This window comes from Mirounga angustirostris, unplaced genomic scaffold (genome assembly GCF_029215605.1).
Source record: "Mirounga angustirostris isolate CCGP_5_RB_7025 unplaced genomic scaffold, mMirAng1.0.hap1 SCAF_10, whole genome shotgun sequence".
NCBI lineage: Eukaryota > Metazoa > Chordata > Mammalia > Carnivora > Phocidae > Mirounga > Mirounga angustirostris.
The window spans coordinates 113082886-113224996 of NW_026991718.1; the positions used below are offsets into that span (position 1 = coordinate 113082886).

Consider the following 142111-nt stretch of genomic DNA (forward strand, 5'->3'; position numbering starts at 1 on the left):
GTCCTCGGCTGGGACTCTGGGCTGTGGGTTTCAATTCTCTTCCATGTGGCCTCTCTTTGTAGCTTGGACCCAAGAGCTAGTGTTCCAAGAGGCAGGGAATTCTCTTAAGGCCTGAGCTTGGAAGTCCCAGAACATTCCTTCTACTGTCTTCTACAGGTCAAAGCAGCCACAAGGCCAGCCCAGACTCAAGGGGAGTGGAGGAGTCACTGGGGGCCATCTTTGGAGACTAACTACCATGATCCCCTTCAGTCTATTTTCCACTTTCCAGAGACATCTTTTTTTTTTTTTTTTAAAGATTTATTTGAGAGAGGGAGAATGAGAGAGAGTGTGCGTGTGCATGTGAAAGGGGAGGGACAGAGAGAGAGAATCTCAAGCAGACTCCTCTCAGAGCATGGAGCCCGACACAGGGCTTGATCCCATGACCCATGAGATCAGGACCTGAGCCAAAACCAAGAGTCAGAAACCCAACCAACTGAGCCATCCAGGAGCCCCTCCAGAGACATCTTTTAAACACAAATAGACATCACTCTCTGCTGAAATCCACCAATGATATCATCATGCTCACGGTACTGTCACATTTAATGCCCTGCCTTACCTGGCTCCTGCCCAATCCTGTCCTTCATACTTCTGCTCTCCCCATATTGGTCCTTACCGTCTTCCCAGTACCCCTAACTCACCACCCTGAACCTTTGTACTTGCTGTTCCATCAACCTGGAACAGTTTTCCCCCAAGCCGCACTTGGCTACTTCACTTCATACTTTGGATACCTGACATTATTTATTTATTCACATTTTGGGTCTCCACTAGAATTTAAGGTCCTTGCTGGTAGTGCCTTTCTTGGTCCTATCCTGTTATTTGCTCCTGACACCTAGAAAAGCATTAATCACAGGGCTGGCATTCCATAAATACACCCTGTGGTCAACTGAGTTTATTTCCCTACATCTTGGGCATGTACTGCCTTCCATTAATTTTAAAATAGGCGAACTACAGCGGTAATTAGCACACGGATCCAATCGCATACCCATACTACATACCCACTGGCAAATATTTCTACCTTCCTAATAAAGCTGACAGCTGCTTTCCTGGGTGCCTTGAGGGAGAGCTGTTGCCGCAAGCCCCGCCTCTGATGGGTCGGTCTTCAATCTGCCCCGTGCACGCACGGGACTCAGGGAACTCAGAGGAACTCATCAGGCCACTCGGGCAGAAGCCAGGGGAGGGCTGCCCTCGGCATTTTCATTTTAACCCATTTTGGTGTCAGCTGTCCCTCATTAACTCACTGAATTTAATCAGAGGGTTGAATGAGAACCCCTAAACTATGGCATCTAAGAGACCACTGTAGTCCAACACTGTCAATCAAAGTGAACCCACATACATCCAGGAAGCTGGCTCGCGTGAAGGGCAGTATGCTTACAGGCACGCATCCCACGGGTCAAAGAGAAATCTAGGTCCAAAACAATACTAACAAAGCTTGTTTATTCATAAACTTGCAGCAAGAGAACGCTTCTGCCACCACCCTTGTTTCAGCAGGGGTTCAAAGGTGTCAGGGAGTATATTTCATCGAGTCAAAAGGAAATGTTGTTTCAGCGAAAACCATTCTACAAGGGTAGGATCAGTGGTGTGAGGGAGACTCACGGGTCTTCCAATACATTTGGCAATCCTTGGTTAGCTGCAAGGGGACAAGTGAGCAGTTTGGGGACATTTCAAAAGAGGAAAGGGTGGAGAATTTTCTGTGGCCAGCCATTTCCTGGAGCAAGCGGGGGTCGACAGGATGCTTAATTGTAGTCAAACTGTCATCATGGTTATTGGGGGTGGGGGGTGGCTGCTTTCCTGCAGGAAGTTTCTCATATGATCATTCAATTAAAATAATTATAATTTTAGAGTTGAATTTTGACCCACCACCCATGGTCCCCACCCCGAGTCCATTCAATGAATGGAAAACCTCAGAAACAGGGTAATTCAGTGTTTGAGCCTTAGTTAGCAATGGTCAGAAGCAGAAGTTTTCCTGAATCCTAGGACTGTGAATATAACCACCATGCTTCTCAAAAACAAAACAAGAAGGAAAACAATGAAAATACAGTCAGTGGAAATATAAACCAGTTCTAGGCGCGCCTAAGGATACCCCTGCTTCTTTAACAGACCCCTGACCCTGTCTGTTATGGGGCTCAGGGCTCTGGGCTTCAGAGGAGTCTAAGCCCCTCCCCAGTACTGGGAAGAGAGTCCTCAACTGGTCTAGCCTCCACAGATTTCATTCGCGCTAATGAACATAAGGGAAAAGTGGGTGGGTGGGTGGGGGAAGGGAGGGCATCTGGAAAAGAAAGTTTGAGGGGTTTTTTTTAAGAGCCCATAGAAGTGGTATTTTCTGCAGTGGGACATGGAGGGGGTTTGTTTTCCGTGTGTGGGGGAAAAAGGTTCATACAACTTGGCAATGTAAATTGAAAGTCAAAATCTCTTTTGACCCTACAATCCTCCTAGTATGTTTTCCTACAGAATCACGGTATCTAGGAAAAGAAAAAAATTAACACATGCAAAGACGTATTGGCTTTTTGTTCTAATAAAAGCAAAGAATTGGAAATCCCCAACAACAGGGCATCAGGAAACACTGTGAAAGACTTTGAAACAGGTCCCCCCAACCTGCCCGCACTTAACAGAATGTTTTATCTTGCCCACATACTCTTTAAGCTACTTTATAATGATGTAGATTGAAGGAAACAGATCATGCAGGTGATTCTTGTCCATACATAGGCAAACCGCACCCTGTAAAGTCCTAAGTGTAACTGATTATTACTCTGTAGATATTGGCCAATTTTGCCAGTTGTGTGTCCTACTAAGCAAATTTTTCAGCATTCCTACTGGGCTAATTATATTATTATGTTTTCTCTGGATTCTCCTTTGAACTAATTAAAACATCTTACTTGTTCTCTCATTAATGAACAAGTTAAATAAAATCTTTAACATGTTCATTTTGTATTTGAGTCATGATTTTACTTTTTAAAAACAAAAATTATCCTTTAGCAAGGTGGTTAATTTAGTACATTCATTTGATCTTACTTACAGCCCTCTTCAAAATAGTTATAAAGAACATATAGCAGGGAGCGTCGGGTGGCGCAGTTGGTTAAGCGTTGGATTCTTCATTTTGGGCTCAGGTTGTGATCTCAGGGTTGTGGGATCAAGCCCCGCGTCAAGCCCCGCGCTCAGTGTGGAATCTGCTAGAGATTCTCTCTCCCTCTCCCGCTTGTGCTCTCTCTAGAATAAATAAATCAATCTTAAAACAAACAAACAAAAAACTGTTACACGTTGAAACTAAGAGAGGAGCCACCTGGCTGGCTCAGTAGGTACAGCATGCAACTCTTGATCTCATGGTTGTGAGTTAGAGCCCCATGATGGATGTAAAGATTAACTAAAAACCTTTTTTAAGATTTTATTTATTTGAGTGACACAGAGAGAGCATGAGCGAGCGGGGGGAGGGGCAGGGGGAGAGGGAGAATCTTACACACGCTCCACGCTGAGCACAGAGCCCAATGCGGGGCTCAATCCCAGGACCCTAAGATCATGACCTGAGCTGAAATCAAGAGTCAGACGCTTAACCAACTGAGCCACCCAGGTGCCCCTTAAAAATCTTTAAAAAAAAAAAAAAAGAGAAACAAAGGCTCCATATTAGTTTCCCCTTGTTGCTGTAACAAATTACCACAAAGTTAGTGGCTTAAAAACGACACACATTTATCATCTTAGTTCTGGAAACTGATTATAAGTCCAAAATGGGTCTCATTGGGCCCCAGGGGAGAGAAGTTTCCTTGTGTTTTCCAGCTTTGAGAGGCCACCACAGTTCTTGGCTTCTAGTCTCTTCTTCCATCCTCAAAGCCAGCAAGCAAGGTATCTTCAGATGTTTTTCCTCGGACTCCTAAGGACTCTTGTGATTATACTGGACCCACCCACACAAACCACGATAATCTCCCCACCTTAGGGTTCATAGCATAATCACATCTGCAAAGTCCCTTTCACCTTGTAACTAGTCACAGTCCTAACTTTAAGTTCAGCGCGAACTAACAGCATCCCTGTGTTTCTGAGTGAAGGTCTCATCACACTGAGTGCTGAATGCAAGAGCACCTAGTACAGGATCTCATTTAAATTTAATTCAGAAGTAACAGGTAATACTAGAGTAGGAAAATAAAACGAATGTTGCCTCTGGGGGTAGAGTGGGGACTGAGAAAGGGCATAAAGGAATTTTCTGAGATGGTGGTCATAGTCTGTATCTTGACAGTGCTGTAGGGTACAAGAATATAAACAAATATGGAATTCTAGTATGTATTTGGAGGGAATTGCAGTGATGTCTGACATTCTGAAATGTGATATAAAAGGATGGATTCATAGAGGGATGGATGAATATGTGATAAATAGGTACGATAACATGTTTACGGTAGAATCTAGGTGGTGGGTGTCCAAGTGTTCACTATAAAAATCTTTCAATCGTTGTTTGACAATTTTTATACGGGAGTTTTGCAAAAAAACAAGCCATGACCCTGAAGTATGGCTCCAGTGACTTAAACTAATAAAGGGATGGACTGTGTTTCGACAGGTGCGGGGTATTACTGATGGTCTCCATCACAAGGGAGGAGGGGAGTATTACTAGCACATACAGGGTGGGGGCCAGAGAAGCTACTGGAACCAACTAGCCTGCCCACACGACAAAGAACTTTTACACCAATGTCACCAAGGAACACGGATTTAAAACCCCCATCTTCCCTTCATAACCCTCCATCAATTCGCTGCAGCACCTCTCCAGCTGGGTGGTGGCTCATTTCCTGAGAGCCGCTTGCATCTCCCACTTCTTGGGAACTCCAGAGGACCCAGCAGAACGCTCTACCCAGAACACATATTTAAAAAAACATCTGATGATGGGGGAGCGGGGGGGGCTCCTTGACAGTTCTTCCACCAGTGAAGATGCAAACCTGCAATCCCCCCCCACCCCCCAGAGGGGCCCACAGGGAAGGATGTTCCTGCTACAGCTCTTTCGCCAAGCCGCAATCTCCAACATGACATCCCCACCGGCAGGGCCCCTACCCCACCCCCCTGTACCAAATGGCCCAGGAGGCACCTGAAAGTAATCACCATCACACGGAGCTGAGAAAAGCCAGCATAAAGCACTTTTATTGCAATAATAAAACTTGAAACTCATACGTAGTGCGGGGAGGTGGGGGTGGGGGGTAGGCAGCAAAAATCTCTCTCACCAAATCACTACACAGGACAGCAAAGGGGTGAGAGGGAGAGGAGGAAAAGCCAGGAAACTCCGAGAAGAGCAGGGGGAGCCGAACATCAAAAACCAGGAGATGCTGAAGCTGTGATGACCAGCATCATTTTCTCAAGACAACACTCAAGGGTTTGTCATGATGGCTGGGCTTTCATCGGGTGTTAAGTGTCTACAAACAGCACCTTCAATTTAAACTTTCGATTAAAATTCTTAAAATTTGGGAAGTGGAGCTTGGATAGCTATGCGATTACAAAAAGTCCTGAATATCCGTTAGAAAAACCACAGGATGGAAAAAAACAAACCAAAACGCCGGGCCACGAAGAAGGCTTCGGAGGCCCCTGCTGGCCTGGGGACAGGAACCTGTAGTGTCCTACATCGCAGTGAGAGCATCTGCTTTCGAAAGGCAGAGGCTTTAAGGGGAGGCTGAGGCGGGGCAGTGCAGGCAGAGGCTCTCCCCGCCCCGCTTCCGTTTTAGGCAGGGCTTTTAATTCAACCCAAGGACATCTCTCAGCTGGGAGAGTAATCCGGCCCCCGAGAGCACCTCAAACCTGCTATGGCTTTGCAGCGAAGCAGCGAGAATGTTTAATATATCATAGATACAAATTTCATCCAAAAAAATAAAATAAAATAAAGATTCTTGCATCCCACCCCCCCACACCAATTCCTATCCTAAAGTTAACCCATTACTTGTGCTGTTAATACTTGACTAATTCTTAAGTGGAAACCTAGATCCAAAAGACTGAAACTGAACCTTCACCCCAAAACAAAAACGAAATAAAATGAGTAACTTGAGGTTTATGGCATATAGTTTAGGTCAACACACATACGAGGAGAAAGGGAAAGAGCAAAGCCGGGTGACAGAACACATTCAGTCGGGGTCGATGTTTATACAAAGAGTGTAGTGGAACATCAGGAAAAGCTCCGTACGGATTCGCGCGTGCGCGTCTGGAGGCGCCACATCCCTCCACGGCACATCTGTGGGGAACAGAAAATCTGTCAGTCCCAGCAACACGATGCTGTGTGTGTGCGGTGGGGACAGACGTGGGCTGTCTGCCACATCAAGTCCCTTCCCCAGGAGCTGCAAGGTCTCACCTGGAACCAGCCACTTCTGCTCCAGCTGGGGAGAGCCTGCTGGGCTTGGACTGGCTTCCCAGGTGAGCAGTCTCCTTCCTGCCTAAATTGGTAGTGTTTTTTTAAACCTAAGGTGACACTACCTTGCTGAGGAGAGCTGGAACAGTTCCCCATTATCACTGGGTCTCCCAACTTGGCTGCACATAGGAATCACTTGGGGGCTTTAGAAACGTGTCATGCTTGGCTCCCACTCCCAGTAATTGTGGTTAACTGGTCCAAGGTGTGGCCCGGGCATCAGGAGAGTCTTCGAATAGGCTTCCTATGTGACTTTCGTGGGCGCAGCACTAAGTTGGTACATCCCTCAGGTTGAAGAGATTTAGGAAGTGTCCGTGGTCTTTACTCATTTACTCAAACCTACAACTTTCTAGGTGTGCTCTTGGGCTTTCCTTTAAGACCTGTGCAAGAGCTCTGAGATGTTCTTTGGTGGTGTGGGGGGAGGCTTAGGCCAGGGTGACTCGCAGCCCTCTCTCCCTTCATCCTACCAGATTTACAGAATGCCTGTACCCAAATCAGCGTAATTCCAAGGCTCCCTTCAAATACTTTTATGTACAGTACTATTTACAGTACAGTATTACAGTACAAAAAGGGTTCAGCTCTCAAAGAACAGGAAAGAGGGTCTGGACTAAGTGTAGACCTTCAGGCAGACAGAGGCTCTGTAAAATGTTAAGAGTTCCCTCTGGGTGAGAATGACAAGTAGAGAAGCCAGGGTTGCCAAACCTGACCCAGGTATGTAGGGCTCAAACCACACAGAGAGAAAATAGCTAAGAATTTAAAAAGCCCTTGTACTTAAAGAAGTCCACGGCAGGACAAGATTAGACCATAAGAGACAGGCTGGCAGCCACTTGTGACAGCTTTTGAACAAAAGCATTCTCACCTAGCTCCCGGCTGTGGTCCTCTGGTTCCAGGGCCAGGAGGGGGGCAAACCTAGAGCTCTGGGGCCAAGTGGAAAGAAGATGGCAGCATTCGTGTGTTTTATGATTCTGATACCCACATGAAAAGTTATGAGCCATTAAGACACTGAGTTTGGTTTCCTAGAGACGAGGGTAAATGGAAGGAAAACAAGTCCAGGAAGGAGAAGCAGGAGAGGGGTTCTGGTCCTAGTCTGCCACTGCCTGGAAGTGACCCTGAGTAAGGTCTTTCTCTCTGGACCTAAGTTCCCTCACCTGTTACACAGGAAGGCTGATCAACTCTTCAGATCCCTTCTTAGGACTGAGAGCCCCGCTGTGCGTCACAAGCATCCCCCGGCCTCACCTTTCCAGCCACAGAAAGTAAGCGGGCCTGTGTGCTCCAGTATCCCGGGCTTGGCCCCGAGGCAGCCGGCCCAGGGGGACAGTGCCTCTCTCACACCCCCTCCCGGGCAGTGGCCTGGCTCTACATGGCGAGGGGGCTGCACGCACTAGGACACGGTAAGCAGTCCTCAACAGTCTTCCTTCTAAAGAACTAAAATGGGCGCCTGGGTGGCTCAGATGGTTAAGCGTCTGCCTTCGGCTCAGGTCGTGATCTCAAGGTCCTGGGATCGAGTCCCGCATCGGGTTCCCTGCTCAGTGCAGGGCCTGCTTCTCCCTCTCCCTCTGCCACTCCCTCTGCTTGTGCTCTTCTGTCTATCTCTCTGTCAAATAAATAAATAAAATCTTAAAAAAATAAAAAATAAAAAAAAATAAAGAACTAAAATGCTGGCATTATAATTTGGCCACATTTCTGGTTCCCAACTCAGTTTTAGTTTCTAAGTTAAATATAAAAACATCCTTCATTTAAACAGCTACTACCAGCTGCCCCATCCCAATGAGTTTGTTGGAGAGCATACGCCATCCCTTTCCACAGGGTGACAAACTTTTGCATTCAAAGTGTATACTAATAACTAAAACTGAAATGCTACCCAAGAGGGCAAGAATGTAGGGGGAAAAGAAAGCCGTGGCATTTTTGGTTCTGCTACCCACCAAGCACTGGGTGTAACATGGGAGGTACAAAGGTAGGAAAAGACCCTTCAGCACTCACTTCCTTACCCAAGAATGGGGAGCTCAGGGAGGAGGCCATTCCTGTCATTCCAGTTTCAGAAGCTCCACGTCAAAGACGAGAGTGGCATTTGGCGGGATGATGCCTGGGTGCCCAGTAGCACCATAGGCGTAGTCTGGGGAGATGGTTAGTTTGGCTCTCTGACCCACACTCATCTGTGAAAAGAACAAAAAGACAGACTCAAGTGGACGCACTCCCAACTGTCTCTGTTAGCAGTAGGGCTGTTTATTGGGGTGTCCCCTAGCCAGCATCACGGGACTCAGACACACTAGGGACCATGTGGGTGCCCGGGGCCCGGGCACCTCCTGGTGCAGAACCTGGAGGATGGCCATCAGGCTGCACGATCCCTGCATCTGGCTCTGAGGGGCCCAATACAGATGACATGCACCTTTCTGCGCAGGCCTCGCTGACCTGACTCTGGGCAGCCAGCACTGTGCCAGGGCTGCCACTTGGGCCTTCACGTGGTGAGTGGCATCTATGCTCTTAAAAAAGGAGTACTTTGACCAAAACTCTGCTTTAAAAGAAAACACATACACAGAAAGTACTATTTGGGGTAGTCTGCTTTTCTGTACTTACTATATTTTATACTTAAACTCATACAGAAAAACTTTAAAAAAGACATTTTACAAAGTAGCATGTATAGTAGGCAAAAGAGGGAAATATTTGTGTATTTGCACCTTACCTCTATGAACAGAAAACATCTTTGGAAGGACACAAATAATACCAGCATTTTTCCATGGGGAGAACAGAGTACAGTGGCCAGGGTGGAGGGAAATTTTTCACTTTTTAAAAATACGTTTGTACTTTTTCATTTCCTAATCAAATATATAAATAAGTTTCAATATATATTTTCTGAACGGTGAGCAGGCTCTCCACTGTATGTCCATCCTTTCAGTACTCTCTGCTCAGCCTCCCGACAGGGGCTCCTGGCTCTCTGACCCGGCCCCAGAGACAGTGACTAAGATGAAGCCGCAGGCTGCGCTCAGACTTGAATGTGACTCAGAACCCGTGCTCCTCACGTCTCCTTTGGGAAACCGGGGCATGCTGGACCAGGGTGGTAAGGGCAGTTAAAAGCATATGGCTTAATCTAATGAAATTCAAAACAGTCATGTCCTTCTACCCAGCAATTCCACTTCCAGAATCTTCTGCTAACAACCCAAATGCCCATTTGAAGGGGGGCGGTTTCACAGACCCATCCACACCAGGGGTCAGCCACTAGAAAGAACACAGTGGCCTTAAGAGCACGGAAAGATGGCGAAGACACAGAGGGGAAAAAAGCAAGCTGCCCAAACAGTACCTGTGGCAGGCCCGCGTACTTGTAAACACGTAAGAGCAAAACAACAATATCAAAAGAAAGGGAAAAGGGGCATAAGACAACCCCCCCCACACCCTTCTTCCTGTGCTTTTAACTCAAAGAAATATCCTGTGGAGTTTCAAAGATGCTCTGTGGAGGTCTCAGACCACCCAGACTTCTCACAAGTGACAGGCCTGTGACTGACCCCAAGCACAGTGGGTCCGGGAGGAGACTGGGCATCTCCCCAACACCCAGTCAGGCCTCGCCAAGCCTGGAATGTCAAACAGGCTGATAACACTATCTCCGTGGCAGCCATGGCTCTTGGAACACAACACAGTTATTGTTCCAGTGCCGGAAGAGCCACAGAAGATGGCTGTGGTGTGGACAATGGCTGGCACGGTCGTGGGGAATGGGCTACAGACCCAGAGCCAGCCAGACGCGGGCAGCAGGGACAGAGGTTTCCAAAGGGAAGTGAACCACAAAGATCCTCTCCTTCATTCTTGCACTGCGAATCCTGTACTCTGCAGGAACAGAAATCTAGACCCTTGGGAGCGGGATGGCTTAAAGTTTCTGCAAGTTGAGCAGTTCACTTGGAGATAACTCGGTGATGGTTTATAGAGGAAGTAGAGCGATGTGTATTCTGGAAAAGAGAAAGACATCTTTCTCTCCACTTTGGTTACATCTCAGTTCTCTTCCGTGAGAGGGAAACAGACGAATTACCCATCACGCAGGGCTGACTCTAAAGCTCCCTGAGTCTCAGGACGCTGGAACCTGGTTAGTGCCGGGAAAAAACCTGCTGAGCTTGATGGAAAGCTAGCACCCAACTGAAATTTGGCACCCCTGAGTCCCCTGTTGTCCACTGGGAATTCTGTCGTGTCGGCAGAACAAAAGCTGTTTACACAAATGGGGAGGGAGGGCTGAGGAAACAGACTCAAGACAAACAAAATGACTCCATGAGTATGACCTCTCAGAAGGGGTCTGACACAACATGGCCAATAATAAGACAAACGCAAATTAAAACCACACCAAGATAACGTTTTTCACTCATTGTATTGTCCTGAATCCAAAAGTTGAACGACACACTGCTGGCGGGGCTGGGAGGAGACAGGCACCCGCCCAGCCCACTGGTGGCGGCTCAGTGTAATCCCTACGGATGGCAACTTGGCACCAGGTCAAAATACAGTGCACACAGCCAGTGAACCACTCACCCCTCCTTCTGAGAATCTGCCTATGGCAACACTGACACAATGTAAAATTAAGTCCACACGAGATTAATCACTGCAGCATTGTTTATAATGGCACAATACTGGAAATGACCATCAACAGGGTACTGTACTGATCAAATAAATAAAATACACCCACCTAAGGGAATGTGGGAAGAGAGCTTCCTCCTCTTTTATGTCCGGATATATACAGTGTGAAAGATTAAATGAAAAAGCAAAGTGCAGAACACTGTGTGTGTCTACAGCAAAAAAAAGAGAAAAAGTATGTTTTCGTACAATGCTTAAGGAAACTCTACCAAAAAAAATACCATGAGTTGCTGGGGGTGAGGGGACTGGCAAGATGGGGTGGGATGGAAGTGAAATAAATTTTCCACTCACACCTTTTTTTTTTGATTTTTGAACCACATGAATGTCCTACCCTGAAGCATCATTTAAAAGGTAGACACTAGGAAACAAAACAAAACAAACGAGAGCATACCTGGGCAACCCCTTCTTCCCAGCCTCGGATCACCTCCTGCTTGCCTAGCATAAACTTAAAGGGCTTGTTTCTGTCCCGGGAGGAATCAAATTTCTTTCCATCTTCAAGCATCCCTGTGAAAAAGGGCAGTGGTAACATGAGCAACAAGGAGTGATGACATGAGGCGAGTCAGAAACCGGCAGCAGAGTGCCCATCCCGGACGCCGGCGCTGAAGGGCCTGGCAGGGCTGCCGGGGGCCTGAGGAGGAAGTGCGGTGTCCAGGGAGGATTTCCTGCATCCTCAGTGGGCCTCTACGGAGTTGGGATAGTCCCCTCCCCAGGGGCTGTGAATGTTCTTCCCAACTCCAAGCAGTAAGCTGACCACCAGAGGCAGGCAGCTGTCTGCCCTGGCCTGCGAATGGGGAAGTGTCCACGTTCCCGACATGAATTTTCATCATATATGAACCTACTCAATCCTCCCCCAGCACTGCCCCCATTTCACAGAGGAAGGAAGTGAGGCAGAGGGAAGTGTGAAGCAACCTGCCAAAGCAGTCAATCCCAAAGCCATGTTCATTCAACTACTCCAGTGTCCCAGAAGCCAGACAAACCACAGTGGAAGCCTCTACCAAAAGGGGGACTTCCAGAGACGGAGAGGCCACGAGAGGAACAGATACCTGCCACTCCTCGTTCAAAAAGGACCATCGCAGTGGTTTCTCTGGAAGCCAGAGTCAGCCAATGAGATAGCCGTCACTGAGGTCCTGAACTGTCAAACCACCATCCCAGACTGGAGGGGGTAAGCCAGCTATTGACCTACAACTAACGCAAGGCAGATTTCATTGGAGGCCGAGGGTGGGTGCCCATGATCATTCTAAGTATCACTCAGAAGACCCAGCAAAACACAGAATTCTGTTGTGTTCGGATGTTTTCAGAGAAGGAGGGAAATCCTAACATAAACCCCAACGTAAAAAACAATGTCAACCCTTGTAAGTGGGATGGGGAAGCAGAGATCAATTGAGAGCTTTATCAGAGCCACCAGACTAGCTGAACTTTGACAAAATAGGAAATGGGCAATGGCGGGGACAGGAACTGCTGTCCTAACAGAGCAGGAAGGCAGACAGATGTCTTGAGCAGAGTGGGTGCTGCTGCCACCTGAAGTCTGGAGCTGGGGGTTGAGGACTGAGAGGTAGACAGGAGAGTGGGGATCCACCCCTGCCAAGTCAGTGCAGGGCCAGGAACTGGGGCCCCAGAACTAGCAAGCTGGGATGTCCACGGAGCCCATCTCTTCCCCAGAATACAATCATGGCTGATAGAAGAAATGACAAATGGCAGGACTTGAGTAGTTTCCTATAAATGAGCAGCTGGGAGAAAAATAGATGTCCGCCCTCCAGAACTCTCACGGTAGTCCGTCCCTTCTGAGCTCTACTGCACACACTGAACCCGACCTACTCGAACCCTGCATTAAGGGTGAGAGAGAGTAGGCAACGAGCAGTCTGGAGTCTCAGAATCCTTTGACCGGCAGAAAGCCCTTCCATCCACCCACCCGAGCCTGCTTAAAACAAAAATAAGGAAACCAACTCCAAGGCTTAGTTAACCTACCCATGGTCAGAGTCAGTGGGTAGTGGGGCCTGGCTCCAGGAAAGGCAAAAACAAAAAATAAAAAAGCACCAAATAAAACACAAAACAAAACCCCCACATAAAAAGAGAGTGAGAGACAGAGAAGCAACACAGACAATAGCTAAAATGTGGTTTTTAAAACACGGGACACAGCAATAAAGGAGAGTAATCCCTGAGGGGAAACTAACAAGGCAAACCCGTGGACTGCCCAGCTAATACCCTTGGGCGTTTCCAGGGAGAGGAACCTGGATGGAGCTCAAGGCAGCTCCGAGTCCAAAGGACACAAACCAGGAAGGAGAGAGGTGTAGAGTGAAATCCCTAGAGATTTGCAGAGGGTCCCTCTTGAGTTTTCAGCAGAATTCTAATCAGTGCGTGTGTTTGAGGAAACTACTTAAGGTCAGGAAAAGAACTACCCCAAATTGGAAAGAACAGTGCCCAGCGCTTACACAGAGGTGGCATCAATGACTGCTCCCCGAGGCAGACTGGAGAAAATCCTGGTTTATGAGGCACTGGGTAGGATACCCAGAAGTCTCATCTCAGTAGTGGGGAATAATCAGCCCCAAACTGAACACTGCTCCAGACCCCCATAACAAATCATTAAAGCAAGACACAAAAGGATCAAACTGTTTCCAAGTAACTTAAGTGTTTCCCAGTACAAAGCTCAAGAAGATTTATAGGAATAAAAATATCCAACACCCCAAAAAGGTAAAATTCACAATGTCAAGCATCCAAAATTACCAAGCATGCAAACAGGAGGGAAAACACGACCCACAATGAGGAGATTGATCAATCAACTGAAACCACCCGAAACTGACAGAGATGTAAGGACAGTAAGAGTCAAACCAAACTTCCAGACACGGAAACTACATTGGGCTGGACCTGGATACCCACAGGCAAAAAGAAAAACCTTGGACCTATACTTCATATCATAATGAAATATCAACCCAAAATGGATAATAGACCTAAGCGTAAACGTAAACCTATACAACTTCTAGAAGAAAACACAGGGAAATAATCTCTGTGACTGTGGGTTAGGCAAAGATTTCTTAAGATACGAGGTCAAAAAGCACAATCCATAAAAGGATAAACTGAACTTCATCAAAACTAAAAACTTCTGCCCTTTTTTTTAAGAGAATGAAAACTCAAACCACAGACTAGGAGAAAATCTTTGCAAAGCACATGTCTGATAAAGAACTTTGTATCCAGAATATATAAAGAGCTCACAAAACTCAACGATAAGAAAACAAATAGCTCAATTAAAAAAGGGCGAAAGATTTGAACAGATACTTCACTGAAAAAAAAAAATACAAGTGGCAAGTAAGCACGTGAAAAGATGCTCAACATGATTAGTCATTATAAAAACGAACATTAAAACCACGAGGAGATACAACTACTACTTATTAGAATGGCTACAACTAAAAAGACTGATCATATCATACACTGGGGTAAGGATGTGGAGGAACTGGAATTCTTACACACTGCTGAAGGGTATATAGAAAGGAACAGCCACTCTGGAAAACAGTTGGCCATCTAAGTTAAACATATACCTCCCATATGATCTGACCATTCCATTTATCCTGGATAAATACCCAGGAGAAACGACAGCCATACAAAAAGACATATAAAGATGTTCATAGCAGACTCACTTGGAATAGCCAAAAACTGGAACAACCCAAACATCTGCCAACTGGTGAATGGATAAACAAGTACATCCATACAATAGATAACTATTCAGCAATAAAAAAGAATGAACTACTGATAACACGGAACAACATAATAATCTCAATTATGCTGAGCAAAAAAAGCCAGACACTGGTCTATACACTGTACAATTCCATATATATAAAATTTTAGAAAATGTAAACTCTGCTGACAGAAAAGCAGGCCGGGGGTTGCTGGGGATAGAAAGAGGAGGTTTCAAAGCATAACAAAGAAACATATCAAAACTTATGAAATTGTACCCACTAAACATGAGCGGTCTCCTGGATGTCAATTATGCCTCTACAAAACTGGGTTGTTTTTAAAGGGAAAAAAGTGAGATTCACTAAAATCTTACATGTGTTTCCCTCCTACAGCCAACTTGGCAGCCAGTGGCGAGGTACTTCCTCCATAAAGGGAGGGAGCAAGTAAAGCAGGCGGCCCGTCAAGTCTCAGCCGCTGTTCCCATTTTAACTCTGGACATCTGTGTGCCGGGACCTGGAGCCCCTGAACAGCAAAACCACCTGCCAAGTTAGTGCCATAATTTCCTAGAATTTCCCAACAAAGCACGCTCTGATGAGAGAAGGCAACTGAGGTTACAGTTCAGACATGACAGCTGACACTCTTGAGCTCCAGAGGCCACTCTTAGCAAAACCCATCCCCGGCATGGCCCTCTATTTGCAGCACTGACGGATTTCATTTCTGGCTGCACACAAACCTGTGCCTCATGCCCCACAGACTGCCTGGGACAGCTCCGTATTCTCCATTTCGAGAATGACTTTTTTGTCTCTCCTGACTGAACACAGCTTGGGGTCACAAACGGGGCCTCAGAGTCCTACGTCCCTGCGGGGGTCAGCTCAGCCCCTGGCACCCGCCATGCTGGCAGCACTCGTGCCCACTTTAAGACTGGCTCTGCCTGCACAATTTTCAAGAACCAGCAGGACAAGCACAAGGCCTCCATATTTAGACCTCTTCCCTGTGTGGTAGGAAGACTCTGAGGGGTAATCCCAAAATGACAGTTTTTACTTTTAGCACCTTTAAATGACTAATCAGTGAGGAAAAAAAAATGGGAAAACCTGGGGGTCTCCAGCTAAAAGCACAAGGACCATGAAAGGAGCAAAAGCTATGGTTGCATGAGGGACCGTGAAGCAGCCTCTGGCTGCAAGACCGTTGATGTCACCTTCATCTGAGCTGCCTCCCAAACGATTCAGCTGTTCTTATGGGGAAGAATCAGACTCCAATCCTTGGAGAGGGAGCAAGAAGGCTTAAAAAAAAAAAAAAAGATGTGGAGAAGAATCTCAAGTGCACCTCCCCCACAGCAGCCTGCTGGTTCCTGCTGCTCACCTGTTTCAGGGTGTGCTCGCTCAGAAGGAACCAGCAAAGGCTGACCTGGCCAGCAGCTGCTGAGCAAAGTGCCCTTGGACTATGCTTTTGGTACTTGGCCCAAGTCACAGAAGCAGTGGTGAAGACCCAGGGCCAGGATCTGGAGAGTCAAGAGGACCATGGGGTTATTATTTCACTAATAACGCAACAGCGTGTCATGGAAGGTAGAGCCCCCTGGACCCTCGCGAGGGTGGGGAGGGGAACCATCGAAGGACCTGAAGGGAGGGCTTCACCCCCGCGGCACTTAAGGCTCATGGCTCACCATGTGGTTCTCAGCTGCTGCTGGCCTCTTTGCAGGGGGTTTCATAGGCAGCATTTCACAGGGTTCGAACTAGAGAGAGTCTTAAAATTAAAGACGAAAAGCCCAAACCTAAATCCAACAATGACAACAACAAAACAGAACATCCCACACTCCAAACTTGCCAAACAAAATAAAGCTCTTGCCATTTACAGATGGAAGAGGGAGAAAGGACTTCTGCTTTCAACTCAACAGGTATTTTTTTTTTTTTTTAATTCATGAGAGACAGAGAGAGAGAGAGAGGCAGAGGGAGAAGCAGGCTCCCCAAAGTGTAGGAAGCCTGATTCAGGACTCGATTCCAAGACCCTGCGATCATGACCTGAGCCGAAGGCCATCACTTAACCATCTGAGCCACCCAGGCGCCCTCAACAGATACTTTCTTAAGTACAAAAGTACAGTGGTTGAATGGAGGAGGGGAAACCAAAGTGAAAGTCACCGATTTTTCTGCAGATATGCATTTGAAGCCCCTTGGAACATTCCCAAATGAATGTACTGACCCAGGTGCAGGCGGGCATACTGACCCAGGCTGGGCTGTTTCCCTTCCTCCTCATTATATACAGAAGCTCCCTCAACCGCCTTTCACCTAACTGCCTCGCCAAAGACTCCTACAAACCACAACTTGCACAGCCCGAGCACAGCCAAGGAGCCTTCAGCCACCAGTCTCTAGTCACCCCTCATTCTTCTTCCCCACGTGTGTGTTTTAGGCTTATTACCAATGGGTCAGCTATGTTTACTCTCAGGCTCATTTATGTCAGTTACACTTACTGAGTATAGAAAACAAACAGTATGCAAAGAAAAAAGAGTGGTCCTAGTTGACCCTTTGGAAAGACTCAACAAAGGCAACTCACAAAAAATACTGCTAGTGAATAACTGAGTGTGAATGAGACTAATGTATGATTGAAGAAAGAAATCTTAAAAACCTAGAAAGCTTTTTGGGGCGCCTGGGTGGCTCAGTCAGTTGAGCGTCTGACTTGATTTCGGCTCTTAGAGTCCTAGGATTGAGCCCCACGTCAGGCTCCGTGCTCAGCAGGGAGTCTACTTGAGGATTTTCTCTCCCTCTCCCTCTTCCTCCGATCTCGCTCTAAAGTAAATAAATAAATCTTAAAAAAAAAAAATCTAGAAAGGTTTGGCACTGATATGACCTCGTCCTTACTGTTTTGACTTTAGAAGAATCCAAAATTCAGATTTTTGTAAGAACTCTGATGGGAAACTCTACCAGAAGAGCCATCCTAAAAGAAAGATGTGGACCTTTAGCAAATGATTTATGTCTGGATTTGAAATAAAATGAAATAAAATGTTTAGAGAAGCCATGTCACTTTAATGATCAGCTATCCACTTGTCCCCATCATGATGAGTGAAAAGAGATTCTCCACCCTGCGGTAGCTAAGAGGTATGAATCCAAAGCTTATGTCTTTGCTCCATTTCCAGGCCTCTGTGGTTGCATTCCCTGGGCAACCTTCCCGAATTGGGAGTTCTGAGAACTCCATGCACATGATATGATCAAAGGTCAAGTGCCTACCCAAAGAGGGAGCCAGCTTCTTCCTCCCCATCACACAAACCCAGTGCAAGAACCTATCCCATCTCTTACCTGGAAATGCTCCTAACGTTTTGCTAAATCTTTTTCGATTCTATGGCCAAAAGTGTATTTTCAAAGGAGGTCCCATGATGGGAAGAACACATAGGATCTCAGAACACGAACCAGAATGCATGACCTTGTGGGCATGCCTTTCCATTGCCCACTTTATCACAATACAAATAAAAGGACTGCCACATTATATGTCATGGGGCTGGGGCGGGGCAGTGGAGAGACGCACAGAAGGAAAACAATACTTAACAGTGGCTATTTGGTAATGGTAGAAATATGTGTGATCTTTAGCTTTTCTTTTTTTCTGTTTTCCAGAAAACACAGAGGTGGCAAGCCGTAGGGTATAATGGGCAAAGGCATGAGTTCTGGGGCTTGGCTCCAGATGATTATAGTAATCCCCTCCCCGGTGTCCCTGCTTCTGCCCTCTTTCTCCTACAGTTTAAACTTGGCACAGCAGCTAGAAGGACATTCTCCTAAAATACAAGTCAGACCCTATTACTCCTCAGCTCCAGACCCTTGCATGGCTCCACATCTTACTCAGAATAGAATCCAAAGTCCTAAAAATGGCCTAGAAGCCCTGCAAGGGCTGCCACCCCATGCTGGCATCCCGCTGACTTCATCTCTGATGACTCTCACGCTTTTCCACTCCAAGCACACAGGTTCCTTCTGTTCTCTCTAGACACCAGGGATACTCCCACCCCAGGGCCTTTGTCCCTGTTGCTCCCTCTGCCTAAAATGCTCTTACCGGACAGTCACATGGATTATTCCCTTACCTCCTTCAGGTCTTGTTTCAAATGTTACTTTCTCATCGAAGTCTTCCCAGGTCTAGCTAAAATCTCAACCTTCTCCTGTCCCCTCCTTTGTGCTTACTGGCTAATGTACAATATATTTTTGCTTATTAATCATATTTGTTATCTGTCTTTCCTACTACACCGTAAGACCTATGAGGACAGGGACTGTGTTATGTCTTCTTCATTTCTGTATTCTTGGTGCTTAGAACAGTGCCTTGCACAAAACATCTGTTTTGTCAGTAAGTACTTGTAGAAAAGTACTTTCCCCTTCCAGGCCTTTGCACTCACTTGGCCAGCTCTTTTCTCCTACCAGCCTGAGCCATACACGTCCAAGACCAGGGGCACTTCTACCCCAGGTGTGGGCTGCTAAGTCATCTCTCTTGTAAAAGTAGGCACAGGGGAAGGCACTCCCTCAAGATAAGCACCTCAAGGGCAAGGCCGAGGCTTTCCCCAGCTCCTAACACATTTGATGAATGACTGAGGGAAGGGCTTGGTGTGCTGACCTGTGTGTAGCAGGTGTGAGAGGAAGTAGTCACAATTTTATTAATCCACAGGAATGGGGCAAAGTCCAAAACGTAATTTTCTCATTCTTATTCTAACTTACAGGAAACAGAAATATTATACCAAACATAACAGGAATGTGGACTTTGTTCACCTCTGCTAGAGTCCTAAATGACCGGAGTGACTCCATGCCAGGCACTCATGGGGAGAGACCCTGGAGACCACCACCAGTGTGGGTCTGGTCTCCTGAGGCCTGCAGTCCACTGGGGAAAGAGGGGAGGCAACTATACACAGCCTGACGGTGAGCAAGGCCATGAAGGAGATGGACGGGCACTTTGCTGGAGAATCAGAGGCGCATGCTGTATTCATGTGTGAAGAACCACTTTGGCCAAGGGTCAGTCAGGGGAGACTCAATGAGGGGTGCCCTGTAAGCTGTGATTGATAAGAGCCTGCCTGTGGCGGGGAGTGGTGGCAGTGTGGTGGCACCTAAGCGCAGGGCCAGAGAGCTCCCTGGGCGGGACAGGCTTGGTGGGTCAGGAAGTGAAGGCAGGCCAGGGTTGTCTGAGCTCCTGGGAGGGGAGGAATAAAGGCAGGGAGAGCAGAGATGGCAGCACCCAGGAGCGGATTATTTGTCCCTACACCCCACTCCCTTTCCTCCTCCTCCTCCCCCTCCTCCTCAGTGTCTTTGCACTGCTAGAATTTATCCGGCTGAAGTTAAAGGGAGCTGGGGGAAGGAAGGAATACAAGGACTCAGTTGAGTTCTTCAGCAGGTAGAAGAACAGGAGAAGAAAAAGAGAAAAATGAACATCACCATGAGCACCAAAGGGAGAACTGCATAGTACACGCCTAAGTTATCCAAAATACCCCTGGCCTTTTCCATGAGAAATAGCAGGTGACAAGACTATTTTTAGAGAAAATCCCAAGGCAGACAAGTGATCCCTAGTTTACAGATACAATGAACCCATCAGCACTTCATAAAATCAGTTTAAGTAGGCTCCACACCCAACATGGGACTTGAACTCACAACCCCAAGATCAAGTCACATGCTCTACTGCCACAAAATCAGTTTTTAACCACCAAAAATGTTCAAGTTAAAAAGCCTATGGATGAATGGATAAATTTCATGGTACATAAATTATACCCAATAGAGCTGTTAATGAAAAAAAAAAAAAAAGTCTGAGACCCACTGAAAGGAACCAGAGCTCTCTGGAGAGATGACTGAGGCCAGGACCAGAGAAGGGGAACCAAGGAAGTGATTAAGGCATAAGCAGAGCATATCAAAAAGGTACCGGAGGCAGCCCAAGGGGCTCCGACTGGCCAAATATGGGACAATGTGAGTATCAAAAAGAATACTGAATATCAATGATTTTAAGCCCTGAGGAAATTTATGAGTCCATAGTATACTGACAACAAAAAAACAAGTCAATGGGGGTGGGGGGGAGTCATTTGTCACCACTGGGGAAGATGACAAAACAAATGCCTCACTTTAAAATTTGGTAATTAAAGGAGAAGAATTAAGCTTTACCCTATTTTATGGAACAGCAGCTGATAAACGTAGAAGGTATAAAGGAATTTTAAAACTGCCACTCCATCAATGCCAATGAAATGCTGTCTTCCAGCAGGAATGATCAGTGGTGCAATAACAGAGGCAGAAGGTGGATGAGGACCAGGCACAGGCAAGCTGCCCGAGAACCCCAGAGATTGTCTGCCTACTGCAAAGGGGAAAATGTAGCTTTACAGAAGAGATCAAATTCGGCAGCACAAGCAGGGGGGTGCCCCACGGTGTGCTGAGCATGGAGTACAGGGTGTCACATGTGAAGTGATGGAAGACGCCCCAGGCGGGGACAGGAGTCGGACAACACCGGAGCAAACCGGGGACCGGCGCAGGGCATTCAGAAGGTAATAAGCCTGCTCTCTCTGACTGAGCCACCCAGGCGCCCCCAAGCTTGCGCTCTCTGAAAACCCAGGGTCATTAGGAAAAAAACCAGTGTGAGGACTCATATAGGTTGAGACTAGACACAATATCCAACTGCAGTGAGTAAACCCTCAAAGAATTCTGGTTTCAAAAACCTAACACTTTAATGACATCTGGGGGGGTTTCAAGATGAATCTGGCTTCAGGTACGTTTAAATCATTTTAAGTTTTCTTAGGTGTGACCGGGAGGAGGATAAGGAAGACATTCTCATTCTCAGAGCACTCTCGAGTATTCAGAGGCGAAGTGCCGAGCTGTGTGCAGCTCAAGTGACTATGAACAGCCCCACAGATTACACATACGTGTGTGTCTATTCTCCAAGGAGACAGAAAATGGCAAACATGACGAAATGTCAACCATCATAGAATCTAGGTCGTGGGCACAGCGGTATTTATTTTGATTTTTCTCTCTGTCTGAAAACTTCACAAACAAGAGTTACACATACACACAAGTATGCTACAGGGCCTTCAGTTCACTTAAGACAAGCGAGCCTTCTGCTCTTACCTGTGCAAGGAGAGAACAGGACACCTGCGTGACTGTGTATGTTGGTAATCACAATCCCAGAGGAAAGAAAATAATGCTTCCAGAGCAAGGTCTATTTCCAAAATGTTAAAACCCCATTACGTTCAGGAAATGTGAGGAGAAAACGAACGGACGCCCTCGGACGGCAGCTATGCCGGTGGAGGGCACAGCGTAATGCACAGACTTGTTGGACCGCTGGGTTGTACACCCGAAACCAACGAAATGTTGTGTATCAGCTATACTTCAACCAAAAAAAAAAAAAAAAGGACTGGCACCTCGACTTACACAGCCAGGCTGGTATAGCCCAACCCTGCCTCTCTTGTGTCCACCAAGAAACAAGGGAAGGGAAACAGAAGCTAACAACCTCCCTCGGTACGTACAATTAGCAGATCGGCTGCACCTTTCTTAGCCAGTATGTTCTATTCGGTAGGTAATATGTAGGCCTGTTTGAACATGAACCCTCACTCAGACCTGTCTCTCTGATCAGTGCCTACTTCCCTATGTGTAAAGGAATGGAGGCCAGGGTCTGGGCCACTCCAGGAGCTGAGCGCTGACACCTCTCTCTCACTCTAGGCATGCCAGGTGGTGCTGGCTGGCTGAAGGAGCGGCGGGGATACCTCACCCAGTGCCTGGGACACAGGCAGTCCCGTGAACGTACTCGCCCCCAGCAGGCTATTACTCCCATTTACAGAGGGCACACGGAAGCTGACACAAGTGGGACAATTTGCCCACGCGCTCGTAATATGTTACGTGGCAGAGGCAAGGCCCGAAACCCAGCAAAGGACCTCACATTCCCTTTGGGGCTCACCGTCCACCTGGCACCACCTCTTCCCTCCTGCTCAGGCTGGCACACGGCGCTCAGGATATAACCAGAACCCTGTTTCTGACCCTGCCCTCAAGAGTTCAATGCTCACACAGTAGCCAGAAGGGGGGGGGGCTGTTAAAATCCCCAAGTCAGCTCATGACCCTCTGATGGCAGCCACCTCACTCAGAGAGAAAGCCAACAAGGCCCCACCATCACCTCGTCCTCCCACCACCCAGTCCAGCCACACTGGTCTCCCTGCTGTTCCCCCAAAACAGCAAGCATGCCCCAGCCTCAGGCCCTCTGCCTGGAAGACTCTAGCCCTGGGCAGCACTCTGCCAGCTCCCCAACCTCCTTTGGGTAAATACTAAAATGTCATTTTGTCCGAGGCCTTTGCCAACCACCCTCACCAAAAGCAGCACCCCCTCCGCAAGCCCGCACTCTGCCTTCATCTCTCCACAGTGCTTCTCGCCACCTGACATTCACACCGGCCTTGTCACCCCAGGGAAGGCCCACCAGATCAAGTCTTTGCCTATGTAGCTCACTGGCCATGTCCCCAGTGCCTGGCTTGCTGCCGCTGCTCGATAAGCACCAGCTGCAGGAAGGACAAGGGTCCTGTCGCAGCCCCCCTGAAGAGTACAGCCCACCTGACTGAAGACACCATGCGGTGGGGGTGGTACCGGACCCGCGTGTGGAGCCTCTGGGGATGAGCCTTCCTCCCAACATCAGAGCAGCCAAGAAACACCAGCAGGCGGGTGGGTGGACGAAAGCAGAGAGAAGGGGGAAGGCAGAGGTGAAAGAAAAGCAACGGGCTGGAGACAGGGCTGCAGGAGAGCGGCCACCTCAGCTGCCCTCCAAGTGGACCTTCTGAGGAGGTGGGGCCGAGGGACCCCTGGTTCTTCTCATTTAGAAAGCCAGGTTACTGACAACTTAAACCCAATCCCAAGGGTGAGATGTCAACCAGTTTTTAAGAGGATAAAAAAAGAATTCCTTCAACCCACTTGAGGTTGCTCTGACCATGGCAGGCATGTGGCCCGCTGATAGGAGCAAAAGGGACATAAGCCTAGCTGTGTATCAGGACAAGCTCAACAATAAAGATGACGAAGCTATCGGAGGCAAGGAGGGCGCTGTGAGAATCCACTTGATCCTCAAGGCACATACTTGGCAGGTTATCCTTCCACCTCCTTCCTCCCACCTCAGTGCCTGTCATGCCACTAGGAGGTGCTTGGCTGGTGACAGCAGAGTTTTCATTTTCCCTTCTGGCACCACAAAGAGGTGACGCAGGCTTTTCTTTGAAGCCATGTGCGTGCTGTGCTCTGCTAGAGGCCAAGAAGGCACCAGAGGGAGCCTTGAGAATGGCCTCAAGGCTAGGACTGGCAGCCACCAGCAGCACGTAGAATGTCCATGTGGTGAAAGTCAGTCTGTGCTCTGCCTATCTCCGGCGGCCGAGAGGGGACTCTGGCCACCTTCCTTCCACTGCTGTGTCTCTGGACCTGCCCCCAGAATCAGCAGCAGCGGACAGCACGCCAGAGCAGGCTGGATCAAGTGTTTGCCTGACCCAGACCTGGGTCAGAGTCTCCCTCCTAGGAACTGTAATCACTGGAGTCACACAGCCAAGCAATGTGAGAAACTGGGCACGGGGGTGGAAGGGCACGCAGGGGACTTCCAGCATCCCCCACTTGGGAAAGGCGGAGAAAAAGAAATCTGACAAGGGAATACTGACGCAGCCAGGCAGAGAAAAACAGGGATGGAAACTAGGAGTATTATGCAAATTTCTTCTCCCTTCTTGAGGCCCAGTGGGCTTCCTGCCTTTGAAGACCCTCAAGTCCTTGTGGTACTCCCCCACTCCCATCATGTTCCCTCAAGATGAATTCTGTTCCCACAGGCTTGAAAGCCTTTGCTGCTACAGATGAAATCTCAAAGCGCCTACCCATTCCTCTCACGCCCCCACAGGTCTCAAACAGGTTCTTCCTGGGAAGCTGGTGGCAAAGACCCGCAGGAACAAAGCTGCCTGCCCAAGAGCAGCCTATTCTGTGAGCAAGAGGCAGAGCTGGCTTCCCACTAAGGCGCCTTTGTAGAGCTTATCAAAAATGAAATGAAAAAGAAAGCTTTTGTCCCAATGCATGCCAGGGCCCTGCTGCTGTGCTGGGAGCGTGTGGGTGGGTGCCACCCTCAAGGAAAACACAGACTTGGAGAAGAGGCACTGGGAGCCCTGATGGTGTTCTGGGTCCCACGACCATCTGTTCTCTTAGGAAAGGCTCCAGACATGCTGTGTGGGGGCGTTTCACCAAAAGGCACAGTGAAACATGGTTCTGCCTACATGCTGTAGATCCAATCCTGCCATTAGCACCATAAGATGGGTAAGCCATGGCTGAGGGGCAGAGACTTGGGAGTGAGACAGATATAGCCAATCATCCTAATGTGGCTACTTATCAAATGGGGGTGGGAGAAGTCACTTCATCACCTGAGTCCCAGTGTCTGCCCCAGTTGGCTGTGGGAACCGAATGAACTGCCCACTCACCCCAGCACTGTAAAAGGCAATGCTTACTCTTTACATCCCACAGATCAAAAGCAACCAAACTGACAAGCTTTCCTCCATTAGAGCTCCTAGGCTCAGGTGCGGACCATGGCCTACAAAGACAGCCATTTAAAATGTCAAAAGCACTTTCCAGTTCCATTTCACAGGCACGAGAAAGTTCCCTATGAAGATGGGTTTCAATACTTCCTCCTTGGGTAGCCTTTTAAAAGGTTCTAGTTCTTAACTCCCTCCACCCCCTGCCCCCATTTCTGCCCCTGGAGAAGGGCCAGAGAAACAAAGCAGCCAAGTAAGTAAAAGGGCATGGGAAGGGAGATGTTAGGTGCCTTTCTCTTCCTTCCCTATAGAAAGTCATTTCCCTTAACAGAGGACTCCCCCCATAATCTGGGAGAGAAGGGTAGAGCTGATCCCTGAGCAGCTTAGTCCTAACTGCCTACAGCCTACTACCCAGGAGGAGGAGGAGAAAGAGTAAAAGGGAGGGAAGGAGAAGAAACAGAGGAAGGGGGAGGAGAAACAGAGGAAAGGGTGGGAAGGGGGAGAAAGGGGAAGGAGGAGGGGGAGGGAAGGTTATTCATATCAACAACTGTGGCTACACCAATCACCTCCCCCCCCCCACTCCAGCCCACAGCCATGGAGTCTCCGCCTGCTCAGCCTCCACCCCCCTCCCCAATACAACCCAGGAGGACCTTGTAAGGGCATGGAGTAAAAGATGGTCTCCAGGCATCCACTCTGAAGTCTGAATTCTGGCAGAGTCTAATTCTGGCTGAAGGTCTACAATCTCCGTCGGCTTACATTACTGTTTGTTACTCTAACTGGGCCTCAGTTTCCTTCTCTTTAAAATGGGGGGAAGAGAGTTTCTACTCCTAGGAGGGCTGGGAGTGGGGGGCTAAATTACACGCTCAGTCAGCCTGGGCCGTCGCTGCCACTGAGGCTTGGATTTCTAAGTGGCTCAAAAGTAAAAAGAGGAAAAGGACTGTGCGGATTAAGCTCCTCCAAGGCCAGGCTGAACCAAAGCAGCGCCTTAGGAACCCGGGCGCTTCTCCAGCCGTGGCGGAGGGATGAATCCCGACTTCGGAAGAGGCAGCTCCGAAGACTGGAAATTACCTCGCCCTTATCTCCATCCAAAGAAGGGCCGGAAGGGGAGGCAGGGTGTCATCCGGGACAGATATGGTACAAATCCTTTCTGATGGTCCCTGGCCAGGGCGCTGCCCGTTCTGGAGCATATGACCTTGCGCCAGCAACTTCATCTCCCTCCCCAAGCCTCAGTTTCCCCATCCGTGCAGTGGGCACAGAATTGCTCTGGAAGCGCGAAAGCGCCGGCCCAGACCGTCCCGGGTTCGGCAGGCCAGAGGTCGCCCCCTCAGGGGCGCTGCCACCGCCTAGGCCTCCGCCTTGGGCCACGCGGGCCCCGCGGCCACCACGCCCCGGGCCTTTGCCCCCAAGCCGCCTTGGCCAGCCGCCCGGAGCCGAGACCCCCACCCCCCCACCCCGCGAGCCCGCCAACTCACCCGTGTAGTGCACCACGCAGGTCTGGCCGCGCTTCGGGAAGGTGCGCCCTGAGGAGGGAGACAGACAGACAGACAGACAGACGGGAGCGGTGAGCGGATGCGCGCGGCAGCGGGGGCACTCCGGGCCCGCCGAGCGCGCCTACTCACCGTCTCCGGGGGAGATGGTTTCCACCTGCACTCCCATGGCGGCGGCGGCGGCGGCGGCGGCGGCGGCGGCGGCGGGGGACGCTGGGCGCGCGGGCGGGCGGGCGCGCGGGCGGGCGGGCGGGCGGCGCGGCGGGTGGCGTGTACCGACAGCGGACCTGGCGGCGATTCCCCGGCTCTGCCTCGGCCCTCGGCGCCTCGCCTGCGCAGGCGCGCGCCCCCGCACGCCCCGCCCTGCGTGCGCGCCCCACACGGCGCGCACGTCCCCGCAGCCGGGGCAGCGGGCTGGGGGACCGGAAGCTCGGCGGCCCCGAGGCCTCCGGATGCAGCCGTCTGGAGGGCCGTCCTGCTTCCCCCCACCCTTCCTTTCCCGTGCTCCTGGACGGGCGGGCGTCTCTTTCCCCAAGTTTCCGCATCTGGGAAATGGGAGTAATGACTGGGGGCCGGCCGCTTACCGGCTGGGTGACTTTGAGCAGGTTCACAGTTTGAAGTACACACTTGCTTAAGAAGGATGGTCGTGGGAGGTCAGCGCATATGTGCGTTCATGTTAGCGTTCACCAAATGGTTCAAGATTCTGAGCTCTGCTTTTCTTCGTTGGAAGAGGAGTCGGTATTTACACTGCCCTGCATGAAACCTGTCATGTCGTGTGGGGATTTCACTCATTCACTCATTCATTCATTCGTTCGTTCGTCCGTTCGTTCATTCGTTGCTTACAGACTAAGGTTCTTACTGAGCCGCTCCCATATGCGGTGCACTGTGCTAGGCGCTGGGGAAACAACAGCGAAGGAGACGGATTCAGTCCCTGACCTCGCAGAACTTAGAGTCTGGTGAGGGAGAGACCATCGAATTGCCACAGAGATAAATGTAAAGTTTCAAATTTGTTAGTACTGTGAGTGATACATGTAGTTATGCTCAGAGGCGCGTGTAACAGAGATGCCTAACTTAGTCTGGGGTGTGTGGATCGCTTCCCTGAGGTAGCCAGGTTTAGCCAAGGTCTGAAGGAGTTGACCCGCTGTGTGTATGCTGGTATAGAAGGAACACACAGAGGTACTGTGGCCCCAGGGAACACTGTGACACAGCGCAGGACCGGAGGGAGGCAGATGTGGATAATCCTTCTCTGGGTCTTCCTATATGTGCTCCTGAGATATTTTAAACATGACCTCAAAGTTCTTGGACACTCTTCCCATCATCTATATCCCCTTCCCTAGAATCTCAGGAAGAGGGATGCCTGGGTGGCTCAGTTGGTTAAGCGCCTGCCTTTGGCTCAGGTCATGATGCCACCATCGTGGGATTGAGTCCTGCGTCAGAGCCCGCTTCTCCCTCTGCCTTCCACTTCCCCTACTTGTGTGCTCTCTTTGATAAATAAGGTCTTTAAAAAAAGAAGAAGGAGAAGAAGAAGAAGAAGAATTATCATCTCAGGAAGCTTGTGACAGCTCTGGTATTTTTATATTATTTCGGATACGGGCTGTAACAGAAACCAAAGTAACAGTGGCTGAAAGGAGACTGAAGTTGTTGTCTCTCTCTTAAAACAGTCCAGAGGCAGATAGGGCAGGCAGTTCGGCTTCACAGGCTGATCCTTCTACTTGTGCCTCTCCATCCCGAGGATCCTCCTCTCCTGTGCATGACCCAAGTTGGCTCTCCAGAATGTTTGCATTCCCAACCAGCGGAAAGGGGGATAGAGGGGATGTGAGGGCATATCTCCGTCCCTGTAAGTGCATGACCTAGAAGTTGCATGCATCTCTTTCCCTCACATCTCATTCGCTACTACATAGCTGTGTGGCCAAATTGAGCCACACAGGAAGCTGGGATATATAGTCTTCATTCTGGATGTCCCTGTGCCCAACTAAAAATAGGGGTTCTGTGCCTGCAGAAGAAGGGGAAATGGATATTAAGAGACAAAATTAGGGGCACCTGGGTGGCTCAGTTGGTTAAGCACCGACTCTTGATCTCAGCTCAGGTCTTGATCTCAGGGTCCTGAGTTAAAGCCCCGTGTTGGGCTCCACCTACTTAAAAAAAAAAAAAAAAGACAAAATTAAAAAGGGAGAGCTCCCCAGTGGGCAGGACTGTCACCCCACCCCATCCTGCCTCCTCCATCACCACCTGAGGAAAGTCAGACTGCAGAGTTCCTGGCCCAGCCCACCCTGTGGCTTCCCTCATTTTCATTCTGTGATCTGGTGGTTCTCTTATGGCTCTGGACTGGGCATCAGTTCAGAACATAGACCGGTCTTTGAGACAACGTCCATCCCGATCCACAGATACAAGATTTTGTTTACCTTTCCGTTGGGGGATTTGCCAAGAACCTCAGGTTTGCACCCCTCTTCTTCACTGCTTTGGGGAATGGAAGCATGTGACTACATTTCGGCTATCAGTAGTGGGATGTAGGGCGGGCCTGAGATGAATTGGCCCCCAGGACGGATGTGCGCTCTATAACATGAGGGACACTTATTAGATATTTGTAAGACTTTTGTTTGTTTGTTTGTTTGTTTGTTTTTATTTATTTGCGAGAGAGAGAATGAGAGACAGAGAGCATGAGAGGGGAGTGGGTCAGAGGGAGAAGCAGACTCCCTGCTGAGCAGGGAGCCTAATGTGGGACTCGATCCCGGGACTCCAGGATCATGACCTGAGCCGAAGGCAGTCGCTTAACCAACTGAGCCACCCAGGCGCCCCAGTAAGACTTTTTAAGTAATTGGGAGAGTTCCTTTCCAAACTGGCTTTTTTTTTTCTTTTTCATTGAAGTATAGTTGACATACAATGTGACTTGAGTTTCAGGTGTACAACATAGTGATTCGACCACATTATGCTGTGCTCACCACAGGTGTAGCTGCCCACTGGTCACCATATGACACTGTTACAGTACTGTTGTTTATATTCCCTTTGCTGTAGCTGTCATCCCCATGACCTATTCATTCCATAACTGGAAGCCTGTACCTCCCACTCCTCTTCACCCATTTTCCCATTCTCCTGCTCCCCTCCCCTCTGGCAATGATCAGAATGTTCTCTGTATGGGACTGTTTTCGCTGGTTTTTGTTTATTCATTTGTTTTGTTTTTTAGATTCCACAGTGAAATCGTATGGTATTTGTCTTCCTCAATCTGACTTACTTCACTCAGCATAATACCCTCGAGGTCCATCCATGTTGTCACAAATGGCAAGATCTCATACTTTTTTACGGCTGAGTAATATTCCACCGTATATGTATATTGCATCTTCTTTATCCATTCATCTATTGATAGACACTTGCTTCTATATCTTGACTAGGGCATATAATGCTGCAATAAACATAAGGATACATATATATTTTCAAATTAGTTTTTGGTTTTCTTTGGGTAAAAAAATACCCAGTAGTGGAATTACTGGATGGTATGGTATTTCTATTTTTAATTTTTTGAGGAACCTCCATACTGTTTTCCACAGTGCCTGCATCAATTTACATTCCCAGCAAAAGCACAAGCTGGTTTCTTTTTCTCCACATTTTTGACAATACTTGTAATTTCTTGTCTTTTTTATTCTAGTCATTCTGACAGGTGTAAGATGATACCTCATTATGGTTTTATTTACAATTCCCTGATGACTACTGATATTGAGCATCTTTTCATGTGTCTATTGGATGTCTTCTTTGGAAAAATGTCTATTCATGTCATCTGCCTGTTTTTAATCAGATTTGTGTGTGTGTGTGTGTTGAGTTCCAAGTTGGTTTTGGTTCTATGTTCATACATAGCCTAGTTATTAATTTTTTTTACAAAATTATTATTTGGTTATATATACTTAATTGGTTATATATACTTTGGTTATATATACTTATATATACTTAATTGGTTAATTGGTATTATTTGGTTATATATACTTAATTGGTTAGCTTAAGACTAATTATTCATTGATAAAAATGTGTTCAAATCTTTTATTTTTTTTTAATTTTTAAACAAGATTTATTTATTTATTTTAGAGAGAGTTGGAAGGAGGGGCAGAGGGAGAGCAAGAGAGAGAGAATTTCTAGCAAACTCCCTGCTGAGCGCCAAGCCGAGCACGGGGCTTGGTCCCATGACCCTGAGATCATGACCCGAGCCAAAATCAAGAATCAGATGCTTAACCAACTGAACCACCCAGGTGCCCCAGTGTTCAAATCTTTTAAAAATCAAACTTTAGCAACCAGAAGAACTTAAAACAGAAATAGTGAATGACTCTAAGAGATGAGACAAGGAGAAAGGAAGATTAGACTTTTCATTTAATATCATTCTGAACTGACTGAATTTACTTTTACTCTCTGTGTGTATTATTTTCATGGTTTCTAAAGGACACATGATGTCATTTGAGTCTCAAGTTAGAAGCATCCCTGATGACAGGAGAAGTGATTCCTTCCTTGCAACTCCAAAATCTGAAAAATGGGGCTTAGATTTCTTTGGGTTTATCCTGTTTGTGTTTCATTCAGCTTCTTGAATGTGTATGTTTATATCTTTCACCACATATGGGAAGTTTTCAGCCATTAGTTTTTCAAATATTTTTTTCTGCACCACTGTTTCTCCTGTTCTTCCCAGATTCTGATGACATAAACATTCACTCTTTTGGAATTGTCCCACCAGTTCCTGAAGTTCTGTTCATTTCCTCCAAATCTTTCTCTGTGTTGTTCAGATCGGATGATTTCTTTTTTTCTTTTGAGAGAAAGAGAGAGTGTGCACACACAAGCTGGAGGGAGCGGCAGAGGTAAAGGGAGAGGGAGAATCATAAATAGACTCCATGCCCAGTGTGGAGCCTGGCATGCGGCTTGAGCTCATGACCCTGAGATCATGATCTGAGCTGAAATCAAGAGTAGGAAGCTTAACCAACTGAGCCACCCAGATGCCCCCAGATTGGATAATTTCTATTTTTCTATCTTTAAGATCACTGACTTGTTTCTCTGCCATCTCCATTCTGCTAGGCACCCATCCAAAGAGTTTTTAAGTTTTTGTTCATTTTATTTTTCAATTCTAAGATTTTCATTTTGTTCTTTATATGTTCTATTTATTTGCTTAAAATTTCTATCTGTCCATTTGTTTCTAGATGGCTTGCCCTTATTTGCTGGAGCATTTTTATAGTAGCTGCTTTATTTTTACTTTTTTTTTTTTAAAGATTTTATTTATTTGAGAGAAAGAGAGAGCGAGAGCACGTGCACAAGCTGGAGGAGGGGCAGAAGGAGAAGCAGGCTCCCCACTGAGCAGGGAGCCTGACACAGGGCTCGATCCCAGGAACCCAGGATCAGGACCTGAGCCGAAAACAGATGTTTAACTGACTGAGCCACCCAAGCGCCCCTATAGTAGCTGCTTTGAAGACTGTCAGATAGGGGCGCCTGGGTGGCTCAGTCTGCCTTCAGCTCAGGTCATGATCCCAAGGTCCTGGGATCGAGCCCCACATTGGGCTCCTTGCTCAGTGGGGAATCTGCTTCTCCCTCTCCCTCTGCCTGCTGCTCTGCCTACCTGTGCTCTCTCTCTCTGTCAAATAAATAAATAAAATCTTTAAAAAAAAAAAAAAGACTGTCAGATAATTCCAACAGCTGTGCCACCTCAACATTGGCATCTGTGGATTGTCTTCTCCCACGTGAGTTGAGATTTTCAGGTTTCTTCCTATGTCAGGTCATTTTGGAATGTATCTGGACATTCTGAATATCATGTTATAATACTCAGAGTCTTTTAAAAATCCTATGGAGAATGTTGATATTTTGTTCTAGCAGGCAATTGATCAGATTGGCTCAGGCTGTTGAGTTCCAACCAGACTTCTGTGGGTTATGACTTCGAGGTCATTTCTATTTTCAAAGCCTCTCCCATGCCATTTGAATCCATCCTGTGTGTGCACCACTCAGTGATCTGTCTAGGACCTGGGCAGTAGTCAATCCTATAGTAAATTCTCAAAGTCTATGTCAACTGTTTAGTGTTTAATTTACCTATACGAAACAGGGTGATGGGCCCAGAAGTTTATAAGCAACTTTTTAGGTTGCTTTCCTGAGCTCTTCCCTCTCTGTGATCACCTCAATAAATTTTTGGTTTGCTGGTGCTCCTCTTTTTGGTCCTCCAATCAGAAATCTGGGAACTTATTTGCTTAGTTTATACTTATATGTGGCCTCTCCGAAGGCTGTTTGGCTTCCTTACAGTGTGGTGGCTGGATTCCAATAGGGAGTGTCCCAAGACAACCAAGTGGAAGCTCTATCACAGTTTAGGACCTAATCTTGAAAGTCACATCACATTACTTATTCCATAGTTAGCCCCACCCCCACCCTAGATTAAAGGAAAGGAAATTTAGGCCTCACTTCTCAGTGGGAGGAGGGTAAAAGTCAAATCACTGAGAAGAGTAGGTGGGATGGGAAACTTTGTTATAGCCATTTCTGGGACATACAATCCACCTCAAAGATCTCATTGATTATTAAAATACTAAAATACCTCCAAAACAGTTACTAGACAGCAGTGCCCCCTGTCCCCTATTGCCTTTCTCCCTACTCGTCTCTGGGGCACCGCCTTCTCAGACCGCTCTGTGATCTAGCAATCGAAGAGTTGATAACCTGGCACAGCAGGGACCCCCAGGAACCTGTTCCAACCTAGGGCCAGTCTTGTGATCAGCATTGTCCTGCTAGTTGTTAACTCTTTTGAGTATCACCTCTGGCACTGAGGTGCCCCACGCTAGCAACTTCCCCAGCCTGATCTAGAAGTGTGGGGAACTTCAGGGAATTTTGTAAGCCTCACCTAAGATGTGGGGTTTTACCTTCGGGTGTGACCTTCTCCAGTACTTTTGACTTTCCCCTTATCCTAGCTAACTCTGCCTTTGGCAGAATTGTGCCCTCAGTGGGAAGCCAGAACACGGAGACTTCTACCCACCTGCCTCCCACCCTTTGTGACCCCATCCTTCTCCCATGGTGGAATCTTTTTTCCCATCTGGCAAGGCAACAGGTGGCTGACCTGAATATACGAAATGCAGTGATGGGTGTTTTGTATATAGTGGTTTATCGAACCCTCATCCCAACATCACTGTTACTAACGCCCTTTTACAGAAAAGAAAGCTGAGGTGTAGTGACGTGGGGTAAGTTGTCTACACTTGGTAGACTGAAAAATGGTCTCCCAAAGAAGTCAGGTCCTAATCCCTGGTACCTGTAAATGTTACTTTACATGGGTATAGGACCTTTACAGATATGATTAAGTTAAGGATCTTGAGATGGGGAGATTATCCAGGATTATCAGGGGGCCCTAAATGCAATTGCATGTATATAAGAGGAAAGCCGAAGGAGATTTCTCTGTCTCTGTCTCCTCCTTCTCCCTCTCCCTCCCACCCCCCACCCCCCCCCGCCAAAAGAAAGTGATGTGACCACAGAGCTGAGACATTTGAAGATGCCGGCATTAAAAACCAGAATGATGTAGCCACAAACCAAGGAAAAAGAGACGACACCAGAAGCTGGAAGACTCCGGTAACAGTTTCTCCCCTAGAGCCCCCAGAAGGAGTGTGGTCCTGCCGACACCTGGGTGTGCCTAAGAGATACCGATTTTGGACTTCTGTCCCCCAGAACAGAGAGAGTAAATTCTGTTGTTTTAAGCCACCAGGTCTGTGGTAATTTGTCACAAGAGCCTTAGGAAACGAGTACCACATAAAACCAGAAATGTGCCCGGGTCCGTCTGGCTCAGGTAGGCAGCCCTGGATTGAAGGGAGCCTCAGGTGAGCCCAACAGCACTAACAGTAAGCATGCGGAGCACGCACCTTCCCCACAGGGAGACCCGGGGGTGAGCAGGTGGAACAGGCAGGACGGACCCTGGCCAAACAAACAACCACAGTAGGTCTGACGCTTCCCTCCCTACCAAGAGACACAGGGCAGCCAGGCCTGGGGAAACCCCTTCCACCCTCCTGGGAGCTTGAGCAGCAGCCAGCAGGAGACCCAATAATACCGGATAAACCAAACTGACCAAAATCATATAAGCAAAGGCTCTAAAAACTAAACTGTCATTGGAATCGCAGCCCACAAAAATGGTCCAGGACCTGGATGTCAGACCTAAATAGGGTGCCTGCCTGCTAAAATATGCCAGAGTCCAGCTCCAGCCGGGGTGGGTCTCTCGTAGGAAAGGACGGCATCGGCGAACGAGGAGACACAGACACAGGATCAGGTTGCAAGCATCTCCTCCTGATAGCCTCGGAGGAACTTTATTTATATGTTAGGATATTTTTGTTTTTCCAAATCTTAGATCATTTTCTGGATTACAGCCATAGCCTTCTTTCCTTTTTCCTTTGTAATGATTAACATGACCTTTATTGATTTCTGCTTATTGGCTTTCGCTAAAGCTAAAAAACAGTACGCAAAGAGAAAGGTGCTAGACAGAGCGTGACCGTCTTGTTATTTTGTTCTATAGAAACTAATTCTTCGTGGAATTAGTTTCATTATGATTGCTTAGATAGGCATAACTAAGATGAGTAGTCACTTTATCATGAAACCCCAGAAATATTCCCACAATTATAAAGATTGCCATAAATAAAATGAAAAAAAAAATAGCAGGAGCCAGCCCAGAAATATTCCCACAATTATAAAGATTGCCATAAACAAAATGAAAGAGAATAGCAGGAGCCAGCTGTGGAGTCTCCTGTTTTCAGGATTGTCCCCCATACTTGGACTTTGTCAAACAGCATGAGTAGCTTGGCTCGCGCCAAAAATAAAGGGCTTAGATAGGACCTGGCATTTCCAAACATGATAGACAAAATGCTCGGGATACAACTGAAAATCACCCATCCTAATAAGACCCAAGAAAATCACAACTTGAATGAGAAAAAAATCAACTGACTCCAGCATTGAGATGAATCTGATATTAGAATTATCCAAGGAGGTCTGAAAGCAGCCATCATAAAAATGCTTTGACAATCAATTACAAATTCCCAGGAAATGAAGGAAAAAAATAGATAATCTCAGCAATGAAATAGACATTATAAAAAAGAGCTGTAAAAAGAGCCGTCAGTAAGAACTATGTTAAATTTAATATAGATACAGATGGTTACACACAGAAATATTTATGGATATGTGTATATTACAGATTAGTATACACACATATATTTCTTTGCTCTGTTGGCTGTCAGGGCCTAAAAGAAAGACATGCAAAGAGCAAGGAGCCCACTTAGCACCCAGATCGGGGTTTCTAATACCATTCTCCAATAAAAGGAACCAGGGCTCCTTGAAGAAATACCCAGTCCAGGATTGGGGTAGGAAATATACAAGATGATCCTGGAGCATCTTGTAGTGATGAGGTAAGAAAGTGCTCAAAACCAACCAACTGGCCGGCCAACCGACTGACAGACTGACCAACCGACCAACCAACCAACTGACCGATCAAGGATCCTGCCAAGGAGTCTGGGAGGGGCAGGTACGTGAGAGCAGGGTCTCTGTAAGCGCTGAGGGGCCGGTGGACACTCTATGGAGGCTACTGGGAGGACAAGGGGCCAGAGCAGTGGCCATTGGTCTTGGCGGTGTGGAGAAGTTGGAGGCCTTGACAGAGCAAAAAGGCAGGAGAAAAACAATTGTCACATCTGGGCTGCTCCCTCCGCACCAGGGCAAAGTGGCTCTGGCCAGGCTGGTCTCCGCTCTGCCAACCCTCCTGGGGTCTGGCCAAGTTCAGTGTAGGATTGAGCCTCACTTAAGTGTTCGGTGACATTTCTTGTTTGTCTGGGTGTCCCCACAGTCTCGTGCTTACAGTCCTGGGGGCATGAGACCACTCCCACCCTCTTAAACCCATTAGCCGCCTTACCTGCTTCCTGCTTCCTTACCAGGCTGCCCTTGACCCCCAGAACTGGCAACAGAGGGCGCCCAGCCAGCATTCGTGCTCTCCGAGAGGGAACAAAAACAGAGAAGCACACTTAGGCCCCTGTGCCCCTGTGCTCAGTCCCACCTCCCTACCTCTGTGCAGTGAGTCCCACCTGGAGAGCCTTCTCTCCCCAACTCCCACCTCTCCAAATCCCACCCCCTCTTTGAGTCCTGGCTCCAGGCCTGCTTCCTCTTTCAGGCCTTCTATGCCTCCCACTGATCTCTGTCTGCTCTGAGAAACTTTGGGGCCGTGGGGTCATTATGGAAAGAGTGACCACTTCTGCCTCCCTACGGAGCCTAATGATGACAATCACAACCATAATAATAAGTGCTAATAATTACTGAACCGTCGCTATTAGGTTAGCTCATTTCAATTTTAAAAAATGAATCTCTAGGGCGCCTGGGTGGCTCAGTTGGTTGAGCGACTGCCTTCGGCTCAGGTCATGATCCCAGGGTCCTGGGATCGAGTCCCGCATCGGGCTCCCTGCTCTGCAGGGAGCCTGCTTCTCCCTCTCCCACTCCCCCTGCTTGTGTTCCCTCTCTCGCTGTGTCTCTCTCTGTCAAATAAATAAATAAAAATCTTTAAAAAAAAAAATAAAAAATAAAAAAAAAAATAAAAAATAAAAAATGAATCTCTACACTCAACATGGGGCTCAGACTCAAACTTGAGATCAAGAGTCTGATGCTCTACCGACTGAGCCAGCCAGGCGCCCCTAGCTCATTTCATTTTTCCAATAGCCTGCATGGTGGGCTCTATGATCAGCCCAGTTTTACAGATGGGAGGAGGACCGAGGCTCAGAAAGGTTAAGGACTGAGCCACAGAGCTCGTAAATGGAGCCAGGATATAGGCCAGCTGTTAGGAGTCAATGGAAGAAAGTCTGTTTCCCCGAGGATGTCAGTTCCGTGAGGGTGGAGCTCGCGTCTCTTTCCCTTACTGCAGCCCAGTACTCAGAACAGTACCGGGCACACCCGAGGGCCTTGCTAAATATGTGCTGAGTTGGGTGAATGAATATGGCTGGTAGTAAAAATCATCATGAAGCAAAAAAAGCTGGTTGAAGGGGGTGGGGGTCAGGGGAGGCCTTCAAGGAGGGGCATTTAATCAGACACCTGCATTTAGTGTGTGTGTGTGGTTGGGCCATGTAAAGATCTGGAAGTGTGTTCCAGGTAGACGGAAAAGCACGTGCAAAGGCGGGGAGGTGGGGCATGCCAGGCAGGCCTGAGGACCAGCAAGGAGCCCCATGTGGGGAGAAGGGTGGGAGATGAGGGAGCAGGACAACTCATCTTACTCTCTGTGCCTCGGTTTCTTCACCTGTAAAACGGAGGAAAAATGGTACACGCTTCATAAGGTCGTTTTGAGAATTACATTTATAATTCTGTCATGGAAAGTTTTCACTCGAAGCGCTCGAAACCGTGTTTGGCAGGAAGTAAGCACTCAGTGTCTTAACTGTCATCCTAGAAGAGAAGTCAGGAAGGCTCGGCATTCGGTGATGTCGTTATCTTGGGTGGTGATGGTGGATCATGGAGGACAGTAACTTTTGTTGGTTTAGATGTTTGAAATCATCAGGTATAACCAGAAAAAATTACTGTTAATAGCTTTCCTTTAAAAAAAAAAATGTTTCCCTGTGCAGTGTGGGCCTTCTCAGATAGCTTGAGTTTGGAAGAAGCAGGGGTGAAGGTCCTAGAGATGGAGAGACTGGAGGGGGAGGAGGAGGGGGGCGCAGAGGCAAGGAAGCCCATGCTGCTGGAATTGGTGGTGGAGACTGCAGCGGTGGGCGTGGAGGGGCAGGATGTAGAGGGCAGGTAACTGTGGGCACGTGCAGGGGCAGGAGGTGGAGGAGTGGATGCTAGGGCGGGGGGGCAGGTAGAACAGTAGAGAGATGGTGGAGGAGAGGGGGTGCGGGCAGTCTGGCACGTGGTTAGGTGCATTGCATCTCGTGCCCCTGGGGAACAGACACCTTGTTATGGGAACCTCTGACTAAGAAGGGAGCATATTTGAGGCTCTGTAATAAGACTACATGAAGCTTCTTTGTGAAACTTCAGTTTCCTTGTGTCCACCACCTTGAGTATGGCACAGACCAGCCCCAGTGACCTTCACTGGGACCACCTGGCAGTGGCCAGTGGACTTACTGTTAGCCCGTGACCTATCTCCCCCTCAGGCTCAGGCCTTGTGGAACATCTACTCCACCCCTTCTCATTCACTGAACTTCCTGGGCACCTGGCCCCAGAGCCCTGGTCTCCCCTCGGACCCCAAGCAGCTAGACCTGCCAGCTTCCCTCAAGGCCCCAGGGCTCTGGAGATAAAGCTTAGAGGGAACAAAGCTGTTTTTCCTGACCAGATAGGTTCCCAGTGAGTAGGATTCCTCCTGGAAGGAGCTCCAAGTTGGACTTTGCAAAATCAAAGATTCTAGATCTTTCGTCTGAACCCAGACACAGCCAAGCATTTCTTGTAACGGCATCTGCCCGGCACATCCCGCAGGCACCACAAAAGCCACGCTCCTCATAGTCCCGCAGGCCTGTGCCTACTCCCGGATCTCTCTGGCTGCACCATGAGCAGCCGGCCAGAAGCGGGGCGCCCTCCTGGCTTCTCAGGCTTCCTCACTGCCCCTCTCCTCAGCCCCCTCTCCACCCCACCGTAGCTCCAGGCAGGGCCCGGCTCTCTCATCTCTCACCTTGACCGTTGCAAATGCCTCCCGGCTACTTTTTCATTCTTGAAGCCTTTATTCATGGGTGACATACACACAGATAATTCAAAGTCAAAAGTGTGATCTTGATGACTTCTCACCGACTGAACACACTTGAGAAACCATCATCCGATTCAAGGACCAGTCCCCGAGAAGTCCCACTGAGCCCTTCCATTTGCTCCTTTCCCCTCTCCCGGATGGTACCCTTGATCCTGACTTCTGACACCACAGATTCGTTTTGTATCAATGGAATCAGGTGGTATGTGCTTATTTTTGTGTCTGGATTCTTTGGATGAACATTATGTCAGTGAAATTCATCAGTGTGTTTGTGCAGTGGTCCCCTGTTCGTTTGCCTCGCGGTGTGGTAGTCCACTGTGTAACTAGACACATGGATTTGTATATTCAACCATTCATGGGAACTTCAGTTGTTTATCATTTGGGGCTATATTGAAATGCCTCTTTTGGACATAGGCACTCATTTCACTTGGGTTTACATCTAGGAAAATTCATTTTCCAAGTTGGTCCTAGCAAGTTGCACTCCCATACAAAGCATATGTGTTGTGAATCCATCCTCTTCCCCCAGTCAGCAGGATCTTTAATAGGCATTAAAAGTGCATGATACAAAATTCTAAAGCAAAAAAAAAAAAAAAAAAGGCAGTGTAAAATAATCCCCCTCCCGCGCCATCCCTCAGCCCCCGATGCCCCAGCTCCTGGCACCCACAATTACTGTTTGGTGTGTCTTTCCAGAGTGGAGGGGTCTCTATAGATATAATCAAATACGTATTTATAACCATTTTATTTTATATGAATGGAAGTGAAGGAAACCAGAATATGTCATCCCAAAATATGCCTCTTTGACATAGAAATTATTTTGAGCTGAAGGCAATTAAGAAGCAGCAAGCCCAGAAAAAGCTCCCTCTTTTCTGCCTCAAGGCAGGATATAAATTCTCCTTTTATTGGAGACAGATATAAATCTAGAGATGACACTGGAGGAATTTGCAAACAAACCTTCCTCCGTTCGTTCTCTCCCGTGTACTTACCTTTCCACAGTCTGCTGCCCTCAGAAGCCTTAAGTCATTTCGCTTGTCCTGTCGTTTTTCTGCAAATGTGTTGTTCTTTGTAGAAGATCCTGCTACTGTCTAGGTTGGAATTCTAAACTGCCATTTTGAGTTGCTTTTCATTAGGTTTCTCCGAGTAATGTGCGCGGCGTGAATTAATACAAGCGTTTTCTCTTGTTAATCTAATTTTTGTTAGAGTCCCAGGTGAAAACCTAAGATGGGTAGCAGGGACATTTTGCCTTCCCTACAGAAGCAAACTACACAAGTCTGAAGGAGGGAGGGAACATGGTCCAGCATAGATGCTGGATGCAGGCCCCAAGTTCAAATCCTGCCTCCCCCGCCTGCTGGCTGAGTGACTTGGCACAAATAACCTACGTTCCATGTTTCTCTTTTCTTTCTCCCGAGGGGGGCTGGTGTGAGGATCACGAGTTAAGTTTCATCAAGTGCTTAGAACAGTGTCTGGCACATGGTGAGCCCTATTCCTGGAAATGACTTATCAGGTATCTTGGAGAACATCCATTTTCATGCAGGGAGAAACTCATTCTTTACAAATGGCTGCGCTGTATTTACTATGTGACTGTATCCAGAATTTACTTAACCATCTGGGTGGATGGACATTGAAAATTCATTTGGAAAGGTCTTATATTACAAAGAGTGATCCAAAGCTATTCATTCATTCATTTATGTGTGCATGTCTCACTCCCAGAATGCACCACACTCTCTTGAGCTAACCGGCCTTTGTGCCTTCTGTCCCTCCTCCCACAACATTCTCCACCTACTCTCTGACCACCTGGTAGATATCTGTGCAGCATCCAGTTCTCGGCTCCAAAGTCCCCTCCTTGGAGAAGGCTCCCTGGCCCCCTGACAGGCCACATCCACCTGTGAGAAGCTCCCGGGGTCGGTCTCTCCCCCACCATCCTCACTGTCCTTTAGCTACCACCCTTCTCTGCAGACTGGAGATGGGGTGGGACCCTGGATGAACCTGGTGGCTCACCATGAACCCTGGGGCCTTGCACCAAGCAGGTGTTTACCAACTCTTGTTGGCTGATGGATACCATGGGCTACATTTCTCTCACTTGTTTTAATTTTTTTTAAATTTTAATTTATTTTTTAAAAAGATTTTATCTATTTATTTGACAGAGACAGAGAGAGTATAAGCAGGGGGAGCAGCGAGCGGAAAGAGAGGGAGAAGCCAAGCAGGGGGCCCGATGCGGGGCTCGATCCCAGGACCCAGAGATCACGGGAACTGAGCCGGAGGCAGGTGCTTAACCGAGCCACCCAGGTGCCCCCCTCTCACTTGTTTTAATATTGAACTCTTCGAGAGGCCTGGATTTTAGAAAGTGCATTTTCTTGTGCTCAAGATCTCAGCTGCCCCTGTGAAAACAGAGGGCTCTAAGCAAGCTCACTGGTCTACCTCTTGCCCTGGCCAAGTAACAGTGGATGCTCAAGTGTGAGCCTCTATGGGTTATCTCACTTAATTCTCACAGTAACCATCTGAGGAAGTTATAATCACGTCTTCCTTTAGAAATGAGGGCCTTAAGGCTCAGAGAAGGGAGCAGCTGGTCCAGGGACACACAGCCAGTTAAGGGGTGGGGTGAAATTCAAATCCAGGTCCAGCTCAGGGCCCTGGGAAAATTGCCTCTTGGTTACTTCCACCTGAGCCCTTGGAGCTTCAAGGACTTAGTTTAGATAATTGTCAGGCCTTCGTGACAACTCTTATCCCCAGGAACTCCCCCCGCCCCCCGCCCGCCCCCACTACAGATCTCTGTCATCTGGCTGGAGAGCTGAGAGTGTTCAGAGTTCAAAGTCTCTCTCGAAATCTGGCCACCACTGGGGATATGGGCACCTGTCTGGTCTGCCTGGAGGGGAAGCTGTCTCATTTATTGGGTTTGAGGATCATTGATAAGCCACCTGTTCAGAGCCTTCTGGGTCTCAGCTGATTGGGACCTTGACTTTCAGGTTCTTGGCTGAAAAATCAAGCCAGAAAGGAGAGACCCTGGACCCAGGGAGAGATGGTGCAAGGGTCACTCAAGCTGACCAGCCGCCTTATCAGTCTGAAATCTTCTGATAAACCCTATCACCCGTGGGGAGTTAGTTGTCCCAAATCTGCCCTGGAGGCTGGAGCGTGGTTTTCCAAATCAACAGTACTGGCTGATCTGGGGACACAGGAACTCAGAGGTTTGGGAAACAGTGTTACTGACAACTCGGGTCACTGGGCTAAGAGCATTAGGTGTGTTGATTCCTTTAATTCTGCAGACGAAGCACTCTAAAAATGGGAAAACTGCAGAGCAGAGAGAGGGGAGTTGAGGAGAAAGGGCTTGGGCCCCAGCTTCTGGGGTCCATCTTGGTTTCATCAGTTTGCTCTCATCTGACAAGTCTGACCGGGGACTTACTCTTGTCCCTCAGTAGGGGACCAGATGCTGTCCCTGGCACTGGCCCCCTCTCAGAGCCCAAAGGTCAGCCAGAGCTGCCTGCCCCACACCTTCACACATCCTTTGGGTTGGTGTCCGAAGGAAGGGAAATCTTTTTGCCTCTTTGTCAAAGAACCAACCCTTGATCTTCCTTCATAGACCAGCTCGAGGGTGCCCTCTTCTGAGAAGCCCTCCCTGATTTCCCCCGCCCCAGTCATCTCTGCTGCCTCTGTCCTTGGGCCTTGCCTTTTTCACAGCAATAGTTTGGTGGTCAAGGGCTGTGGCTCTGGGCAGGCAGCTGGGATTCAAACGTTGGTTCTGCCTCTTTCTCAGGGTGGGACTTCAGCTTAGTCCCTTTACCATGCTAAGACTCAGGGTCTTCCTCCATTAAATGAGCTAACCATAGTGCCTCTGGTTTCTGTGAGACTACGTGAGGTCAGGTACATGCAGGGCCTGGCACAAAGTATTGGATGCAGCTGTTATCAGCAGTCGTAGCTAAAGACCTGTTCTTGACATCGAAGGTCTCAGGTGCTCAATATGGAGGGTAATCGGCCCTTAATAAACGTCCTAGTCCAGCTCAGGCAGGGCAGGGAAAGGGCGAGGGGGCATTCCCTTCACACCCTGCTCCCCCCTCCCTAATACACCAGTTTTTAGCTCCACCTTCTTAGTGCCTTTGCTGCAAGCAACAGGTGCCCTTTGGGATGATGCCCCCCTGTGGCTGAATGAGAACCTGCTCTGGGGAGAAGGGAGGGGCTGCAGTTACCGAAGCACGACCACAGGGGGCATGCCGGACAGCGCAGTCGTCCCCCTTGAGCTGAGAGAGGGAGGTCTTTCTCCCAGGTTCATCCAACCAGTTATTTGTTGAGGACCTGCTATGCATCAGGCACTGTGCCAGGGGCTCAGGGTGCACGAGTGAAGAACACAAAAGCCCTGCCTTCATGGAGCTTATCATCTAGCGGAGGGATGAAGAAAACAAACACACAGAATACATAATGCACCAGAGGGAGATCAAGAGGAGAAGGAAAATAAAGGACACAGGAATATCCGTGATGGGCAGGGGCCAGAGCTCTCCAGGCCTCAGTGAGCAGTTTCCAGCGATAAGCAGGGCGGGGGGGCGGGGGGCAGGGGGCCACGGGACAACGCATGAGGGCTTTGAAGGAAGCGATGGGTGTGGTGCCTGTTTGTGAACAGACTGCCGGGGCAAGGGCAGAAGCAGGGATCAGGGAGGTCAGGGCAGTTGTCGCCAGCGAGACAATGGAGGCTGGGCTGGGAGACCCCAGGGGAGGGACAATGGCTTGATCTGGGATGCACGTGCAGCTGAGCCCAGAGGACCTGCTGATGGACTGGATGTGGGGTGAGGCTCGGGGCCATGGGGGGGCGGAGAGACAGAGAGAGAGAGGTCACAGGTGCATGAGCTGCTCAGCCGGGGAACAGGTTGGACAGCAGAAGTCAACAGCGTGGTATCTGCTCTGCTGCCCAGCCCTGGCCCGAGAAGAGTGGACCCAGAAAGAAGGCGGGGAGGCCACAGCTACCGTCCAGGAACAGGAGCAAAACGCATTTAAAGAAGACCTGCCTTTATTTGGCCCTGGGAGGGAGAAGTCCTGAAGCAGTCCCCTCTGAACATGCTGGTGGCTAGGGCAGAGGGTGCAAAGCAGTAAACCCACCTTTCTGCACCAGCTGCTTTCCCCAGTGAGCTCCAAGTCAGCTTTAAGGGGCTCCTGGTGGGCATGGAAAGGGGCGCTGTTGCCCTGGAGGGCACTTTGGCAATGCCATCCAAAGCCATAGAGCTATGCCCGGCTTCCGCCCCACATGCTTGCTTCCTCCCGTGGTCACCTCCCGAGGAAGCGACCAGATGCATCCCAAACTGTACCTACAGGGTTTGGCCTGGTGGAGTTTGCAAGACCAAACTAAAACAATACACATGCTGCATGGTAGAGAACAGTTTGAACTTGGTGAGGCATCATCATCACAGTTAACTTGTGTTTTTCACTCAGCGCTTAATTTTAAATATCGTCCCATCAGGACAGGTCCCATGTTTTGCAATGTATCCTTGGCCCATGCAATGCCAGGAGATTCCCTTACCAACCAACCAATCCTGGGGATGACTCAAAATCCTCCCCCCAGATGAATGGAATGTCTAGTTGAGAACAACTGTCCTGAATTCAGAAGCCCCAGAAGCAGTGGTCGTAATCTTTTTAAAAACCTGCGATGGACCTTTCATCTGAGCCACCCAGAACAGAAAGCTAGGGCTAAAAACATCCTGGCCTGGCCTGGATCCAGACCAGCGTGATCTCTGGCTTGGTGGCTGGCAATCCCTCTGACCTTGGGCTAGACATCCAGTCCGTCTGAACTGCGGTGGCTGCAACAGTTAGATCAGGGCCTCACCCCCCCCCCCCCCCCCGCCCCGGGCTAGGTGGGAACAGGAAGAGCCCTTCGTAAATTCTTCCAGATGATGCAGGTTCTAAGTGGTGTTTTTATGATCTCTCTGGGTGTGTACTAATTAACGTCAGCAGAATTAACGTAAGCAGAGTGTAGGCATACAGGGCCGGGGGCTGGGGTGTATACAGATACAGGGCACAGCGGTGAAGGGCACGAGCCTTGGAAGCAGACAGACGGTACCTTGGCACTTACCAGCTGTGACCTGGGCTTTAGGTTTTGCACTGTAGTAACTACTGTTATTACAGTCCTTCAGAACAACCCATTAAAAAGTACAAAACTCTGTTGTCCTCATTCTGGTTTTTAATGGTCAAGGTGACAATAATTCACAAAGCTTTTCCAGACCCGCATTTAGTTTCCATGGTCACCTCTGCCTGCCTGACACGCCGTGGACCCTGCCCTGGGAGGCCCCCGCCAGTTGGGGATCAGACACCGCAAGCCACATCCCTTTCTCGGGATGGGTACCGGGTGAAAGCCCAAGCCCTTCCCTAGCTCTGGGGGAAGCAATATTCTTGTCTCGCCACACGGGTGAAGCAGGAAAGAGAAAGTGTGTGATGAGGAGTGCCTGGGAAGAGGGCTGAGGCACATTATTAGGATTCAAAACCAGGAGACTCTGAGTCAGTGCTCATTTGCAGTCTGTGGTTCAGCTGATAGAGTGGTGGAAGGACTTCCATCCAAGAGCCCTGTGATCCTCCTCTGCCAAACTCGCACAGGAAGCACACTTCTGGGGGGAGGCCTCTATCAGGGGGAGCTCCTGCCGGGGCTGCTGCCAGTCGGAAGGCAGCAGGGCAGAGAACTGCGCACAGGACCTGCACACTAGAGCCGTGGACACCGCACTCGCCCTCAAAACGGACTCAGCAGGAGCCTCTTGCAAACGCTCACACAGCGGAAGCGGCTTGTGGCTCAGGGAACCCACCTCCTCTTCACCATTTGATTTGCCCCACACCGTGAGTGGACAGCTCAGGGACACCTCAATTCCGTTTCTCTTCTCGGCCAAGATGCCCTACTCTGCCCTCATTGGGGCTGGCAGGAGCTGCTCCCCAATGAGGAGACACCCTGTCTGTCTCCCAGGTACAGAGCTCTGCACGTGGAGTAAATAAGGCAATGGCAGAGCGGCTGAGGAGATCAGGGCGCAAGGAGCCCAGATGAGGGAGGAAAGGGCTGGGGCAGGCGGGTGTCATCAGAACCCCAACTGGCCCAGGCCCAGGCAGCTCGAATTTCCCAGAGTTTGAGTGAAAGGAGCACAGGGAAGCACTACTTTCACTTGAAGGGCTCGTGTGCCTCTAGATCTGACCTCACACTTCAGGCCCTCCTGCTGCTGCCATCTGATCCAGGCAAGAGGTTTGCTCTTGTGGGAGGAGGTGGCTACAAAGCCGCTTTCTTCAAGTGCCCGACTCCCTGCCCAACAAAGGGGGAAACCCTCCACCAGTCATCTCAGGGATGGTGGGTGGACACTAGTGGATGGGTGTTGTGGGCCACAAGCAAGTTTTAAGCAGAGATGATGGAAGGGAGGCTCCTCCCCACACACCCTGGAAATTCATGTGATTTTAAAGCAATCAAAGCCGGCTTCAGTGGGAGAGGTTCCGTACAACATGCTGGTGATAGTCCTTCAATTTTTTTGGTTATTTTTATTTTTTTCTTTAAAGTCCATTGATCGTCACAAAAACCCAGGAAATGCAACTAAGGAGAAAACAAATGTCCAACCAAGATCTAAGAACCCAGAGCTACGGAGGAGACGTGGCCCTGGACTGCTGGGTATGCAGGAGGGGGTGGGAGGGGTGGTCCCCATGGGGCAGCGGGCCATGGGAGACGCAGGAGGGAGAGGAGGCTGCCGGCCAGGCGGGCGGTTATGTTAATCGCTGCACGATGACGGCGTTGAGCAGGTTGGCTTCCTTCAGGGTCTGACTCTCGTCAGCCAGCTCTTTGTTCGGGAAGGTAGTCATGAGGACAAAGCTGGTGGCAGCCATGGCCGGCCGGGCGTCCACGATGAAGAGTCGGATGTCGCTGATCCTGGTGGAGTGGGGGTGAGTGGGGAGGTGGGTGAGCAGGGCCCTTCTCTGCTGTCCACGACCCCTGGCCATCCTTCTCCACAGGGCAGCCAAAACACTCATTTGGAAGCACATCAGATCTTGTCACTCCCTTGCCTAAAAACCTTCACGGCTGCTCGCCGTCTCTTGGGATAAACACCAACCGCCTTACTGTGATCCCAAGCCCTACCTACTTTGACACCACCCTCCTTCCCATTGTTCTCGATCTTCCTCCTCCTAGATTTTCACCATGCTGGGCTTTCTGCCCACTCTGGGGTCCCTCCTCCTAGAGGCACCCCTGCCTGACCCATCTCCTGTAATCCTAATCACACTCGTTGCACAACTTAGCCCGTATGACACCCCTGTCAGCACTCAAGGACTGTCAAGCCATTCCCTAGGCCCCACATGTGCTTCCAGTTTAGTTGGCCTGTGACTGATGAAATTTAGATACTGCTATTCTAGAAAAAGGAGTTGCCAAATACCTATAATACCAGTAACAGTCCTCCCCTGCTAATCTCTTCAATCTCTCCGTGCCTCAGTTTCCCCATCTTTAAAATGGGGTTGGCACAGTTAGCTTTGATCCAGCCCAGATGATCTGAAACAGTAGAGCAGGTATTCTAGTATTCTCAAAGGGCAGATCTAGAAGAGACTTTCACAGCCCAGTGGTTTTCAAAGACCCCCTGGAGGGCGCTGGGTGGAGGAAGCCAGTTGGAGGGGATGCCGGCACTGTGCCCCCCTCCCCCTCCATCAAGCACGGCAGTTCAGATTTTATTCTGCTGCACCTGGGCTTTACCATGAAATTTCCTGTGAACAAATACTGGGGGTGTTAAAAAGACCCTGAGAATTCCAATCCCCTAATTTTACAGGTGAGAAACAAGACCCAGAGCAGGGAAGCGAGCAATTACTGGCCACACTTAATGCAAGGGCAGGGACTAGAACCAAAGGCTTCAGACCTGCAGACCTTCCCCTCCCACTGCCTCCTTCGGGGACAGCATGGCGTGCCTGCTGGTGTTTAGGGGGCCCTCCCAGAATAAGCGAGGCCAGACGGCGCAAGGCACCTGTGGCTGTGGTTGAACTTCTGCACCAGCCTCCCGCCGTCGGCGAGCCGAATCTGGATGTTTGTGGTGGGCTGGGACTCGTCGATGGAGACGGAAGAGCTGGCTTTGGCTTCGTTTTCCGCCTGCTGCGCTGGAGAGCTGGTATTCAACACCTGGGGGGCCGTGCTGAGGAGAGAGAGCACGTCAGGCCGCACAGAGGATCAAGGGCCCTGCAGGAGGGCAGTCCTGCCTCAGAGTCAGCCTGAGCACTCGCTGTGTCCAGGACCACGTGTGCCGTTGCTGCCACAGGGAGCGACCGAGACAAGCCCTGCCCTTGTGGCACCTACCTACGGGCCCAGCAGAATGCGCTCAGACCCTGAGCTGCTGCTAGCTTCCTCACTCCTGAGGCACCTGGGGCAAGTGACTCACCCCCTTCTTCCTGGGTGTCCTCACCTGAACGAAGGCTGAAAGGGAGCAAAGCAGTATGCATGACAGCCTGCAGCGGGACCAGACCAGGCTGAGTTTTAGCCTCAACGAGAGAGGGCAGTCCAAGTCTGCAGCCGAGGAGGGCCCGACACAGCCTGGCAGGTGACTGCCGGGACGCAGGGACCAGTCCAGACTCCTTTCCTGTCACAGAATCTTCAGGCCTGCACTCCCTAGTGCAGCCGTACTTTGTGCCCATTTATTCTCCTGTGTCAACTATCAGAAGGGGGCAGAGATTTCCCACAGGCCGACCAAGGACCCCGCACCGTAGGGATCATTTACACAGCAGAACAGGACATGGTGTCTGCTGCACTGTTTAGAGCTCAGATCTTAGATCCGATGGCCCGGGGTCTAAATTCACCCACTAGCTCTGCAGTGCTGGGCAAGTTACTCAAACGACCTTAGTTTCAACAAGAGTCATAACGAGGATCTTGAACAAGGGTTAAGGCTATGTGCCTTACTCAGTTTCTATGAGAGATAAACGAGAGAGCTACACACAGCACTGACATATACAAAATGAACCCCCAATTCTCGGGGTGCCTTGGCTGGCTCAGTCAGTTCAGTGTCCTACTCCTGATTTCTGCTCTGGTCATGATCTCAGGGTTCTGGGATTGAGCCCCACATGGGGCTCTGTGCTCAGCGTGGAGTCTTCTTGTCCCTCTCCCTTTGTCCCTCCCTTCTAGTGCACACGCTCGCTCTCAAATAAATAAAATCTTAAAACACAAACTCCCAATTCTCCACAACTGTTGGGAGATTTCATTCCTCTCCTGTAAACGCCCAAGCATCTCACTTCCAGCCTTTCTCTTAGCAGACCCGAGCCCAGACCCATGCAGAGAAAAGGCCATGAGATGCCAGCTTGTTTGCTTCCCCAAGCCTCTAATTACATCAGTTCTTAAACCTCTCCCTTCCCCCTGGATCTTTACAAGCTAAAAACGGTACCTGTAGCAAATCCAACAGAAAGTGCTTTCCCAAGTCTGTTTTCTGGGACCCTAGTCCCTCCACAACCCAGGAAGGTTGTGGAAATGCCACATAACAAACTGGAAGCATCAGAAGCCACTTGCATATTAAACGTCTTGAGAGACTGTGCAGTTAAGGCAAACTTACTTAACCACCACATCCTTTTTTCATAGGACACCTGTTAATCCTCCTGCACACAGTGTGCATGTGAAACACCGCCCCAGAACACACAACTAGCTTATTCTGTTCTGTAAATGTGAAAATGAGGACTCAGAGAATCACCAAGTAGAGTTCAGGAGAGAAGCCTGGCCACACTTACCAGCCGTGAGAGGAGCTGCTTCTACGCATCAGCCTCCCAGCATGTGGGCCAGGGCACACAGAGAAATCACAATACCACAGACTTCAAGAGATGCTCAGGAACAGTGGGAAGTCCAACGTTACCCCTGTAAATGCCTAAGACTGACTCTGTTTTGCTCAGGAGTTTCATGGGCATTAGGTCAACCGTCTAATTAAGACTGTAGGTGGCCTGTTCTTCAACTGTTTTATGTAACATTTCCAAGGACGGAACAGGTACTCAGTGAAGCTACTGCCTGCCAGAAAGGGAACTCTCACATCTTCGGTCAGGCCTACAATGAGAGAGAAGCTATTCCAAGAGAGCCCAGAGTATCCCTTTGGGCAAGGGTGGGGAAGGCAGGGACACGGGAATGGCGTTCATTTTGCTCACGCACTGTCTGGGGGGGTTTGATAGCCACAGCCTCATGACTCATCACAACCGTCCTTTGAGATGGGCATGGTCTCCATTTTATGGATGAGAAAACAGCAGTGCATGTTGTAGGCAGTTTCTCAATTTTTAAGAACGTACGTGACGAACAAGCTTTCTCCCTCTACATTCTGTGTGTTCCTACCAGCCAGGACTTTGTCAAACTTCACAGTCTATGGTTTACTTTAAGAACAAAAACCCTTTCTCAAACTTGTCCCCTGCTCCCAGAGAATCTGATACACCCCTCACTCATGAGCTGGGTGACCCTCAGCTAGTTAGTGAACATCTGGGCTTCTCAATTTCCTTTTCTGTAAAAGGGGAATACTACCCCTATCCCACCTCTATACCCCTTAATGCAGGCAGTCCACTACATGGCAGCCATCCCTCTGAAGGAGAGTCAGTGTGATGGCTGGAGAAACAGCACGGGACCGGCCATCACCAAGCTGGGCCCCAGGCTGAGTATTTCACACGCAGTGGTTCATTTAATCCTCAACGGCGTGTGAGGTAGGAATTCATCATTTCTACTTTATAGGTGAGGAAACTGAGGCACAGTAGGATTAAGCAATGTACCCAAGATCTGTGTTGGTTTGAGGTGAAGCCAGGACACAATCCAAGCTGCCTGGCTCTTGTCCTGTGCTCTAACACCTGCCATACTCTCCTGCCAAGCCTTGGAGTCAGGCAGACCTAGACCTGGCCTTACGGAACACTGCCCCCAAGACACAGTTTGCTCTCGATAAAATGGGAGTTAAATGAAATTTCTGGTTGAGATAACAGCTAAAAATAATGCACCGTATCCAGCAAATACTAGGAACACAAACAAATGCCTATGTGGCTATGTAAGAACATCCCAGATGCAATGCAGCATGGCAGGTAAGAGCAGAGACTGGAGGGAACCTATCTCTGCAATGACCAGCAGTGTGACCTTGGGTGCGACCTGACCTCTTCAAGGCTCAGAGTCTTTATTTGTAGACTAGGGATTGAAACAGGATTAAAAGTGATAACACATATAAAATGCTTACTCCAGTGCTTCGCTAACAGCAGAAAAACACTCTAAGGGCGCCTGGGTGGCTCAGTTGGTTAAGCGACTGCCTTCGGCTCAGGTCATGATCCTGGAGTCCCGGGATCGAGTCCCGCGTCGGGCTCCTTGCTCAGCGAGGAGTCTGCTTCTCCCTCTGACCCTCCCCACCTCATGCTTTCTCTCTCTTTCAAATAAATAAATAAAATCTTTAAAAAAAAAGAAAAGAAAAACACTCTAAAAGCCGATTACTATCATTCCTCAAGGTCTTGCCCCACTTATATTATCTATATTCTGGACCCAAATCAGCTGGAGAGGTTACTGCCTAGCCATGGGCTGCAACTGGAAGGTCACCTAAGGGGTACTCCCAATCTACACAGCCCTCAAGGAGGGTGAGGACTGGAGTAGGAGGAACCTCTATGCCAGATTTTATGGTTCTTATTTGTAGCAAGACACTCAAAAAGTAGTAGGTCCAAATTGCTCTAGTTGTGCATGATAGCCACGTGCATTGGTTCAAGGGAACTCAGCCTTGGGTCTGGTGTTTCCGGAGAGCTAACACTTGAGCCATTCCTCGAAAGGAGCGGCTGAGTCATCTGAGGCAGTGAAGGCACTTTACCCAGGAACAGGAATGGTCAGATCAGACATCCAGAAGTTTCTTTACTATCTTACTGCAAATATCATCCAACTCACAGGGCAACAGAGCCTCACCCAGATCAAGAGCCTGAATCACCCAATTGCTCATTTCCTTTGTAGTCGGGAATTAACTGGGCACTAAGGTGCTTTGTTGTCACAACTGTTAAGTGCTGACACCTTGCCATCTCTTTACAAAATGACCACTGCAGAAAGCATGGTGAGCAGCCGAAACTCAATCCAGGTAGCAGCAAACCCACACCCCCCAGGGCGTTCTTGGTGTTTGCTACTCATAATCAAATAAATGCAGTCTTTCTGGACCTTCAGATTAGTTCCCATCCAAACAGATGTAAAACCTAAAACAACAAAGTTTAATACAACCCTAAGAATTTTCTCAAATTTTTGAACTGGTAACAGTTTATTCATTCAGATAATTGGAGAAAAAAAACCCAGGACTGACTGATTTTTGAGGCAAACCTGAGAACATTTTCTTAAACTTTTGGCTCTTGATCATTTTAGTTGACAAGATGACAATGGAAAATGTTGCAAAATTTATGGGAAAAACTAGAAAACGCTGCCCATCTGGTTTAGACTGAAAAGCTAAAACCTTACTTAACTTATAAAATCTCATTTAGCTATATAAAACATGTCTTTTGTTCATTTTTCATAGAAAGCCAAGCTGAAATAAAATGAAAGTGGCACTGGCAAAGAATATTTAGCCAGCAAAATCAAGCTCGTCAAGCACCTGATTAACAAGATTTGTCTCAACTTGTTGGATTCATCCTCCACAGCCGCAGAGAGGACCACTCTGAGGACAGCTGTCTTGGGACTAACCTGCAGGCCCAATGCAGTAGACAAAATGAGAGCAGGCTAGACTTACTATTTGGGTCCTGGGAAATCAGTCTATTGGTCTCTAATGTCCCGAGCTATTATTTTGCTCCTGATAAGGCATGAATGGCCAACAGGGAGGTCAGGGATTCCAGAGGGCCCGGCTGAAGCTCAAAGGGCGCAGCTGCTGGCAGACCACACTCTGATCCCTGCAGATGGTGGTGAGGTGAGCATGGGCAGTGCCTACCTCAAGAGCTGCCAGATTAGGTCAGAGAGGGTGCTTGCTGTGCAGGTATGGGAAGAAATGCCAGTCAGAAGGCCTGGGTTCCAATCCTGGTTCCACCACATACCAGTCATGCACCCAAGCATGACCCTTAGAGTCCAACAATCTCAGTGTTCCTTCTGGAAAATGATTGTACCAGCAGGGAGGGTCACGATTCCCTGAGTGCCTCTTCTGTGCACAGTTCTCCCTGAAGAATACTGACCAAGTGACCCCATGGACAGAGATGAGTGGGCCTCTGAGAGAAGGCAGCCTGAGTATGGGTTGGCCAAGGTCTGGTGGGAGAGCTCTGCCTATCAAAGGCAAGAGTGACTTCGACCAATCAGATCATACCAGGGGTCTGAACGCAAGATGGAGGCAGCGGCAGAGGACACAGGCAGAAAAAGTCACAGGAAGTGACAATGAGTGTCAGGCAGGGCCAAAAGAGGAGAGATAAGCGCCACCATAATGGTGGAGCATCAGCCTGCACAGGGCAATAATGTCCCTGAGCTTCCCTGGATCCTGAACAAAGCTGCTGTGAGGCTGGGTTGGGTGACAGAGTCCAAGATTTCTCATCCCTCCAAACCCCCATTTCAGGTGACCCAGGAAAATGTGTCTGTTTCAGCCATAAGCCATGAAGAAGACTACTGCCATGAACATGCTAGATTACGGAATCTAAGCAGCAACGTATGACCCGTCCTGCTCACACTGACTAACTGCTTACACTGGGGCAGCACTCTGTGCTCCTCACAGTGACTAAGGAGGGAAGCACTCATTTTATCAGTCACATTTTAGCACTCGAAGGTCATAGGGCTAGAAAGTGAAGAAGAAATTTTAAACTCAGGTCTTTTAACACCAAAGTCCATGTTCTCCACACTCTTCCTCTCATACAAATGAAATATGCAGTACTCTGTAACAGTGACGAGCTACATGTCAAGTGAGTGAGATACAGGGTCTGCGGGTCTGGTAGAGGTACCAGCATGTCCCGCTTCCGCCCGTGCTGCCCTTACCTGCCCAGTTTCTGACCCTCTCCAGTGAAGGCTTTGAAGGCTCCCTTGGGTTTCACAAAATCCTCATCCCGATGGTCTTCCATGTCCAAATTCACCTGCCCACCGTGAGCTAACCTCCGTAGCTCGGCTGGCACCTCCCTGCAGAAGAAAAGACAACGCTGGGGTCCACACAGAGCAGCACGGGAATGGCAGTGATGGGGGCAAAGGGAGGAGAAACGTCCCAGTTCCAAATGTGAAAATCGCTGGGCCTCCATAGGAAGCGGCTACTTTAGTGGCTACTGTCTGCCTCCCACTTGTCTCTCACCTGCTCAAAGTCACAGTTGAGACCTCTATCTTAGTTGGTCACTTGGTTCTGTCCCAGGCCCAGAAGGGAAAAACAGACACACAAGGTTTTAGATCTGTGAATCTGTATTTCAACTGTGTTAAATCTGCTTAAAATTTTTTACTTCTTGGGGCGCCTGGGTGGCTCAGTTGAGTATCCAACTCTTGATTTTGGCTCAGATCATGATCTCAGGGTCCTGAGACTGAATCCTGTGTCGGGCTCTGCACTGGGCGTGAACCTGCTTGAGAGTCTCTCTCTCCCTCTGCCTCTCCCCAAGCTCACGTATGCGTACACGTGCGCTCTCTCAAAATAAATAAATAAAATTTTTAAAAAATGGGGGCGGGGGGGCAGTGTGCCTGGGTGGCAGAGCCAGTTAAGCATCCAAGTCTTGGTTCTGGCTTGAGTCATGATCTAAGGGTCATGGGATGGAGCCCTGCGTCAGGCTTCGTGCTCAGTACAGAGTCTGCTTGAGATTCTCCCTGTCCCTCTGCGCCCCCCCCCCCCGCCTGTACTCTCCTGCTCTAAAATAAATACATAATCTTAATTTTTTTTTAAAAACTTCTTAAATAATAAACATTTCAATCAGCCTCTCTTTTCCATCTGCCATTCCACTCACTGACATGGAACCCAGAGGAAGGCTTCTCTGCTCACCCTCTGCGAATCGACTCCAGAAACTGGGCATTGGATGGGTCTTGGTAGCTTCTGAGTTCACCATTGTCCAGGCTGAACCCACTCTTCCAGAGCTTCAACACTACATGAACCTGTGACAATAGGAGGTAGCAGTCCATACATTGTCAGGAAACTGGCAAGCACACCAATGTGACCCTGTAAATTAGCAGGTTCTTACTATTTTCTTGTGTCATTATCAAAACACAGACACACCACACACACGCACGCACGAGGAAATCTATCAACCACCAAGTATTAATTTAAATAAGATGATATGGCAACAGGTTAAGAGCAGGGACTTTGATTTAAGCAGACCTGGGTCTACATCTCAATTTTGCACTCACCAGGCTAAGTGGCTCTGAGCAAGTGACCAAGTCAAAGCTGTGGCTTATCTGTAGGGTTGCCAGTGTGCTTGGCATGTAGCTCGTGCTCAACTAAGCTGCCATGGCAAATTTACTCATGGGACTATTTTGCAGTCATTACAAATGCTATCTACAATCTCTGTTAACTCCCCATACATGTTCACAGGAAAGGGTTGAGGCTACAAACCAACATATTAGCAGCTGCTGCCTCAGGTGCATAGTTTTTATTTTCTTCTTGTTCGACTTTATTTTGGAATAAAACCCAAAATGATTAAAAACAAATACATAACAGAAACTAATGGTCACAAGGCCAAACATCTGTTTATGACGTAATATTAAATTCACAAACCTCACAATTATCGATATAGTATGAAACACTTATTGGTGAGGTGACCCTATACAGAGAAAAAAGGACTGAACAATAGTAAGGAAAATTTTTTCAAAGTTGTGTTTTAGGCCTCCTTGGATGGACTGAAGACTAAGTTCTTTAGCCATGTCCGCAGCACCAGAAAACCCCAGAATCATGATCCCTCTGCATAAGCTTCGTGGAATGCTCAGACAACGCCTTCATTTGTCCGTCTCCTCTGCTCAGCCCTTCTTAGGAGTACCCCGCCCAGTCAGGTAAATCCTCTCCATCCAAGGACCACAGTAAGGTGGCCTCTTCCCTCTCAGAGGCTGCTGGTGCACACGTAACATGTGACCAGTCGCCTCTGAAAAACGGCAGAACAGTCTATGAGCTTCCCAAAGAATGGAGACGCACACTCACATCCTGGCCGGAATGCCGCCTCCTTTCTCCTGCCACGTAGGCAGACTCTTCTTCCGGTGCTGCCCCAAGGCGATAGCCACCCCCTGCAAACGGCTATAAAACACAAGTTCATAAACACTGAGGAGACAGGCAATGGTGGTGGGTCACTCACATACAATGACATACCGCAAGCCTGTTACCTACTAGGTGCACTTGCTCTGGTACTGAACTCAGAGCCACAGGGCCAGGCAGTATGGGAGATGAATGAAGTGACCTGGACTGGTGAGAACGGGGGGGGGGGAGGGAGCGAGCAGGCAGAGGGCACTGCTTGGCTAAAGGGAAGAGCTGCTACTACGCTCTGGTTAATTATGGTCATGCAGGAATCTGAGGGCAAGGTAATGCCAAAGACTTTGACTTTCCCAAAAATGAGAGAAATCTAGAATTTATGTAGCACAGGTGGCTACTAATTTAATTAAAACAAAATAAAGTAAAACACTGAGTAAATAAAGTTGGCCAAATACAACATGTGTATAGGACCTGTTCCAACCCACAGGCCTAGATTTGAAAACTGCCTCAAATCTTGATTTCATGTTAAAAGGTGAAACAAACCGCATTGCTCTTGCACCTATAAGAACAAGTGAGCAATGAAAGACAAAACAAATTCAGTCACTACTAGGGTGAGAAAGGGCTCCCCCCAGCCCCCCAAAACCAGAGTCTGGTGGCCACAGACAACAACCCCCTACGCTTACTCTCGGTTTACTGGCTTCTCCAGGGCTCTTGGTCACTCGCTCCACAGCTACAGCTCCATGTTCCTTGGCACCTTTAAAGAGATCATCCACCAGCTCGTTGGGACTTTTCTTCCTGGGAGGGCCGACAATCTGCTGTCCACTTCTCTCTGAGCCCCCGGCATAAAACCTGTACAGAAAACATGTGTCTTACACTAAACGCACTTGGAAAACATGAATACAGCATGTGCCAGGCTCTGGGCTAGGTGCTAGGAACACTGAGGTAAAGGACGCAATGCCCATCTTTAAGGAATTTACTGTCTAACTGGGGAAACAGGTAAGTAGGCAGGCAGGCATAATGCAGTGTGAACAGCAATGGAGGTCAGTAAGGGGTGCTCTGGAGCACTGAGCTGGGGAGGATCTTCTGGGCTGAGTCTTGAGGATGAGGATATGTTTATCATGTGACGAAACCAGGAAAGGGCATTCCAGGCATGCATGACAACATGCCAGCTCCAGAAAGAGTCCCAACTGGGAATTATCCATCCGCTGGCCAGCACCCTTCTCGGAGATGGCAACTATGGTCACGGTCAGAAGCAGCTGCGACTAGCAGCTCTAGGTTAATAGTGGCAGTGGCGTGGTTAGTACAAGCAGCTAGGCTCCAGTGTTGGCTGTGCCGCTGAGTGACCCTGGGCAAACTGGTGCAGTGCCCTGTATCTCATTTTCCTTATCTTTGAAATGGGAGGGAAGGACCACATGCCCTACCTACCTGCTCCTTAAGTCAGGGCCATGAGGTTCAAATCAGCGGATGTATGCAAAAGAACAAGCACAGAGTAATGCACGCATGTAAGGTGGTGTGATAAAGCACAGAGAGCTCACTCAAGCTTCACCTCACCTTGCTATTCTGGTGATATCCACTGGGGGCAATGAGAAGATGGTACTGAAGAAGGTCAGGGAAAGCCACATACAAGCCCCAAGATACCCACACCAGGCTCTGCAATGGGCCACGTATGGCTTGAGATTAAGTTAGCAGTTTTTAACCTGGTTCTGAAAACCAGTACTCATGTAGCCTGGCTAGCCACCTGCTTGTCGCTCCTATTCACTGCTAGGTCAATGGCATGTCTCTCAGTGGGGAGAGCTGAGAACCTATAAAATTAGTCTCAGCCTTCTATTTCCCGACATTCCACTGAATGCAAGGCAAGCCACGGGCCTAGACAAGGACAACAGCACCAATGTCATCAGGTCTGAAATGCTGAGGGGCTGAGGATGTAATCAGGATGTGAAATAAAGGAAGGTCATCACCTGGAGGATGTGACAGGACAGGAAAAGGAGGCAGCGGCCATTTAGAAGTTGGGCATTCACATACTTGATGGCATTGCCTTTCACTCAAGGAGTGTAAAACTCTGAACCTTGAATGTATCTAAAAAGAAGGCTGTGAGGCAGTGTAAAGGTCACTATATGGATGAAAACAGAGAATAGAACACATGTAATTTCTCAGCCCGCTTCCCAAAGAGTGACCATGATGAGATAATTACATTTCCCTACGAGTTACTATAATGATCATTAAAAACGTCTCACAGACCGAGGCAGGGCCCATGGGGAACTAAAACCCGTGAAATGAGGCTGCAGATGAAGTTCTGCTCAGTGGACTGAAAGGTCTTTATTATGGAATCTCAAAACCTTGGCTTGTGAACTAAGAGCCTGTGATCAAGTGTTTAAGAATATTCATTCCCTTCACCTGCACTTTCATTTCTACAAACTACTGTAAGAAAATAATCTGAAATGTAGCCAAAGATTAATATACAGAGATGGTCACAGCACTGATATTTACGATAGTAAAAAAACTGTCAAAAACCTAAATATTGGACAATCCATATGATGAATTATTATTACAGTTGTTGAAAACACTAATGAACCTTAATGGCATGGAGAAGTACTGAAGAAATAGCATTAATCCAATAAAAACAAGAAACAAAATTATTTGACTGTCACCATGTAAAATATAATACCAAACAAAGTACATTTATATACAGAGCAAAGACTGAATAAAAATATGCCAAAACATTAACTCTAGTTACCAAGGGGTGCATGAGTGTTACATTTTTTCAGTATACTGTTCTTTTTTTTTTTTTTTTTAAGATTTTATTTATTTATTTGAGAGAGAGAATGAGATAGAGCATGAGAGGGGGGAGGGTCAGAGGGAGAAGCAGACTCCCTGCTGAGCAGGGAGCCTGGACTCGATCCCGGGACTCCAGGATCATGACCTGAGCCGAAGGCAGTCGCTTAACCAACTGAGCCACCCCGGCGCCCTTTTCAGTATACTATTCTGTATCTTCCACAACGGACACTATTTTTATTACAGTATTCCTAACGGTTAAAAACAGACAAACAGTATGTGTATGTGTGTATACTGGGGGAATACGCACCGATAAGGCTTTCTATTCTGTTTATTATGTAATATATTGTCTTTTTAATTAAAAAGAAAAACCTGGAAAAATAAACACCCAAAATATTGATACCTGGTGACCACTGGGTGACCAGGTATTATGAATAACTTTCTTTTCCTTCTTATTGGTTCCCTTCCCCTAACACTCCTTAACAAATACATATTCTTTTAATAATTAAAAAAAGAAAAACCCAGAATACCCCAAAAGAAAAAAATAGTAACAGAGGAAAGGGATGACTTCTAAGCTACAGGGAGTGGGAGACTGTTTCTAGAATATAACCACCCAGACTAACCCACAGTAGTAATGGCTAATGATAACCGAGCACGTTATCCTTCTAGGTCCTTCTAGATGGTTTACACATTATCATGGACTTTCCTGTGGACTGTATACCCCACCAACAAAGACTCACCTCTGGCCCTCTTCCTCCTCTTCCTCCTCATCTTGGTCATGAATGAGGTCTCTGAAGGATGTCACCCTATTATCGCTGGAGACACAGAAAGGAGCAAAATGATATCAGGGAGAGTTAAACAAAAGTAACCCCCATTATCAGCTGCTAAGGAGTTGAGGTCATAGGGGTTAGATTCTTTTTTTGGTGGGATCTACGTGAAAGAGGGTTAGCCTTTCTATCAAAATAATGTGGCATTTTTCTTCACGGTAACGCAGGACTGCAAACAAATTAGGAAGGACTATTGTGAAATAAGATGGAGTCCAATTTCAGCTCTCCTAGACGGAGAAGAGGGAACAGTATGGGGTGTATGGAGATATGGGGTATGTACTACTTTAAAAACTTACAATTGGATAGCTGTTTTCAACATTTAATTCTTATTACTTTTTTTAACAGATTTTTATTATTTTTAAATAATTTCCACACCCAACGTGGGGCTCGAACCTACAACCCCGAGAGCAAGAGTCACATGCTCCATTGACTGAGCCAGTCAGGCACCCCTCATCATTTAATTTTAAATACTGAACTGGATACTAGGTCTATAAAGATGATCAGACACAGTTCTTATTCTTGAGTTGCTTATAGGCTCATGGCCCCTAAGCCAGGAAACCATCTGTTATATACTGTGCGGTATGGGCTGTGGCAGAGGGAAGCACATGGGACACATGGGTACAGAATGTCCTGTCCCTCGTGGGGTGGGGATGGGGGAATACCAAGAAAGGTTTCCTTGGAAAATGCAACATTTGGACTGTGAGCCAAAGAATGAATGGACCATCAGTCATCTTTGGACCATCAGTCAGGTGGATAGAGGGCAGGAGGCTGGTGGGGGTAGGGAGGCACTGCAGGGAAGTGGTATATGCACATATACAAAGTACCACATTCTAGGAAGGACAAGCTATCAAGAAGTGAAAAGGAAATGTGTATGTGGCTCAGGACGCCTCTGCTTCTGCTGCAGGTTAGTCAAGAGAAAGTCTTTATTGGTGTTTAGGAAAAAAGCAGAGCTGTCTGTGGGGCTGGAGAGGGCACAATAAAAATGGGTGTGAGAAGAGTCACCTTCCTCCTCTGACTTTGTTTTACACTGTCACTTTTTTTCTAGCTTAGAGTGTCCTCAAGGAACTTAGGAATCATGAGACACATTTTATAAAAACATTTTCTGTATTTCTTAGGGCAACAGGTAAGTTCTTTATAAAATGGTGGTGGTGGGGGGATAACACAGGTTTACTGAGGCTAGACTGAGAAGCCTCAAGGAGTTATTTTCTAGGGAGAAAGCTCCAGTTCAATCTTGAAGATTTATATCAAGGAGACAATCAGAGGACAGAACAGGCTTTGAAGTGCCATCAACTAGAAAGGAGAGAACAAAGACCAATTAATGTAGCAAATGCATTCCCTGCTTGAGTTAGCTGAGAGCAACCTCCTGGGCATTCCTGGATGCTCTATATGACATAGTTCAAAAGGATCCAAGTGATAGATGTGCACTATGGCCCTGAAAGGCTAATTTCACTCATTAATCTTCCCAGGGGTTTTTCCACAGATGTTCAGGCTAGCATCCATGGGAAAAAAGCCCTCTCTCTGTTGTTAAACACCTTCAAATACCACATGTACACGTGCTTGAGCAAACCACTTACTCTGGCAGCAGGTTTGATTCTTTCTCCGAAAGTTCTCACATCCAGACTCTGACACTATCTGACACAGACTCTGGTGTCCATATACCTGGTTCTAATCCCAAGTGAGCCCACCTGGGGATCTGGGGCATGCTAATGAAGTTCTCGAAGTCTTCGTGTTCTCATGTGCCAACAGGGCCAATCACAGCACCAACCCCTCGGGCTTTCTGTGAGCTGTCGGGGCACTGAGCCTGGTGCAGCACATTGCAAGTGCTCCTCTCAAGCAGTGGTTCTCAAAGTGCTGGTCCTTAGACTGAGAGCATCAGCAGTATCTATGAGACTGTGAGAAATGCCAGTCCCCAGGCCTGCCTCAGAGCTCCAGAGTCAGAAACTTTGGGAGGAGTGCCCAGCACCCTGCATTTGAGAAACTCTCCAAGTAATTCTGACACACGCTTAGAGCTGAGAGCTGCTCTGGGGTAGTGTTCTGAGAGTTACCTTAGGCATGGACGTCCAGGGGACACCATCAATTTGAGAACACTTTGTCCTTTGTCCTCCACAAAATGGCAAAATGTCTCAGAAATTTCAATTTTTCAGCATCCCTGAGTACCCTGGCACCCTGAGTACACAAAAGTCCTTTGTCAGATCCATTTCTCATAGTGATGGAAATGTTGTACCTATGCTGTCCAGTACGGAAGTCAAAGTCACATGTGACTTCTGAGTATGTGAAATGTGATCAGTATGGATAACTCAATGTTTTATTTAATTTTAACTAATGTAAACAGCCACATGAGGCTACAGGCTCCTTCACTGGATAGTATAGTTTTAGAGAATCAGAAAATGGCAGTCCCTGGCATCCTAAGAAAGTAGAGTTAAGTTGGATGAAAGAAAAAAAGGAAGAAACTCACCGCTACCTCTTGCTCTACCCTGTGCTAGGTACAGGGGTGGGAGGCGCTGGACAAGGAGGTAGTATGTGGCAGAAGCAGCTCTGTATATGCACAGACTTGGACCTGAATCTGCCGTAACAGCAGCTGTGAGTTACTCCATCTTTCTAAGACCCAGCACCTCACCTACTTCCAAAGTTGTTGAGGCATAACAACATAGGTTAAGACTACCTGGCAGAGCTAGACAGATGGTGGCTGCTCCTGAAATCCTAGCCCTCCCACTTCCAGGAACTTAAAATTTCCTGAGAGAGAAAAAGCGAAGTTAAAGATCAGGAGAAGAGTTCAAGACGACCCACAAGAGATGTCACCAAGAAGTACCTGGATATGGGTCAAGAAGCGAATGAATTATAGGTGACTGCATTTCTGAGTAACAAGACCATGGCATGCTGCCTATAGGTTGGGGATAATGCACTCAAAAGAGAAGGTAGGGACAGAGCTAAACTTGGAAGGACCCATGGGAGCTGGACAGGAAAGAGAGCAGGTATGTCCAGTTAGGTGAAGGCTCAAACAAAAGCAGGAGAGCAAAAATGAGGCAAAATTGAGATACCAATGAAATCAGTTTGGTTGGAATAAAGATTTGAGAAACAAAGAAAAGGGGGTAAAATTAGGATGGTAGGTTCAGGGCCAGCTCTGGAGGATCCTGAATGTCCATGAAGGGAGGCAGTACATCATTCTGGCTGAGAGTTGAACACTGGAAACAGAAACAGATCTGCATTTAAATCCCTGTTTTACTAACTGTGCATCTTGGGAAGACACCCAGCTTCAGTATCTTCATCTGTAAAATGGGTAGAGTAATAGTACCCATACATAGGGTTGTAGTGAGGACTAAAGAGATGTACATGTAAAGGCTTAACCTAGGGCCTGGCACCGGGCAAGTGCTCAATAAATGACAGCTGTTATTACTGAGGAGTTTAGACTATCTTATAGCAATGGTTACTGTTTTTATGTCCCAAAGATCTTGGAAAATCTGTTAGAAGCTATGGATTTTCTCGCCAGAAAAGATAAAACATACACACACAATTTTGCCTGTAACTTCAGGTCATTTATAAACCTTCTCACATCCATTCCAGATTCTAGAATCAAAGGAGGACCTCACTAACGGAGTGCTGCCCCACAGCAACAGCGAGGACATGAGAGAGTAGTCGAGGAGAGAACGGCAGGGGCAGGGCGAGCCGGCAGCAGGCTAAGTGTCCTGCAACAGTCTGGTCCCTCGGGGTGGGGGCAGAGGCAGGTCGCACACACAACTCCTCAGAGGTGCTAGTACAAGCGTGGCTTCTCCGGTCCTTCTGGACAAGGACAATGACATAACAGACTGTGTCCTCCCTCTCCGTTTGTCTTGGCTTCACCCAACTGAGTACCATGTTTGAGGCTTACCCAAAGCAACAAAGCAAGGCCTTTAGGCCTGCACATGTGTTCAGTCCCCCTTGGTCTTAACATTAAACTCTGTTTCTTTGATTCTTTTACTTAATAGATCTGTTTTTTATCTTTGTGGAAAGAGAAAGGGGACACATAGAAAAAGAATGGGGATGATGAAAACCAATGCTGATGATGATAATAATAAAAGGACAACGGCTAAAATGTACTGTGTTCTACATGCTTCGTAAGTTAAAAACTTATTGAATCTTCCACGTGGTAGGCACTGCTACCATGTCCATTTGACAGGCGAGGAAAACCGAGGCACTGAGATGTTCAGTAAACTGTCAGGGTCACAAAGCTCCCAAGTAGCAGAGTTGGGATCTGAATGTAGGGAGTTGGGCTTGTAGGCTTCTGCTCCAATAAACCACTGCCTTGATATGACTTTAAGGCTACTAGAGGAGAGAGGTACGAACATGTGACTGATACCAGAGGCTACATTTCAACTTCTCCCCCTGTGTGTCCGACACGCCAACATCCCAACAGTAACCTGGGGTACCCGTGAAAGACTCACACCCAGGAAATCAGCCGTCTCCCTAACAACCATGTTCCAGATAGTAACATCCAGATGAGCCATCACCCATACCTCTGGACATGGGAGATAGGGAAAGAAGTTGAGGAGGAACAAAATCTGGGGTTAGAGCTCCTTCTTCAAAGGGAGGAAATGTAATTTAAAGCTTGGATGCCCTTAGAGAGAAACACAATTTACCACTCCACTGGCAAAGAAACATTCTTTCTGTATTCTGGGGTTGATTTAAAAACCAAACAAATTTTTCTGGTGAAAACATATACCAGAGAGTAGAAACAAATCAGGCTAGAGCAGAGAGGGGAGTTGTAGTTCAGACACCTTTGTAGGAAGAGGCCCTGCTTGTCTCCTGGAGGACCAGCACTGTCTCGCTCTGCAGCTCACAGTAGTGATCTGCCACGGGAACCTTGGAGTTAGGTGGCTGGGACAGGGGATGCAAATGGGATCATAAAGGTTAACTCTGTTTCACCTAATCAATCTGGGAAGGAGTGGGTTACACAGGTTTATTTTCTCTTAGACTTCTAATAGGGTAATGGGCATCCTAAAATATCAAAAGAGCCTTTCTAAAGTCATCTAGTCTAATCTTTTACATCTACAGCCCCCAGAAAGGAAGTCGTTTGGTTTCTACTTAAAAACTTCCAGAGATGAAGAGATCACTCCTCACATTCATAAATAAAAAACCCTCAAACAACTTAAAAGTACGTTCTGTGGTTTCCCCCAGGACTGGGCCATAAACCACACTCAGGTAAGAGTCTCCACCTGAGTGTGTTGTGCCTCTCTCTACAGGAAAGGAACATGTCATGCGAGGAACTAGTATCCACCAATTAATCTAACTTTCTTACTCCAACCCACTGGTCCGTATCTCCAGGCCTGAATCCTCCATTAAGTCAGGAAATTGCTCTTCATCACTGTTGGAAGCGCACCCAAGTAGCAATAATTGAAGTTGGCCCTTACCTGGGGGCTGTGCCTCTGGACACTGAACTGGGGGTTGCCTGCGAAATGGTCACAATGTCTTCGTCCCCTCCATCCTCATAAAAGCTCGCTAGGGCGATCTGAAACAGAGAGGCAGTAACTTGGGATTCTTAAACAGGCCTTCATCTAACACATATTTCCTTTGAGTGCAAAAAAGCAAAATCACAAAGATATGGCCCACACTTATAAGGCGGGTCTCTATCTGGGGACCACAGAAAATGAGATGAAAAGATAGCAAGCAGACCAACCGTTTCTCTTCATATCACCTGAAACAAATTCCACCCACTAAGGTGAATAGAAGGCAAGAAGGAAGGCTGGGATGGAGTCACTCCTCATTCTCATTTTACTAGGAAACGTGCTCCAGTAAAAGCAGTGTACATTTATTGAGCATTTATTTATGTGCCACGTTGTTCTGAGCATAACTCTACATGTGTTAACTCATTTAATCCTCAAAGAACCATATGTAATTGGTGTTACTGTCGTCTCATTCTATAGTTGATACAGAAACACTGAGAAATTAAGAATATTGCCCAAAGTTAAGCAGTTGGTAAGGAGTAGAGCCAGGTCCCATCCCAGGCAGTCTGCTCAGGCCCTTACTCTCAGCTTTTATGTGACAGCCAGGAGTCAGCAACAGAGAGACTGGTCCAGATTGCTATGTTTACTTTCTCACTAAGGCCCAGTTTCATCATCTATGCAATGTAGACACTTGTCCCACCAACCCCACACAATGAATGAGAGGACCCATCAACATTCCTGCACAGTCATGCCTTAGCTCTCTATATCCAGAAGGTGTACGGGAGTCTTTTGGCCATTTGTGTTTGGTTGTTTCTCTCACTGACTTAACGGTTAGGTATTTACTAACCACATACTTTGTACAAAGAAATAAGAAAGAGCACTGAGGTCTATGGAGATGAAAAAGATAAGGTTCCTGTCCTCAAAATCACCAGCTTTATAGTAGGCAGTGAGCCTGTGTGGGACGTAATCAGCCTGTTAGGAGTGTGCCTTCATGGGATATAACCAGTCCCCTGGAGGCAGTGTGCTGTCATAGGACACACACTGAACTGGTATTGAGGGGGCCCTACATTCAAGTCCTGGCCCTGCCAGGCAAGTCATGTTTCACTCACGAGCCTCAGTTTCCCTACCTGTAGTGTGAGGAGACTGGGACTGATAACCTGGCAACTGTGTAACATTGTGAGCTTCTAGGTTTTCCAGGCCGTGGCTGCATTTTGTATTTCTGCCCTGCACAGGGGCTTCACAGTGTTTGTGTGTACAGGCGTGATGCTATACCTCTTTTACTCTGCGGAAGCAATTTAAATGGTGGAGTCAGCAGACCCAGTTCAAATCCCAACCTCACTATTTAATGGCTGTGGGATGTGACATATACTACTTGCCTTCTGACCTTCCAACCGCTCACCTATACAGCAGAGCTAAGTCTTCTCTACCTCAGTGTTGCTAGGATTAAACAAATCATCACCTGTAAAGTGTCTGGCACTTGGTGGTTCAGAGCCTGAACCACTTGGTGGTTCTTATCCACTTGGTAACTAGTGATGCCTTGAGCAAGTTACCTAACCTCCCTAAAGCTCAGCTGCAAAATGCAAAGATTAAGTAATTTAAGACACGTAAAGCAGTTAGAACAGCACCTGGCTCATGGCAGGGAATCAAGAACTACTAATCTTCGTCATCCACCCAAGACGCAGGCTAACCAAGACCATTTACGCAATTCTTTCTACAATTAATTACTGAGCGCCCATTATGAGCCAGGAGCAGTTCTAGGTACGGGGGATTCAACAATTTACAAAAATCCTCCCTCGTATAGCTCATCTTAATGCCTTAATTAACAACTATTTAATGAATACGTAATATGTGCCCGTACACTAGACGATAAATTCCACGAGACTCCCATTTTACAGATGACTTAACTAGGGAAGACGAATAGGCTCCAAGGTTACGCCACCACCCTGGAGATACTCTCCCAGGAACTGGGTAGGAGGGGGCGTGGGCCAACTCCTGGGCCGGGCTGCTCCCACCACCTGCGGCAGGAGCGGCGTAAAGGGAAATAAACGATCACCTCGTCGCCGGCGCAGCTCCACCCCGGACCGAGTCATTCCCGCCGGCCCGGCTCCAGCCGAGCCTCGGCGCGGCCGCCACGCCCCCAGGCTCCCCGCTCCACGCGGGTCGCGCCAGTGCCCAAAGTCTCGCTGACCCCACCGGCGGGCGAGGCGGAGGGGGAAAGCGAGGCCCGGCAGAGCAGGGCCGGGCCGGGGCTGCCCGGCGTTTCCCCACGCCCAACCGAGCTGGCGACGCGTGGCAAGCGGCCTCAGAACTCTGAGGCCTGGGTCGGGCCGCAGCCCGGCGGGATGACTGTGCGCTTCGGCCACCGCGGGCTTGATGCGCCAGACGCCCGCCTCCCGCAGCCCCTGGCCGGCCCGACGCAGCCGGCTCCGCGCCGCTACCTGCAGGTCCCAGCCGGCCGACTCGAGGAAGAAGCGGGCCCGGTCCTCCTCGGCCCCAGTCACCGCCACGAACTCCCTCACCGCGTCCTGTCGCTCCGCCGCCATCTTCGCCCTGTGCGCCGCCTGAACCGCTCCGGCCGCCGCCGCACAGCCTCAGCCCCGCAGCCGCGTTCCGCCCGCTGGTCGACCCGGCCCAGCCGAGCGGCGCCCGCCCGCAGGCCCCGCCCCATGCGGTGCCTCACGCAAAGCCCTCCGTGCGGGAAACGCTCCCTGCTCCGCGCCCTCTGGCGGCCGCGGTGCGGACCGCCAGCCTAAGGGCCGGGGTGGAAGCCGGGCGGAGGAGGAGAGGCGGGGCGGATCGTCCCCGCACCTGTAGGATGAAGAATCTCTGAAGGAGTCAGATCCACAGTTCTTCATTGATTCGTTCCTTCATTTGATTCATTTATTTATTCGTTCATTCACTTCCTTGTTCACCTATTTACTGAATGCGATCAAAGGGCCTGGTGCTCTTCCAGGGATGGGGACAGGTAAAGAGCAAAACAAAGTCCCTGCCCTCACATTCTAGGGGAAGAAAATAGACCTGAAACAACAGGTCCCTCCTCCGCTCCCAACACGAACGTGCCTCCCGGTCTCACACCGCGTAGCAGACAAAATCTCCTGGCCTGCAAGACCGGTGTGAAATACGCCAGCCCATCCATCTCATCTCCTAGGCTTCCCACTAAGTTCCTCTAACCCAAGGCACACTCCCTTCTTGCTGCCAGGCGCGCATTTGCTTCAGAGCCTTGCCAGCGGCGGCGATTCCCTTTTCCTTTACTGGTGGGCAAGGTGTTCCCCCACTTTCTTCAGGCTCCTGCTCCAAGGGCACCTTCTGAGACCCAATCCCGTCTTTTAGGTCCTCAGCTTCTTTGCCCTCTTGTCTCTTGCCATCCTGCCTGGGATTCTCTTCTCTTCCTCTTTCCTTTGTCAGCTTCTGTACACCTCCTCCCCTCAGTTTTGGTATTCCCTCTTCAAGGAGGCCTTCCTATGTCCCTGGGCTCTCTATCAGACATCTTTGTGCATGCCCCGTGACACCTTGTTAAGTGTTAGCCTTCCCCAAGGGCCACCATCCTTGTGACAGAAGAGGCTGTGGCTGTCTCTGGCACAATATGGCCTATCAGCACTCACTCTGGACTCAGCCTGGGGTTGAAGCCCAGACATTACTGCTTGTAGGATCTTGAGTGGATTACCTCTAGCTTCAGTGTCCTGATGGGTAAATGGGGCTCCTTACAGTACTTAAGAGGGATGTGTGAGGATCCAGCATGAACTGCTCTGCTTGACACTTACTAAGCCCTCTGCAAATGTTAGGGGTCATTTTATCTCCTGGGACCTGCAGTCACTGGTATTAAATAGCCACTTGATGATCCTTTGCTGAATTAATGAAGGAATGAATGAATGAAACCAAGTATCTGAGCATCCAGAGGAGACATTCAAGGTCAGAATCTGAGGACAAGGATGCAGGGCAGGTACCTGGACCCTTGATGAGTGGTGAGCTGACTCTGGGATGTGATCCAATTTCAGTAAATACAACTTCTCCTTTTCCATAAAACAGATGGTGGGGAGAAATGGCCTGAGCCCTCCGACCCATACATGTGCCTTTCCCAAGTGAGGTGGCTGCAAAGACATTGCCCTCAGTGTTCATCATGGCTGCAGGCTGGACTCTCGGGGACAAGCTGGGTGGTGAGGGCAGGCCTCGAAGGCGCTGGAACACAACTTGGCAAACCTAGTGGAGTTGAAGAATCATGAAACCTAGATCCCCTGCCAAATCCACCTGTGGGTGTTCACCCCACGTAAATGCTGGCCTGCGCACACCAGGAGACACGACAACACTGTTTCTGGGGGCGATAGTGAGAGAATAGAACAACTCAGGTCTCCAACCTCAAGAGAATCACAAATGTGATGTTTTGCTCCAGTGGAATATCATATAGCCGTGAAGATGCATGACTTAGACCTGCAGGTAACCAACCTGGATAAATCTCGAATGTGGAGCCAAAAAAGCAAGGTTGGGGATGGTATGTGGAGTAAAGTGCCATTATATAGTACCATCTAGATAGTTTAGAAACATGTAACACCATGCTTGGCTAGGCCTGGCACCCCCTACCGCCCCACTCCCAGCCCAGGGACCCAGATGCACTCTGAGCTGTGTGTGTGTGTGTCTTATGGGCGGTAGTGGGGTATACTTGACCAGGCCAGGCACCCTCTCTTGCCCCACTCCAGCACAGAACCCTCAAGGCTGTCATCCTCAGGGTGGCAGGATGCAGGAAACCTCTGTCTGTCCTCCTCTTCCTCTGGCTCTAGGCCTTCTCTGCAGGAGCAAGTGGGAGGCCTTGGAGGCCCAAGGAGAATAATGTGAACAGACCCATCTCTCTCATTAGGAGCTGCCATGGAGGCCAGGCCTGGGCAGGCTTGATGGGGGTTTTCTGGGGAAGACAGAGGAGAGGGCAAGAACTATCAGTGGGGAAGGAAGGAAAGAAAGAAGAGGAGCAGGAAAGGAGAAAACAGAATATGTGGGAAGAAACCGATGCTTTGATTCAGGGAGACCTGGAGGACAACCATTGACCTCAAGAGGTCTAGATCCTGAGGCTCAAGCAGGATGAGCCTCTGGTGGGAGCTGTGGACCTGGGGCCCACCCCCTTCTCTGTCTTTGGTCGGTCATCTTGCCTGTGTAGGGCTCCAGGCCTCAAAGCGGGGGCTGGGGGCAGGGAGGGCTGAGCAGCTCCGACTCCAGTTCCTTCCCCACTCTTTCAATCTGTCAACTGCAGGTTTTCCTGAGTGCCCACCAAGGGCCCTGCATTACCCATGGTTTGCTTTATTTGCCAGCACCCTCTCCACCCCTTCTGGGGACTGCTCCTGCCCACATATCCACTGGGCCTGGCACAATTAATGCCTTACATGCACCAATGCATTTCAGCCTCAAAATGACCTAAGAAGGGAGATGCTGATGTCATTACCAGTTTATGGATAAGGAAACCGAGACACTCTGAGAGAACTCACCCAAGAGATGAATAGGAGAACTGGAATTTGAATCTGGGTTGATTCCCAAGACTGTGGATTTTACCTCTACCTACACCCCCTCAGATGTTACAGGGGTGTAATATGTGCCAAGCACCTGCTTGGTGCTCATGATTCCTGTGCCATGTCAAGCACACTCCTGCCTCAGGGCCTTTGCCCTTGCTGTTCCTTATCCTATTATGCTTTCCCCTCAGATATCTATAAGGCTCTCTACCCACTCCCGTCAGGTCTTTGCTCAATTGTCACTTTACCTGTAAGGACCCTTCCAACCACCCTAAATAAAATGTATCTCCTCTCCCTTGCTCTGGTACCCCCCTCCCCCGCTTCTGCCTTATTATTCCTTTAGCACTCACCACCATGTGACATGTTGCTTACCTACATTTACTTGCTCATTGTCTGTCTTCCCCCAGTAGTAGGTATGCCCTGAGAGAACAGACTTTTCTCTTTAATTCTCAGTACACTGATGGGTGCCTGGCTCATTGTTGGCCTTCAACCACTCTTTATGACTGAGTGGCAGGGGCTACAATGGTGAAAAGCGAGGCCCCTGCCCTCAGTAAGCTCAAATTCTAGAGGAGACAACTGGCCATCCTGAAGGAAATACACACACGTTTGTTTCAGGCAGCAGTGAGTGCCCTGAAAGACACATCCACTGCATGAGGGCAATGAGAGGGATGGAGATGTCCTGGTGGACGGAGCCGTCTGGGAGCCCTCATGAAGGAAACAGTTGAGCAGGGAGACTTGGATGAGTTAGGGAATGTGGCGTGGCTAACACCCAGGGGGGGTGTCAGGGCGGAGTCAGTTTAGGGGGTGGTGGTGGGAGATGCGACTGGGGAGGGGGGTGGTTTGCAGGGACCAGATGGTGCAGGGCCCACCAAGTCCCGGAGGTTTCGGGAGCAGAGCAGTTCTTCCAGAGGCTCGGTTCCATGCTTCCTTCCCTGCTGTTATTTTCTGGGGCTGCTGTGACAAATGACCACAAACCTGGTGCTTTCGAACAACAGAAATTTATTGTCTCATCATTCTGAAGGCCAGAAGTCTGAAAGCAGCATCACTGGGCAGGAGTCAAGGTGTCAGTGGGCCCTGCTCCCTCTGGAGGCTCTGGGAGAGAAGCTGTTCTGGCTTCTTCCAGCTTCTGGGTACTCCTGGCATTCTTTAACTTGTGGCCACATCACTCCAATCTCCGCCTCTGTGGTCACATTGCTGTCTTCTCCTCGGTGTCAAATCTCCCTCCGTCTCTCCCTTGTCACTCGTGAAAGCATTTAGGGCCCACCTAGATAATCTAACTTCCATCTCAAGATCTTTAATTCCAGCTGCAAAGTCCCTTTTTGGCCATGTGAGGTTGTAGTCACAGGTTCCAGAGATTAGGACATGGATCATCTGGCAGGCGGCTATTATTCTGATGTCTGGTCACTCAATGATTTATGCAATTCTCAGACTACACTAGCGTCCCCTTTGGCTTAGGTTTTGCAAGCTATTTTTCTGTTGTCATAATGAAAAACAGCCAGGCTAATACACTTCCCCTCAGAGTGGGTGCTAGTAAGTGTTCACGTGGAAAGCAAAAAGGGAGCTCACAGGTACTGAGTGTACCCAGAGCACACAGCATATAGGAAGCCCTCAATAAATGAATCCAATTAGTTCTTAGACAACGCAGAGAAGTCCATGTTATGATCTGTGTCCACATTATTATCCATGAGGGTCCAAGAGATGAAGCGACTGATTAGTCACTAAAGGCATACGGGGAGGGAGTGGGGGCTTCAGGATTGCAAGCCAGGCATGTCACACTTTCCCCTACATTGGGCTTCTCGGCCCCAGCACCACTGATGCTTTGGACCAGAAAATTCTTTGTTGTGGGGGCTGCCCCTGTGCATTTTAGGATGTTTAGCGGCATCCCTGACCTCTACTCACTAGACGGTGATAGGCAGTTGTGACAACCCCCAAGTTGTGACAACCAAAAGTGTCTCTACACATTGCCAAATGTACACTGGGGGAAAAAACCTCCTCTTCTTGAGAACTACTGCTCTCGATTATACTCCCTAGTGGAGGTGGTGGTACAAAGAGGTGCTGTTTCAGCTGGGAATTGAACTCAGAGCGAGGAAACAGCTTCTCCTTGCCACCGAGGTAGACATTACTGGTTATCTACTGACATTTGCCTTCTGGTTCTTTTAGTGAAAAATTATAGCTGGGCACACTGCTGCCAGAATAAAGACTACATTTCCCAGCCTTCCTTACAGCGAGGTGTGACCATGTGACCATATTCCAGCCAATTAGAGGTGATGTGGGCCAGTTCCCAGCTGTGCCCTTGAAGGGGAGGGTCATACTCCCCTTCCCTTTTGCCTTCTTCCCTAGTCTTACTGCCTGGGATGTGGATGCGGCAGCAACAAGATGAAGGAATCCCCTATTGCCTGGCCTGCTTATGCTCGGTTCTTACTAGAGAAATCAATTTTCTTCTGGCTTAAGCCACTGTGATTTAAGAGTTTTGTTAGGGGCACCTGGGTGGCTCCGTCGTTAAGCATCTGCCTTCGGCTCAGGTCATGATCCCAGGGTCCTGGGATCAAGCCCCGCATCGGGCTCCCTGCTCGGCGGGAAGCCTGCTTCTCCCTCTCCGACTCCCCCTGCTTGTGTTCCCTCTCTTGCTGTGTCTCTCTCTGTCAAATAACTAAATAAAATCTAAAAAAAAGAAAGAGAGAGTTTTGTTAAAGTTGCCAAACCTGCATTTACCTATTACAGCCACCCAAGCCAGCCACGGTGGGGAAGGAAATAAGGCGGGAAACGGGGAGAGAAGGATGTAAATGGAGGGGCCTGGGCAGTCTGGCTCTGCAAGCTCAGAGATGCTTGGAAAACATTCCGGAAGGGAAACCTTCCGGAAAGGACTCTGAGTTGGATTTTGAAGGATGAGAAAATGTGGAGAGTGGAGGAAGGGAGCAGCACTCTAGACGGGGCTGTAGCAGGAACAAGGGCCCCGAGAAGAGAGCCGGGCCAAGCCCTGAAGGACCAGGAGGGCTTGCACGGACTGTGAAGGGAGAGCACGCATGGCACACCAGAAGGGAGCCCAGTCAGTGCCCGGTGGGGAACTTCACCGGGTGAGTGGAAACCAGGTATGGGGATCCCGGAGCTTGGCACAAGGCCTGGGGAACATCTGGAGGTTGAGATCAGAGGCAGAGAAGTGGCTGGGGAGCCCTGGTCTCTCTCCGACTCAGAGGACCAACTCTGGGGCTCACCCCTCACCCATGCCCCATGCCCGATGCTAAGGGGGGCCCAGTCCTGCTGGGCCTGGGGTCTTGATGTCTTCTTGCTGACGCCTCCTCCAGTATGCAGCCAGGGCCAGCAGGAGTGCGGCCAAGGTCATTGTCTTCAGCCCCAGGACCACAAGTGTGAACACAGACAGGAGGTCTGGAGGACACAGGGGAGAGCTCAGGAAGGACCCTGGGTGATCCCCCAATAGTCCCAGACCTCAGTGTCCCCACAAGGAAGATGGCCCAGTGGCTGTAAACCTCTGGAGCCACATTCTTTCTACGCTGAGAGAGGAGATCTAAGACCTCCCCTCCCTCTGTCCTGGGCCTGAAGAGGCTTTGCCCAATATCCTACCTGTACGTTTTGTCATCTTGGCAGCATTCCTGACAGCTGACAGTAATAGAAAACTGTGTTCATTTATGGGCTGCTCAGCTCCTCTGCCCCAGACCTTGAGCTAAGCACTTCCTAATTGCCTAATATAGTCCTTAAACTTATCTTGCAAGGTAGGATAATAATGTAATTGGTACAGATGAGGAGGCAGACTCCAAGAGGGGGCATGATTTGCTCAGGGACATGTATGTCAGAGAAGTGATGGGACCACGTGGTCTGGCTCCCAAGAATGGCAGGGACAAGGCTGAGCAACAGGGAGCATCTGAGGTTGCTACCCCAAGTCTCACCCCCAACCGCATCCCAGTCCCAAGCACCCCTGAGGTGATGTGGCATGCACAGTTCTGGGCACTTGGCACGCGTAAATCTCATCGGATCTACATCCAACCTCATGAGGTAGGCTCTCCGATTCTTATCTCTTCTCCCCTCTAGTTCACAGAGCAGGACAACAGCCATTTAAGGAGCAAGGCTACCTGCCTGCAATCACACAGCTAGAAGGGGGCTCAATCCAGGATGCCTGGCTACCAAGCCATGTTCTCCAGCGCCGTGATGTATAGTTTCATGGTGTGTCCTTGCACTGGCTCATGGGGAGCTCACGACCTCTCAAGCAAGACTGCCCACTGAACAGTCAGCACCGGCTGTTAGAGAGTCCTTTCTCTGATTGAGCTTCAACATGGTTCTCTGGCTTCAACATGGTTCTGCAGTTGAGATGAAGTCCGGGGGACTTTCTTGGTGGCAGATGGCCCTAGAAGTCAGAAACTGCTCCCTTCCCATGGCCAAGCCATGTTTGGCCGCCCTTGCCTGTGGGGACTGGGTACCTTCACAGGAGGTAAGTACACTCACCTGATGGAAATAGCCTGTCTACATGTTCATTGGTGAATTCTGTCTCTTGGGGAGAAGTGCGGTTTGCTGCAAGGAAGAGAGACAGTCTCACATTCCCCTTTTCTTTCTGTCCTGCCACTTCCCGAGCCCCTGTGCTAGCACCTGGGGTCATCGAGATGGGTCTGCCTGGGATGGGGGCTAGAAGTCAAACCCTGCAACTAAGAGGGACTAGCTAGACCTGTGGGAGCATCTCTGGGGTAGGGACAATGTCTGATTCATTACAGTATCTACAGCACCTAGTGTAATGCAAGGCAGTAAACAGGCACTCAACAGACGCTGTTAAATCATTGATGGTCTATACAAAGTTCTGTGGAGCCCAGAATGGGGAGAAATTAACTCTGCCTGGGAAAAACGGAAGGTTTCACAGAGGAGGAGCTATTTGTGCTGGGCCTTGAAGGACGAGTAGGAGTTCTCCATAGAGAAGGAAAAAGAATTCCAGGCAGAGGGAATGGCCTGTGGAAAGGCTGGAGGCTGAGAACAGCTGGTTTATTTGGGATATGATGGAAAGTTCCTTGTAGACCACCTCCCTCTCACCCTCAATGCCTCCTAGACCACCTGTCTCACCTTTTACTCTCAGCCTGGTGCCCGGTCCGGACAGGTATTGTCTGTTGAGTTTCCTCTGAAACTTGACACAGTAGTAGGTGCCTGCCCGCTCAGCAGAGGCACCTTGCAGAAGAATGCTAAAATCCCTGCTGGGGGCCCGGGCTGCTGTCATGTTGGGGTGGGAGATGCCTTCAAAGTTGTAAATGGCCTCCCAGCTCAGACCAGCCCCCCGAAACCACCTCCTGGGTCCTGAGGGACCATCTCCAAGCACTGTGCAGTTCAGGAATACAGTGTCTCGGTGGTTGCCAATACCAACTCCTGGGGCTGGATGATCCAAAGGTCTGGCTCTGGGTTCCCAGCTCCTGAAACGAAAGAGAGGGGCCTTGGTGTATTCCGTTTCTTCCTCCGCTGTCTGCTTATGACCTCCCTCATATCCTCCCTCCCTCCCCTCTTCCCTGATTTCTCTACTCAGCGACTCCCTCTGCATCCCCAGTATTCACTCAGCAAAGAAGTTCTCAGTCCCTACTATGTGCTGATGTTAAGATTAGGAAAAATGAAGCTCAACAGGACACACAGATGTCCTTGGGCTGGGAGAAAGTTCTCAGTCTGGTGGCGGAGATGGCCCAGAAAATCCCCCTGAGGTTGGAAACCCAGAGGACTGTAGGACCAAGAGAAGGTCCCTGTCACAGCTTGGAAGGAGCCCGAGAAGCCTTTCTGACATGCTTGCGTCAAGTTAAAATGAGCCCTTTCTCCTGCGCCCAGCCACCTGCCACAGATATTCTGCCTGTCAACAGTCTACAGGGTGGTTCCACAAACATCCATTCTTCTATTTCATCACCTGAATGACCCTCAAAGTAGGAATCATGTCACTTATTCTACAAGTTAAGCACTTGAACTATATAGAGCTGAAGCGACCGATTTAAGAACACACTCTTACTGATTGGCAGACCCAGGATTTCAGTACCCAGGTCACTGCGGCTGGACTTACAGATAACATGACTGATGACGTGGGGAGTACGGTAGATGAAAGTATCAGCCCTAGTTCTTGACTCTCCTGGTAGTATGGTACATCCCTACTCTTGCCATGGCCTCGACGTGGGAGGGTACACATCATGGTCTCTCGACCTTGAGCTTAGCCACGTGACTTGCTTTAGCCAATGGGCTGTTAGCAGACATTACGTGATTAGAAGCTAGAAATGTGGGCGCCTGGGTGGCTCAGTTGGTTAAGCGACTGCCTTCGGCTCAGGTCATGATCCTGGAGTCCCGGGATCGAGTCCCGCATTGGGCTCCCTGCTCAGCAGGGAGTCTACTTCTCCCTCTGACCCTCCCCCCTCTCATGTGCTCTCTCTCATTCTCTCTCTTTCAAATAAATAAATAAAATCTTTAAAAAAAAAAAAAAGAAGAAGCTAGAAATGTGCTTGGGGGCATTGGGACGTGTCCTCTTTGCTTCTGCCGTCTCCACGACACAGATGTACTGTGGGTAGCTGCGATAAGACATGGCCCTGGAACGAGGCACATGGGGCAGAACCACTCCAGCTGCCTGTACGTGTGTGAGTGAGACACACTTATTTTGTGTGCCACTGGGATCTCTGTGCAGAGCAGGGCTGTGGGTAGAGGCGGCTGATGCAGGGACGCAGCTCAGAGCCGAGTGCTTAGACCCGCAGAGCCTGATACCCACCATTCACAAGCACGGAGGTACCCTCCTCCAGGGTCTTTTCTGATTTCCCACTCAAGTCACTAAACCCCACACAGGAAGAGAAGAAGAAGAAGCCCTGGAGCCCTCAGAGCTGAGCTTGACCAAATCTAGTCATTAGCCGGCCAAGAATAATTGCTCAGGATGCTGGAGGGATGTTTTGGCAGAGGAAGTGCAAAAGATGGGGAGGTTGGCTCAAGAGGCAGGACAGAGCTATTGGATGGAGAACTTACAAATTATAGATGGCGCTTAAGTGCCCGCCATGTCCCAAGCCCTGTATGTATTACCATTTATTCTTCCCAACCCTCCTGTGACATGGGCGGCCTTATTCCTATCCTCACAGAAGACACCGAGAGCCTGGACAATTAGGTAAGTTTCCCAAGATCACTATTTATGGGCTGAATTGTGTCTCCCTGGCCAAATTCATATGTTGGAGTCTTAACCCCCAGTACCTCTGAATGTGGCTGCATTTGGAGACGGGGTCTTTAAAGAGGCAATTCAGTTAAAATGAGAGCATGAGGGTGGACCCTAATCCAATGTGACTGGCATCCTTATAAGAAAAGAACATTAGGACACAGACTCACACAGAGGGAGGCCCACATGGAGGCAGGAGGAGAAGGTGGCCATCTGCAAGCCAAGGAGAGAGGCCTCAGAAGAAACCAACACTGCTGATACCTTCACCTAGACTTCTAGCCTCCAGAAGTAAGAGAAAATACATTTCTGCTGTTTAAACCACCAGTCTGTGGCACTTTGTTATGGCCACCTAAACTAATACCTCATCCAATAAGAATGTGACAGTCTGTTTCTGGAGCCCCTGCTCTTAGTCCTCAAATGTATCACACAAAGTGTGTGTGCCATGGTGTTCAGTGTGAACATCCTCCCTGTTTCCTGTGAATTCTTTTTAAAATTTAAAAATTTTTAAAAATAATTTTTTTTTTTATTTTTAAGTAATCTCTATGCCCAACATGGGGTTTGCACTCACAACCCTGAGATCAAGACTCACATTCTCTACCAACTGAGCCATCCAGGGGCCCCCCTGTGAATTCTTTTTTTAAAAAACTACTTTATTGAGACATTTATTTACATATAGCAAATACCAGAAATTTTATGTACTGTATACAATTGTATAACTTTAAAAACGGGTTTTTTTTTAATCTGAAGTAGAGTTGACATGTAATATTGTATTATTTTCAGGTGTCTTGTGTGAATTCTTTGCCAAACTGCAATGCTTATTGGTGTGTCGGGAAGTGGGTCTATTTTGGGGGTTGAACTGCTGAGTTTGGCCTCAAAATGGGCACGGAAAAGAGGGCCGAGGCCTCCCATGCAAGTTCTTTCACACCTGGGTTATGAACATCATCTCAGGTGCTCCCCTCAAGAACACCCCGAGGTAGGTATTATTATTATTATTATTTTTAAAGATTTTATTTATTTATTTGAGAGAGAGAGAATGAGAGACAGAGAGCATGAGAGGGAGGAGGGTCAGAGGGAGAAGCAGACTCCCCACCGAGCAGGGAGCCCGATGCAGGACTCGATCCCGGGACTCCAGGATCATGACCTGAGCCGAAGGCAGTCGCTTAACCGACTGAGCCACCCAGGTGCCCCCCGAGGTAGGTATTATTGTTACCTCCATTTTTCAGATGAGAAAACTGAAAAGGGAAGGAACACGAAGGGACCATATATTCAGACGGCATCATGACCAGGATTTGGACTCAGGTCAGATGACTTAAGGTTCTGCTCAACAGAGGTCATCAGCTTTGTGCCCCAACGTTCCCCTGGTGTATGTGACCGTCAGGCCTGGTGGATGACTCCGTCTCACTCCAAGACCTAAGTTTGCAGGATACCATGGTGTTTCTCAGTTGCAAGTGAGGCGTGGGAATAGGGAGGTGAGGCAGACGTTCCCTTCTAAGAGGATCTGGGGAGGGGATATGGAATTCTAACTTCCTTTCCTGCCCGTCCTTGGCTAGGCATGTGATAGTAGCCTCACCCTTGTGACTACGTGATACCTCATGTTCAGTCCTAGGGACTGCTTTTGTCCTTAGTTCCGAGAAGTTCAGCAGCATCCGCCCTCACACACCACGATGTGAGCCAGTCAGATCTGTTCTCTCTAATCCTTTCTGTTGGTTTGTTCCCTGGCCTCGGGTAGTTTCCTCGCACCTTGCACACGTGCACTGAAAGCTGCCCTCCACTCACACAGGGCTGAGAATAGTGCCTGTTGCCACCAGCCAAACCGGAAAACCTCATGATTGACAGAGCAATGGGTAGAATACACAGAAGAGAGTACTCAGAAAGGTGCTCTGGTCCCATCTAGCATATCTGAACGGCAAGGCCCTGAAATGATAAAAACAAATAACATTCTATTGTGAGGCTTTGACACGTGTTTAAGTAAAGTTCTGGCAACAACAGAATAAAGACTGGGAGGGGGGAAACACTAGGATACCTTCAAAAGTTTCCTATACTGTATGCTAAATGGTATGCTGTCATTTAAAGGTAGATGGTGTTAAATTACAGATGTATACTATAAACCTTCAAGCAACCACTAAACAGCAAAATGAAGAGTTATAGCTAATAAGCCAGTGAAGGAGACAAAATAGCATTATAAAAATATTCTACAATCAAAAGAAGACAGAAAAAGGGAGAAAAGGGAACAAAGAACAAATAAGACAAATAGGAAAGTAATAAGATCTAAACCTAATCCTATAAAAAGTCACTTTGAATGTAAATGGTCTAAATACCCCATGTAAAAATTAGAGATTGTTGGATTGGATAAAAAAGTAAGACCTAACTATCTGTTGCCTACAAGAAAGCACTTTATTTTTTTTTCAAGATTTTATTTATTTATTTGACAGAGAGAGAGAGAGGGAACACAAGCAGGGGGAGTGGGAGAGGGAGCAGCAGGCTCTCCACTGAGCAGGGAGCCCAATGCAGGGCTTGATCCCAGGACCCTGGGATCATGACCTGAGCGGAAGGCAGACACTTAACGACTGAGCCTCCCAGGCGCCCAAGAAAGCACTTTAAATATTAAAGGTGCGCGTATGTTAAAAGGAAAACAATGGAAAAAGATACAGCATATGAACACTAATCAAAGGAAAGCTGGAGTGGCTATATTAGTATCAAGTAAAGTAGATTTCAGAGCAAAGAATATCTCTAGGAAGAAAGAATGTTACTTCATAATGATAAAGGAGCAAATTAATCAAGAAGACATATAAATCCCAAACATTTGTGCACCAGGTAACAGGACTTCAAAGTATATGAAGCAAAACCCAGTAGAATGGCAGGGAGCAACAGACAAATCCACAGCTATGCTTTGAGATTTCCATATCCTTCTTTTCATAGTTGATAGAACATGTAGGCAGAAAGTCAAAAAGAATACAGAAGACTTGAAAAGCACTATCAACTAACTTAGCCTAATAGACATTTATAGAACACTATGACCCCCAAATAGCAGGATATACGGTTCTTTTCAAGTGCACAAAGAACATTTGCCAAGATCGAGCATATTCTGAGTCATAAAAATAGTCTCAACAAGTTAAGAAGAATTCAAACATAATATTTGACCACAGTGGAATTAAATTAGAATCAATAACAGACAGATGCCTAGGAAACCCTGAGATAGTCACAAGCTGAATGACATACTTTCCAATAACACATGAATTAAAGACAGAATGAAAGGGAAATTAGAAGACATTTTTATCCAAATGAAAACGAAAACACAATATTAAAATTTGTGGGATGTGTAGGAAAATTTATAGTATGCGTCAGGCTCTGTCTGTGCTCAGTGTGGGGCCTGCTTGGGATTCTCTCTGTCCCTCTTGCTCTGCCCCTCCCCCACTGCTCGTGCTCCCTTTTTGTCTTTAAAAAAAAAAAAGAAAATAATAAAAAAGGGGAAGAAACAAGGAAAAAGAGCAAATTAAACTCAAAGTAGAAGAAAGGAAACCACAAATACCTGAGTGAAAATCAACAAAGTAAAAAAGAGAAAACAATAGAGAAAAGTCAACAAAAATGAAATCTTTGAGATCATTATAATTGATAAACCTATAGCCATACTGAAGAGAGAGAGAGAGAAAGACAAATTATTAATCAGGCATGAGAGAGGTGACACTAGTACAGACTTTACAGATAAAACCACAATGAGCTATTTCTACACACCTGTGAGAATGACTAAAATGAAAAAGATTGACTATACCAAGTGTTGGCGAGCATGTAGAGGAAATATCATCTTCATACATTGCTGATGAGAATGCAAAATGGTCCAACCTCCTTGGAAAACAGTTTAGAAGTGTCTTAAAAGTTAAATACATATTTGGGGCACCTGGGTGGCTCAGTCATTGAGCGTCTGTCTTTGGCTTGGGTCATGATCCCAGGGTCCTGGGATCAAGTCCCACATCGGGCTCCCTGCTCGGCGGGAAGCCTGCTTCTCCCTCTCCCACACCCCTGCTTGTGTTCCCTCTCTCGCTGTGTCTCTCTCTGTCAAATAAATAAATAAAATCTTTTTTAAAAAGTTAAATACATATCTATCATATGATCCAGTCATTTTATTCTTAGGTATTTTCCCAAGAGAAATGAAAGCATAAGTCCATACAAAGACTTGTACATGAATGTGTATAAATGCTTTATTTGTGACAGCCCCAAACTGCAAACCAGCCAAATGTCTGTCAACAAGTGAATGGAAAAAGAAGCTGTGGCTTATCCACACAGAGGGTAGAAATGAAGACATGCGTGAACTCTTGATAGGTGCAACAACATGAACGAAGCTCAAAATACTTATGCTGAGTAAGAGAAGTTGGACAAAAAGGAGTACATACTGCATGATCTTGTAAAAAGTTTTAGAAAATGCAAACTAATCTATAATGACAGAAAACAGATAAGTGGTTGCCTGGGGAGGAGGAGAAGTGGAAAGGATGAATCACAAGGACACTTTTGTGGGTGTTACGTATGTTCATGATAATGATTTTGGTGATGAGTTCACAGGAGTGAAGTATATCCAATGCCCAACAAAACTTATCAAATTGTACATGTTAAATATGTGTAATTTGTTGTATGTTATTTGTACCTCAATGAGAGAAGACCTGTGCCCTTTACCTCTTCCTGCTGTCCCCTTCTTGGTTCTCCTTCCATGTCATTGCATGGACTTTGGGAAATGTCCTGGGTACGTGTCTGCAGGGCTGGAGCAGCTCACTATCCACAGTTCTGGGATTCCTTCCTACCTATTTTCTGCCCTGCCTCTCACAGTGCGTGATGAGGGGTTCCCTTTTGGAAGCCTGGTATAAAACCCATATTTTTCTAAAATATTTGATCCTGGGTAGTTTAGACATCTGACTTTCTAGCCTAGCGCCTAACACTTAGTGGATACTCAGAGGTATTTGTGGAATGAGCATCTAGGAATTACAATTCACATTTTACAGTCAGGGAAGCCAGCTCGTAGAAGCGAAGTGGTGCCCCAAATCACAGCCGGGGAGTGAGGGAGCAGCCAGGTCTGGCCCCAGATCTGAGCCCACGAGGGCCTCTCCAGGGGTGACCGTCCTGGAGGACCCAAGGTGAGATGAGCAGGATCTGGGTCTTAGTAGGAGCTGGGACAGGGGCCCAGATGGACAGGAGATGGAATGAGCCTACTGAGAGCCAAGCATGTTGCCTGCTGGATCAGAGGGTTCTGGGCTCAGAGGCTGGGCTGGACCCAAGAGCCCCAGGACTCAAGAGCTAAATCAGCCTGATCCTGACTTAGAGGAGATGAACATAGGATAATAACAGCCAACAGTTATTAAATCTTAACATTATGCCAGGTACTTACTTAGAGGTATTATCTCGTTGGATTTTCCAAATAAAGTCATGAGGTGGGTCCCATGATTAGCCCCATTTCACAGAGGGGGAAGCTGAGGCCCAGAGAGAAGTTACTTAAATCAATCAGTGGTGAGGTTTGAGCCCAGATTTCTCAGGCTGAGCCCATGCTGGCTCATGGTGTTCAATTTGTGTGGTCACACAGGGCCCCGTGCTTAGAAGGGCCCCACACTTGTGAATGCTCTGCTGTAGCTGTCATAAAGTTATCAACACTTTTTTAAAAAATTTAATTTTATTTTATTATGTTATGTTAGTCTCAACACTTTTTGAACCTACGTTTACATTTTGCACTGGGCCCAGCAAACTATGTCACTGATCCTGGGCTGAGCCTCATCATTTTTATACTTAATACTCACAGCACCCCATTAGCAGCCCTGTTTGCAGAAGAGGACAGCAAAGTGGCATGTGACATGGGCACGTGGATGTCCGAGCCAGAGCCCAGCCAGCGAGCACCCAGAGCCTGGGAGCTTAACCTCACTGGGCTGCAGAACTTCTTGGGACACTGGATCTGCACTCTGCCAGGATCAGGAAATCTCTCAGCTACCCATTCCCTCTCGGTGGGGTCGAGCCCCTCCAGGCATGCCAGAGCACTGGTGCCCCTCTCTGGGACCAGCCAGGTCCTGTTCTGTCCCAGATTCCACTCACCAGAGAGGACCAGGAGCAGGCAGGGGTGTGGGCCAGGTGTGTAGGGCAAGACTGGCCGCCATTCTTCAATCTGGTGGGTGTTGGAGCCTGAAATGGAGCCAGTGGGCAAGGCTGTTTCTGCTTCTTGTAGCCAAGGCTGCTTGGGGAAGTGTTTTTACTATGGCGTGATAAGGCTGCTGATGCAAGACGAAGGAGCTGTTTGGAGGGGTTTCCAGGTTCTGTGTTTGGGCAACGAGTGGTTCCTGTAATTGCTCTGTCAAAACCTTACTGACCCCTTGCCATAGACCCTGTGCTGGGCACCCTGGAAGGAAGATGAGCATGCCCGTCCCAGCGTGCGTCCGAGTTGGCCAGACTTGGGGATCAAGTATTGGGGTCTGCCTCTTCTGGGCTGTGTGACCTTTCAAACTCCCTTGCCACCTCTGAGCCTTTGTTTCTTCATCTGCAGAATGGGGACGGTAGTAATCCCCTCCTCAGAAAGGTGTTGCGAGGATTATAAGATTATGTGGGTGAGGGCTCCGCACAATGGAAATGCTGAACACACCAGCCATTATCATTCATGATATGCAGGAAATAGAGAAGGTGGCATTTGCTTAAGAAGAAGGATTTATTATAAAGCAAGCCCCGTGAGGCCTCTTTTTGGCAGTGTGGTGAAGGCACAGCCCCATTCCTAAAAGTATAAGAGTGGGCAACTCTTAAAACCTCTATTGGGGCGCCTGGGTGGCTCAGTTGTTAAGCGTCTGCCTTCAGCTCAGGTCATGATCCCAGTGTCCTGGGATCGAGCCCTGCATCGGGCTCCCTGCTCGGCAGGAAGCCTGCTTCTCCCTCTCCCACTCCCCCTGCTTGTGTTCCTGCTCTCGCTGTCTCTCTCTCTGTCAAATAAATAAATAAAATCTTTAAAAAAAACAAAAACAAAAACAAAAACAAAAAACCTCTATTTCCTGGGGTCCAAATGTAACACACCTAGAGCATATAAAATTTTGTGTTTGTGGCATCTTAATTTTCTGTAACTTCCTTGGGATCCCCTATCATCCTGGCTATCAGAAAGGAAAAGCTTACTTACGTTTGCCAATTAAAGGAATCCCAGGCTCTTCCAGTTTCTGTCAGTCTCTTTAGCAGCACCGTCTGGGCTCAAATCTTGGCTTTATCCAATCATGACTATCATTTGAGTACTTTGTGCCTCAGTTTCCTAATCCGTAAAACCAGAATAAAAATATGGTTGCACATATGAGGTAGAGTGAGCACTGTATATGGTGCAATCATTCTCTTTTAGGTTAACTCAGTTTTTTTCCAAAAACAAACGAACAAACAAAAAAACCTAAAACAAAACCCAAAAATGCTCAAGCTTTCAATGCTCCCCTCCCTCCTTCCTACTTCAGGTGGTCCTGGGTGCAGAGGAGGCTGAAGTTTCTTTCCCGGCAGGATGGTGGGCCTTTGTCCTGAGTCCTGTCTCAGGGCCTGGTGTGTGCCATGGGGAGGTTGGTCTGGCCGGGTCCCTGAACACTTTGTACTGGGTCTGCTGAGGTGTGGCTGGCCCTGTCTTCTAAATCCCATTGCTCCTTCTACTTGTTCTCCTGTTTAGGAGACCCGTATTTTGGAGCCTCTTTGAACTGACCACAGGCCTAGAAAATTCTGCCAGACCCCCAACCCTTCCCTGTCATCCTCCCAGGGGAACTTCTTTTTATTAATTTTTTTTAAAGATTTTATTTATTTATTTGACAGAGACAGAGATAGCAAGAGCAGGAACACAAGCAGGGGGAGTGGGAGAGGGAGAAGCAGGCTTCCCGCCGAGCAGGGAGCCCGATGCGGGGCTCGATCCCAGGACCCTGGGATCATGACCTGAGCCGAAGGCAGATGCTTAACTACTGAGCCACCCAGGCGCCCCCTCCCAGGGGAACTTCTAAATCACCTGCACACACATCTGCCTGGATTCCTTTCTCAGCTATTTCTTTTCTTCTCAAGAGCTACTTAAAATGCATTTTATTTATTTTAATAGGTAAGGTATTGTATTGGTTAGCTATTGCTGTGTAACAAACACCCCCCCCAATGTAATGGTTTAAAACAATCACCATTTATTTAACTGGTGATTCTGTGGGTTGACAATTCTGCCTGGGCTCAGCTACATGGTTCTTCTCATCTCAGTTGGTTTTGGCTGGGATTGCTCCTGCATTTGAGATCAGCAGCAGGCTGGCTAGGGGACTCTGCTGCTGGGGTCGACTGACTGTCGCCTGGACCACCTCCACCCTCTTCCACGTGGTCTCTCGTTCTCCAGGAGGCTGGTCTGGCTTGTTCACATGTGAGAGGGGCAGTGTGGAGAAAGAGCAGAAGTTGCAAGGTCACAGAAGTGTCACTTCTGCTGCAGTCTTTTGGTTAAAGCAAGTCACAGACCAGACCAGACCAGATTGAAGGGATGGAAAACAGACTGTACCTCTTGATTGGAGGAATATTGCCAAGGGTGCGGAAGTAGGGGGGGGGAAGAATTGTGGACATTCTGGTAATCCACGGGCATCCACAGGGAGCAGAATTCACAGGATTCAAAATCTCCTCTATAGGGCTATACCACCTTCCTTAGGGTTGACCATAGTTACCACTTCTGGAGATACTCAATTCCTGCACTCTTGTTGATCCATTTCTCAGAAGCCAGGTTGGACATGGCCCCTGTGGCCCCCTGGACACCCTAGGAGGCCAAGCCATGGTCCTTTCTGCTCTAAGAATCTCTAAACATACCTGGGATATCTATACTCCATTCCCGCCCTAGCCCAGAGTTTTGATCCCAGGGCATGGGGGTGCTAGGTCCCTGGCATCTCAACTCCTGCCCTTCCTTCTCCCTCTTTTTCTTACCACCCCTCACTAGAGTCATAAGGGGAGGCATTCCGCTTCTTTTCTTCTGCAGGGACTTTCCTAACCTCAGCCCTCTCCTGAACACATTATCTTCTTTGTTCCAGCGGGATTCCCTCCAGCCCCCTGCCCAAAGCAGCAAACCGTAGGCTCCAGCTTGGTAAGGGGCAGCTGAACCAGAACTAGACTACTGGGAGAGGGAAAAACGCACAAGAGAGCGCTTCAAAAATATTAGCCCTGTCCCCACTTATCTGTAACATGGACCCATGCACAGGTGGGGCACTGGCTCCCAGTAAGGACTCAGTAAGGGTCAGTGTGCTGGGCTGTCGCAGGCAGTGACTGTAACTAGCTGGAGGAGTTAGCCCAACATATATATATTTTTTAAGATTTTATTTATTTGACAGCGAGAAAGAGAGAGAGAGAGAGAATGAGCAGGGGGAGGAGCAAGGGGAGAGGGAGAAGCAGGCTCTCCGCTGAGCAGGGAGCCTGATGCGGGACTCGATCCCAGGATCCAGGATCATGACCTGAGCTGAAGGCAGATGCTTAACCGACTGAGCCACCCAGGCGTCCAGCCCAACATATTTTCAACAGGGGCTTCTGAGGTATGAGTACAACATGTCTACACTTAACATTGCCTTTTATTTTTCTCCCTACCAAAAAAAAAAGAAACTTTTAAACTTTTTAAAACCGCTTTTTCATTGTTAACTGCAAAATGGAAAACACAGGAAGCAAGTCTAGGAAAAACATTCAATCTCATCAGCAACCAAATAAACACCAATTTTAAAAAATAGCAATACTGGTGTTCTTGTAATCAGGCTTTATCTCCATTCCTTTCTCTCTTCTCTTTATCGGAGGGCTGAAAGTCTGGGAACCACATTTTCCAGAGCTCCTTGCCAGTGTTGCTCTGGATTAGGTTCTGCCAAGGAGAGCTGCTTGCATTAGATTTGGAAGGTGGACGAGGGAAGGCATGGTTTCTCCTCTGGAAATGGAGAGGGGCAGATGCGGGGGCATCGGCAGGTGGTGAACGTGAGGGTTGCAGCAGTCCCCAGGCTTGCCTCCGTAAGCCACCTGTAGACCATGGGAAGCTGTCATTACTGGTGGCGATCCTGTGGGTCTTGCAGATTCCCGATTCTCCAGGAGCTCGCAGTGAACGTGGGAGCTAAGGCAGTGAGGATTTCCAGTGGTCTGTAAGCACCAAATCCCACAATTCCCTGGGGAACAAAGCAGGGATGCATGGCTTTTTACAGCCTGACCTTGGAAGTCAACTAGCATCATTTTTGCCATTCTCTTCATTTAGGAGGATTTGACATCTTATTAATCCTGAAGCCTCTAAGGTCCTTGATCCTGACTTTCTGCTGTTTGCAGTGGGTCCTGTCCTATGGCTTGGTTGGCCTTTCTCGTTTCGTTTTCCTGTTTTATGTCAAATCCCACGATGTGCTTGTTGGTGTCGTTTGAAGGTTGTTTTCTTTTTTAAAGATTTTATTTATTTATTTGACAGAGAGAGACACAGCGAGAGAGGGACCACAAGCAGGGGGAGTGGGAGGGGGAGAAGCAGGCTTCCTGCAGAGCAGGTAGCCCGCCCGATGCGGGGCTCGATCCCAGGACCCCCGGGGTTCATGACCTGAGTTGAAGGCATACACTTAACCATCTGAGCCACCCAGGTGCCCCAATCGTTTGAAGGTTTTATTGAGGTAGGACACACATAGTACTGTATGCAAGGGCACAAGTGTTACCCAGGGTTCACTGAGTTCTTAGACTTTTTATATCTGTATACACCTGTGTAATCACCAACACGAGCCATAGAAGGGTCCTTCTTGTTCCTTCCCATTCAATCTCTGTGTAAGGCCCCACCCGTTGTAAAGGGGAAGCAAACTGTGTCCTGCCTCTTCTTACAAGAGCACTAATCCCATTCCTGAGGAACCCCCCCCCATGACCTAGTCACCTCCCAAAGGCCCCACCTCCTAACACCATCACACTGGGAGGCAGGCTGCAACAGAAGAAGCTGAAGGGGACACAAACATTCTGTCCACAGCCAGCGCAGGTGGGGGTGTGAGCCGCCCAAGCAGACAGCAGCTGTGTGTTTCCAGGATGTTGGGGAATGTCATCGAAAAGATGCGGCTGCCCATTGACCCGCGAGCTGAACCTGGGCCCTGGGAAGCTCCACACCTCCTCCCGTCCTTGGAATATGAGCCCCAGTTGCCGTCCCGCTCCCAGAGGCTACTCCAGGGACGTGGCCTGAGACAGCGATGTGGTGTTAACATTTGTATGGCGTATGTGAGGGAACCCAGTTAAGGCCACTATAGAAACGTTTAGGATTTGGCAGTGGGGGGCGGGGATCCATTCGTCTCGCTGCCACCCAAGGCAAGCCTTGTATGTAAGTTCCTTTTGCTTAGCGCTGGGCGTGGAGCCTGCTTAAGATTCTCACTTCCTCTGCCCCCCCTGCCCCGCCGCCTTTTGTGCTCTCTCTAAATAAATAAATAAACAAACAAATAAATAAATACACAAATAAAACTGCTGTCTATCAGACTGGAGTGGCCTGCCTGTTTCCTTTGGTCTCTCCCAGCCCTTAGCCCTCAGTGCCATTGCCCGCCAGTTTCAGATCACACCCAGGAAGTTCCCCCGGAGGGTTGTGAACTGACAGTTGTGACTTTTTTTCTTTTTTTTTGTTGTAATGCAAGTGTCTGACTTAAGCTTTGATTGCCAAGGCATCCATTTCAAGGAGGCACCCACTTCTCAAACACCGGGCCAGCCCCCAGGCTGGATAAAGAGCCAGGCCCCCTCCACCCACAGGCTCCTTTGTTTTAGAGATCTTGGTTAATTTCTGTAACTGACCATTTGGGCCTCTTGCCTTTTCTGTTCCCACGCTTTAAATTCCTGCTATCCTGTTTTTAAATTCCCCAATAGTGAGCCCACCAATCCCTAGCCCCCTACCTCTGACCCAATAAAAACAGAACCCCATGACCATGCACACTTGCTCTCTTCCTGTGACCCTGTGACCTTGCTGTGCGGCTCCAGGTTTCCTGTGTAATTTCCAGGTCTCGTAAGTAATAAACCTTTATTTCTTTTGCAAAGTTTCTTGATGGTTGTTGCTGAAGGGCATCTTGCAATCATAAGAACCACAAGGGCCAGTCCAACCATAACAGTGGTTATTAATAGGCCAAGACAGGCACTCAACGCTCTGGCTCCATAGGTTAAAACTGCTTTACAAGAGGTGCTGAAGACTGCCCTCATCCATGATGGCCTAGCACGTGGAATTCGCAAAGCTGCCAAAGCCTTAGACAAGCGCCAAGCCCATCTTTGTGTGCTTGCATCCCAACTGTGATGAGCCTGTGTATGTCAAGTTGGTGGAGGCCCTTGGTGCCGAACACCAAATTAACCTAATCAAGGTTGATGACAACAAGAAACTAGGGGAATGGGTAGGCCTCTGTAAAACTGACAGAGAGGGAAAACCCCGTAAAGTGGTTGGTTGCAGTTGTGTGGTGGTTAAGGACTATGGCAAAGAGTCTCAGGCGAAGGATGTCATCGAGGAATACTTCAAATGCAAGAAATGAACACATAAACTTGGTTCTTGTTCCACACACACACAAAAAAACCACAAACCAACAACAAAAAAACCCATCAGATTTCTATTACTGTAGATTGGTTTTGCTCTTTCTTGAATTTCATATAAATAGAGTCATACAGTGACCGGTGGTGTCTGGCTTCTTTCATTCATCTCAAAGCTTTGTATGTGTATGTGTGTTCTTTTTTCTTTATCGTGGTAAAGAAAACAACCCATAATATTAAATTTACTTTCTTAACCATTTCTAAGCATACAGGTCAGTAGTGTTAAGCGTATTTACCTTGTGGTGCAATAGATGACTAGAACTTTTTCATCTTGCAAAAGTGTGATTCTATACCCATAAATACTAATTCCCCCTCCTTTCTTCCCTCAGCCCTTGGCAAAGATCTTTCCACTGTCTCTATGATTTTGACTACTTTAGATACTTAATATGAATGGAATCATACAGTATTTGTCCGTTTGTGGCTGGTTTATTTTGCTTAACGTGATTTCCTCGAGGTTCATGCATATTGTAGCATGTGATGGGATTTCCTTCTTTTTAAAGGCTGAATGGGGTGCCCGGGTGGCCCAGCTGGTTAAGCGTCCGACTCTTTTTTTTTTTTTTTAAGATTTTATTTATTTGACACAGAGAGACAGCACAAGCAGGGGTATTGGCAGGCAGAGGGAGAAGCAGGCTCCCCACTGAGCAAGGAGCCCGATGCGGGACTCAGTCCCAGGAGCCTGGGATCATGAACTGAGCCGAAGGCAGATGTTTAACCTACTGAGCCACCCAGGCATCCCTCTCTCTCTTTTTTTTTTAAGAGAGAGAGAATGCTCACCGAGCAGGGGGAGGGGCAGAAGGAGAAGGTGAGAGAGAATTTTAAGTAGGCTCCACGCTCACCGTGGCACCCTACGCAGGGCTCCATCTCAGGACCCTGAGATCTTGACCTGAGCCGAAATCAGGAGTTGGAAACTTAACTGACTGAGCCGCCCAGGTGCCCCAGCGTCTGACTCTTGATTTCCCATTTCTCCTTGGAGAGGTTGACCATCTATTTTCATATGCTTGGCTATTTCATATGTTGGCTATTTGTATGTCTTCTTTGGAGTGGTGTTTGTTTATTCAAATCCTTGCCCATTTTTTTTTTAAAGATTTTATTTATTTATTTGAGAGAGCGAGAATGAGAGAGAGTACATGAGAAGGGGGAGGGTCAGAGGGAGAAGCAGGCTCCTCGCTGAGCAGGGAGCCCGATGCGGGACTCGATCCCGGGACTCCAGGATCATGACCTGAGCCGAAGGCAGTCTCTTAACCAATTGAGCCACCCAGGCGCCCTCCTTGCCCATTTTTGATCAGGTTATTTTTGTTGTTGTTGATTTGTGGAAGTTTCTTATATGTTCTAGATATTAACCCCTTATAGATACATGATTTGCAAATATTTTCTCCCATTCCATAGGCTGCTTTTTCTTCGTGTTGATGTTTTCTTTGATGCACAGTTTTGTTTTGTTTTTTTTTTAAAGATTTTTTTTTTTTTTTTAATTCATGAGAGACAGAGCAAGAGAGAAAGGCAGAGGGAGAAGCAGGCTCCCAAGGAGCAGGGAGCCCGATGTGGGACTCGATCCCAGGACCCTGAGATCATGACCTGAGCCGAAGGCAGACGCTTAACCATCAGCCACCCAGGCGCCCGATGCACAGGTTTTTTTTAATTAAAAAAAAATTTTAAAGTAATTTCTACACCCAACGTGGGGCTCGAATTCACGACCCTGAGGTCAAGAGTCGCATGCTCCACTGACTGAGCCAGCCAGGTGCCCTGATACACAGAAGTCTTAAAATCTGATGTAGTCCCATTTGCCTATTTTGGCTTTGTTGTCTTGGCTTTGGTGTCATCCAAAAATCGTGGCCAAACCTCATGGAGCTCTTCCCCTATGTTTTTCTCTAGAAGTTTCTAGTTTTAGGTCGTATAGTTAGGTCTTACATCTATTTTTTGGTTAATTTTTGTCATATATTCCTGATGATTTGATTCTTCTATCACTATATAATGATCTTCTTTGTTTCTTGTGACTTTTTTTTTTCTGAAAGTCTATTTTATCTGATATAAGTATGGCCACCCTTACTCTCTTTAGGTTCACATTTGCATGGAATATCTTTTTCCACATTTCACTTTCAGCCTACATATATCCTTAGAATTAAAGTAAGGGTTTTTTAGATGACATATAGTTGGATGGGGGGCATGTGAGGGGAGACAGGCAATATATAATAAATAAAGTAAATAAGTAAATTATGCAGTATGTTAGAAAAGTGATCATTCTTTTTTTTTTTTAAAGATTTTATTTATTTATTTGAGACAGAGAGAATGAGAGACAGAGAGCATGAGAGGGAGGAGGGTCAGAGGGAGAAGCAGACTCCCCGCCGAGCAGGGAGCCTGATGTGGGACTCGATCCTGGGACTCCAGGATCATGACCTGAGCCGAAGGCAGTCGCTTAACCAACTGAGCCACCCAGTGCCCGAAAAGTGATCATTCTTATGGAAAAAACATAGAGTGACAAAAGGGGGATGAGGAGAGGGGGTGGTAAGAAGCCTTGGGGGCCAAGGTAAGTACTTTGGGTTTACTCTCAGTGATATGAGCAGCTATTACAAGGTTTTGGAGTAGAAGAAGGACAAGATCTAACTATTGTTTTAAAGGGATCCTCTGCTGGCTATATCGAGAATGGATGAGAGAGGCAAGGGCAGAAGCAGGGAGACCAATGAGGAGCTAATTGCAGCAATGCAGGAAAGAGGAGGGTGAATTCAGGCAGTGGAGATGGAGAGATGTGGTCGGTTTCTGGATACATTTTAAGGCAGTTAACACTTCTGACATGTAGTTATAAAATGTGCCTGTTGGTGTCACTGCAGAGCTCTGCAGCCCAGTTTTTACCCATGCCTTTCTCTCAGTGTCCTGTGCTTTATCGTGGCCAAGTTAGGGAGCAGATAAATGTAATGCATCTATCTCAAGGGAGACTGTCATTGCAGAAATAGAGTATAAATGCATCTTTGAGTTTCAAAGGCTGAGCTCCAGATGAAAGATGCGAAAGTTTGGAAAAACAGTCTCCTGCAGAGGTAGTCTCTCCCTCCGTCCGCCCCCCCACCCCCAGCCCCACAAGCCGCCTGCCCATCTCCTTACACACACTTCGGAGACTAAGGCAATATTGCCCCATCTGTGGGGGAGCGGAGGGGAGCTGGAGGGAACCGACACTGGTGGGGCCCTGAGGAGGGTCCTGCAACTTGCTCCTCCTGCAAAACCCAGCTCCAGTTTGGAGGGATTGGAGAGTCAGGACTAGTGCCTTCCTTCTTGGTGACATGGCTGGTGGAGCTCCTGCCCCCGGTCTGGCCTGGCAAAAGAGCAGATCTGGATATGTGCTCTGCCTGGGTGGAGAGGACCCGAGACAGCCCTGCAGAGTTTCCTGGGGTCCCAGAGTAGCCAGATTTTCCAATGTGTTTAGGAGGATTGTGGGCAAAGCCGAAAGTGAGCGGATGTAGGGAAGCCCTGAGATCAGGAAGATGTTAATTCTAGCACCACTCGTGTGGATCTGTAGTTAAAGGCAGCACAGGGTGATGGACGTGGTAGCGCATGCCTGCAGAGATTGATGTCATAGAGGGAACTTAGACACTACTGGGGAGGGAGAGGCTGGGGGAGCCCTGATCTGATTGTCTCCCGTCCATCTCTTCGGCATTTTTCCATGTCCCATTACTCTTCAATGCCAGCCCCACTGGCCCCCTTCCTCTTCCTTGAAGGTTCCAAACTCCTTCAGACCTTAGGTCTTGGTGCAGTGGGTTCCCGTAACAGGAGTGTCTTTCCCCAGGCTCTTGCAACTTTCAGATAGCGGCTCAAATACTCCCTTTTCCGAAAGGCTTTCTCTACTGTTCTTTCTAGATAGCTGCCATTTAATTCCTGATTCCGTGGAGCTCTCGGTCATTGCGATCTGCAATATCTTGTGCACCCTTTTATTTTCTTCAGGACACGTATCACTTTCGTCTTTCTTCCCTCCTACTTTCTCCCTTCCTTCCTCCCTCCCTTTCTTTCTTTTTATCTGTCCTCATCAGACTGTAAACTCCACAAAGGTAAGAACCATCCCTACCAGTGTCTACCAGTGTTTCCTCGGTGTCTAAACAGTGCCTGTTACATAGTATAATCTCAATGATATTTGTGGAATAAATGAAGGCATTACCTTCTTTGCAATGAGCCATTATTTGTGTGGAAGCTATGGGCTTGCTCAGGACATGAGCTTTCTCCTAAGGGGATGAGGCATCTTCATGTCCAACCTGGGACTCTTATGACTGCTTCATTTTCCCTCTGGTATCAAGGTATGGGACACCTGGGGTATTCGCTATCACCTTCTCAAGGTATGACTTAGGGACTGAGGAACTATCTGAAGTTTTGGGGGTTTTTTTTATGTATTTTTTTTTAAATTGAAGTGTTGGGCAAATGTTTGGAAAAGACCATTCTGAGGTCTGTGTAGTGTATGGATTAGTGAACTCCAGAGTGCCAATTGTGAGGAGGCTATTAGTGTGATCGAGGTACATGCCAATCAGGGTCTGAGCAGCCATGAAGATGAACAGGAGGGAGCAGAAGTCATGGGACTTGGACACCTAGGGCATCTAGGACACAGAATATGACGTGGCAAGTCCTTGCTGTCCTTGCTCAACCCAGAGAGAGTGTCTCTCTAAATTTTGCTCCCTAGGCACTTTGCTGGCCTCATCCTTCTCCTGGCCCTGCTTCTGGGGGGAGGTGTTGGGGAGGGAGGCCAGGGCATCCCAAGGCTCCCAGCATGGGAGGCCGGGGATAGGGATGTTGAAGTGTAAGCCACTCTACTGGGAGTAGAAAATGTTGAAGAGGAGATTCATGTCTGAGGGGGGAATGGAGGTTGGGCTCAGCACCCCCGTCTTTGTGTCTACAAAGGTTCAAGGCCACAGTGAAACAAACACAGTAGGATGCCTATTTCCACTGGGCATATTTATCCTTCTACAGAGAGCCTTTCTCCAGAACTTGGCCTACACTACCTCCCCCAGATCTTTATCAGGGCTATTTTGGGGCTCAGGACTAATCCTAGATCTACTCCACGACTGGAAAAGTGCACGTGTTCTTCCCTTCTGCTCCCCACTCAGAGGCACGGGGTGGGCTTTCGTGTAGAACAGCAGGCCCGGGACATTGGGAAGCAGTAGAATGAGGGCGAGTCAAAGTCTCCCCATCTGTCCACAGACAGTAGGCAGTGTGGCTCCCTGGAAAGCACTGAGCAGAGCTGGGTTTGAATCTGGATTTTTTGGTTTCACCACTTGTTATCTGAGTAACACTGAGTAGGTTCCTTCAGGTTCCTCACCGCAAAGTGGGGAATGGTGTCCACCTTGTGGGATTGGTATAAGGATGAAATAAGATCCTGCTTGCGAAGTGCTGGACCTGTGGTGACACCCATCAACTATGCTTTCCTCCTAATGTGGATTTGTAAATGTCATAATAGGAAGGGAACTTGGGGTTCTTTAGGTATTGTCCTTCTATTTATTTTTCCTTTGGATCGTAAGTACGTAGAATTGTACCTATCATCATTCTTGCTTCATCACACCCTTATCATTGATCCATTAATGACCCTCATTTATTAATCTACTTATCCATTCATCCATCCATCCATCTTCCCTCCCTCCCTCCCTTCTTTCCTTCCAATAACCTGCATGTCTTCTACCTATCTATTGACATACCTATTTATCAATCTTCTGTTGTTTTTCTATTTTTAATTTATAATGATATAAGCATTCATGAAGCCACCACCCAGCATGGAAGCTAGAATCCTGATATTAACTTCCATCTACCTATACACACCCACCCTTTTCATCCTTTTCCCTGCCCCCACCTCAGGTAACTACTATTTAAAATCTTGAGTTCATCCTTTTGGAAAAAATATGGGTTTATCATTTTTATATGTATCCCTAAAAACCATTTGTTAGATGTTTTTAGCTTTATAAACATAGTATCATGCTGTATGAAATCTTTTGGGGCGTACTCACTCTAATATTTTTTTGCTAAGATTTATCCATATTATTGTGTGTAGCTATAGTTCATTCATTTTTATTGCTGTATAACACTCCATTCTGGGATTGTACTACATTATTTGCCCGTCATCCTGTGGATGTGCATTTGGATGGTTCTCTCAGGTTTTTCTAATTTGAAATCATGCTACCATGTATATACTTGAATATTCATCTTCTGGAGCACAGGTGAAGAGTTTCTTTAGGGTATGTATGTAACTCAAAGGCGGAAATAGCAGGTTATTGAGAATGCAAATGTCCAAGTTCAAATTTTCCAAACTGTTCTCCAAAGTAGTTGTGCCGATTTACATACATATCAGCAACATAAGAAGGAGCCAGTTGCTTCTTTATTTTTTTCTCCTGGAATAGGGAGAAAATGGTTTTGCTTTGGCTTTTCCTGATTACTAATGAGATTGGACATCTCTTCATATGTTTATTGGCCATAAATGTTTCTTTTAATCCCATTTTAATGATGGAGCTGTAAAGATTTCATGCCAGTTTGGGTGCCCACCATGGGCTTTCCTCGAGGAGTCGGGGAGGGGCCTTCAGAATTGCAGGTTTGTGTTTCTCCCGGGGTAGGAGCTTGTTTTGCCTCTGCTGGGTTTCTTGCTCAGGGTCATGAACTTCATGCCCAGAATCCCCGGAGAAGCTTCTTTCCTTCATAGGATGTGAGAGCCTCCCTCTCACTCCTGACCCTCCCGGTCCAGGCTCTCACTTTCTCTGGGGCCTGCAGGAGACAGCAAGGGACAGCCAGCGCAGGACAGGTCTCAGAAGGCTGGTGAGGCAGGAGAAGCTTTGGTAGTGGTTGCAGACTTCATGGCCAGTGCCTCTCCTGGATCACTCCTCCTAAATAAAACAGGAGGGGACTGAGGGCCCTGTGTTCCTGAGGAGGGCCTTGTGGCACCTGTGACCTGCAGGGGAAGCAGGGAGCTGGGGCAAAGCCCTTGTTCTCAGACTTCTCCTCACAGACCACCTCCGGAGTGTTGTCTCCATATCAACTCTCCCTCCTTCAATGCTTCCCCTGCCCGGAGCAGGGGAGCCTGCATCTCTGTGCACCTTCAGACTGGAGCTGTGAGGGGCAGAGGGGAAGGTTGAAGGGATTGGGGTGTGGCTCTTATAGGGACGCTCTGGATTCCACATGCCTTCAAGGTCAGTGTGAAATGGGAGTGCTGATGGGGCGCCTGGGTGGCTCGGTTAAGCAGCTGCCTTCGGCTCGAGTCATGATCCCAGGGTCCTGGGTTCGAGCCCCGCATCAGGCTCCCTGCTCAGCGGGGAGCCTGCTTCTCCCTCTCCCACTCCCCCTACTTGTGCTCTTTCTGTCAAATAAATAAATAAAATCTTAAAAAAAAAAAAGAGAGAGAAAGAAATGGGAGTGCTGTGTGGCTTCTCCCTCACAGTGCCCCCTGTTGGCCTGGAGTCTCCCGGCCCCCGGGAAGCCCAACCCCTATCTGAGGTCCCCCTTACTTGGAAGAGAATCTCCTCTTGAGGACATAGATGATGCAAAGTGTAGTCAAGGAAAACAGCTTCCAGCCAAGCAGGATGAGAGTCCCAGAGAGGGAGCTGGACGCCCTGGCATCTGGAAAGATACTAGGATGAACGTGGCTTCTGGCTCCCACCATTCAACCCCTAGGCAGGCCCAGCCTCACCCCTGACTCAGGTACCAAGACTACACCTTGGACTGGGAGGGAATCCCCTCACCTCTCTAAGCCTCAGTTTCCTAGTCTTTAAAATGGGGATGATAACGTATACCTTAGAATGTTCCTGTATCGGGCGCCTGGGTGGCTCAGTCGGTTGGGCGACTGCCTTCGGCTCAGGTCATGATCCTGGAGTCCCAGGATCGAGTCCCGCATCGGGCTCCCTTCTCGGCAGGGAGTCTGCTTCTCCCTCTGACCCTCCCCCCTCTCATGTGCTCTCTCTCTCTCATTCTCTCTGTCTCAAATAAATAAATAAAATCTTTAAAAAAAAAAAAAAGAATGTTCCTGTATCAAAGGAGAACACCAAACAGAATACCTAATAGGCACTCAGTAGTTGTTGAATCTGAATGGCTTTTGAGAGGGTGGGTGGAAATGGGGGACGATAATTCGTATGAACCTAGTCACTGGAAGAGCCAATGCTGTGGCTGTGCGGTCAGGATCCCGCTATGTGACGAAAGCAGTGCTTATAACAGCTCTTTGGTCCCTAAGGCAGCACACTCTGCGGAGGTTGCTCTAACTGCTGTCCCATTTTATAGATGAAGGAACTGAGGTACCGAAAGGTGAAGTGACTTCTTCAAGGTCACACATGACAAACATGGCAGAGCCAGCATGTGAACCTGGCCTGTCTGTGTCCAGGTCGGAACCTTTAACTGCTGGGTTATTCCACCCCTACTCACCCAAACACGCTGGCTGGTCTCTGGACTCACTCAGCCGCACGTGGGCCTGGATCGGTGGCTGGGCCTCTTGCCGCACTTCGCAGGTGAACAGCTCTTTGTCCTCTGAGGTGTAAACCAGGATGTGACTGTCTTGGTTGAATATGCCGTCCGGGTTCTTGGTGGGGGTGGGAGCCTCACAGGCCTTAAAGCGTCTGTTCACCTCCAGCCAGGTGATTTGTATGACTTCAGGGTAGAACCTTTGCACGTGGCAGGTGAGGATGGCCAACTGGAGGCTAGGGACCCGGTGGGCCGAAATAGTCACTGTGGGTATAACTGAAACAAGAGCCCTTCCTTTGTTCCTTCCTTCCCTCAAGCAAAAGAAGCTCAAGGAGCATCCTTACCTTTCTAGGCACTGCCCTTGGTTCCTGAGATACAGTAGTAAGCAAGACAGACACACACATAGCTCTTGCTCCAGTGGGGAGAACAGGGAAGAAGAAAAGCAGTCACGTGAGCCTCGGAGGGGTTCTGAGAACCTACACGGGGGCACCTGACCTGGTCTGGCGGTGGGGCAGGTTAGGGAAGAGTTTCTGGAAGAAGGGACCTTTCAGCAGAAGTATGAAAAATGAATAGGAGTTAACTACGTGTGGCAAATTGTATTTTCCAAAAATGGCCACAGCAAATTCCCAGCTGTCTTCCGGAACCTTGCCACTCCCCACCAGAAGGGGAGTCTACTTCTGCCCTAGAAGCTGGGTGGGACTTTGTGACTGCCTGATGAAGAGAGTATAGCAGAGGTGACACTGTAACTTCCAAGGGTTGGTCATCAAAGTTGATGTGACTTCCCCTTGGGACTCTTGTGACATTCACTTTTGGAACACAGCCATCAAGCTACAAGGATGCTCTAACCAGCCCGCATGGAAAGATGATCAGGAGAGGCCGATGCCAAGAAGAACTGAAGCCCGTAGCCCATAGCCAGCACTGATGGCCAGACGTGTTAGTGAGGCAGCTTTGTGATAATCTCAGCTGTGAAGTCGTTCAGGTGAGGTCCCAGACATCATGGGGCAGAGATAGGCCATCCCTGCCAGGCCCTCTCCAAATTCCTGCCCTACAGAATATGTGAGCATCATAATTTGGGAGATCTGGAGTAAGTTTAGAGCACTGAAATATGTTTGGGGAAAATCTGTTATGCAGTCTTGGTAACTGGAACATTAGGCCAAAGGGGCTGGTGGAGGGCCAGAGGAAGGAAGGCTCTGGGCGAGGGTAGGTGTGGGAAAGTGCATCTCAGGCAGAGGGTAGGGCATGGGCAGAGGCCCTGAGGTGAAGCCTAGTGTGTCCAAGGCCAGAAAGATGATCAGAGTGAGTGAGGGGGAGCATGGGCAAGATGACCAGTGACCATAAAGACTGTCTGCGTTTACTGGTGCTTTACTTACCCCTAAGAGCACATAACGACATCCTAAGGAGTCCATACATTGGTTGTTTAATACAATTCATTTCTGAATCATATGATTCTTTCCTGAAATTGATCTGCCTGAGAATGCCTACTCCTGTCTCCTGTTCTCAGGCCTTCTCCCAACATTACAGAGGGAAGGCCTTCCTCCCACACGTCCTGAATCTAGCTATGGTGCAGTGCCCTTGGTGTAAAGACTCTGGGACACAAAATAAAAGGACAGTTCAAAAATCCTGCTGGCCGGAAAGCCTACTTTAATCAAAGCATCATAATCTCCCCCATCTAGCTCACTGAACTGCGTTTCTGATAACATTTTAATGGTTATTTTAATAACTGTTTATCAGAATTTGTTGGATATTTAGATAGTTTTGATCAATTGTGTAATTCAATCCAAAAGAATTTTTTAACACTTAGAGCCTATGGTAATAAGAAAAAGTTTTAAAAATTTAATTTATATATATAATGAATATTATATATAATAAGTTATATGTAATTTGTTATATATAAAATTCAATACGTATGTATTTATGGTAGTCCTCTGTTTTCTCAGAGTTCTCTATGATATGTGTGATGATGTCAATAAGGACTTTCAAATACAAAATATATTTACAGTAGGATAAAGTTCTCCCCAGGAATTAGAATGGAAATACAAATTTAGGAGGAAAAAGGAATATTATAAAATTTCTGATTATTAAAGAGCTTGTTTATGTCTGTTGTAATGGATGATGGTGGAAATCAAATCAGTATGGCTTTATTTTTCCGTTGAACATTTCAGAGAGATGTAACATTTGTAATATCCCAGGGGTTCTGGCCCGTGCAACTATTTAAGTCTGTGATGAACAATTCTGGATGTTAACTTTAAAATATATGAGGCACTACATAGTTCTTCACAATTACCTCAGGGGTATATGAATAAAAATGTTTGAGGATTGCTGTTGAACGCCCTGATAAGGATTTTATTTTGTTTTATTTTTGTAAGAGGAGTGGTGAGCCACCGAACGGTTTTAAGGAAAGGAGGGACAAGACTTGGCTTCCTTTATAAAATGTCTTTGACTGCTGGGGATTTGGGGGCTGCACTGTTGAGGGTAATGGTGGATATGAGAGAAGGGGGCTGTGGTGTCCAGGTTGCCTTGAACTTGGGGATGAACCTGGTCAGTGACAGTAGAAAGAAATGGATGGGGTCAGAGAGATGTGAGAAGTGAATTTGGTAGAACTTGGTGATGGGTTGGGTAAAACAGGTCTCTGGCTTGGATGATTGGGTTGATGGAGTGTCTCTTCATTGGTATGGGGAAAGAGGAGGAGCCAGGGGTTTGGAGAGAGTGCAGAGAGCAGTACAATGCCCATCTCTTAGCTGACCATGACCAAAGCACCTTCCCTGGGGAAGGGGGACTCTGCCTTGCTCTGGTATCTCTGCATGGGGACTTCTTATAGGAGGAAGGTCTGACGTGATCATCCAAGAGATGTATTACTGGGTTCAAATTCCAGCTCACAAACTTAAGAGCCATGTGACCTTGGACAAGTCCTTTCATTTCTCTGAGCCTTGATTTCCTCATCTGCATGAAGCAGGGACACATAGCTTCTTTGGGATGCTCTAGATGGAGGCTAGAATTCCATTTCCAAGCTGGAACCCTTTTGTGGTATCTTTTGGCTAAGCAAGGGCAGACTACTACTTAGGGAGGGAGGCATTTCCAAAATGACGAGCTAAACTCTTTACCTTGGTACCACAAATTATCTCCAGTCGTGAGGGGGCTTGTTGTGGAGATTGTGATGCTGTTAATGGGTTTTCTCTTTGCTTTGCTCTGGCTGGAGCAGACGGAGAAGGAGCATTGGGACTCTGGAGCCCTGGAAAGGATGTGCCCATTTGCAGGAAGTGAGTGGGTCTCTGCCCTCTGAGGTTGCTGGGAGGTGGCGGCTGAGGAGAGTGCAGACCCCTTGGGGACACCCTTGCCCAGGCCAGGCTGCGGACTTCCAGAGCAGAAAGGGTGATTTCCTTCGTTTACTTTCCTTCCATATTGAACACTGCAGTAATGACCTCAATCCTTATGAAGTCAGAGCAAGGGGGGCGGGGGTGTAGTCTTGCACTGCCTCCTGCATTGTCCCCTCCCCTGATGCGGGGGTGGGTTTAAGACTGGCAGCAAAGCGTGGTGGCTTGCACAATGGTGTTAAGAGTTCACGTGGACAGTGCAAGGGGGAGAAACTTCCTTGCTGTGGCTTGAGGCCCTGTGTGGTCTTGTTCCTGTTCCTCTCTCTCCAGCCTCCTCCTTCTCCATGCACCCTTCTTCTCACCAAGCCCTGACCACATGGACCTCTTCCTCCTCTCTACTGTTCAAACATGTCTCGCTCCCCACCCCTGTCACAGGGCCTTTGCACCCACTGTTTCTTCTGCCTGGAACACTCCACTTTTTCCTTGGCTGACCCCCTTTCATCTTTCATGCCGTGATTCAAATATCACTTCTCCAAAAAGGCATTTCCTCAGTATACTACATTTCTCCTGTTTTCATCTATTTTAATACTCAGTTCTTTTCTCTCATAGCACATGTTATAAGTTAGAAGCGTGTGGGGCGGCTGGGTGGCTCAGTCGGTTAAGCGTCCGACTCTTGGTTTTGGCTCAGGTCATGACCTCAGGGTTGTGAGATTGAGCCCCGCACTGGGCTCCATGCTCATCGGGGAGTGTGCCTGGGATCTCTCTCTCCCTCTCCCTCTGCTCCTCCTCCCAGCACTCTCTCTCTCAAACAAATAAATCTTTAAAATAAAGTTATAACTGTATAGTTTTTGCATCTTGTTGATGGGGCTCGTGTGATTGTGAGCTTAGTGGAGTAGAACTAGGTCTGGTCTGTTTACCACGGACTCTGTAGCACGTAGAATAATACTGCCACATCGCAGATGCTCAATAAACTTGTTGAATGAATGAATGAGCTTCCACTTCCCAAATACAAGAGAGCAAGATGGCATCTCGTAAGAAGAGGATGGTCGGATAAGATAGGGAACCTCGTACCCATCTTATGTGGGGTTTGGTAAAGAATAAATGGGAGGATGCAGGTGAAGTGCACCAAACAGGGAACCGGTGGTGGTCACCAAGGGTTGGCCATTTGGGTGGGGGGTGGGGGGTGGGGGCCCTTACCCTGGAGGAATTTGGAGATGTTCACGTGCCTACTGAGGGGGCTCTGCAATGTACTGTGAGCCACTTGGCAGGTGAGCTGGGAGTGGAGTGAGGATAAGTCAAGGGTCACCAGCACCGTGCTGACGATGGTGTAGGATCCAGCATCTCTAGGCAGGAAGACCAGAGTCTGAAATGCCGGAAGCTCCACATCATTTTCAAGCCATTTCAGCTGTATGTTTTTGGGAAAGAAGCCAGTTGATGTGCAGGTGAGATTCACTCTCTGGCCTGGGCTGGCCCTGTTGGAGGGGCCAGAAACCTCTGGAAGAGAGGGCTTAGCTTCCGTCAAGGCAAAGTTGAGAGAGAAGAGAGAAACATAGAGATGGCAAGTTACTTTCTAGTGTGATACCCGCCCTTACGGTTCACTCAGCTAGACTCACCTCAATCTCTCATCTCCAGTTTTCTCCTCTGTGTAATTTTTATTATGACACTTCTTACTGTAATAGCTTTGCCAACTGGCCTCACTGACCGCTCCTTGATCCTTGCCACGTGCACTTGACAGACCTTGGTGATTATGTTAAAATACAGATCAGATCTTGTCATTTCCCTCCCTCTCTCCCCTCCTTCCTGAAGTACGTTGTCCAAAAAGTCATATAAGGTAGAGAACTAAAAATCAGATCCTCTTGCTTCCTCTCCTAGAAAAAAAATTACAGGCCAACCACTTTTAACTATTATAGCTGATTCTTTGGACATTTCTCACTGTGTTGAGCAGGGAGGGGCAGAGGGAGAAGGAGAGAGAGAATCTCAAGCAGGCTCCACACACAGCACGGAGCCTGACACGGGGTTTGATCCCACGACCCTGAGATCATGACCTGAGCTGAAATCAAGAGTTGGACGCTTGGGGCGCCTGGGTGGCTCAGTTGGTTAAGCGACTGCCTTCGGCTCAGGTCATGATCCTGGAGTCCCTGGATCGAGTCCCGCATTGGGCTCCCTGCTCGGCGGGGAGTCTGCTTCTCCCTCTGACCCTCCCCCCTCTCATGTGCTCTCTCTCATTCTCTCTCTCTCAAATAAATAAATAAAATCTTTAAAAAAAAAAAAAAGAGTTGGACGCTTAACCAACTGAGCTACCCAGGTGCCCTCTCTCTGTGTTTCTAAATAAGATGCTTATACGATTATTTCTTTTTTTTTTTCAGTTTTATATATTATGAATATATCTACTACTATGGAAGATGATGGTTTAGCTCTCACATCTCCCTCCACCTGCCATTCATACTTCCTTTCCTTACATCCTCTTATCATAGACACATCAAAATCTTTTATTTTATCAGTATTCAGCATTTATATTATTATGACCAAAGGAGCATTGTTCACAACTGGGCCACGTAATATATCATGATTATCTTTCCTTTCTTGTACAGCTTCCCCCCCCAATTTTTAATTGTCTCTCTGTCTTTTTTAAAGTTTTTATTTATTTAAGTAATCTCTACACCCAGTGTGGGGCTTGAAGTCATGACCCTGAGATCAAGAGTCGCATGTTCTTTCGACTGAGCCAGCTAGGTGCCCCTAGTTGTCTTATTCTTTTTATTTGCTTAGTTTTTAGGAGCCTATAACAAATTCATCCCTAAACTTTCTGCCAGGTAGGTATAACTCCTCCCAGATCGTTTGATACTGCTAAGTGCCGTAGTGAACTTCAGTTTAGGGTACATGAAACCCCAGGAGTGCACAAAGACTTTTCAGGGAGTATACAGGCTTGGGTTAAAAAAAAAAAAAAAACGTTTATAACACACCTTAAAAATACAAAGTACATGGGTGCCTGGGTGGCTCAGTCAGTTAAGTGTCCAACTCTTGATTTTTGGCTCAGGTCATGATCTCAGGGTCATGAGATCAAGCCCTAAGTTGGGCTCCATGCTGGGCGTGAAACCTGCTTAAAATTCTCTTCTCCCCACCTTTACCCTCCCCCGCTGCTCACATATGCTTGCTCTCTCTCTCAAAAGAAAAATACAAAGTACTCATCCTGGGACTTTAACAATTATCAACCAGTGTTTCATTTATACTTCTACCATCCACTGCATTATTTTATTTTATTTTTTTTAAGATTTTATTTATTTATTTGACAGAGAGACACAGTGAGAGAGGGAACACAAGCAGGGGGAGTGGGAAAGGGAGAAGCAGGCTCCCCGCAGAGCAGGGAGCCCGATGCGGGGCTCAATCCCAGGACCTCGGGATCATGACCTGAGCCGAAGGCAGCCACTTAACGACTGAGCCACCCAGGCGCCCCATCCACTACGTTATTTTAAAGCAAAGCTAGACACTGTCATTTCATTCACAACTACCTCAGCATGTGGGATGCCTGGGTGGCTCAGTCGGTTAAGCGGCTGCCTTCGGCCCGGGTCATGATCCTGGGGTCCTGGGATCGAGTCCCATATCGGGCTCCTTGCTCGGTGGGGAACCTGCTTCTCCCTCTCTCTCCCTCTGCTTGTGCTCTGTCAAATAAATAAAAATCTTAAAAAAAAAAAAACTACCTCAGCATGTATACTTAAGAATTAAGAATTGGGCGCCTGGGTGGCTCAGTTGGTTAAGCGACTGCCTTCGGCTCGGGTCATGATCCTGGAGTCCCTGGATCGAGTCCCGCATCGGGCTCCCTGCTCGGCAGGGAGCCTGCTTCTGCCTCTGACCCTCCCCCCTCTCATGTGCTCTCTCTCTCTCATTCTCTCTGTCTCAAAAAAAAAAAAAAAAGAATTAAGAATTATTTTTTAAACATAATCAAGGGGTGCCTGGGTGACTCAGCTGGTTAAACATCCAACTCTTGATTTCGACTCAGGTCATGATCTCAGGGTTGTGAGATCGAGCCCCATGTTGGGCTCCGTGCTCGGCCGAGCCTGCTTAAGATTCTCTCTCTCCCTCTCCTTCTGCCCACTGTCCCCCGCTTGTGCTCTCTCTCTCTCTTCTCTTAAAAAAATTATTTTTAAACATAATCAAAATCTCATTATCATACTTAAAATTTCTTTTCTTTCTTTTTTCTTTTTAAATTTTATTATGTTATGTTAGTCATCATACAATACATCATTGGTTTTTGATGTGGTGATCCACGATCCACTGTTATCATACTTAAAATTTAATAATAATTCTTTTAATATTATCTAATACTTGTCAGTATTCAAATTTTCCTGCTTGTCTCACAGATAATCATCTTATAATTGGTTTGTTTGAATAAGGATGTAAACAAGATCCATAAGTTACATTTTGTTGCTAGGTCTTTTTTTTTTTTTTTTTAAGTAGGCTCCATGCCCAATGTGGGGCTTGAACTCAGGACCTTGAGATCAAGAGTTGAATGCTCTACTGACTGAGCTAGCCAGGCACCCCTTGCTATTTCTTTTACATCTCCTTTTCTAAGAGTTTCCCTTTCCTCTTATTTTTCTTAATATTTATTTGTTGAAAAAACCCAAGTCTGCCAGAAAAACCTGCAGAATTTTCCATATTCTTGCATATATTCCTGTTGTATCATTTGAAATGATACTCTTTCCCCTATATTGCCTGCAGCTGGATCTAAAGGATCTAGTTGGTTAGAACCAGGTTCATGATTTTCATATGGTGTTTCATATGGTGTTCATAATCAACACCAAGAATACTTCATAGGTGTTGCCAACAACTTCCTAATGCATTACATTAGGAGGCATGTAATATCTAGCTATTTCTTTTTATGGTGTTACGATTGACTACTGGCTTTATGTGTTGTCAGCTTGATCTATCTACTATGAAGTTCTCTACCAGCCTTTAGCCCAAATCTTTAACAAATGTAGATAATAATGTCTAGACCCATCGTTCCACCAGGGGTTATACACTGGTGACTACTAATGTTACTATTCCTTCTGTCTGTATCAGTTGAAATTATTTTTTCCTTCCAACTATTTTTGGTTATTTTGACATACAGTTCATAAAGGAAAGGCAGGGTAAAAATGTCTTTGCTTACTCTCCTTTAGATTTTAGAACAATGAGTTGGTGCCTTAGTAGCCCCCAGAGGTGACCAATGAAGTTTCTTTTATTTTTGTATCATTATAAAAGTACGGTTTTTAACATGGATTGATAGATGTCAATCTTTTTTTTTTTTTAAAGATTTTATTTATTTATTTGAGAGAGAGAGAATGAGAGAGAGCACATGAGAGGGTGGAGGGTCAGAGGGAGAAACAGACTCCCCGCCGAGCAGGGAGCCCAATGCGGGACTCGATCCAGGGACTCCAGGACATGACCTGAGCCGAAGGCAGTCGCCCAACCGACTGAGCCACCCAGGCGCCCAATGTCATCTATTTTTATTTTTATACTTTTTAATGCTCAAATCATCTCATCTTTAGCCAGTGGGAGCCTCCTTGAAATTAGTTCCTGAGTTTTTTTATATAATTTCAGTAAACATCGATAGCTTCCTTGCTTTTCACACAACGAAATAGTCCATGTTCATTTTGCACATTTCCTGTCCAAGATCCGGAATCTGTCATTGCCCTATGCAGCCCTGGTTGTTTTTTGTGGAAGTGCTATTAAGAGACTATAATCTGTGTTTTAGTGGTGCTCATTACTACTGGGTTGTCACTGCCTCCAGGTCCTTTTTGGGCGACAGACAGGGCTATGAAGTAAGTATTTTTTAAGGAGGGAGACAATTAAACAGGTTAATACTGATAGTTATAATCCAATTTTAAGAATGCAGTTTTTAGGGCACTTGGGTGGCTCATTTGGTTAAGTGCCTGCCTTCAGCTCAGGTCATGATCCCAGAGTCCTGGGATCGAGTCCTGCATCAGGCTTCTTGCTTGGCCGGGAGTCTGTTTCTCCCTCTACCCCTCCCCCCTGCTTGAGTGCACACGTGTGCTCTCTTGCTCTCTCTCAAATAAATAAATAAAATCTTAAAAAAAAAAAAGAAAAAAGAATGCAGTTGTTAAACTTAACGTCTTTGTTTCTGCTCTGTATCTTTCTCTCATCCTGAAAATACCAGTTCCTAAGGACATCAACACATTTATTTGCTTTAACCTACAACACATATATAATACTTATAAACACCAACACCAAATATTATTACCAAGTTATTGAATAGAGTTTTGGATTTCTTCATGCTTCTCGTTGTTCTTAGGATACGTTTCATTGGGGATATAGATACAAATTATTATGTATAACGTACACTCTCCAAGGCACACCCAGATTCCTTGAGCTTGACCACTCCAGTGCACTCAGGACTACTTCCAAATGCCTGTATATGCATGTTTTCTCCTGAAAGCTTTTTCAGAAGGTGGCTTGTATGGAAGGTTGTCTGTGCACGTGGAACACTGAAAATACGTGGCATGTAACACCCTCTGAGAACAGCTCTCAGTCAATGACTGTGTGAGTTGGTATGTAACTAGCCCAAACTTCTTTCCTTTCAAGAGGGATACATCTGATACGTGTTCTGTATCATTTCCCATAGTTTCTCATCTGATTAAGATCCATTTGCCCACAGTGGTGGTGGGCTTGATGACATACCCTTCACTAACTGTCTGACTTCACCCCTTCCCTACTGGGGTTCCTGGCACTCAAGTATTTGTCTCAGATCTGCTTGGTGAATCTAAGCTAAAACCCTATGTTTCAAAGTCTCTTGAAATAATTTCTCTTTATCTGGGTAAGCCATCAATACATGGTTAGATTAATTAGTTAAATTTTAGATTTCATAGTCTAGATATTAATGCATTTTTTCATTTTTAATTTATTAATTATTTAAAATGTGCATATGTTTGTAGAATCAAAACCTCAGGCAAAGGACAGTCAGAGAAGTCTAACTTTCATCCCTGTCCCTTCTACCCTGTTGCCTTCTTCCCTGATAGGTAAATTTTTTTCCGATTTTTTATTTATTTAAATTCAATTAGCCGACATATAGTACATCATTAGTTTTTGATGTAGTGTTCAATGATTCATTAGTTGCATGTAACACCCAGTGCTCATCACATCACGGGCCTTCCTTAATGCCCATCACCCAGTTACACCATCCCCCCACCCACCTCCCTTTCCGCAACCCTCAGATTGTTTCCCAGAGTCAAGAGTTTCTCATGGTTTGTCTCCCTCTCTGATTTCTTCCCATTCAGTTTTCCCTCCCTTCCCCTATGATCCTCTTCACCTTTATTCCTCTTTTAAAAGAATATAACCAAATATGGATATGCTTGTGTTTCCCACTCTTCTTAACATAAAAGATGGTGTGCTCTGCTTCTTGTTTAATGATACCCTGTGGGTCATGCTGAAGCAAAGTGCTGACTTCTTCTCATGCCTTTTTAAAGTTATAGTACTCCATTGTGGGACTCTACCATAATTTATTTAGCAGTTTGTCTTTTATTCTGACACATAGTGTTGTAATTAAGAGCCCAACCATAAATCATCTTGCACTTATGTTAGTATATCTTTGGGATAAGTTTCTAGAAGTAAGATTGTTAGGTCACAGGGTAATGTATATATGTATACGTAACATGTAATTTTGCTAAATATTGCCAAATCCACTTCCTTATGACTTACGTGATTTTGAATTTCTACATACAAAATATGGAAGTATCAGTTTTCCCGTAGCTCCTCCAACAGACTGTGTTGTCAAACTTTTGGATTTTTGGCCAAGCAGATACGTGAGAAGTTGTGTCCCAATGTAGTTTTAAATGGCATATCCTTTCATGTGAGGGTGATTGAACAAACTCTTATATATTTAGGAGATATTTCTATTTCACTTTCTATAAATTGTCTTCTCATATTTATTGCCCATAATTCTATAGAGTTGCTTGTTGTAAAATTTTAGAAGTTCTCTATATACATTAGGGGCGATTCTTTGTATTGTAAGTTGCAAAATAGTGTGTGCACACACACTTCCATACACAAGTTTCTTTTTGTACAATATGATCATTGTCATTTTTTTTCTCTTTTTGTTTCTGCATTTTGAATTATAGTTGGGAAGGTTTTCCCCATTTCCAGATTACAAAAGAATCCAGACATGATTGCTTCTCATACTTGCACAGTTTCATTAGTTAAATATCTGATCCATGTGGAATTGATTTTGGCTTGTGGTGGAAGGAACTGTTCTGGATTTTTTATTCTGTTCCACTGGTTTGCTTCCTAATTTTCCAATCGATCCACCACTATTGTTGCAGGCTTCTTTCCTCATGAAATTGCCTTCACTTTTTTTTTTTTTAAGAAATCAATTGACCATATGTATGGTATTGTTTCTGGAATGTATTCTTTTTCATTGATCTATTTGTCTATCTTTTGTTTAAGTTTATTTATTTTTAGTAAACTCTACACCCAATGTGGGGCTCAAACTCATGACCCCAAGATCAAGAGTTGCATGCTCTTCTGACTGAGCTAGCTAGGCACCCCATCTACTTGTCTATCTTGATGCCAATACTACAGTGAATGATTTTTGTAGCTTTATAATAATTCTGTGTTCATGAGGGTATTGGCCTCAAGTTTTCTTTATTTGGTTTTAGTATCACAGTAATGCTGGTTTTAAGGATTGATTGGGAAGCATCACTCTCTCTCCAATTTTCTGGAAGAATTGGTGTAGAATTGTTAGCATTTCTTTCTTCAGTGTTTGGTAGAGTTCCAGTGAAGTCATCTGGGCCTGGACTGTTGTTTGTGGGAGGCTTTTGAAACTACAAATTCAATTTCTTTAATAAATATAGAAATAATCAGGCTATTGACTTCTTCTGGAGTGAGCTTTAGTAGCCCGTGTCTTCTGAAGAATTTGTGCATTTCATCTAAGTTGTTGAGTTTATAGGTATAACATTTTTCATAAAGTTTCCTTATAATCTTTTTAGTATCTGTGGAAACCATAGGGATGTTACCCCTCTCATTCTTTTTTTTTAAAGTTTATTTATTTATTTATTTATTTTTTTAGTAATCTCTACACACCCAAGGTGGGGCATAACGTCATGATCCTGAGATCAACAGTCACATGCTCTTCCAACTGAGCCAGCCTAGCGCCCCATCTCTCGGTCTTGATATTGGTAATTTGTGTACTCTCTCTTTTTTCTTGACTGACTGTGTGGCTAAGAGTTTATAAATTTTACTGATTTTCCAAAGAACCAGCTTTCGGTTTTATTGGTTTTCTCCTAGTTTTCCATTTTCTATTTTTGATTTCTGCTCTGTTCTTTACTTTTTCCTTTCTTCTGGTTGCTTTGGGTTTCCCTCGTTCTTCTTGTTCTAATTCTTAAGATCACTGAGTTGAAACTTCTCTTCTGTCCTAATATAAGCATTTTAGTGCTATAAATTTCCCCCTAAGCACTGTTTTGGCTGCATCCACAAATTCTGTATGTTGTGCTTTCATGTTCATTCAGTTTAGAATCGTCTCTCATTTTCTTTTACTTCTTCTTTGATAACATGTTATTCACAAGTGTATCCTTTTGTTTCCAAATATTTGGGCTTTTCCAGACATCATTTTGTTATTATCAATATAATTCCAGTAAGAACACATTTTGTATGACTTGACTAATTTTAAATTTACTGAGACAATTTATAGCCCAGGTTATGATGCATCTTGTTAAGTGTTCCCTTTGCATTTGAAAAGAATGTGTATCCTGCTGTTTTGGGATGGAGTGTTCTATAAATGTCAGTTAACTCAGATTGTTTTATAATGCGGTTCAGTCTTCTACATACTTAGTGATGTTCTGCCTACTTGTCTTACCAGTTATTGAAAGAGGAGTGTTGAAATCTGAAACTATAGCTGTGGACTTATCTCTCCATCCTTACTATTTTATGAGTTTTTGTGTCATGTATTTTAAAGCTCTCTTATTGGGTGAATAAACATTTAGGATTGTTATATTATCTCATTTAAAAATGCTTTGAAGATGTTTCTCCACTATCTTTTGGCTTACATAATTTTTCAATGGGAAATCTGCTGTCAAATTTATCTTCCTTTATATCTAATATTTCCCTTTTCTTCTGGTTGGTTTTTTTTTTTAAGATTTTATTTATTTATTTGAGAGACAGAGAATGAGAGAGAGCAAGCACATGAGAGGGGGGAGGGTCAGAGGGAGAAGCAGACTCCCTGCCGAGCAGGGAGCCCGATGCGGGACTCGATTCAGGGACTCCAGGATCATGACCTGAGCCGAAGGCAGTCGCTTAACCAACTGAGCCACCCAGGCGCCCTTCTGGTTGTTTTTAAGATCTTTTCTTTATTACTGATTTTATGCAATTGGAATATGATGCACTTTGGTGTAGTTTTCTTCATGTTTCTTGTGCTTGGGGTTCACTGAGATTTTTGGATCCATAGGTTCATAGTTTTCATCATATTTGGAAAAATGCAACCATTATTTCTTCAAATACTCTTTCTGTCCCCTACTTCCTTTAGAGTCTCTAACACATATTTAGTAGGCCACTTGAGGTTTTCCCATAGCTGATTGATGCTCTGTTTATCTTTTCTCAGTCTTTTACATTTTTGTGTATAATTTTGGATAGTTTCTGTTGCTGTATATTAAGTTCTTTAATTTTTTTCAGTGTCTTACCTGCCATGAATCCCATCCGGTCTACATTTTTCATCCTAGACATTGCAGTTTTCATCTCTAAAAGTTCAACACGGATCTTTGAAAATATTTTTCATGCTTCTACTTCACACATTCAATCTTTCCTCTATTTGACCACATAGTGGAGTTATACTATCTTTACTATCCTGGTGTACTAATCCCGTCATCTGTCTTTTCTGGTTAGGTTTCAAATAGTTGATTCACATTATAAATGGTGTTTTCCTGCTTTCATGCTTGGTAATTTTAAAAATTTTATTGAAATACAGTTGAGATACAGTGTCATATTAGTTTCAGGTGATCCCACAGTTCTATATATTATTCTGTGCTCACCACGATAACTGTAGTTACTATCTGTCAGCTTGGTAGTTTTTTATTGCAGGCCAGAAGTTGTGAATTTTACTTTGTTTAGTATTGGATATTTTGTGATCTTATAAATATGCTTGAACTTGTTTTGGGACCTGGTTAAATTACCTGGAAACAGTTTAATATTTTCATGTGTTGTATTTAAGCTTTGCGATGCAGGACCATAGCATCATTTGGTCTAGGGCTAATTTTTTCTCCCTTTTTTACCTCTTACTGAGGCAGAACCTTCTGCATACTGTACCAGATGCTCCATGAATTATGAGGTTTTTTACTCAGGTTGGTGGGAACAGGCACCGTTCTTGGCCTTGTGTGAGCTCCAGGGATATTTTCTCTTGAGGCCATGTACATATACTCACGTACATGTATGTCCTCATGAACATACTCTTCAGTACTCAGCCAAATACTCAAGATCTTTGGAGTTCTCGCTCTGTGTAGCTTTCTCATCTTTGGTGCTCTCCTCTGAAAACTCCAGCCACTTTGCCCTCCTTAGACTTCTAGCTCCTTCTCAACTTGAGGAGGCCTCCATGCTCCATCGGAGTACTTTCCTACTGCATGGTGGCATGGAAGCTTTCTCAGAGAGTAAGCTGGAGGCAACCTTGGGTTCCATGTCATTTGTCTCTCATCTCTCAGGGATTACTGTCCTTTGTTGCCTATTGTCCAATGTCTTGTCAGCCATTGTTCCATGTAGTTTGCCCAGATTTTTCATGGGCAAGTAAGTCCAGTCCCTATCACTGTTTTGATAGAAGGTGCCCAAAGTATTAAATTTGCTATTGTGTATGTGGTCATCTATTCCATTATATCTTCTAACTGGTTTTTGTTTGCTTATATGAAGGTCATTGATTTCTGTTTATTGATTTTATAACTTGCCACATTACTAAAGTATCATTGATTTCTGTTTATTGATTTTATAACTTGCCACATTACTAAAGTATCTTATAGTTTGTAATAGCTTAACCTTGAGTCCATTAAGTTTTCCAGATACCATATCATTTACAAAGAGAGATAGTTTTTCTACTTCCTTTATAATTTGTATGCTTTCTATTGTTTTCTCCTTTCTGAAAGCATTGGCTAATATTTCAATATAATCTTAAATAATATTAGAAATGGTAGGCATGAGTTTGAAGACTGATGTTCTAGTGATTCAATCTTTTTGAGATGCCCTCTTAAAGCCCTCAGTCCTCCTGTTCTGGAATGGCCTAGTGGTTATTCCTATGCCTTCTGCACAGCTCTTATCTTGGAGTCTCCAGTCCCCTTTTCTGGTTCCCATTCTTACTTTTCTTTGCTTAACTTTTATCTTGGTTAAAACAGAAAGATTACACTGAAAGGTAGCTCTTGGTGATGTCACAAATTCAACAGATTAGCTGGGTCTAGAATTTTAATTTGGACATCATTTTCCTTAAGAATTTTGAAGGTACCACTCCTTGTCTTCTAGCATCTAATGTTGCCTGTATACATCTCATGCTGATCTCGTTCAAATGGTTCTCATACAACTTGCTTTTTATTTTAAATTCTTGAAAATCATATGACTTTCTCTTTGTCTCAGAAGACTGCCTACCAGTTCCCTTCGCTTTTCTGTGGCCTGGAGGCACTAAAATTTTAATTCAAAAATCCTGTTGATGTATGTTTCTATTCTGTTCTGTTTGAGTAAGTTACCACACTCAATTTTTACAGAGAAAACAACATGATCATTAAGTCATCAGTATGAACAGGCCTGAACTAACTGCTCTGCTTCCCACGCTTTCCTGTATGGATGCTATTTAGAGTCTTGTGGGCTTTGTCTTCAGCCATGATTTTATCAGCCAGGACCAAATCCAAAAATATACAGGTCTTAAAGAATCAAGGGCAAATTTTGAGAAATATAAGGATTACATATTCCACATCCCCAAATGTGATTTTTATAATTTTCTGCCTCAGTAATTCTTTCATTCCTTGTTTCTGTGAATCTGTGGTTTCATGCCTTTAAGATTATGTTTTTAGGTCTAATTGGTTTTAATATCCTGAATAGTGACAATATACACTAATACAGTAATTAGGTTACAGGTGCTCTTCTAAGTGTTTTACATTTATAAACTCATTTACGTTTGTACTCCTCATAACAAATCTACGAGGTGAGTACAATTATTATTCCTATCTTATGGATGAGAAAATGGAGGCACAGAGAATTTAAGAAAGTCACTAAAGTCACACAGCTTGAAAATGGCAGAGTTAGAAGTTGAATCCAGGCCGTTTGGCCCTGGTGCCTGTAATTTTACTCACTCTGCTTTCTGGTCTATTTTGTGGCCTTTGAAAATATAAGATTCTAACTCTCTTGCTAGGGGCCCTGGGATTCTATTCCACTCTGCTCCCATGCTGTGATTTCTCACTACCCCATCTTCTATCCTCAACTTAACACAAGGGCTGACAAAGGGGGAGCCTTGGGCTGAGAGCCTGGAGCTTGTAATCTGTCTTTAGAACAACCAGGCTGGGTTTTCAGGGATCTGGACTTACCACGTACAAACATCCTGGTGCCTGGTCCAGACTTAAACTCCACGTCAGGGTTCCCTTTCTGGAACTTCACACAGTAGTAGGTACCGGCGTCTGCTGGGGTGATGTTACTGATGCGGATGGAAAAGTCCGTGTTGTTTCTCCTTGTGGTATCTGCAACATTTGTCACTCGGGGGTAGCGGCCTCCTCTGAAACTGAAGATTAACTCCCGGGCTGGCCCTGTTCCCCTGAACCACTCAACCGGCCCAAGGGGGAGCAGGGAGGTCACACTGCAGTGCAGAGTGACTGTCTGTCCAGCTGCGACAGACATTGACTTCTCAGGCTGGATCACCTTCAGCTCCGCCTCACCTGCCACACCTGGAGGGAAACACAAGTCAGCTCCATGTGTCCCCTGCCTGGCCCAGGGGACTTCTCTTAACGGTTTTGTTGTGAGACTGAAACTGGAAGCCGTTGAAAAACACTCAGGATTGTGCCTGAAGGGCCTGGAATGTGTGGACCTGGAGTCAGGCTGATGTGGGCTCGAGGCCCGACTCCAGCTCAGACAAGCCTGCTGCTGTTTGGGGGAAGCCCCTCCTCCCTCCTCTGCTTTTGGTGGTTTCCTCTGTCAAGCAGGATGGATCAAGCCTTTCCCCATCAGTGCTGTGAGTTTTCAAGGAAGACATTGGTTGTCAAGGACATGCAGTGAGTGCTGTAATGGCCAGACTCAGCAGGACCGTTTTTTAGGTGTTCGTATTTGCATTCACTAAACCCTAGAAGGACTCGACAGGGAGTTTCCATAGACACTTCTGTGTACCAGACATCACTCTAAGCACTTAAATACATTAACTGATTCATTCAATTTCCACCACTGCTCTGTGAGAAAGGCATTATTATTATTAATCTCTGTTTCCAGACAAGAAAATGGAGGCACAGAGAAATTCATAACTTGTTCTAAGCCAAATAGGGTATAAATGATGAACTTGAATTTGAACTCTGTCAGATCTGTTTCAAAAAGTATCTGTGCTGGGCGCCTGGGTGGCTCAGATGGTTAAGCGTCTGCCTTCGGCTCAGGTCATGATCCCAGGGTCCTGGGATCGAGTCCCGCATCGGGCTTCCCGCTCCTTGGGAGCCTGCTTCTCCCTCTGTTTCTCTCTGTCTCTCATGAATAAATAAATAAAATCTTTAAAAAAAAATAAAGTATTTGTGCTTTTAACCGCTTTCCTGGACAGCCTTGCAACTGAGATGTCAACCTGCTGGGGAGGAGAAGGGGGAATTCACCTGTCTGCGGGGTTTGGGGTCAGCTCTGGGGAGAAGGGAGCAGACAGGCAAGACTAACTCCCAATCAAGAATAATTAATAATAACAATAATAATAATAATAAAAAGACTATGATTTTAGAATGCTGAGATTTTGGGAGACTTAATAGTCTACAAAGTACCACTTACCAGTTTTCTAATCGCTCTGCATGGCATGTGGAGTACTTGTGATCTATCTACCTATCTACCTACCTATCATCATCTCCATCTTAATTAGGGCGGCTCTGACTCCCAGGTTCTAGGGTTTTCAGCAGGAGTCAGATGCTGCACCCCCACCTCCTCCCTCAGGGTGGCCCCAGGTCCTGCAGGTCAAGCCACAGGGGGTCATGGAGGCTTCACAGGGTGACAGGAGTGTGGGAAGTGTAGCGGGGCTGGGAAGACCCTGTCACTGAGAAATGCCTGGTGGGGTTAATCCTGTCTGCACCTGAGTGGGAGAGGAAAGGAGCCCTCCGACTAATAAGCCTTCTGGGGTCATTTGTTTGGGAGGGCCTTGTTGTAAAAGAAAACATTTAGAGAAATGTCTTCAAGAGGAAGCCACGGTGAAGAAAGAGGGCCTAGAACCGAGATCCATCCGCCCGCCCCACTGCCAACGGGGAAGCCGGGCGTCGGCCCAGGTGAGCATCCTTGCGCCGTGCTCCCCGAGGGCGGCACTCACCTGTGAGGCCCAGCAGCAGAGGCAGCAGCAGCGATGGCCGAGGCAGGCGGGGTGGGGAGGCAGGTGCGGGCATCGTGGTGGCCTGGAGCCTGCTGTCTGAATGTCGTCCCGGAGAGGTCTCGGGGACTCCACTCTGCGATGCGAGGGGAAGCTGGTGTCCCTCACGGAAGAGGAAGTGACTGTGATGGGTGGAACGAGCTGTGGGGTTTTCACAGTTTCTGCTTCTGGATTGTGAAATAGGAATCAGACCCAGCCACGAAATGACCGAGAGAAGGCTTCCAAGATGCCTGGAGGGTTGCGGCAGGGCCCCTTAAGGCCGGGGCTGTGTCCCTGGGCCCCTTGGCTCCAGGTCAGAGGCCCCGCTGGCCCTTGCTCATCCGGGCGCACAAAGGTACACGGTCCGACAGAGTGGAGGGTGTGTTCCCTGTTTGGGAACGGGGCAACATGCTGGGCTCAGGCAACTGCCCCGCTGTCCGGGAGGAAGGCTCCTGCGAATAGGACCGGGGGGCAGGGGGGGGTTGCCGTTCTGCCCACTCCAGAGGGGTCAGTGGTAAAAATGAGGCATGTCTGATGGGCGCCCCTGGCTTTGAGGGTGCACTTTCAGGGGAAGGGGCTTCCAGTGAGCCAAGAACTTTGGAGGGGGACGATGACTCCTGTTTTGGAGGAGGCCTGCGTGGAGAAAGGACGTTAGCATGTTCATCCTGCAGGGACAACAACACACCCCACACCCAGGAAGAGGAAGAGGGGTGCCTCTTCTGTTTCTCCGGCTCTGGGGGCAGCTCTGGGCAGAGGGAATGCTTGAGGAGGAGAAACCACCACATCAAAAATGCACCCCCTCTTCACCTGAACAGCAAGAGCCGGCACACAAGATGGCGTCCAGAGCCCGAGAAGCTGTGAGCTCTTCGCTTCTGTGGGACCCTGCCTTCTGTGACTTGGTTTCCCCACTGTTCCCCGGCCCTGGCCTCCATCCCAGCAGCTGACTATATGTTGGCGATGCGAAGTAGCCGAACCGAAGAGGGAGTCAGAGATGGGTTTAGATTGTTCTGTCGTAGAACATGTTTCCGCTTCCCTTGAGATACTGTTATTATTCTAGCTTTTTATTTTTTCCTCCCTGAGAGAGCTTGACTCTGGGACCCTTCACAAGGCAGAGTGTTCCCTGTGGCTCCATTATTCCAACCCACTTCCTCTTTTCAGTGGTGGCAGATTGTATTTTCCAGAGCTGACTGCAACAATATTCTTCTTCATGCTCTTGAACATGCCTCCCATTGAGAAGTGGGTAAATATTCCTTCCGCGTGGGCAGGCTTATGCACATGATGTGACGTCACTTCCAAGGCTAGACCATAAAACTTCCCTGTACTTCTACCCTGCTGTCTTGGGCTGCTCCTTTTTGGAATCTTGCCACCAGGCTAGGAGGAAGCCCAAACTAGCACACAGACAGAGACCACACCGTAGGAATGCACGTAGGAGTTCTAGCTGAAAGCCCAGTGAAGGGTCCAGCCAGTAGCCAGCATCAATCACTGGACATGTAAAATGAAGAAGCATCTGGATGGTTCCAGACCCTAGAAGTTGTCACCCCTAGCTGAGGCCCTAGACATCATACAGAGGAGACAAGCCATTTTTGTGCCCTGTCTCAATTTCTGATCGTGGTATCACTGATCATAATGAAATGGTTGTTGGGGCGCCTGGGTGGCTCAGTCAGTTAAGCATCTGCCTTTGGCTCTGGTCATGATCTCAGGGCCCTGGGATCGAGCCCCACGTCGGGCTCCCTGCTCAGCAGAGAGCCTGCTTCTCTCTTTCTCTCTCCCTCTGTCTCTCCCTCTGCTCGTGCTCTCTCAAATAAATAAATATTTTAAAAAATAATGAAATGGTTGTTTACTACCCCTAAGTTTTGGGGTGTTTTGTTACATGGCAAGAGTGACTCCAACACTGCCCTTGGCAACCTTGTTCCCCTCCCCACTCATTAGTGTCTACCTCTTTTACTGGCCTTGGTCCTTGCTGGCAGGGACCATTGAACCTGGCCTTAGGAGACAGGCTTAGGGGCCCAAAGGACCTTGGTTGGAATCCTGGACCCACCTGGTCCCTGCATGATCGTGGCCAAGTCATCCACGTGCCCGTATCATACTGTCTGCTTAGCACCTGCAAACCGTTCTCATCACTCACCTCCCCATCAGGCTCTCCGTCTGTGTCCTCATTTCAGTGTCTGACACCCCCAGTGAGCCACTTAGTCCAGCCGGAGACGTTGGTGTCATTTTTGATGACCCCCCCTCCCCCGACGTCCTTTCATCTAAACACATCTTAAATCCTCCTGTGTCTGTCTCTCCACTGTCACATCTGCTTGGCTAGCCTGTGAGTTCGCCTCCCCCTCTGTTCCCCTGTTGCATGCGGTCTTCTCATCACACTGGGGCCAGAGTGCGATTTTTATTTTTTATTTTTTATTTTATTTTATTTTTAGATTTTATTTTTTATTTATTTATTTGAGAGAGAGAGAATGAGAGAGAGCACATGGGAGGGGTGAGGGTCAGAGGGAGAAGCAGACCCCCCCGCCGAGCAGGGAGCCCAATGCGGGACTCGATCCCGGGAATCCAGGATCATGACCTGAGCCGAAGGCAGTCGCTTAACCGACTGAGCCACCCAGGCGCCCCAGAGTGCGATTTTTAAACGAGACTTCTGATCTTGTCATTCTCTTTAAAAGGCTTCTCAGGGCTCTTATGGTCACATGGGATTCCCCTCATGTGCCTGACTGATCTAACTGCTCTGTCAGACTCACCCCCTAGCTCTTCCCTCAGGTTTGGGCCCAGCTGCCCTGGCCTTTCACAGGGACTCAGGCCCCACACTCCTCTGTTCGGTATACTGGGGATGTCCACCCACTTCTCCTCTTCATTATGGATAAACCCAGAGCACCCTGAATTACCTGTCAGAACTTGTAATCATGTATTTATTTTCACTGTCTGTCTTGCCCACTAGAGCATATGCCTCCGAGAGAGCGGGGGTTGGGTCCGCTCTGTCTCCCACTGAGAATACCCAACAGGTGTTGTTAAACTCAGGAGGGAATGGTGGATTCGTGGTAGGTATGTGTGCCGTGACCCCAGGTGTCGGCCTCTGGTCTGGTTCTTCCCAGAAGCACTAGGGCCACAGGATCCCGACCTTCTCTGGTATCTTAGAGCTGCTTTCTCCTCCCTTTGTTCCTTCTTGGGCTCCTCCATCCCTGGAAACCCTTTGGAGCCTGACACTCACTGTCAGTGATGGCTTCACAGCCGCCTCATTCTTGACCCCCCTGGTCAGGGCTGGGCTCTCCTTCTGGTGTTGGAAGCTCCCCTGGGTGGATGTTACCAGGGAACAAAAAGGCAGACTTCTTGGGTCTCTACTTTGGTGCCTAGCTCTCCTGGTAGGTATCACAGAAAGGAAAGGGGGTAAGCCTTATGCCTGTGGGGTGCAATAAATCTTGGAGTATTAACACAGAAGACCCCACCAAAAATTTCTACGCAACGTATATACAGACCATTCCCCAAGCCCCCATGAGGATTAGCCCGTGAGACTCAGGCACCATTAGTCAGGGTGAAGTTGGCACAGGTGAGAACAAAGAGGTGTTTGAGTTCCTGGGTGGGTTTTTTAAGCTCAAAGCCAAGGCAGTAGAATGTAGAGCTAAGGCTTTTGAATGTGATAAACAAGTGACTTGTGGAGAACAGTTTTTGATTTCTAACCATTTTACATCGAAAAAAGTAACCAAAGTTCTTAGAAACAAATTTTTTTTTATTTTTAAAGATTTTGTTTATTTATTTGACAGAGAGACACAACAAGAAAGGGAACACAAGAAGGGGGAGTGGGAGAGGGAGAAGCAGGCTTCCCGCGGAGCAGGGAGCCCGATGCAGGGCTTGATCCCAGGACCCGGGATCATGACCTGAGCCGAAGGCAGTTGCTTAACAACTGAGCCACCCAGGTGCCCCAGGAGCCATTTTAGAAACTGTCTACCACATACGTCAAAATTCTTGGAATGATTCTTGATCTTCTTTTCCCTCATACCTCATGTCCAAGTCACACTCCACGTCTTATTATCTCTATGTTCACAACAGACCCGGAATCCAGTCACTCCCCACCACCTCCAAGGTACCGCCTTGGTCCATGTCAGTGTCTACTCACCTGGATTATTGCTATAGTCTCCTAACTCTGGTCTCCCTGCTCCCACCCGTGCACACCTCCGCCTCTTCCCCTCAGAGCGGCGAAGGATCCCATTACTCTGCAAACCCGTCAGTGCTTGCCGATCTCAAGGAAAGCCAAGGGGAGTCCATGATGCCCTACCAGCCCCTGTCCGAGCTGCCCCGCCCCCATCTCCAGTCATGTTCCCACCTACACACTGGGCTCTTGCCACTGTGGACCCTTGACCTTCACAATTCCCCTCAGGAACTCTGCCTTTGCTCTCCTCTCTTCATGGAACACTCTTCTCCAGGCAGCTTCATAACCACTCCTTCGCTTCTTTCAAATATCTCCCCAACATCGTGTTATTTTTTAGAAGATTATGACTGTCTTTTAAAGATTTTTTATTTATTTATTTGAGACAGAGAGAATGAGAGAGAGCACATGAGAGGGGGGAGGGTCAGAGGGAGAAGCAAGCTCCTTGCTGAGCAGGGAGCCCGATGCGAGACTCGATCCAGGGACTCCAGGATCATGACCTGAGCCAAAGGCAGTCGCTTAACCGACTGAGCCACCCAGGCGCCCGAAGATTATGACTGTCTTAGGCACGCCTGGCTGGCTCAGTCAGTGGGGCATGCAACCCTTGATCTCGGGTTTGTGAGTTCAAGCCCCATGTTGGGTATAGAGTAATAATAATTAAAAAAAAAAAAAAAAAAGACTCTGACTGCCCTGTATAAACCATCTTCTCGCAAGGCGAGCATCCCCTTCCCCAATACACAGTCATATGCTTCGTGTAGCACTCTTTTTTTTTTTTTTAAGATTTTATTTATTTTTTTGAGAGAGAGAGAAAGCATGAGGTGGGGAGGGTCAGAGGGAGAAGCAGACTCCCTGCCGAGCAGGGAGCCCGTCGCGGGACTCGATCCCGGGACTCCAGGATCATGACCTGAGCTGAAGGCAGTCGCTTAACCAACTGAGCCACCCAGGCACCCCTCGTGTAGCACTCTTACCATCAGACAGTCTATGTATTCACTTGGTGGCAACTACATGACACACTCACATGCATGTGAGCTCCCTGGGGACAAGGGTGTTGCCTTTGTTCTTTCTCACTGTTATATCCCCATTGCCTAGAACAGTGGCTAGACCCAACAAGATGCTCAGTAAAGACTTGTTGCATGAATGACTGGATGCTTCCTTAAGAACTTTGGTTATCTTGGGCGCCTGGGTGGCTCAGTTGGTTAAGCGACTGCCTTCGGCTCAGGTCATGATCCTGGAGTCCCGGGATCGAGTCCCGCATCGGGCTCCCTGCTCGGCGGGGAGTCTGTTTCTCCCTCTGACCCTCCTCCCTCTCCTGCTCTCTGTCTCTCATTCTCTCTCTCTAAAATAAATAAATAAAATCTTAAAAAAAAAAAAAAAGAACTTTGGTTATCTTTTTCGGGGGGGGGGGTTTCCTGCCTGGCTCTGTCAATAGAAGATGTTACTCTTGGTCTCAGGATCGTGAGTTTTGAGCCCCACGTTGGGGGTAGAGTTTACTTAATTAAAAAAATTTTTTTCCGGGCGCCTGGGTGGCTCCGTCGTTAAGCTTCTGCCTTCGGCTCAGGTCATGATCCCAGGGCGCTGGGATCGAGCCCCACATCGGGTTGTGGGGTAATTTTTTTTATGCAGCAGTGGAAAACTAATATAGCATGCTAGAGCATTTATACTTAGAAAGTTAGAAAGAATGCAGCATGCTATAAAATGTTTCCTTTTATAACCCCTCTCCCCGCCAAGGTGGAGAAGTTGGAGCTAGGCTGAAAAGGAAATGAACAGAGCTCAGGAGAATTTAGACAGGAGAGTGGGACTCAGGACCCCTCGTTCTCCCTCCCTAAGGAGGTGGGATGAGTGCCCCCCCAAGGTCTCCTATTCAGCTGCTCCAGTTCTTGTCCTGAGACCCCTTCGTGGGGGCTGTGGTGTGGACAGTTGCATGGAGGGCAGATGCCCAGTGAGTGGAGGCATATGGAGCTCTTCAGACCTCCACGGCTCCTCTCAGGCCAAGTTCCTCCGGAGGGGGGGTGGGGGACAACAGAGACTGAAGTTCCCACAGTGCCAGAAAGGGAGCAGCTGTGGGAAGCGTGTCCATGGATCTGTTTAGTCAGTCAGTGCATGTTTTCCAAGCGTCTACTCGTCCCAGCATCTGTGCTCTGCCTGGGGAGGAGTAGGGGGCATCGATATTCAGCCCTGTGAGATCAGACACTACCCTCTCCCTGGGCCCTAATTCCCTGTACTGTTCCTCAGACATCTTTTGCAAACCCTTGATCCAGCCCCGTTTCCCCCATTATCACACCTGAGATAGAGCTTCTAAGAGGGTTCCTGGAAATTCCTGGGGAGGTGGGGGTTTTGTGTCCCTCTCTTACCTCCAGATGCACCTTGGCCCCACGTGACCTAGTGAGCCTTCTTGGACTGACTCCTCCTGACCTTCACCTGCACCTGGGCCAGGCTGTGGCCACCACCTTGTCTGTCCTCCCTGAGCCTCCTCTCAACTTTCAGTCAGACCCTCTGCTTCCTGCAGAGTGGAGGGTTGAGACCTCCATCACCAGCAGCACCTTGTGGCATAGGAGGAGGGCCACAAAAGGAACAGTGGGCAACAGAAGCCATCAGAGGGCATGGGAGTCCATACTGCATGGCCTTCACTTTCCCATCGTTGGTGACAACCGTTCATCCTGCACTGTGCTCTGCCTGGCACACAAACCTGGGGCGGCAGCTTGGCCAGGCAAACATATGCATCTCACCCTTATCTAGAAGAAAGGAGGGCAGCCTTAGTCATTTAATTATCTTGCACCGCCTTGTTTGCTCCTCAGCATAGTCCTCCTACATGGGTATTATTATCTCCGGGTTGGTGAGAAAATTCAGGCTCAGAGATTTTAGGAAACTTTCCAGGCTCACAAAGCAGTGAGAGGTCCAAACCGTGTCTGTGAAATATGATGCTGATCACTGCTGCCCCTCTAGATCAAGAAAGGACAGGATATCCAGACATCCAGAGGGGGACTGGGAGCATAAGAACACATCAGGCACAGCAGTGTTTGTCTACACTGGTAGTAAATGGAGTATAGACGTGCTTCTGTTGGGAGAGTTTCAAGGCTGCACTGCTCAGCACAAGATTTGGGTTCAACAGAATCTGAAGAAATCCTAAAACATCCCTGGCAAGAAGCCATTCAATGAAGAGGTCATTCAAGGGAACATGGACCCCCCCCCCCCCCGGCTTAAGGATCTCAGACATTACCTCGTCCTCCCACCACCCAGGTCCTGAAATCCACTTTGTGGAAAGATGAGACCTAAGAGGAAGTGCAGCACATCATAAGCAGGAGATCTCCCTAGGGAGTTGGCTTGGGTGTACTTCATTTCTAACAGATATTTTGCTTCTAATATAGATTTATATAATTTCTGGATTGTGTGTGTGTATGTGAGAGAGAGAGGGAGGGAGAGAAGGAGCAGGTTTTACTTTTATAATTTAAAATTTCGGGCGCCTGGGTGGCTCAGTTGGTTAAGCGACTGCCTTTGGCTCAGGTCATGATCCTGGAGTCCCTGGATCGAGTCCCGCATCGGGCTCCCTGCTCGGCAGGGAGTCTGCTTCTCCCTCTGACCCTCCTCCCTCTCATGCTCTCTGTCTCTCATTCTCTCTCTCACAAATAAAAAAAAAAATAAAAAAATAAAATAAAATAAAATTTCATGATTTAGGAAAGATAGTTTTTTTTTTATCTTATTATGTTATGTTAGTCACCATACAATACATCATTAGTTTTTGATGTAGTGTTCCATGATTCATTGTTTTCGTATCACACCCAGTGCTCCATGCAGTACGTGCCCTCCTTAATACCCATCATCCGGCTAACCCATCCCCCCACCCCCTCTCCTCTAAAACCCTGTTTGTTTCTCAGAGTCTATAGTCTCTCATGGTTTGTCTCCCCCTCCGATTCCCCCCCCGCCTTCATTTTTCCCTTCCTTCTCCTAATGTGCTCCATGCTATTCCTTATGTTCCACAAATAAGTGAAACCATATGATAATGGACTTTCTCTGCTTGACTTATTTCACTTAGCATAATCTCCTTCAGTCCCATCCATGTTGATGTAAAAGTTGGGTATTCATCCTTTCTGATGGCTGAGTAATATGCCATTGTATATATAGACCACATCTTCTTTATCCATTCATCTGTTGAAGGGCATCTCGGCTCTTTCCACAGTTTGGCTATTGCGGACATTGCTGCTATGAACACTGGGGTGCATATGGCCCTTCTCTTCACTACATCTGTGTCTTTGGCGTAAATACCCAGGAGTGCAATTGCTGGGTCATAGGGTAGCTCTATTTTTAAATTTTTGAGGCACCTCCACACTGTTTTCCAAAGTGGCTGTACCAACTCGCATTCCCACCAACAATGTAAGAGGGTTCCCCTTTCTCCACAACCTCTCCAACATTTGTTGTTTCTTTCCCTGTCCATTTTGGCCATTCTAACTGGTGTAAGGTGGTATCTCAGTGTGGTTTTGATTTGAATTTCCCTGATGGCTAATGATGATAAACATTTCTTCATGTGAAAGACAGTTTTAAGGAAAGATGATGGTGCCTTCTTCAGTAAGTCATGGAGGTCTTGCCATTGGCTACTTCTCAAACTTATCCAGATGAGCGGAAACCAAAAATGTCATTTTTGCAGTGGCCTCCTGCCTCCCATCTTGTTCTACCTGACAGGTGAGCACCGTGTCCCGTTGGTTAGTTCTGTCCACCAGGGTCGAGCTCTGCACAGTGTACAGTCCATCTCTGCTCATGGTGGGGGTCAGGGTCCTATCTATCTGGAAGACATTTCCATTCTTCAGCCAGGTCAGCTATATTCCCCCGGGGCAGAACTTCTTTGCCTTGCAAGTGACATTTATCTTGTTCTTTGGGATGGGGTGTTCAAAAATAGACATGTTGGGTGGAACTGAAATAGCTCAGAACAAAGGTTCAGACTCCATGAAACAATCAGATCCACCTTGCTTATTACTCGGCAGCCATTTACTTAGCACCTACATAGCATGTGGCAATCCCTTGCACATAGTAGGTGCTTAATAACTGGAAGATCCTATTATTATTTAGGCCTGTTCACCAAAGTAAATCTGGGGAGAACTGTTCTCCAAAGTTAGGTCAAAGCCTGGCCATGTGTGGTGTCACCTACCTAGTATAGTCTTAGACAAATCAGCATTCTTTTGAAGAGGATAATGTAGGCTTAGGTGATTCACATCGGAGGTGACATAAGAGGAGAAGTCCTGTAGAGTCAGGGCCATCTCAGTGGTACTGGAGATTTTGTAGGTATTGCTGTTCTTCATCTGTACAGTGTGGGTCTGGAGGGATGAGATTTCCTTCCCATTTTTGAACCACTGCAGGGTGATTTCTTTGGGAAAGAAGCCATAGGACATGCAGCTGAAATTCACAATTTGCCCAATTAGGGCCCTCTCCAAGGGGCCTAATACCACAGGCAGAGAGGGTGGGGCTACAAGAAGGAAGGATAATATACAGTTAATGTTGGCAAGCTAGGCAGTATTACATGCACTTTATATAATTTTAATTCTGACAACTCTGTGATTAGGTATCATAATGTTCATTCTATACACAAGGAAATGGAGGCTGAAAAAGGCAAGGAACATACTAGCAATTGGCAGAGCTAGAATGCAGGTTTCTCTGATCACATAGCTTGTCCTCTTTCCTCAGGCCAGTTTCTCCGTTCAGAAGCCACATTGCTATATCTTTCTCACTTTTGGTATTGATTAGTCCTATGACTCATTCTCATTTAATAAAATTTAGATATGTATCTACCAAAATCTTAAAACAGCATATCATATCTAATGTGTAACTTTAGAAAAATGTCCTTTAGATTGAGCAACAGGATACCTACTCTTTTTTTTTTTTAAGATTTTATTTATTTATTTGACAGAGAGAGACACAGCGAGAGAGGGAACACAAGCAGGGGGGAGTGGGAGAGGAGAAGTAGGCTTCCCGCAGAGCAGAGAGTCCAATGTGGGGCTCGATCCCAGGGTCCCGGGACCATGACCTGAGCCAAAGGCAGACGCTTAACGACTGAGCCACCCAGGCGCCCCCAGGACACCTACTCTTACTGCATCTGTTCAACAGTGTACTGGCAACCCTCGCCAATACAATGAGACAAGAAAAAATAATGAGTAAATAATAATTGGGAAGGAAGAAAAAATGTAAACAGAGACTACAAGTCAGTTTGTTGACATAAAGCTAATGGATTGGAAAACCCACATATACATGGGAATTTGGGGATCAGTGAAAAAAGTGAACCAGGCAACATGTGGTGTTGGGGAAGTTATCTTTTTATAATTCTCATTGAACACAGAAATAAATTCCAAACAGATTAAATTCTTACATCTAAAACTTGATAAAACTATTAGAGGAAAAAATAAAAGAATGTCTTTGGGAGGAGAGAGAACTTTAAGATCCTAAAAAAGCCCTCACAGATTTGTTAAGTCAACTTTAAAGTTTATAAAGGTGACTGTAACAATGATGAAAATTATACATGATGAGAAACACCATAAGCAAAATTTAAAGGCAAGCAATAAATAGGGAAGAGAAAGGAAATAATAAGTGTAAGAGTAGAAGTTAATGTAACAGAAAACAAGCATAAAAGAGAGATGTTTGACAAAACCAAAAGTTAATTCTTTGAAAGTTATAATCACCTGGTGAAGATAAGAAGGGGAGAGAGAGGAGTGAGGTAAGGGAGAGTGAGGAAGGAAGAGAGGGAGGGAGGGGAATGCAGTCAATACCAGCGTGAAAGGGGGGCATTACTATAGATCATGCAGATATTAAAATGATGAAAAGAGAATATCATGAACAGCTTTGCCAATATAAGGTGTAAAATTTAGAAGAAATGGAAACTACCTAGAAAATGTAACCTATCAAAACTGAATAAAAGGCACCTGGGTGGCTCATTCGGTTAAGTCCAACTCTTGGACCCTGACGATCTCAGGGTCCTGGAGTCAAGCCCTGCATTGGGCTCCATGCTCAGTGGGGAGTCTGCTTGAAGATTTTCTCTCTCCCTCTCCCTTTGCCCTTTCCCCAGCTTGTGTGCTCTCTCTTATCTCTCTCTAAAATAGATAAATAAAAAAATTTTTTTAAAGATTTTATTTATTTGACAGAGAGAGACACAGCGAGAGCGGGAACACAAGCAGGGGAGTAGGAGAGGGAGAAGCAGGCTTCCCGCTGAGCAGGGAGCCTGATGTGGGGCTCAAACCCAGGACCCTGGGATCATGACCTGAGCTGAAGGCAGACGCTTAACGACTGAGCCACCCAGGCGCCCCGATAAATAAAATATTTTTAAAAACTGAGTAAGAATAGGACATGAGGAGACCCCAAACCATTAAAGATACTGAATTAATAATTTTTAAAAATCTCCCTATAATGAAAACTTTAGATCTAGATGATTTCAGAGTCAATGTCTGCCAAAAATTCAACCTGATATAATTTCAATCTTACACAAGCTTTTCTAGAGACTAGGAAAAGAAGGTACGCTTCCCAACTCATTTTTTGAAGTTAGCATAACCTCAAATACAAAACTCCAGCAAGGATAATACAAAGAAGGAAAATTCTAAATCATTCTCATTTATGAATATAGATATAAAAGTCCCAAACAAAACTTTGGCAAATGAAATAGTGCACTATCACCAAGTTAGTTTTATTCCAGGAATGGGGCATTAAATTAATATTAGAAAATCAAATCATGTAATTCACCGCATTTGCAAATTGAAAGACAAAAGAAACCATATGACTGGGCGCCTGGGTGGCTCAGTTGGTTAAGCGACTGCCTTCGGCTCAGGTCGTGATCCTGGAGTCCCAGGATCGAGTCCCGCATCGGGTTCCCTGCTCGGCGGGGAGTCTGCTTCTCCCTCTGACCCTCCTCCCTCTCATGCTCTCTGTCTCTCATTCTCTCTCTCAAATAAATAAATAAAATCTTTAAAAAAAAAAAAAGAAACCATATGACCATCTTGATAGATATAGGAAAAACATTAAAATATCACTATTCATCTTTAAAAATTCTTAACAAACTGAAAATAGAAGCAAATTATTTAATCTGATAATCTATTAGATCGAACCATATGCTATTATTATTTTTGTCCAATGCAAAACGGCGGAATATTGGCACTATCAAATGGTTCGTCCTAGTTTTTAAAAAATATAGCAAACATCATACTCAGTGTGAAACACTGGAAGCTTTGCATCAATATAATCATGCTTGCTACCACAACGTCAGTTTACTCTTTTATCAGAGATTCTAGATTGCTTATTAAGTCACAAGGACATGTAAAAGGTATAAGGTTAGGATGGAATACACTAAACTATTATTATATTACTGTATTCCATCATTATGCATCAAGAAAGTAAAAAAGAATCTGTAAGACATTTTTAGAAATAATATGAATATTTAGCAAGCTAGCTAAATGCAAAATCAATACATACAAATTAATTGTAACAAACATTAGAAGATGAAAAAACTTTCAAGTGATACCATTTTGTAATAGCTTCCAATATATTATATAGGAATCAATCTAACAAGAACTGTGGGTGTCCTGCAATGAGACCCTTAGGGCTGGGGAAGCACCAACTGTGTAGGGAAGAGGCCTCTACACCTGTGTTTGGCAGAACTGGTGTGAGACGAGAGACAATCCTTCCTGCTGCTGAGATAATCCACTTTGAGCACACACCCAGTGAAAGTGAGGGGCCAGAATGCACAGACTATAGCATTGGAATAGATTAATAAGGAACTTTGTGATTTGGCCCCTGACCAACACAAAGTTCTGCAGGTCAAGCTAGGGATGATATGTTTCATTGGCCACAGTTATGGGGCCTAATGACAGCCCATATCAAGGAGGTATGTTCTTTTTAAAATTTAATTTAATTTATTTATTTGAGAGAGAGCGTTAAGAGAGACTGCAAGTGGCAGGGGGTGGGGGAGAGGGGCAGAGGGAGAGGGAGAAGCAGACTCCCTGTTGAGCAGGGAACCTGACAAGGCTCCATCCCAGGACCCTGAGCCGAAGGCAGACATTTAACTGACTGAACCTCCCAGGTCCCCAAGGTGGTATGTTCTTTTGACAATTCGTTTTCCTACGTACTACCTCTTAAAACCACCTAATGTTGCATTTACAAGAATTTATCATCTGAATGATAATAGTAATGATAGCATTTGTCTCGATACTCTAAGATCAAAATTCTTAACTTTTATCCATGTGTTCACTGCTATGTGATTGATCCAAACCCAGATGACCCCCTAGTGCCAGAGATCGCACAGATCTATAAAATGGACAGAGAGAAGTACAACAACAGAGAGTATCTCGGGAATGGATTCAGATGTATGCCATGTGATGCTACCTGCATTGTAGCTGGAGCTACTAAATTACTGTCCCTTTTTTAATTTTCTTATCTGGCTGCTTCTCTATCAGACCTCACTTTTCAAATTTTTGTTTTTGTTTACCTCCCTCTATTCATTCACATGCTCATCTGAGAAGACTTAAGATTCTTCCAGCTTTGGACAATAACTGCTTTTAGAAAGCATAAAGTAGTGACAAGAACACAGGATTCAGAATTGTTTTAAAAATAGAGCATGTGTATTATGTGGCCAATGTCTTCACACTAACTTGGTTATGAGACTAAAACCATTCCTCAGGACTTGCACATGCTGAAGGAACCATCTGAGGGGGAGGGAGGGGCTCACTCGGTGTCACATCAAAGGAAGCAACATTTTTCTAGCATCAATTCTTGTTTAAGCCTTCCACCGTTAGAGATTTAAAGTTACATGCTATACTTTATGCTCACAACTGATGTGGCTGGAGAATTGGTATTGAATTTTATAGCATCAGCAGAACAGAAAGTGTGATGTATTTTATGCATGTCAATAAAAGAATGATCTGTTGTTGTTCTACAGAGAATGGAAATTGGAAGTCAGACACCTTTTCCAAAATAGGGTCTCAAACATTTTGTAATTTTCATTTAAATTGTTAGAAGGCTTGGAGCTATGAGTTCATCTTCCAATATGCTGTTAATTATAGCTGTTTAATAAGTGGTACAAGCTGTCAGTGGGCTAGTGGTCGACTAATAGCTGTGCTAGTAACTGACTTACTTTTCTTCAATCAAGTTACACCCCCCCAAGCCACACCCCACACCCAAAAGAGTGTGCTTTGTCTACAGGGAAAACAACCAAACTTTATTAAATGACATTATAGAAGACCTAAATGAATGAAAAATAATCTTGCTCATTTATGGAAAGATGATATTGTAAAGATATGTATGATATTGCAAAGAGATACATATTTAGACATATATCAAGATATAAACATTACAGTTCCTAATTGATAGTGCAATTCCAATGAAAATTCTAGAAGGGGTGTGTGTGCTGAACATAACAAAGCTATTCTACACTTTTCGTGTGAATGAAAAAGGCCAAGCATAGCCAAGAAGAGAATAAGTTGGGATCACTTGTTTTACCATGTAAAATTTATAATAGAGCTATAGTTCTCAAGATAGTGGTTATTAGTGGAGAGATAAACAAAAAACCCAAAACACTGGAACAAATTACAAAGCCTCTAACCAGACCCACTCATATATGGAAGCTTGATTTTTAATAAGTTTGTACCACAGAGCACTGAGCACAGGGCATAAACGAGGGTGGGACAATTACATATTGATATGGAAAAAATAAAATTGGACTCCTGTATCACATCAGAAACGTGTATTACAGACTAAATGTGAAGGGCACAACCATAAGGCCTTAATAAGTTACATAAGGGTGTATCTTTGAGGGTAAGGAAAGATGTCTTAAACAAGCACTAAAAGCTACAACCAATAAAGGAAAAGATTGACAAATTTGATCACATTGAAATTAAAACCTTTGTCTTTATAGTGATTAATTCATAAAATCCATCTGTGAAAAACCCACAGCGAATATCATCCTCAATGGCGAAAAGTAGGCAGCCTTTCCCTTAAGATCAGGAACATGTCAAGGATGCCCACTCTCGCCACTATTGTTAACATAGTACTAGAAGTCCTAGCAACAACAGACAACAAAAAGAAATAAAAGGTATTCAGATTGGCAAAGAAGTCAAACTCTCTCTTTTTGCAGACGACATGATACTTTATGTGGAAAACCCAAAAGACTCCACCCCCAAATTACTAGAACTCAAACAGCATTTCAGTAATGTGGCAGGATACAAAATCAATGCACAGAAATCAGTTGCTTTCTTATACACTAATAACGCAACTGTAGAAAGAGAAATTAGAGAAATGATTCTGTTTACAATAGCACCAAAAACCATAAGATACCTCGGAATAAACCTAACCAAAGAGGTAAAGGATCTATACTCTAGGAACTACAAAACACTCATGAAAGAAATAGAAGAAGACACAAAAAGATGGAAAAATATTCCATGCTCATGGATCAGAAGAATAAACATTGTTAAAATGTCTATGCTACCCAGAGCAATCTATACCTTCAGTGCCATCCCGATCAAAATTCCAATGACGTTTTTCAAAGTACTGGAACAAACAATCCTAAAATTTGTATGGAATCAGAAAAGAGCCCGAATCGCCAAGGAAATGTTGAAAAAGAAAAACAAAGCTGGGGGCATCACATTGCCCGATTTCAAGCTATATTACAAAGCTGTGATCACCAAGACAGCATGGTACTGGCACAAAAACAGACATACAGAGCAATAGAACAGAATAGAGAACCCAGATATGGACCCTCAACTCTATGGTCAAATAATCTTTGACAAAGCAGGAAAAAACATGCAATGGAAAAAAGACAGTCTCTTCAATAAATGGTGCTGAGAAAATTGGACAGCCACATGCAGAAGAATGAAACTCGACCATTCTCTAACACCATTCACAAAGATAAACTCAAAGTGGATGAAAGACCTCAACGTGAGACAGGAATCCATCAAAATCCTAGAGGAGAACATAGGCAGTAACCTCTTCGACATCGCCCACAGCAACTTCTTTCAAGATACATCTCCAAAAGCTAGTGAAACAAAAGCAGAAATGAACTTTTGGGACTTCATCAAGATAAAAAGCTTCTGCACAGCAAAGGAAACAGTCAACAAAATAAAGAGGCAACCCACAGAATGGGAGAAGATATTTGCAAATGACACTACAAATAAAGGACTGGTATCCAAGATCTATAAAGAACTTCTCAAACTCAACACCCAAAAACCAAATAATCAAGTCAAAAAGTGGGCAGAAGATATGAAAAGACACTTCTCTGAAGAAGACATACAAATGGCTAACAGACACATGAAAAAATGTTCATCATCATTAGCTATCAGGGCAATTCAAATCAAAACCACATTGAGATACCACCTTACACCAGTTAGAATGGCCAAAATGGACAGGGAAAGAAACAACAAATGTTGGAGAGGTTGTGGAGAAAGGGGAACCCTCTTACATTGTTGGTGGGAATGCGAGTTGGTACAGCCACTTTGGAAAACAGTGTGGAGGTGCCTCAAAAATTTAAAAATAGAGCTACCCTATGACCCAGCAATTGCACTCCTGGGTATTTACCCCAAAGACACAGATGTAGTGAAACGAAGGGCCATATGCACCCCAATGTTCATAGCAGCCATGTCCACAATAGCCAAATTTCTGTGGAAAGAGCCGAGATGCCCTTCAACAGATGAATGGATAAAGAAGATGTGGTCCATATATACAATGGCATATAACTCAGCCATCAGAAAAGAGGAATACCCAACTTTTATATCAACATGGATGGGACCGGAGGAGATTATGCTAAGTGAAATAAGTCAAGCAGAGAAAGTCAATTATCATATGGCTTCACTTATTTGTGGAACATAAGGAATAACATGGAGGACATTAGGAGAAGGAAGGGAAAAATGGGGGGGTGGAATTGGAGGGAGAGATGAACCATGAGAGACTATGGACTCTGAGAAACAAACAGGATTTTAGAGGGGAGGCGGGAGGGGGGATTGGTTAGCCCAGTGATGGGTATTAAGGAGGGCACGTACTGCATGGAGCACTGGCTGTTATAGGAAAACAATGGATCGTGGATCACCACATCAAAAACCAATGATGTATTGTATGGTGACTAACATAACATAATAAAATTAAAAAAAAAAAAGACTTTCCCAATAAATGGCATTTGGTTAAAATAAAAAAATAAAAGAATATACAATGGGGAGTAGGGGAGTAGTCTTGTCAATAAATGGTGTTGGGAGAAATAGATACCCACATGCAAAAGAATAAAACTGAACTATTGTTGGGGCACCTGGGTGGCTCAGTCAGTTAAGCATCCAACTCTTGATCTCAGCTCAGACCTCGATCTCAGGGTCATGAGTTCAAGCCCTGCATTGGGCTCCACACTGGGCACAGAGCCTACCTAAACAAACAAAGAAACAAAAAACAACAACAAAACTTGGAGTATTCTCTTACACCATACATAAAAATCAACTCAAAATAGATTAAACACTTGAACATAACACCTAAAGCCATAAAATTAGGGGAAAAAAAAAATAGGGAAGAAACTCCTTGGCATCAGTCTTAGCAATGTTTTGTTGGATTTGATACTAAAGCAAATGCAACAAAAGTAAAAATAGACTAGTGGGACTGAATCAAATGGAAAAGCTTTGCATAGCAAAGGAAACCATCAATGGAATGAAAAGGTAAAAAAATAAAAGAATATACAATGGGGGAAAATGAGAGAAAATATTGCAAATCATAAATCTGGTAAGGGGTTAATACCCAAAATATAAAAGGAGCTCAACAGCAAAGAAACCCAAGACAACAACAAAAACCCCACCCAAACAATACAATTAAAAAATTGGTAGAGGAACTGAATGGATATTTTTTTCTCAAAGAAGACATTTAAATGGCCAACAGGTCCTTGAAAAGATATTCAGCATCACTAATAACCAGGGAAATGCAAATCAGAATCACAATGAGACACCACTTTACACCTGTTAGAATGGCTGTCAAAAGACCTTGCCTTTGTCAAAAGACGAGAGATAACAAGTGTTGGTGAGGATGTGGAGAAAAGGAATTCCTTGTCCATCATTTGTGGGAACGTAAATTGGTGCAGCCACTAAGGAAAACAGTATGGAGGGTCCTCAAAAAATTAAAAATATGACTATCATATAGTCCAGCACCATATATATCTTATCATATATCATATGTTATACTACCATATAATCTAGCAATTCCACTTCGGGGCCTATATCCAAAGAAAAGGAAGCCACTATCTTGAAGTGGTGGGTCTGCACTCTCATGTTCCTTGTAGCATTATGTACAATAGCCAAGATGTGAAAACAACCTAAGTGTCCATCAATCGATGAATGGGTAACAAAAATGTAATATATATCACAATATATAATGGATATTAATCAGCCAAAAAATGAAGGAATACCTGCCAGTTGCAGCAACATGGGTGGATCTGGAGGTCATTATGCTGAGATAAGTCAGACACAGAGAGGCAAATACTGTATGATCTCACTTGTAAGTGGAGTCTAAAAAAACCCAAACTCACAGATACAGAAAACAGATCAGTGATTGCCAGAGGTGGGGGTTGGGGGTGGGGGAAATAGGTAAGGGTGGTCAAAAGTTTCAAACTTCCAGTTATGAGATAACCAAGTTCTGGAGATACAATGTACAGCATGGTGACCATAGTTAACAATACTGTAGTGTATATTTGAAAGTTGCTAAGAAAGTAGATCTTAAAAGATTTTAACACAAAAAAATTTGTGACTATGGGAGGTGATAGATGGTCACTAAACTTATGGTGATCATATATATATATATATATATATATATATATAAATAAAATTGCCTTTGAGGCTGGTGATTCCTAGGAAAGACTCTGTTTCTGTTATTTATAACTGCATCACAGACCACTCCCAAACTTAATGGCTTAAAAAACCCAACAATTTATTATTTATCATGCTTCTGTGGGTTAATTGGGCTGTTCTTCTGTCACAAGTGTTAAGTGCAAGGTTCAGTGTTGAGCCTGAGGTCTTCCCTTCCACCTCTTTGGCATCTCTCATGCATCCCAAGAGAAGGTTGGCTCCTGCCAGCGTCCTTCTGTAGAGCCTGTTTGTCCCAGGCCATCTACACTGGTATTTGCCTACTCTACACTGAGCCCTGCCAGTCTCCCCTTGAGCCTGGGTCCCATCTGGGGGTGGAGTGCCAAGACCCGATCACCAATCCCAAGGAGGGGCACTCCCCATGTAAGCAGATGGTTCTGACCTAGAAGCGTTGTGAAGGGGACCCTAGTCCCTAAGGGCACTAGACCACTCCTTGGCTCCCAGGCTGAGCCCATCTGGTCTGCACTGTGCAGCCTTGGCCTTTCTCTCAGAATCTGAGAGAGTAAGTCCTTTGAATCGACAAATGGGAACCACCACTACCATCAAGGCCATCACCAGAGTAACAGCCACTTATTGAGCACTTACTGTGTGCTGGGTACTGTGCTGAGTACTTACAACTACCTTCCTGCCAACATGATCACTCATCCTTCCCATTACACAGATGAGGCAACTGAGGCTCTGAGAAGCTAAGTTCCCACTGTCCTACAGTGTGCATGCAGGTGGTGCTACACTCTGAAGCTGGTGCCCTGTTGTCAAGTGAAGACCCCCAAAACTGACACATGGGATCGTCATGAAGTTTACATTGGTGTAGCCATCTAATCTATCATCCAAACTGGGACAGTTTTTTTTTAAGATTTTATTTATTTGAAAGAGTGTGAGCACAAGGGAGGAGTGGCAGAGGGGGAAGCAGACAACCCACTGAGCACAGAGCCCGACTCAGGACTCGATCACAGGACTCTGAGATCATGATCTGGGCTGAAGTCAGACACTTAACCAACTGAGCCACCCAGATGCCCCTCAAACTGGGACAGTTTTGTGAGTGGAAAGGGACACTAAGAATACTTACCGTGGACAACAAGCATAAGCTGGGACTGTTCTTTGCAGAAGGGACGTAAGATCACCCTAGTAAACACGCACCAAGTGGATACCCAGTCCTGAGCCAGGCACAGAGAGGACATTCATTTAACCTACAGCTTGTTACTCCCAAACATGACCAGAATCCCACATCAGCCAGCCACCTCCTGCCACCCCATCACGAGTCTTTATTTGGGGGAGAATAGTGTCAACATTGGTTCTATGTCATCGATCATGAGTGTAATGGGAAGGATTATTCTGAGGAACAGTTTAAGGACCTTTGGTTAATCGAACATGATTGTTTTAGGATCTGCCAAAATTAGAGATGTTGTACATCCCTAGGCAAGATGATGCTTGGATTCCTTTTTATCACAATCAGATGAATTTACAGGACCCTGGGAGACAGAAGCCAGCCAGGGAGATTTATGGACTTTTACTCCCCATTAAATATGGTGCCAGGGGGCGCCTGGGTGGCTCAGTTGGTTAAGCGACTGCCTTCGGCTCAGGTCATGATCCTGGAGTCCCGGGATCGAGTCCCGCATCGGACTCCCTGCTCAGCTGGGGGTCTGCTTCTCCCTCTGACCCTCCCCCCTCTCATGTGCTCTCTCTCATTCTCTCTCAAATAAATAAATAAAATCTTAAAAAAAATATATGGTGCCAGGAAAACTCAGGTGTTATTTACAAGACTCTTGACTTTTGCCTAAAGCCAGTATCCTCAACATTTGAGCTGTCCGGGCCCCAGAACCTACTCAGTTCACCTAGATTTGGGGGAAGATGAGAGCTGCTATGGGCCACTGCACTTGGCCTCAGCCAGCTGGACAGAGGGAGGAGATGCTCTGATCCCTTCAGTTGAGCTCTTCAGAGCAGAACCCGTGGCCTGTGGTGACAGCCCATCCACCTCTCTGAACTCATTTAGGACATTAAGAGGCACAGTGGGGTTCCTGGTCTTCATTAGAAACGCTGAAATCTGACAAGCAGAACTCCCGGACAGACAAAGATGTTCCGTAGGGCACGTGTGCACGTCCCACGTTCTCCTTCCTTGTCTCTGACACAGAGAGGCGTTTATCCCATGGGGCCAGCATGGCTTGGAGCAGGGCTGCCTGGTCTCATCCTGCCATCCACTGCTGTGTGACCACAGGCAGGCGCCTTAACCTCTCCACGGCGCTGTAAGGGTTAAGTGAGCAACTGCGGAGAAAGCGCTCAGAACCGTGCTAAGTGCCACACGAGTTTTGCTGGTTTATTATCCGGGAGAAGGGTGCCTGGACAATTACAGGAGTGCCATATGGACAGGAGGCTGGTCCCATGGCTTCCCAGAGCTTCTAGCTGGTGGCGTGTGGTCATGGGCATGGTGGTGACAGCTGGGGTAGCAGTGGTGGTGGTGGTCTTATGAGGGGTGACAAGCAGTTGGCAGAACAACAAAAAGGCTAGGGCGCCTGGGTGGCTCAGATGGTTGGGTGTCTGCCTTCGGCTCAGGTCATGATCTCAGGGTCCTGGGATCGAGTTCTGCATCGGGCTCCCTGCTCCTTGGGAGCCTGCTTCTCCCTCTGCCTCTCTCTCTCTCTCTGTCTCTCATGAATAAATAAATAAAATCTTAAAAAAAAAAAAAAAAAAAAAGAACAACAAAAAGGCTGAAAGAGGCCAGGGACAGAGATTGAGAGACAGACCCCGTGCGTGCTTTTCTGTGTGTTGGCTTTGCCTGGAGGTGGTGGTCATCTCTGTTGTCCAGCGGTCCATTCAGTGGGACACCCATGTTGGGTCCCCTGGAAGGGCTGCTCACAAGACGATGATGTCATCTGAAAAGCAACAAACCTCATGAGGAGCCACACTCCCTGGCCTGTGGCCCGTGGCTCCCACCCTCCCCACTGCGGGTGCAGTTCTGCTCTGAGTGTGGCCCTCCCCTGTGCCAGGACCATCCCCACTCAGAGAGCCTCTTTGAATACAAACTCCCGAGACCCCTTCTGCCCTGTCTATCCCCACACTTCTGGTCCTGGTCTTCTCAAAGCCATTTGGGAATCTCTAAGAAGGCAGCACCCAGAGCCCCACGTTGTTCCTTCTGGTGTTATTGGGTTGGTCTTTGGGTGGGGCAAAGCATGGAAGGGAGGAATTAAGTTTACGCCCAGTAAGGCAGGTCAGGTTTGACAAAGGGAGAAGGATGGAAGGAGAAGGAGCCATAATTTATTAAATGTCTAGCAAGTTCTAGGAGCAGGGACAGGCATTTCCTACCCATTATCTTTCAAAAATCCTTGGTGGATTTTTGGGGGTGGGTGGGGGGAAGGGTATTACCCTCACTTCACAGATGAGGATGTGATACTCGGAGAGGTTAAGTGACTTGCCCAAGTTCACACAGCAAATGAGCAGAGGAACTGGAACATGGCCCACATTTGCCTTCACCACAGAGAGCAGAGGCACAGAAGGAGGAAAGCCCAGAGAACCTGGGGAATAGAAAAAAGACTAGTCTGATCAGAGCAGATGATCAGTAAAAGATGGGGCTGGTGAGTGGCCCTGGAAGTTTGGCTGAAGAGTTTGGATTTCCTCCTGTGGGCAGTGGGGAGCCATGGAAGGTTCTTGAGGTGAAGAGGAACCTAATGTTGATGTTGGCCATGCTGAGATGGACAAGGTAGACCATAGCAGGAAAGGCTGGAGTCTCAGTCAGGGCTTTGGAGGAAGACAGGAGACCATCGGTACAGGCCTGGTTAATGGGACATTGGCATTTCATTTTCCTAGGACCTCCCTGTGTGAAAAGGATAAACCCAGTCTGAGGCCTGGACCCCTGAGGTGTCCCTACCGCCGAGCCCTGAGGTCTGAGCTTAGGAACAAGGGCCACCCCATGCCCCCAGCTATCACTACCACACTGAGGCCCTCTGACTGGACACGGGACTCCACAAATGTCACTAAGCCTTGCTCTCAAATGATTCAACTTTTCACTTTGCACACAATTCTGGGGTAGAGTCAATGTCTGCAATTCAATGACCCATCAGCCTAAAATTCCCAGTGTGGGGTTCTGGGCACCTGGCAGGTGCTCAAGAAATGTACACCCCCACCCTCTTGCAGATCATTAAGGATAGCATTTTTTATTTTGGAGATGGGGAAACTGAGGCCCAGGGAGGCAAAGAGACTAGCCCAGAGCCACAAGCCAATAGTATAGCAGGGTCAGGACCAAGTCTCCCGAGTTCACACCAAAGGTCCTTCCACTTCATCACTGTGAAAATCACTATCTCAAACCCTGACAAACATGGAATCCCCAGGGCAGCATGTACAAATGTGGGTCTCCAGGCCCCCATTCCTCAGCACTGCTGACTCAGTAACTTCAAAATGGGGAACTGGAATCTGAGTTTAATAAGCTCCACAGGCGGACTGAGGGAAAGACCTGGAGAAACATTGTTTTAGTCGACTCTCTCAATTGTGCAATCAGGGAAACTGAGGCTGGGAGAGAGCAAGGGGCACATAGCAAGCAGGTGACAGAGGGATTTCAGGACCCAGGTATTTGATGCCCAGCCCTGAACCCAACTGGGCCTGACTTACTGGAGGGCGTTTCAAACGATCCCCCAAACCCCGTGAGTCTGCCCCTCTCCCCTGCACAGAGGTGACTGTGACAGAGAATCCGCTCAGCTGTCAGCTCCTCGCCCCAGTAGCTTTCCAGGCAAGAGGTGACTCGGAAAAGGGCAAATGCAGAAAATGGCATTGCCTGGGCTTGATAAAAACAAGTCGGGCAGTTGCCCTCGGGGCCGCAGGGCTCAGCTCTAAGGAGCCCTTGTTCTCAGAGCTGAGCTGACCCTCCCTGGCCCTGCCGCCTGCGCCCCATCTCCCTGTGGGCCGGCGCCATTCACCTGCCCCCCTGGGGAATTCTGCGTCTCCCCCACCCAGTCTGGCAGGCTGCACCCTCAGAGGTCTCTCTGTCCTCCCTCTACCCACCCTCCTCCCTCCTCCCAGACTTGCCACAAGCCCTCTTCAAGTTGCCCGGATCATTCAAACTGCTCGTTGTCCCTGTCCTGGTTCAGGACCTCGTTTCCTGGTTTCTGCGCCAGAAAAGTGTCCCAGCTGCTGTCCCTGCCCAGATCTACCCTAGCAAGGGCCACCCATTTGATTCTTCATCTAACGATCATTCATTGAGCAACTACTATGTTCCAGGATACAGGATGAGTAAGACAGCCTCCCCTCCCTACTGTCCTTTGAATTTCTGTGCTATTTGGGGGGCCACGTTTGAGCTTGGAAATCTGTGCCAGGGCTGTGAGTGCTGGGACCTTGGCCCCTACACAGCCTCTAAATGCTGGGGTCCTATCATCTCTCCACGGCCCTGCCAGAGAGCCAGGTGCTGGCCCCAGTGCCCCTTCCCAGACTTGGGCAGACCCTCCCCAACTGGAGGTTACAAAGCATGCTGTCTTTGTGATTTCATTTGACCCTCATCCGGGGGCTGTGAGGCAAAGCAGGGGCTGGTATTCCCATTT

The 142111-nt window shown here is 47.0% G+C and overlaps 4 protein-coding genes, 1 long non-coding RNA gene and 1 pseudogene across 10 annotated transcripts; 1 reads left to right on the forward strand and 5 right to left on the reverse strand.

Annotated features, from left to right (window-relative positions):
- Positions 1–5119: 5119 nt before the first annotated feature.
- Positions 5120–26874, reverse strand: FKBP1A (FKBP prolyl isomerase 1A). Of its 2 annotated transcripts, none has more exons than XM_064573008.1 (5): positions 26720–26874; positions 26573–26620; positions 11385–11497; positions 8372–8544; positions 5120–6220 (listed from the first exon to the last, which is right to left on the reverse strand). In XM_064573008.1, exons 1-4 carry the CDS (start codon positions 26754–26756, stop codon positions 8416–8418), a joined length of 327 nt encoding a protein of 108 aa, XP_064429078.1. In that variant the 5' UTR covers positions 26757–26874; the 3' UTR covers positions 5120–6220; positions 8372–8415. The 2 variants fall into 2 exon arrangements, with proteins under 2 accessions (XP_064429078.1, XP_045741555.1); XM_045885599.3 differs by having other exon boundaries at positions 8380–8544; positions 26720–26872.
- Positions 26875–28573: 1699 nt separating this feature from the next.
- LOC135361685 (uncharacterized) lies at positions 28574–30708 on the reverse strand. Its single transcript, XR_010405366.1, has 3 exons — positions 29817–30708; positions 28990–29140; positions 28574–28722 (listed from the first exon to the last, which is right to left on the reverse strand). It is a non-coding gene; the product is annotated as an uncharacterized LOC135361685 (long non-coding RNA).
- A 15978-nt stretch (positions 30709–46686) lies between these two features.
- NSFL1C (NSFL1 cofactor) lies at positions 46687–67898 on the reverse strand. Of its 4 annotated transcripts, none has more exons than XM_064573009.1 (10): positions 67712–67898; positions 65241–65338; positions 59770–59844; positions 57683–57715; positions 56941–57106; positions 56207–56305; positions 55067–55176; positions 54094–54231; positions 48173–48337; positions 46687–47097 (listed from the first exon to the last, which is right to left on the reverse strand). In XM_064573009.1, exons 1-10 carry the CDS (start codon positions 67814–67816, stop codon positions 46935–46937), a joined length of 1152 nt encoding a protein of 383 aa, XP_064429079.1. In that variant the 5' UTR covers positions 67817–67898; the 3' UTR covers positions 46687–46934. The 4 variants fall into 4 exon arrangements, with proteins under 4 accessions (XP_064429079.1, XP_064429080.1, XP_064429081.1 ...); XM_064573010.1 differs by having other exon boundaries at positions 56213–56305; positions 67712–67896; XM_064573011.1 differs by lacking the exon at positions 57683–57715 and having other exon boundaries at positions 67712–67897.
- A 6102-nt stretch (positions 67899–74000) lies between these two features.
- Positions 74001–77297, reverse strand: SIRPB2 (signal regulatory protein beta 2). Its single transcript, XM_045886247.2, is given in 5 exon segments — positions 74001–74146; positions 75218–75283; positions 75821–76096; positions 76099–76161; positions 77234–77297. Coding segments are annotated over 5 exon segments (615 nt in total).
- An 18912-nt stretch (positions 77298–96209) lies between these two features.
- On the reverse strand, positions 96210–117736 carry LOC123851681 (signal-regulatory protein beta-1-like). Of its 2 annotated transcripts, none has more exons than XM_064573013.1 (6): positions 117588–117736; positions 115642–115995; positions 103310–103624; positions 98766–98867; positions 97859–97970; positions 96210–97240 (listed from the first exon to the last, which is right to left on the reverse strand). In XM_064573013.1, exons 1-6 carry the CDS (start codon positions 117658–117660, stop codon positions 97162–97164), a joined length of 1035 nt encoding a protein of 344 aa, XP_064429083.1. In that variant the 5' UTR covers positions 117661–117736; the 3' UTR covers positions 96210–97161. The 2 variants fall into 2 exon arrangements, with proteins under 2 accessions (XP_064429083.1, XP_045741558.1); XM_045885602.3 differs by having other exon boundaries at positions 98766–99077.
- Positions 117737–130475: 12739 nt separating this feature from the next.
- On the forward strand, positions 130476–131094 carry LOC123841948 (ubiquitin-conjugating enzyme E2 D3-like; annotated as a pseudogene).
- The last annotated feature ends 11017 nt before the right edge of the window (positions 131095–142111 follow it).

What these genes read in the sequence shown, in the direction of transcription:
- FKBP1A (XM_064573008.1), bottom strand. Translation starts at nt 26,756, where the DNA reads ATGGGAGTGCAGGTGGAAACCATCTCCCCCGGAGACG. An exon ending in AACCATCTCCCCCGGAGACG is followed by an intron (nt 26,621 to 26,719) that starts GTGAGTAGGCGC and finishes CTCCCTCCTCAG; the next exon opens with GGCGCACCTTCCCGAAGCGC. An exon ending in CTGCGTGGTGCACTACACGG is followed by an intron (nt 11,498 to 26,572) that starts GTGAGTTGGCGG and finishes CCTTTTTCACAG; the next exon opens with GGATGCTTGAAGATGGAAAG.
- NSFL1C (XM_064573009.1), bottom strand. Translation starts at nt 67,816, where the DNA reads ATGGCGGCGGAGCGACAGGACGCGGTGAGGGAGTTCGTGGCGGTGACT. An exon ending in TCCAGAGGCACAGCCCCCAG is followed by an intron (nt 59,845 to 65,240) that starts GTAAGGGCCAAC and finishes CTGTGTCTCCAG; the next exon opens with CGATAATAGGGTGACATCCT. An exon ending in GAGGAGGAAGAGGGCCAGAG is followed by an intron (nt 57,716 to 59,769) that starts GTGAGTCTTTGT and finishes ATACATCCGCTG; the next exon opens with ATTTGAACCTCATGGCCCTG.
- LOC123851681 (XM_045885602.3), bottom strand. Translation starts at nt 117,660, where the DNA reads ATGCCCGCACCTGCCTCCCCACCCCGCCTGCCTCGGCCATCGCTGCTG. An exon ending in TCTGCTGCTGGGCCTCACAG is followed by an intron (nt 115,996 to 117,587) that starts GTGAGTGCCGCC and finishes GTTTCCCTCCAG; the next exon opens with GTGTGGCAGGTGAGGCGGAG. An exon ending in AAGAGGAGATTCTCTTCCAA is followed by an intron (nt 97,241 to 97,858) that starts GTAAGGGGGACC and finishes TGTTTTATTTAG; the next exon opens with GAGGAGTGATCCAGGAGAGG.